Genomic DNA, 116,322 nt, shown 5'->3' on the forward strand with positions numbered 1-116,322 from the left:
TCACTTTTTGCCTCAAATTTTTAATTAAAATTATAAACATATGGAAAAATGTAAAGGATGACCAATGAACATCTCTATATCCTCCACAAAGTTGACTAATTTTCCACAACACCTAATTTTTTATGTACTTACCTGAAAATGTGCTGCAGACATCATGACTTTTCAAACTTGAAAACTTTTACATGCATCTCCTAAGAATAAGAGCATCATCCTAAATACCTCAATACCATCATCACTTCTAGGAAAATTAAACATACGACATTATCTAAAACCCATTCCATCCTCATACTTCCCCAAGAATCCCCTCCCAAATGTCTTTTATAGTTGCTCTAGTTTTTCTGAATCAGAAGCCAACTAAGGATCACACCTTGCTTATGACTCTTGAGTGCCTTAATCTAGAAGTCTCTTTTGTTCTACTACGTTGGCTTTTTGAAGAGTCCAGAGCAGTTGTCTTGTATGGAGTCTCAAACTTTGGGTCTATTTCTTCTTCATGGAATTCAACTTGTTCCTCTATCTCTTGTCTTTCTTATAAACAGGAACATAAATCTGGATAAGAGGTTTAATTACATATTCATCAAACACTCTTGGCAAGAATACGTCACAGATTATCATGTGCACCTCATAAGGCACCCCATCAGGAGCCACATCATGTCAGATTGTCCCACTAGTAGTGAAACTCGGTTTCTCCAGATCTTTTAGATTTGTAATTGGTATCTGTGACCTTTGACACCATATAATGTTCCTTAAATATTTTTTTCACCTAATGGGCTTATCAGCCATTGAATTTGCCTAGTTTAATTACATGAAGGATTATAAAATGGTGATTTTTCTGAAACTCTCATTCCAGTTAAAAGATGGCATTCTTCAGTTTAGCTTATAGAGAGCTTTCTTTTTCTTTATCTTTTTCATTATGGTCTCATTTTTACTTAGCATGTTATAACTAATTACAGTGACTGTTATATTTGATGTTTAAATTATCTTAAATTTGACCAGTGAGAGCACCTTCAAGTTGGTTCCCATGTCCTTCTGACATTATCCTTTGAGTGCTTATTCTTGAAGTGCTATCTTTTTGTTTTGTTTCCTAAGAAGATACCTCAGACACATCTTCTACTTTCCCTGCTCCATATATAGAATCAGCCATTATCCCAATGAGCCCAGGTTCCTTTTAGTGGTGAACAGCATTTAGAAACCAAAATCTGGGTACTAAGCATTCTCTTTGCTATTGGGTAACCAAATGTTCTTCTCTAGAATATCTTGCAAATGGCTCTGTCCAGTGTTAAACACTGAGGTCTTTTAAAAGTTTATGTCCTTGTAAATATACTTAAATATATAAAAAGATATTTTCAAGTGAGCTATGGCAGGTCAAGAAATATGCTATGCTGAATGCCTGCATTTAATTCTAAAACCTTTCTCAGACAGAAGGTTCTAGCTCCTTTTATTAAAACACTTTTTTAGAGGCGCATGGGTGGCTCAGTGGGTCAAGCCGCTGCCTTCGGCTCGGGTCATGATCTCAGGGTCCTGGGATCGAGTCCTGCGTCGGGCTCTCTGCTCAGCGGGGGGCCTGCTTCCCTTCCTCTCTCTGCCCGCCTCTCTGCCTACTTGTGATCTCTGTCAAATAAATACATAAAATCTTAAAAAAAAAAAAAAAACTTTTTTAAAGGATACCAATGGTGAAAGTGAGACATAAAATAGTGGGAAGTGGGCCCAGGGTAAAATGCAATGTATGTTAAAAATATGGAAAATGTTTGGAAAGCCAATTTTAACTGAAGACTAGAATGTTTAACAATAATATTCAAAATATTCACATATCACTTTACACAAAAGGATTCCTAGAAGATGAATATAACAAAAACAAAAGAAAAGGCAACCTTCTACATGAAAACCCCAAAAGCAATTTCACCATCTGGACCTCAGCTGAGTCTGAGGATTTATGTATAGTTATTGTAAAAGCAGGTATAATTAGGAACACAGGAGAAAAAGAACAAGACTGAGATTGCAGTTAGGGGGATCCTAGCAAACAAAGAAATAAAACTGATTAAATTACTGCAATTATGCCCAATCAGTTTACAAAACAAATAGTGAATAGTACTCTCGGGGCTTGAGGTTGGAAGCCAATGATTATAATTCTTATCTACAATTACCATAGAAAACCAGTGCTGAAAACTTAAGATTCTAGCCTTGACTCTGCCCAATAAGCTCAATTTCATTAGTAAAATGAAAAGCTATACATAAACTAAGTGAAAATTCCTCCTGGCTCTAATGAGCTACCAGGTGTAGAGTCAGATTCTGCAAATAGGTACCTTCTGCAACAGGTAAGAGAGTATTTGCCTGACAGTCTCCCTTGCTTTAGTTCACTACACTTTCTAGAATACTATCCTAGAACTCTATTTGGGAGTGTCAGATCATGTCCAATTAAGAAATATATAAGGAAAAGGAAAAGAGATCCCATTTGGGCAAATTTTTAATTTCCCAAACTAAATTCTAAATTAATGAAACCACACTTTTTAATCATCAGGGACTTTTGGGAAAAATATACATGTATTCTAAAGCTACATGTTTATATATATATGTCTGTATGTCCTGTGTCCACATACATATATTTATATATACAACCTGCTGCTGAGGCAGTTCATAAAAAGTGATTATTTCCACGTGAGAATTTGAATTTAAAGAATTCCTTTTTACCTTGAATTTCTCTTTATGGAAGAGAGCATGTCCTATGCCTGCTTGCCATTTTAGCAAATAAAGCCTCACACTTATTCACATTAACTCAATGACTAATTTAAAAGAAAATTCATATTGAAGCTTGCTCTTAGAAAGGGAATAAACTTTAAAGAAAGAAACAAAACGTATATTCCATTATTTTCATGGTTTTTTTTTTTTTAAAGTTAGGCCTTTTATGTTTTTTTCCATGAACTAAAAAAAAAGGTCTATGTTCTTAGAAACCTTATTAGCATTTAATGGTACTTAGAAAATTCGACAAATCAGTGCTCTTCATAATCCCACTGATCAATTTCACCATGACGTAGTGGGAACTAGCATATTTTCTCCATCAGTAAAAATAAAAAAATCTAATCCAGAATCTGTGCCCTATTTATTATTCTCCAATAAGGAGTCTTGAATTATTTGAGAGAAGAATTAAACTTCACCGGGCTTATCTGCTCTAAGGAATCTCTGATACTGAGTAAGGGAAGAACTGTAGATAAATGGCTTCCCATAGTCCTTCCATTTATAGAGTTTTTCTTTTGTGTGAACTTTCTTGTGTCTGCACAGGTTTGATCTGTAACTATAGGCCTTCCCACACTCCATACACTTGTAGAGTTTCTCCCCGGTATGGATTCTCTCGTGTTCAGTGAGGAATGAATACTGGCTGAAGGCCTTCCCACATTGATTACACTGGTAGGGCTTCTCTCCCGTGTGAATTCTCTGATGCCTGTACAGGTTGGATTTGCAACCAAAGGCTTTCCCACATTCTCCACAAGTATAGAGCTTTTCCCCGGTGTGAATTTTACGATGTTCATTGAAGGAGGAATACTGGTTGAAGGTTTTCCCACACTCGTTACATTGATAGGGTTTCTGGCCAGTATGAATTCGCTGGTGTTCGAGAAGGGTTGAGATACGTGTGAAGGTTCTCCCGCATTCCAGGCACTTACACAGCTGCTCCCCGGTATGAAGCCTCTGGTGTTCAGCCAGGGATGCAAACTGGCTGTAACCTTTCCCACATTCACTGCATTTATAGGGTTTCTCCCCTGTGTGGATTCTTTGGTGTCTATGAAGTTTTGCTCTACAATTGAAGGCCTTCTCACATTCGGCACATTTATAGAGTTTCTCGCCGGTATGAATTCTCTGATGTACGGTGAGAGTAGAACACTGACTGAAGGCTTTCCCACATTCCTTGCAGCGATAGGGTTTCTCTCCTGTGTGTACCCTCAGATGCTTGATCAGGGTTGAACTGCTGCTGAACGCTTTCTCACATTCATTACATTTGTAAGGTTTTTCTCCCGTGTGGATTCTCTGATGGGCAAGAAGGGAGGATCTATGGCTAAAGGTTTTCCCGCACTCATCACATCTGTAGGGTTTCTCACCAGTGTGAATTCTCTGGTGTTCAATCAGATGGAGACGCTGGGTGAAGCTTTTCCCACATTCATGACAAGTATGAGGTTTTTCTCCTGGGTAAATCTGGAAGCATCTCATTAGGTCAAAATTCTGTTTAAAATCTTTCCCAAAGGTGTAATAGATATTGGGTATCTTTTCTATAGGCACACTCTGCTGTGTAACAAGAATTGTATTTATAAGTAAGCCTTTCCCCAATTCAAGACTTGTCTGCTTTACTTCTCCACTCATGGTTTTTTTGTGGGAGGTCACCATTTGCCTAAGAGATTTCTTCTGCTGCTCCTGTCCTGTCCTGCTCTCAAATTCAAAAGTCTGTCCAAAATTGGTGTCCCAGTCACCACACTTAATGGACCTCTTCTTTATTATTCCCTGAGATGTTTCTTCTCTAGAAATGCCTTGTCTGGGAGGCAAGGCTTCCATTTTCATCTGAGCCTTGAGACCTGGAACGAGTCAGAAGCATAATGATGGCACCTCTACTGGGAGAGACAGACCTGCGTCAGTGGAATGAAAAAATTGGTAATAGTACATATAAAAGAGCTCTGAAACCTCTTTTGATCTCAAATATGGACTTGCATCTGGGTAAAAACCAGACGAGATGGAAAGAGAGGTGAAGAGGGGAAGAAGTGGTTTGGGAGGGTACAGCGGACAAATGAACGCTGAAAACAAAGAGACTTGCAACTTGAGAGAAGTAAATACAGAGATAAGAACTGGTTGAGCAGAAGGGATGAAGCTACAGAAAAATGTCAGCTTGTAAGCTTCAGCTGGATACCGTAGGATACTTCAGTTAATTATTTCCTACTCTGTGTAAGGAGCCACGAAGCAGGTAACTTGTCTTTATTTTCTCTTTTTAGGTTTACTTATTTTTTTTAGGAATGTCTACACCCAGTGTGGGGCTCTAACTCACAACCCCGAGATCTAGAGTCACACGCTTCCCCCAACAGAGCCAGCCAGGTGCCCCGTTTTCTCCTTTCTATTCACATGCAGCTTTTATTATGTTTTCCACCATGCTTTCGCCAAAATTTTATACACATTAATTTTAAAATCTCTGCAGTATTTTAAGTTTTGTGAAATCTGTATGTGAATATGATTTCATATCATAGGCTGTGACATGAGACACCCTGCCATCACTTCTCTCCTTCCTATTTGATCCTGAGGAGAAACAGATATATTTGTCTCTTCTAGTAAGTGGCAACCAGAAGATTAACCTCGGCAGTAATCTCTTTACATGAATGAAAGTCTGCATGAAATGAGTCAATATGTCCCAGCGATCTGTAATACACCCAGGGTGCAAGCTCAGACTGGACGGTAAGTGAAAGGGTTTAGTTTGAGCTGATTCTAAGGAAGTGTGGGTTAAAATCTGGCTCTCTTTTAATCAATCCATAACTGAAAATACATTAAAACTAGGTCTTTGGGGCTGCCTGGTTGGCTCAGTGGGTTAAGCCTCTGCCTTCAGCTCAGGTCATGATCTCAGGGTCCTGGGATCGAGTCCTGCATCAGGCTCTCTGCTAGGCAGGGAACCTGCTTCCTCCTCTCTCTCTCCCTCTCTGCTTGCCTCTCTGCCTACTTGTGATCTCTCTCTGTCAAATAAATAAAATCTTTTAAAGCAAAACAAAGCAAAACTAGGTCTTTGTATGTACTTAAATAATAAAACAAAGTATAACTAGGTTATGTATGTTAATAAAACCCACTGAGTTTTAGTAATAAAATGTATTTTATTAAAACCAAATAGTAAGAGGAAGAAGACACACATGCACTAAATCTGTATAAAAATACTCTAGGGCGCCTGGGTGGCTCAGTGGTTAAGCCGCTGCCTTCGGCTCAGGTCATGATCTCAGGGTCCTGGGATCGAGTCCCGCATCGGGCTCTCTGCTCAGCAGGGAGCCTGCTTCCTCCTCTCTCTCTCTCTGCCTGCCTCTCTGCCTACTTGTGATTTCTCTCTGTCAAATAAATAAATATCTTTTTAAAAAAAAATAATCTTGTTTTTCTAAAGAAATTTAACTAGTAAAGCCTAAATTAGCCACCTCTTTTTTATAATTTTACAACGTGCTTTACTTATATATTCTATCATTTTATTAATATATATGCTTATGAAACCTGGAAATAATTCAAGTATTTATTCAGGGAGAATAGTGGATACGTCTTACGGTTATTTCCTTGTCCCTTACTGTGCACACTACAAGTACACAATTAGAATGTCTTACATTAAAAAGATAATGCATGGGATGCCTGGGCGGCCCAGTGGGTTAAAGCCTCTGCCTTTAGCTCAGGTCATGATCCCAGGGTCCTGGCATCAAGCATTGGGCTCTCTCCTCAGCAGGGAGACTGCTTCCTCCTCTCTCTCTGGCTGCCTTTCCATCTACTTGTGATCACTCTCTGTCAAACAAATAAATAAAATCTTTAAAAAATAAAAAATAAAAAAAATAAAAAGATAATGCATAAATGGGCAGAGTCAGTTGGAAAAATCAAGAAAGGCACGTGACCTCAAAAATGAGGTCTTCTGGGGCACCTGGGTGGCTCAGTGGGTTAAAGCCTCTGCCTTCGGCTCAGGTCATGATCCTGGGGTCCTGGGATCGAGCCCTGCATCGGGCTCTCTGCTCAGTGGGGAGCCTGCTTCCTCCTCTCTCTCTGCCTTCCTCTCTGCCTACTTGTGGTCTGTCAAATAAATAAAGTAAAATCTTTAAAAATAAATAAATAAATAAATTTTAAAAAATGAGGTCTTCTCTCATGCTGGATTCCTGAAACCTAATCAATCATTTATTGAACAAAGACTGAATAATCAGCAAGGATAACATGAAACAAAGACATGACTGGACAGGAATAGCTTGTTTCCCCTTGGCATGAGAAGCCTCAAATGTACAATTCAGGTCTGAGGGTCAGAGAACCAAGATACCAGCATCGACAGTATTAGCAGGGAGTGATTTTATGAAGGAAGGTGGATAATAAAGAGGGAATGGGTTTCAGCAGAACAAGAAAAGAAGATCCTGTGCATCAGAAATGAGGCCTGAGCAAAGTCATATGGGGGTAAGTAAACCTATTTAGGAGACGCTTATTGAGTAAAGAAGGAAATCCAGGCCGGAATTAATTAACATTTTTATTCAACAGGATGAGGCTGAGCACAGAGTTCCTGAACAATGGGCTGAGGAACTCAGAAGAATAATACAGGTGTTGTATGCTCTTTGGCAGGTAATAATAAGATGAAGTGGTCATATTTGGTAGAGTGGGCAGCTTGGACCAGAGCGAGGTTAGAGTGGAAGCTGAGCAATGATGCAGCTGCCGTAGTCGTTTTTTTTTTTTTTTCCAAAGATTTTGTTTATTAATCTGAGAGAGAGAGAGAGAGATAGGCAGGCAAAAAGACAGGGAGAAGCAGCAGGGGGAGCCCGACACGGGACTTGGTCTCAGGACCCTGGGATCATGATATGAGCCGGAGGCAGATGCTTAACCAACTGAGCCACCCCAAGACTGCACCGAGTTTTTAATTTTGAGCCTCATCAACACTGAGTTCATCATCAAGGCAGCTCAATTAAATTCAAATGCAGGATATTTGATGCCACAGGCACAGAATTCAAAGAAAGACCTGGTCTCTTCCTTAAATATATATAATCCAATTAAGAAAATAAATAATAACAAAGGAACTATAATTCGCTAGGAAAGATGCTGTCACGGATGCGTTTGAGACATGGAGAAAGCGGCATATGAATGCGAGTGACTGAGGAGTGAATGGTGACTGGGAAGCAGGAGAAATACGGAAAACCTACAGGTCAGGTGGACAGGTGGGTCTTGTAGGGTAAGAGGGTTCCCAGGGGACAAGATGGAGGTGGTAATCCAAGAAGGAATGATACACAAACGTAATGAGTGTGCGGTTTGGCGGGAACATGAGCTGGCATGGAAGGGATCACCGATTCCTGTAAAGCAACACGGAAGCAGGCTATGAAGTAGGTTTAAGGTTGCATAACTGAGAAGCAATGAGTTCTTCTAACGGACAGGATTAATACACCTGAGTTTCAGAAAGATTGCTCTGTGGATGGAGCAGAGGTCAGGAGAAGAGAACAAGGCTCAGAGAGGGTGGGTAACTTTCCTGCAGCACAGAGCACTTGTGAGCCGTGGCATCGGTAACGGGAGCTTAGGAATGTCAAAATTCAAACCAAGATCTTAAGTGCTATCCTGTACTACTCACTAACTTTTTGGAGATAAATGTATTTGAATAAAGATGAAAAGTATTTGTGAAACAAACAAACAAACAAAAAAAGCCCATAAAGGCAAGAATCATAGATTAAAGGCCAAACCACAAAGACAGAAGGGAAATATTGCAAATCCATGTTACACGGTGAACAGAAATGAGAAAGGTGATCTAGGTTTCTGTCACTGCTTTTTAGCTCTTTGACTCTGTGAGCAAAACATTTTATAACCTCTGATGATGCGCTGTTTCTTCTAATATAAAGAGGGATATCTAAATTTGACCATCTTCAAGTGATCCTCTAGCTCTAACCACCTACAGTTTTAGGATAAAGACCAGTGAGACTAGCCAGGACTAGAAGAGGATGTGTACACTACAGATCTTGGGACCAACTCCAGCTGCTGTTGCTGGAAGGCCACCACACCAATCCAGGTACCACTATCTCTGACTGCGTCTGCATTACGGATGGGGAGTTAAAGGGTTGCAGTAGAGGCCCCCCGGTTCCCAAGCCAAACTATTTACCATCTGGTCCGTTGTAGGAAATGTGTGCCAACCCCTGAGCAGGAAAGGCTACAGTGGTCAAGGAGAGCTGGTTGCCTCTAACAGTGGGATAGGAGAGCCCAATCTCCCTGAAGATAAAAGGGAAATGTTGAGCTAAGAAATCAGAGACATGGGAGCATTGACAACTCTGAAATATGTGGTTGGTGAAAGAAATTACAAAGAATTTGAGACAGAAGGTGTAAAGTATTTAAAATCTGCCAGGCATGAATGCATGTAAAGGCAGATTGGAAGAAATCCATGAAAGCCAACAGGCCAAGATGGCAGCAGGGAGGGAGTAAAGCCACAGGAAAGGAAAAGAGGTTGAGAATGTGTGGCGTGTTAAGGAGGAGAAGAAAGAGGTCTACACAAGGGCTTTCTTGAGCCAAGAATACCATCACAACCACAGAGCCTCCAGTCAGGAGGCCCAGGCTCATAGTTTCCAGGCAAGTTCTCCCAACACTGCTTCCTCATGGTGGACTCATGTACAAAACACCCTGAGCCCATTTCCTGGACACTTACTCACCTAGAGAAGCATCTTGAGGAAATTCCCTATCCACCAGGCAGGGGTCTTCTCCTTGTTGCAATTGGCAGATCACCTTCGGTGTTGAGCACGGAATCCCTGCTCGTGAGGAAAGGAACGGGGTTGGAACGGGGGGGCCTTGAAGGGCAACCCCAGAGCTCACAGTGCAGAGAAGGGAGGCACAGCAGGCAGCACCAGCACTTCTGAGGGTCCCGGGCTCTCAGGGATGGAGCAGGAGGCAGGGCTCGGTTCAGAAACAATAGGGGGCCCCCAGCTATGAATGTCTCTAACATGGGAGTCCTGTAAGTTTCTCAGACGCTAAATGGGGACCCAAGAATTGGATGAGAACAGGGGGCAGGAGGCGGGGTGGGAGGAAGCCAGAGGAAGGAGAAGAGCACAGCGTGAAGGGCGGCCTGACATCAAACACACACTTTCTACTTCACAGAGATTCGTCCTTCTCCGGGGCACGGCACAGGAGAAGCTGCAGACTCTGAACCCCAAAGAGGCGGCTCCCCTGGCAGATTCTTCCTTATAGACAAGCCTCCTTACCCAGCGAGACGAGGGTGCCGTAGTTCTCCAGCATCACCTCCCGGTACAGGGTTCTCTGTGTGGCGTCCAGGTGCAGCCACTCATCCTGGCTGAAGAGCACGGCCACGTCCCTGAATGTCACAGACTCCTGCAACAGGAAATCCATTCCTTCTCAGTGGGACCAGCTTCTCCACTGCTCAGTAGGTACAGGGCTGGTGTGGGGATGTGTAGCAACCAATCCTGAAAATGTCCCAGGATTCAAAGTATTTCACCTTAACTTTTTATGTTATTTTGGGGACCACCCAGCAACTAGGTCACAAATATCTATTGGGAACCCACTGCGGGCCACGTTCTGGGAGGGTGGGGGGGGTAAAGGCTGCCCCTGCCAACGGGGAATTTCAATCTCGGCCTGGGACCTGTCAGAGTAACTGAGCACGTACACTCACCTCCCTCTCACTCAAAATCCAAATTAAATGAAAGTAGGGTGGGGGGTGGGGGTGCAGATCAGAAGACACTTAGAGCAAGGCCATAAAACTGTGGAAATGCCATTAGCAGAACAGAAATGAAAAGGGATTTCTGAGCTGTAAAGCAAATTGTAAGAATATCATTAGTTCTTGTTTACTGGGTACTTGTATGTTAGGGACTATGACAGGAGCTTTGTACACGGTATCTTCGCTGAATTTCAGAGAAATCCTATTAAGAAGATGCTATAATTAAATCATTTTGCAGATGAAGAAACATCTCAAAAGGTGATGTCACCTCCCAAGGTAACTCTGTTAGAAATTGGTGGAGATTGAAACTGAATTCAGGCAGACAGAGCTATACTGTCTAAGAGCTATACTCTAAGCTAGACTGTCTGTCACACGGGTTTCCACAGTCTGTGGAGACAAAAAAGATGTAAAGGACCTGCAAGACTACACAGGTGCCAAAGGGAACTATGAGAGAAGGAAATTCTTGCAAGAGAACCCCATTATACCCCAAAGCAGAGGTTGGCCAGATGCCTCTTGTATGAAAGGGTTGGAACGCGGAAAATGACACATTTTGACCTTGTGATTCTACTTTTAGGATTCGACTATAAGAAATTCTCACACAACTGGATAGGGATATTTGTTCGAGGATGTTCACTGGAACTCAACTTACATGCCAACAGTTGTGGTAGGCTGAGTAATGAACCTATGAACACTATATCACTATATATATATATAGTGAGATACATATATGACTAAAAGGACTCTGGGGGCACCTGGGTGGCTCAGTTGGTTAAGTGTCTGACTCTTGATCTCAGCTCAGGTCATGATCTCAGGATCATTGACATCAAGCCCCATGTCAGGCTCTATGCTAAGCAGGGTGTCTCCTTAAGATTCTCCCTCTCGGGGTACCTGGGTGGCTCAGTGGGTTGAGCCTCTGCCTTCAGCTTGGGTCATGGTCTCAGGGTCCTGGGATGGAGCCCCACATTGGGCTCTCTGCTCAGCAGGGAGCCTGCTTTCCCTCCTCTCTGCCTGCTGCTCTGCCTACTTGTGATCTCTCTCCCTCTGTCAAATAAATAAATAAAATCTTAAAAAAAAAATCTTAAAAAAAAAAAAAAAGATTCGCCCTCTCCCTCTGCCTGACCACCACCCCACCCTCCACTTTATGCTTTCTATTTTTTTCTTTAAAAAATTTTTTTTAATAAAAAAATAAAAGGACTCTGAAGATCTTTTTTTTTTAGTTGGTTCCATGCCTAGCGTGGAGCTTAGTCTGAGGCTTGAACTCATAACCCCAAGATCATGATCTGAGCTCAAGAGTTGGACACTTAACTGACTGGGCCACCCAGACTCCCCTAAGGGATTCTGAGATGGGAAGAGCCTGATTATCCAGGTGGATCCAGTATAATCACAGTGATCCCTGTTAGGACCCAAGAGGAGTCACAGTCAGAAGAGAACAAGGTAGTGACATGAGGACAGAAAGAGACTGAAGTCATACACTTTGAAGACGGATGAAAGGACCCCAAGCCAAGGAACGCAGGCTGCCACCCAAAAATGCAAACAAGGCCTGAAAACAGATTTCCCCCAAGAACTTCCAGAAAGAACCAGCCATGCTAAGAACTTGACGTTAAGCCAGTGAAACTGATTTCAGCCTCTGGACCTCCAGAACTGCAGAAGACATTTATGTGGTTTTAAGCCACTGTATTGTGGCAAGTTGTTACAGGAGCAATAGGAAACTAATACAGTGGTGAAAAACTAAAGACCACCTATAAATCTATTAATGAAGGAATGGATAAGCAAATGATAGGACCCTGATTCCATGAAATGGTTTATATATATACAACACTTAAATAGGATGAGGTGGATCTATATGGCTGACCTTGGAATCTGACATTGATACACTGCTGATTCATATGAAAAATCGAGCTGCAAAACAATCCATAGTTGTTGAAAAATTATCTCTCCATCCATCCATCCACCCATCCAGATACATTTGGAAGACTACAACCAGCTGTCCACCCTCATTATTCTTTCATGTTTGTGGAGGGGTGGGAAAGAAATCTTTTGTTTATTACTCTGTACTCTTACATTGTTTAACAGGCTGCGTGAATTTGTTTTGAAATGTTTTTGATTCATTTTAGTTTGTGCATTGAGTTTTCAGCTCTACCTCTTTGCCTTCGTAGTGGTTGCTCTGAGAATTATAATATACCTTCTTAGTTTATGGTCTAGTTAGAGCTAACATTTGATTTCACATAGAATGCAAGAACTGTGTGAGTATATGGGAATTTCCACTACCCCTTCCTCATGCTGTCCTTGTTAGAAAGATGCTCTCACTTCGGATAGTTGACAGGACTCACCAGACCTCACCAGGCACACTCAGGGAGGCAATGGCTACAGTGCAACAATACAGAGTGCACTGAGGCCCTGGAGGACTGAGAGGTGTTCCATGTGCAATCTCCCTTTATTTGCACACACGGATGAGGCGTGTCCTTGGATTTTATAGAAGGAATTTAGATTCAGGAGAGCTCAGAGGGGAAACTCTGAGCAGGGGCCTTTTGTGTATCAAGGAAGGCTTGTCAAACCATGTAGGCCAGCTGTCAATGGTCAGTGAAGAAGATGACCCTGGGGGTAGCCAGGGGCACTGGGATCTTAAACAACACATCCACTGCCTTTATTGTGCCCAGGGTCAAAAATAATCCACTCAGGCATCCTCAGAGATAAAGACAGAGCTTTTCCGGTCCAGACACAAATGTACTCTAGATCCACGGCTGTCATATGCACTGTATCCCATCATTCAGTATATTTTTCTCTAAACAATCGTAGACATTTTAAAGAAACTGAGAGGAAAAAGTATGTCTACATTTATATTTATAGGCTCCATTTCTAAAGCTCTTCACTTCCTTGCCAAGATGAGAGCTCCCATCTGCCATTATTTCCTTTCAGCCCGAAGAACTTCCCTCCCTCTTCATTCTTAAAGGCTACTTTTGTTGGTTATAGAATCTGGGTTGAGGTTTTCTTTCTTTCTCTCACATAAAATGTCATTCTATTGTTTCTGATGAGAAGCATTTAGGCACGGATGCTCTGTATTTCATACGAACATCTTATTCTGTTTGCTTTCAAATCTTTGGTTTTCAGTAAATAAGTGGCCAAAAAAAGAAAAAACCTGGCTCTGGGTTCCAAAGACCCTCCTCTCCAGCTTCCCTTAGCTACGACCAAGCTCATGGGTATGGGAGAGCTCAGTGAAGAGCCCTCCCTCTGGGCAGAGAGCAGCCCGGTCATTGCTAGATATTGCTCTGCACTGAGTTTTGCTGCTCTTTACATTCTGGCTTCCTGAAACACCCGTCTCCTTGTCATTCGAGAATCAAAGCAAAGCCTAAGCTAATGGCAAGAGGCTTACCAAATTTGGCAGTCCTAAAATAATGCTGTTGCTGTTTATGATGATAAAAAACAGTAGTAAGAGCAAGCATTTACTGAGCATTAATATGCACCATGCACTGGTCTCAGCATTTTACATATACTTTCTTGGAGCCTAATGTTAACTGTATAGGTGGCCTTGTTTGGGGTCAAGGCTAGCTGGGAGACCTTGGTCAAGTTATTTGCTTCTCCATGCCTCAACTTCCTCACCGGTAAAATAAAAATATTCAGTCCTCCTGAACAGATCAAACAAGGTTTGATCATTTTATTAATTTGAGCATTTTATTAATCCTGCTTACAAATGAGGAAATGATGCACATGGAAAATAACTTGCCACGGTCACATCCCTAGCTCGGTTATGAACTTAAGAACTCAAGTTCCAGGGTCCACATTTGTAACCTGTAAACTAACACTACTTTGGGGGAAAGCAGCCAGTGAAAACAGAGCCTTTGGGGATGGCAGAACAGAAAATCCACAGAAGGAACAGGAGCTGGCACTGGGCGAAAGCTGTGACCTCCATGTGGGAAAAATTCCCTAAAAGTTTGGGAATGACAGACTGTATCTTTAGGGAAAAGCTCCAGTCTCCTCAGGCTGTTTCCCAAATCTCTGAGGAGATTTGGGAAAGATCTTTAGAAGGTTAAGGTAATGAAAATGGATGTCAAAAGGGCAAAGAGCAAGAAGAGCCCAAGAGGGGAGACAGGGGACAAGATTTAGAGACAGAGACATCAGTCGGGTCCAGAAGGAGGACATGTAGATAGTATGCCGTCAGAGCTACGCCTGACACAGAACTCCCAGTCCTCTGTCCTCTCCAGGGCTGGCCTCAGGGCCCAAGCTCAGCGGGGCTCCTTCCAGGATGCCTACCACCAGCAGCCCTGGCCTTCAGTACCAGCTTGAAATGATCCCACACCCAGGATCTTTTCCTGACTCTTCTTGGACACTGAATCATTTCCTAAGGTCAATGCCAAGAACTCCCTGAAGACAGAAATACTGCCTTTCCTTTTTTTAACTCCCATGCTCTGTATAGCATCCCATGCATAGTCGGTTTCTTAACAAATGTTCGCTGAGGGTGTCTTTGCTCCTTCCATGTCTTTGCCCCAAGTGAGACTATATCCTCTGTGACGACAAAGACCGTCTAATATGCAATATTGCGCACCAAGTGTTTATTGTAGCCAGAAACATGTATTCAGAGCTAACTCAATCCTGGGTCATCGAATGAGGTTAGGGTGAATTAAGAGTGACCTGGGGACAGAGGAGGCACATTCCTCAGCACTCCCTCCATGAATCCTGCATCCTGGGGAAAACTTAAAAAGCTCTAGATTCCCCCCACCCCCCAGTTTTCTCTGGAGAGAAAAGTACCCAAAGAATGGAAACACCTCCACCATCTCTAAACCCAGAAAACAATTTATGAAAAAGACAAACTTCACTTACTGTCACCTTAGTGGGCAGCAAATCCATGGCCATTCTTTCCTTCTCAGTTTTCCTATCAAGGGAGTGCAGACCGCTGACAGGGTAGGTCTGGAGAAGAACAGGTGTCATGAGGAACTGTGGTGTGAAGGGATGGCTGGGAGAGAGGAAGTTCCGACCCCCGTAATGTCTACCGGGTCCCAACAAAGCCACAGCACATCAAAGATGCAGACCAAGTAAAACACGTGCTTACCAAGCCAATGAAGCTCTAAGACAATTCGCCCATCTCCATCTTCCTGCATTAACGATATTCTAATTGTTGTAAGGTGATGCTATACTGTCACCTAAGGTCTACTAGCTGTGACTCAGCAGCCTGCAAATTTCCCTAGCCTTAGGGAAGCCTTAAACCGCGCATGCTGTAAAACCTACAATGAACATGAATTTCCCTGGCTGCCACTTTCAAACACAGGCAGCCAATCCTCAGTCAGCCTGCCCCACCTAGCACTTTCCTTCCAGAAAAAGCCACAGTAAAGGCACTTGTCCACATCTGCCTTGTCTCTCTGCTCATGACCCACCCAGGTGCTTTCCCTGAGTGGCCCCTGCCTGGAGTGCTGCATGAGTCCCGGATATAACACAGCCCGAAAACCTTCCTCGCCCCACCCCCGCCCCTGCCTGTGGCCCGATCTTACCGCACCCACAGGAATGTGTTTAAAACGCTCCCTCTGGCAGGGATGCACCCCAGATTGTTGCTTGGCAGCCCCTCCTAAACACACATTCCACAGGGGTCTACTGGGAGAGCACCCAGCTGGAAACAGCCCTGCTTCTCACACACAAACCCCACTTGGGAGGACACAGGAAACGGGGGCCTGGAACAGCCAGACCAGTGTCAGAGGAGGGCCCCGCCACAGCTGCCTGCACTGGCCGCCTGGGTTTGCCCGAGGGCTCTTCGGGGAGCAGCACCCGGCATGAGAGCCCGGTTAGCTGAGTGTGGGGTGTCATCTGGGGCTGGGGCACCTCAGCGAGGTTGGGGAAGCTGCTGTAGGGGTAACCGCAGACACTCCAAGATGCACACCTCCTCCGCAGCAGAATCGGGGGTGCTTGGCATGTATTCTTTCTAAACCTTGCCAGGACTCTAGAAAGTAATGCTACCCTATTTTACAGATGCCAGGGAGGCTGAGAACTTAGGGAGTCGGAGCGACCTGCCCGAGAAACAAAAATGGTCAGTAACGGGCAGGAAGGGAATCCTTGTTCGGGCCCAGGGCCCTCGCTAAATGTGGCAAATTAGCTGGCCACTCTGCCCGTTCCTCCGTCTGTAAACTGGGGGCAGCGCGCAGCCACTTTTCAGGGCATAAATCCCGAAGGATGAGATGAGTTCATTCATCCAAGGCGCCGGCCCACTGCCGGGCACACCGCGTGCTCGCGCTCGGCGGGAACGAGCTATTGTTTTTCCATCCCAGAGAGGTCTCCGAGAAGACAGCCCCCCCACCCCCGACCCCCGCCCGCAGCAGTCCGGGGACGCTCCAGCTCACCTGGCAGGGCGCTCCCTCCCCGCGCGTCTCCCGCGGACCTGCGACGCCCGCAACGCACCGCAGCGGGGGCCGCGGGGACTGGCCCCTGACCCACGGGCCGCGCCGCGTCTCCCGGGGTCCGCGCGCGGCCCCTCCCGGCTCCGCGCTCCCAAACCCAACGCCGCGCCCCCCACCCAGCCCGGTACAGGCGCTGGCTCCACCGCCGCGCGGAAGAGGCCCCCGGCAGATCTCCGCCCCAGACAGGCCGCCACAGCGCAGCCAGGGTCGCCTCCGCCACCGGCCCGAGAAAGGCCTGGAGCCGTCCCGCAACCCCGCGAGCCCCGGGACTACCACTCCCGGCATGCCTCCGCCGCGCGCGGACTACATTTCCCAGAAGGCGGCCTGGCGAGCCCCGGGAGATGCCCTTTCCCTCCCGCTGCGAGCTCACGGGACCTGCTGTCCGTCCCCCCACCCCACCCTCCGCCCCGGGAGGTCCGCCGCAGCGCGAAGGTGCGCTGACTAGTAGAGCGAACCGTGTCCTCCCGGTGCTGGCTGGCTGCATCCGCCCTGGGGCTTATTGTGCTAGACCGGCAAGGTAATTTGAAAAAGCAAAACCCGAATTTAGACGCCTTTAGAAGGATGTGCGCCATGGCCCCCCACCAGCTAGTTAGGATAATTTTTATTTTAATGCCTACCATACTCAGAAGGTGATGAATGCATAGCTACAGTTTAAGAAACCAACACCCACATACCCAACCTTTGCTTAAAAAGGTGTTTGACCAGAATTTCTGAAGCCCTGTCCGCAATGCTCTCTTGTCCTTTGTCTAAATTGTGCTAAGCATTTACCTTGCTTAGCTTGATGGTATTATATTCCACAATAAGTGTTTATTTTTGCAAGGATTTTGATCTTTATATAGATGGAATCTGCTGTGACATATGCTCAACTTGACCGCTGTTTGAAAAAAAAAAAAAAATCGAGTGTATTTTAAAAATTTTATTGCTTTGGGCACCTGGGTGGCTCAGTGGGTTAAGCCGCTGCCTTCGGCTCAGGTCATGATCTCAGGGTCCTGGGATGGAGTCCCGCGTTGGGCTCTCTGCTCAGCGGGGGGCCTGCTTTCCTTCCTCTCTCTCTGCCTGCCTCTCTGCCTACTTGTCCTACTTGTGATTCCTCTCTGTCAAATAAATAAATAATATCTTTTAAAAAAATTTTATTGCTTTATTCAGTGATTCTTGAACCAGGTAGCATCCTAGCAGGTAGGAAGGAACTCCAAGAAGTACTACATGCAACCCTTTTATAGGCAGAAGGGAGCAGGAACAAGGAAAGTATTTTAGGCAAAAAGTGGATTGCTTATTGCAAGGTTAGTTTACCTAAAGAAGATGGCAAAGATTTATCAGGCAGATTACCTAATGATGATCACCCAGCTCCTGGTTGGCTGGTTTAAGATTCCATATGAAACTCTAAGTCTTTGTTTGGTGAAGGGGAAACTTAGCCTCAGAGATCACTCTTTGACAACTTTTAGATTCACCTATCTTGATACATGCGAAATTCATCCATTATCACTACTGTATAAGATTCTACTATTCACTCATTCAACAACAACAACAAAAATCTTCAACACCTCTCTTGCTCCTGGCATTGTTCTAGATGCCAGAAATACGCGTTAAACAAAACTCTCAAAACCTCTACATTCGTGCAGCTTAAATTCTCCAGAAGGAGAGGGAAGAAAGATGATGAACTAGAATAATAAATGGTATGTTTTTAGGGAGTGATGAGCACTAATGAGAACAGGAAAGGGGGAACGGTAACCCTAGTTGCGGGGGGGTTGCTACTGCAATGTTACAGAAAGTGTTTATGAAACGTCTTACTGAGAAGGTGACATTGAAAAAAGATCTGCAGAGAGATAGTAAGCCCAGTTAAGGATCTGTGGGAAGGCTTTCTGGCAGGCTGAAAAGCAAATGCCCAGAGGTGGGAGCACTCCTGGCCTGCTGAAGACACATTAAGGAAGCAGGCAGAAAGAAGTACAGGCGAGATCAGAGGCAAGAAGACTAGAATGTGCAGGCTCTTACTGGTCATGGTCACTGGATCTTACTCTGAAAGAGAATGTTCTGAGCAGTGGAGATGTTAGAGTAGGCAGTTAGTTAGGGGTTAATAGGCTGCTGGATGTCAGCAAACAGGGGAGGGGGAAGTCAGGGTCAGCTATGGGGGATATTAGAAACCTGTCTGGACAGCAGTACCCAAAACAAAGCCACAGGAAGCCAAATCAAAGCAGACAGGCCCAAGACAAAGAAGGCTGGAGACCCTGATCAGGTAAGGGAGAAAAGGTGAGAAACTCTGTTCTGCAAGAAATCTTCTCCCCAAGTAATACATATTCCACCCTTAGTTAAGAACTGTCAGTAAAAGATGTAGAGACCCAAACCTAGCTTCCCCTCGTGCTCCCCTGCTGGGGGGAGCATACTCTCACTCAAATAAACTTTCCCACTTACACTGCTCAACTGCGTGTCCCATCTCTCCTTGAATTCCTTCTTGCAACATGACCAAGAGCCTCCTGCAGAATCCCAGCGACAGGCAGGGCAGAGGCCTCAGGACCCCAGGGTCTCCCTTGTCCATCCTCTGATGTCCATTTCTAAGTGATGACTTTGACTGCCATGCTGAGAGTTAACCAAAGGGTCAAAGGAATCGGCTGAGAGACTGGGGCTAGCTCAGAAGTCCATGGTCTGTTCCTGGACAATGTGGAATAGAGCCCACTGGACCCACTGGACTTGGGGACATGGGGTATACTGTGGAAAATGCCACCTAGATTCTACTGTGAACCTGAATGTTCTCAAAGAAACACTCCATAAAGTATTCATATCTTCTTGCCTTATATGAACTCCCATAGAAGTTTAAAGTGTATTATAGCATTCAAAAGGGATGGCAAATGTTTAGGAAAAATAACCCAAGTGACCCAAGCAAAGAGATGCTTGAGCAAGATGGTGTTGGAACAGAGGGGCCCGAAGGGTAATTCCATTACAACCCTATCAATTTATGGAGTCATGAAAACTTACATTTTTTGTATACAATTTTTTATTGTATATAATTTGCTTAAAAGAAATTGAATTCTTGCCAGCTTGTTTTCTTTTGCTCATATCTTTAAGTAGGCTCCACTCCTAACGTGGGACTTGAACTCATGACCCTGAGATCAAGAGCTGCATGCTCTTCCAACTGAGCCCATGTCTTTCCACTGAAGCAGAGATCACGAAGCAACTGTGATTATTACAGAGCAGCTTTTAGACCTCTTGCCACAGGCATGACAGTGGGTGTGTTCTGTCTTGAGCACGATGGTACACAGTAGGCACTTAAAGATAGAGAGAAATAAAAATGGGGCAGACATGATGTGTAGTTGTTTGGGAAGATAACTGAAATGTTTCTTTGGGTAGATGAGGTAGTGATGATGGTATAAACCTGAAATTCCCATCACAGCCTTTGGAAAAACAACAAAGGATATGGCAGAGGAAAGAGGTAGTAGTGAAAGAGGCAGTAGTGTTCCTAAAATGGGTATAAAACCACCACCAGGAAGAGAAAGTACACTCTGTGTGTGAAAACAGCAAAACTGTACAGGTGTAGAAGGGAACAGAATAGTGCTTCAGAGTACATGCAGGATATTTAAACAACTCCTATAACTCGACAACAGAACAGTCTATTCCAAACATGGGCAAAGGATTTGAACAGAACATTTCTCAACAAAAGATATAAAAATGGGCAAAAATCTTATAAAAGAGAGCTTCTACATCACTAGTCATCAGGGCAATGCAAATTATGACCAGCATGAGACACCACTTCACACATTTGAGTGTGACTATTACAGAAGGAAGCCAGAAAATACCAAGTGTTGGCAGAGATGTAGAACCACCCATATTGGAACCGGAACCTTCACATGTTGCTGATCAACCACAGTGGCAAAGAGTTTGGCTATAATATCCACCCCTCATGTGACTCCACAATCCCACTCTTAAGTATCTACCCAAGAGAAATGTCCACACAAACACTTGTACACAAATGTTCATGGCAGCATTGTTCCAGATCGCCAAAATGTGCAAACGACCCAAATGTCCATCAGCACATAAATGGATAAATAAAATGGGATGGTTATTTACAATGGAACATTACTTAGTCTTAAAAAGGAAGGAAATCCTGACACCTGCTATAATGTGGATGAACCTTGAAGACATTATGCTAAGTGAAATCAGCCAGACGCAGAAGGACAAATATATGATTCAACTTATATAATCTAAAATAAGCAAATTCAGAGAGGCACAAGGAGAATAAGAGGTGACCAGGCGGGGCGCCTGGGTGGCTCAGTGGGTTAAAGCCTCTGCCTTCAGCTCAGGTCATGATCCCAGGGTCTGGCTCAGTGGGTTAAAGCCTCTGTCTTCAGCTCAGGTCATGATCCCAGGGTCCTGGAATCGAGCCCCGCATTGGGCTCTCTGCTCAGCAGGGAGCCTGCTTTCCTTCCTCTCTCTCTGCCTGCCTCTCTACTTGTGATCTCTCTCTGTCAAATAAATTTTAAAAAAGAATTAAAAAAAAAAAAAAGAGGTGACTGGGGTTGGCAGCAGGGAATACGGGGGAATTACTACTTAATGGGTGTGGAGCTTCTGTTTGAGGTGATGAAAGTTTCTGGAAATAGATTGTGGTGATGGTTACAAAATATTGTGAATATCCTCAATACCACTAAATTGTACACTTAAACATGGTTATAGTGACAAGTCCTATAAATATTTTTTAAAAATATTATTTAAAATATTATTTTTAAGTTTAAATATTTTAAATGACATTTAAAATATTAAAAAAGTTTTAAAAAAATACAGGTGAGGTGAGGAGACATCCACAGAAAGATAATGCTTTATGCGGAGAATATTGTTAATGGAAAGACAGCAATGTGGAAGCCATGTGTCAAGGGGGAAAGTAGCAAGAGGAGGAAACAGAAGATCCTGCAAGAAAAGAGAGAAAATCCCCCCAAATGTTTTGACTCCACAATTCCTCCTCCAACCCCTAAGTCATCCAGTCAAGAAGTCATATGTTGCTACAAGACAGAAGTAGGTTTACGCAACTTACAGATTTTAGATACGGACTCAAGCCTGCGACAGAAAGGACACAGAAACAGGCTTGCAGGGTCTCTCGAGGCCAAGACTGGGACAATTTCAGCATCAACATACACAAAGATATTAGCAGATTACAGTCTATTAAATAAAATAAGAACCCATGCTTCCAGTCATAAAAACCGAAGATAAAACACTTCCCTAAAGTAGAAGGCCAATTAATAAAGGTATAAGAAATGACAGAACTATGAGATCTCTATGTGGAAGCCATTGTGATGATAATAAAGCCAGTGTCATCTATAGATGCTAAAACTGGTGGAGGTGAGATTTTCTAGTACAGGCGTACATGCATACACTAATCGGATCACCTGTCAAAATACTAATGACTGTGAAGAGAAAAACAGTGACTTTAGAGTGGGAAATCAGGCAGACACAACCTCGACCAAGGTGAGGCTGAAATTACCAACATCACAAGTCTCCCAATGTGATAAGACCATGAACTGAGAATACAATATTGCTTTGGTAGTTTTCCTCCCAGCATAAACCTAACCATGTGGAAAACACTGGACAAAGCCAATGGAGGAACAGTCTACGGGGGAAAAAATGAGCCTATTCATTTCACAGAGCTCTTCATGAGAAAATGGGTTTGGTAAGAGAAGGGCCCAACCCACCTGAAGGGTGGACATTTTAAATAATTTAATTAGTATGAACACTATAAATTCAATGTATCAGGCATGTCAATTCTATTATAAAAGGTAGAGCATATTCCTTTTCAGGTTGCTTTGAAGATGGCCCATTAGAAAGGTATAAAAATGGAATGTGTTCTCTTCTGTCTAGTTTACTTTAGTAAACTAGTTTTACTTTAGTATGTGTTTCCTGACTTGGGATAGGAACCATCTCTCTTCATCTGGTGATCTAGGGAGATGAATGGGAAGGGGACGTATAGACAGGAAAGGGAGGTGTTCATAGTTTTGTTGAGGAGGCATGTTTAAATTCAACAGTGGCCAAAAGAATGTTATGACCTTGAGGGCACAGCTGGTTGAGCACCGGACTCTGGGTTTCAGCTCAGGTTATGATCTCAAGGGATTGAGCCTCGAGTCAGGCTTCTTGCTGAGCATGGAGTCTGCTTGAGATTCTCCCTCTCACTCTACCCTTCCCCCTGCTCTCTTTACTCTCTTCTAAAATAATAATTTTTTTTTTAAAAAAGTTATGACCTTGAGGGGCACCTGGGTGGCTCAGTGGGTTAAAGCCTCTGCCTTCGGCTCAGGTCATGATGTCAGGGTCCTGGGATCAGGCCCCACATCAGGTTCTCTGCTCAGCAGGGAGCCTGCTTCCCTTCCTCTCTGCCTGCCTGCCTGTCTACTTGTGATCTCTATTTAAAAAAATAAATAAAAATCTTTTTTTAAAAAAAGTTATGACCTTGAAATGGCCCTTGAATACAACCTCTTAAACTTGATGTGCACTTCACCTAGGGTGATCTGGCAGTAAAGATCTGTTTTATCCTACTTTAAATGACCCAGTACAGAGTTGCGGCAAAAAACTCAATTTAATCATTTTTACTGATATACACACTGGCCTTCCTACTGATCCTCATTCTGGCTGGCCTGGGTAACCTTTTCCTGAGAAGGCAGGCTCTCTCGGGCATCAGGCAAGCTGAGGAACCCCAGGCTTCTCCCCAAGTCACTTCCTTACCTGACAGCCAGAGGCAATCACCATCCTGAATTGTGTGTTTGCATGGTAGCTGGTCTCCAAATATCATCCCAATGAACCATAACCCTGGTATTTATATCCTTGTATCGGTTTCTCCCCTTGAATCTGGACCACATTCATATACCATTTTTCACCAAGAGAATACAGAATTGATGTCATATGACTTCCAAAGCTGAGTTCTAAGATCGGCACTTTCAGTGTAGATCCTTTAGGGTGCTGGCTCTGGGGACACTGCCTCTCAGGAACAGGCACCCTTCTGTGCGAAGCCCAACTGGGGTCTCAGCAGCAGACATCACTGGGTGTCAGCCACCCTGGACACCAAGCCCAGGTGAACGGCAGCTGCTTTCTGACCACAAATGCATTAGAGACGCCAAGTAGGAACTGCCCAACTGAACTCACATATGGAACCAACAGTACTAATAAATTGTTGCTTTAAGCCATTAAATTTGCCACAGATAGCTAGACTATCTTATCTTTCAGTCACTTGCTATTTTTAGTATCTTTACTGTATGTATAAACACTTAAAATCAATTTAATATTGCAGAACATGTTATTATACCATATGTTGTTTCCTAGGACTTTTGAAAAGTCAACAGGCCTTTAAATTCATGTTTGCTTATAGCTTTGGTTCACTTATTCTCACTGCTGCTCTACATTGTTAATATTTCAAAATTATTCATTTTCCTATTAACAGACATTCGGACTACTTCCAAGCATCAGCGTCTACAAGCAGTGCTGCTAAGAATATCTTTATTCATGTCTCTTACTACTCATATACACACATTTATCTATCATGTACATAGGAGTGGGACTTCTGTATTTGATGACATGCACAAGTTCAACTTTATAGGATGCCAATGGTCTATATCAATTTACACTCCCACTAGTGGAGAATGGATTCCAGTTATTCCACATACGTTCCAAAACTCAGTAATGTCACACATCTTCATTTTTACTCATCTTAAAAAAAATCATAAAATTTGGGGTGCCTGGCTGGCTTAGTCAAGGAAGTGTGTGACTCTTGATAATGGAATCGTGAGTTCAAGCCCCACATTGGATACAGAGCCTACTAAAAAACAAAAAAAAAAATTAAAAATAAGATCTATTTTAAAAGTCATAAAATCCTCTCTGTGATCGCAATTTCCATTTTTAAGCACTTTTCATGTTTTTAGAAATCTCTATTTCCTCTTTTGTGAAAGAAGAAGTCATGTATTCAGAACACTTTTTTTCCTACAAGGTTGTCTTTTTCTTTTTTTAAGTTGATTTGTACAAAGTATTTAAACCTTCCAGACACTAAGTGTTTGTCAAAAAATGTGGAGAGATCTATTTTATGTCTTTTCAATTCCATTTTTGTATATTTTGATAACCAGGTGTTCTTTTTTTTAATGTGAGCAAATATAGAAAAAGATTTCATGGCTTATTTGTATTCTGCTTTAAAAAATCCTTCCCTATTGTGAGGTCATAAAGTTATTCCTTACATCTTCTTCCAAAAGATATACAATTTTGCCTTTCACAGAATTCTTTTTGTGGCAAGGGCAGGCATCCAACTTTTCTTCTGTGTGGATGAAATGTTTTTCTCAGAGCCATTATTCATTATTGAATAATTTGGTATTTCTCTATACTGCTCCTGTCATATGACTACTTCTAATAGTTTACCATTTTTTTATTGCAGGTTTTTGGTAAATACCCTTTTACCAGGCTAAGTAAACTTTCCACTGCTTACTAAGTTTTTACAATGAATGGGTGCTGAGTGTTTTGGTTGCTTTGTCATCACTGAGATGAAGGTATGGATTTTGAACCTTTAACCTGCTCCAGTAGTACACAGCCACTCTAAGTTTCCTAATGCTAAGTAACCCACCCATTCCCATGAAAAATTTCCATTTATCCTGATGTATGAACTATGCTGAGGTACTGCTGGATTACATTTGCTTTGTTTAGTAGGATTTTTACATTTTTGTTCCTGGATGATATGGGCCTGTTTTTTTTTTTTCTTTCTTGTACTTTCCTTCTCAGATCTTGGTAGATTATATTGTCAGATTAACCTGGAATCATTGTGCATGTACACGATCACCTCTGGATGATCCCACATCAGACTCAAATAGCCTGTTACCCGCAAGTTTGAGAGACTTCAATGTAAAAATAACTGGCCTGATATTTTCTTTGTGTAACTTTATTCAGATTTATTTGGAGGGATTATTTTTAGGACTATACTGTTACTGGGAGGTATGATGATCTAAACATGTGCCCCTTCAAAATTCTTGTTGAAACCCTACCCCTAGAGGTGATAGTATTAGGAGGTGGGGCCTTTGGAGGTGACTATAATGAGGACAGATAGAGCCTCATGAATTTGATTAGTGTCCTCATTAGAGGCCTGAGAGCTCCCTCGCCCCTTCCACCATGTGAGGATCCAAGAAGGCGCTGGCTAGGAACCAGGAAGAGGATCCTCACAAGAACACACCCATGTAGAAGCCATGATCTTGGACTTCCTGGCCTCCAGAACTGTAAGAAATTAAATTTCGGTAGTTTAGAACCCACCCAGGCTGTGGTATTTTATCATGGCAACCTAACTGGACAAAGACAGTGAAGTTATGTTTTCCTAGAATTTTCCCAGAAATTAGAGAATTTAAAAAAATGGTTGTGAGGAAAGAGGTACTGCAGTGGAAGATTACATGACTCAGAAAAGTTTGTTCCTCATGAGTCTGGAACAGTAAAACTGATTAGTTGGTCCCAGGAAGCAAACATTGAATTCAATGATTTTTGGCTTGAGCTCAGTCCCTATCCCCAATAGTACCTTTTCTGAGGTAATTTTTTTAACTATTTGACAAAGAAAAAGAAACTATCCCCCCCCTTTGTTTTAATAAAATAGGTAGTTCAGTCCTTAAGTGCTTGCCCACTCCAGTTGATACTGGACAACACTAGAGGATGTTGCTTCTGTAAAGTTCAACAATTTTAGTCTGACTTGGGAGATAACTGTTTTTACCTTGCCAGAATTATTATTCACATTTTAGAAATGTAGAAATGTGCTAACTTGTTGAAGAATCTAACAGCCCATTTACTGAACTTAAGAGTCTGATTTTCTATCTTGTGGCCCTCAGAGTGTGGGAGGAAGTGAAAATACCTGGTTCACTTTACCTCAGCTAGGATGAATGGTGATCCACATTCTTCCTGGGCCTTTCTGGATGGTAACCAGAGAGCTTAATGAAGGAGGCACAGCCTGGGTTCCAGGAGGCACGCTCCCATCTTATACTGTAAGATCATCACTCACATTTATCAGTGGAGTAACTCGCAAAAGCAGTAGTTCTCTGAATAACCTTTAATTCTCAACCTCACGCAGCAAAGGTAATCACTTTGTGATAAAACCAAGTGAAATACCATGCATTCTGTGATTTAAAATAAAGTTTAGATCTGCTTCAGAGCTGGGAACAAGTTGTTGGGGAGAAAACACAGGACCATGTGCCTGCAGAGTTTACAGAGTGATTTTCTTTTCAGGTAAATGGCTTGGAAAGCAAAGAAGAAATAACCCAAAAAGTTTTCACAACCACCAAGTACACGTTTTGCCTTTAAACTATTAAAGAACATATTTTAGCGACAGTGAGGTAGCTACAGGTCACCTGCTTATATTTCTTCTCCAAAACATTCTTCTTAGTATAACTGGCTTGCATAACACTCAAATGTCATTTCAAAAAATAGATTCCTAGATTAATCTAAAGTCTGGATTTTATGGCTGCACTTTTACATAAATCAACAGGCTTCCCGGTAATGCTTGCGAAAGCTGGGGGCTCTTATCACATGTCACCAGGAACAAGATAGAAGAATCTTACACATTCTCTATCTTATAGCCATGATAACTTAAAAACTATGAAAACATTTCATAGTAGCTTTCCTAATACACTTAACGTTACCTGCATCATGAAGTCTCTGATGTCTGAGGAGGTCTACATTCTGAAGTTTAACTCACAATTAACTACTCTTCATCACTTTCTGCCCAGGACGAGTTTTTTTGAAATTGAGTACAAAATGAACTTCAGTTGGAAGACTTTCCACATGTGTTTTATTTATAGTTTTTCTCCAGTGTGAGTCCTCTGATGATTGGTAAGGGATGAGCTCTGACTAAAAGCCTTCCCACATTCTTTACATTTATAAGGCTTTTCTCCTGTATGAATCCTCATATGTGTCATAAGGGATGAACTTTGTCGGAAGGCTTTCCCACATACTTTACAGTTAAAGGGTTTCTCTCCAGTGTGAATTCTCTGGTGCTGAATGAGAGCTGAGCTTTGGTTGAAAGCTTTTTCACAGTCATTACACTTATAAGGTTTCTCTCCAGTGTGAATTTTCCGATGAGTATTAACTGCTGAGTGGGAACTGAAGGCTTTTCCACATTCTTTACAGTTATACGGTTTCTCTCCAGTATGGATTCTGTTGTGTATATTAAGCCGGGAAATCCATGAGAAGGCCTTCCCACATTCATTGCATTTATAGGGTTTTTCTCCTGTATGAATTCTTTGATGCTGTATCAGAGCAGAGCTTTGGCTAAAGGCTTTCCCACATTCTTTACATGCATAAGGTTTCTCCCCAGTGTGAATTCTCTGATGTATGATAAGGGCTGAGTGGTAACTGAATACTTTCCCACACTCATTACAATTAAAGGGTTTCTCTCCAGTATGAATTCTATGGTGTCTACTTAGCCGCGATATTGAAGTAAAGGCTTTCCCACACTGACTACATTCATAGGGTTTCTCTCCAGTATGAATCCTGTGATGCTGAATAAGAGATGAGCACTGGCTAAAGGCTCTCCCACACTCGTTACATTTATAGGGCTTTTCTCCAGTATGAATTCGTTGGTGATTATTCAGGGATGAGCTTCCTTTAAATGTTTTGCCACACTCGTTACATTTATAGGGTCTCTCTCCAGTATGCATCCTCTGATGTCCAATGAGAGACGTGGTGAAACTGAAGGCTTTCCCACATTCGCCGCAGATGTAAGGTTTCTCTCCTGTGTGAACTCTCAGGTGCTGAGTGAGAGAAGAGCTTTGGCTGAAAGCTTTCCGACATTCCTTGCATTTGTAGAGCTTCTCTCCAGTATGGATTCTCTGGTGTTTACTCAGGGAAGAACTGTGGAGGAAGATTTTCCCACAGATGTTACATTTGTAACATCTGCGCACCGTATTGACTCCCAATTGTTTAAACAGAACTGAATACTGCTGGGAATGGGGTTTCCTTCCTCTGGAAACAAGTCTGGGTTTTCTAATAAGGGGTGATTTCAGACTGAGATTTTTCCCAAGCTCAATACTCGCAAAGCTCCTCTCCCTCATGTAGGTGTTTTTGATGGTGATTAAGACTTTCCTGAAAGGTTTGTTCTTTTTGCCTTGTTGCCTCCCTAGCTTGTCCTCATTTATGTAGGCTTTCCCCAACTTGAAGTCAAAAGGACCGTCCCCTAGGAGTTTATTCATTACTTCCTGATTTTCTTCTTCAGAAACTGTAGTTTCAAATAAGCGTTCCCATCCTAAAATAAACAGAACAGGTAAGTCTCCCTTGCACTAAGAATAAAGAAAAGTGATACCAAAATATATAAGGATTGCTAACAAATATGTCCTGGATGTTTAAGAAAGGATGGAGAGAAAGAAGGGCAAGAGAAAGCAGCAGCATGGGAGACATGCCTGGGTGGAGAGGTCTGCAGAAAGCTGTATGTGGATGAGCTCCAAGGAAAGCTCCTCCAACAAGGGCAGCCAGGCCTGCTCTAGGAACGAAGCTGGGTCAGCAGGGGACAGAGCACTTCTGAGTTCAGTGGGTTGTGTTACTCCTCAGCTCCCTTTCCCACGTCAGTCACTGGTGCACTCAAGGTAAATCCACAAGGAAACTTCAGAGGGGCTATAAGTGAAAACTGCTGTTGTGGAACTCCTCTGAGTGCTGTATGTGGTATCGTGATGGACATTTCCTCACTCGTTCAAGCAATTCTTTACTGAGTAGCCACCATGCAAAGGTCAAGAACAGAAGTATGGGGAACATATCAGGCAGGTATCCAGTTTTCACAAGGGTTTACATTTTAGCAGCAGGGTTCTGACAGTGACCAAGTGATGAAATAAACTAGGGATGATGAGTCCTGGGGGTGATGAGATCGAGGAAAACAAAAACAAGGTGATGTGCAGTAAGAGTAAATGAGCTGACATTTTAAACTGGGTGATAAGAGAGTAGAATTAAAGATGGGATCTCAATAACGAGAGATGGCCATGCAAAAACGTGGGTATAAAGATGATTCGGTCAGAAAGAATGTAAGGTCAGAGTCAGCTTCAAGTTGTCCAGGAACCCAGATTCATCCAGTGTAGCCTGAGCAAGAGGGAACAAGACAGTGTTAGGAGGTGAGGAAAAGAAGTACGCAGGAGCCATATGGAAGACATTTGGAATTTCTTCAGAGGATCACTGTGGGCTAGGAGGGACAGGACAGTTTTGTTTAAAGAGGATCACAGTGGTGGTGCGACAAATGGATTGTCATTGGCAGTGGGGGTAAACAAGGACAGATGTAGAGCAGCCACTCGGGAGACTGGATGGAGGTGATGGCAGTCTGCACTGGTATGGCAGTGGAGGGGGGCACATTTGGGATGCTCTGAAGGCAGAGATGACAAGAGTACGTATATCCTGAGTACATGAAAGAGAGGACTGAAGGATGATATCCAGCTTCTGGCCCGCACTCGATGGGAGACTGGTACCATGTAATGATATGGGGAAACTTGGGGGAAGAGTACACTCTTGAATTTCCAGTCTACTTTTGATCACTTAGAATACAGTGCAAGGAATGGTGTCACTGCTTCAAAAAGAATGAATGTGTTTTCTTAACTAGAAAAGAGACATATAATCATTGTAAGAAAAATAAAGAAAATACAGAAAACTATAAATACGAAAATCAAGTTTACCACGATTATATATATACACAACACACAAATATAATCATTGCTAGATGTGGAATTCAGCTCACCAGAATTTTTCTGGATATTAGAAAACACTTTCGATTGAAAAATAAAAATAGGTTGAAACTACACTTCCCCCTACCTATTCTTCACTTAAAAAAATTGTAGGCTTCTCTCCATAGGAACAAATGAAGGTTGACACCATCATTTTTTTTTACACCATCATTTTAATGGCAATGTAAGATTTCAAAGCACAAACATAATTGTAATTTAATAAATCCCCTTCTAAGAGTGACTCAGCTTTCTTCTCCTCAGTGATACCTCATGTTATTAACATTCTTTCTACCACCATTGCAACTCTGCACAATTATTTCCTTAAGATAAATTTCCAAACCTAGAATTGATTTTAATAAAGCCAGACCATCCTGCAGAAAAACTACACCCATCAAAATCCCACAAAAGATACTCAGGTATCACTCGGAGCAACAGGAAAACACTGGATATGTATTTCTTAATTTGGGGTAATAAGGGGGAAATGGCTTCTCATTGCTTTAGTTTGTAATTCATTGATTATAATGAAGTTGAATAGTTTTTCAAAGAATCCTGGGTGAATTTTCAAATTCATATTCCTTTATTTTTTTAAAAGATTTTATTTATTTATTTGATAGAGATCACAAGTAGGCAGAAAGGCAGACAGAGAAAGAGAGGGAAGCAGGCTCCCCGCTGAGCAGAGAGCCCAATGTGGGGCTCGATCCCAGGACCCTGGGACCATGACCTGAGCCGGAGACAGAGGCTTTAACCCACTGAGCCACCGAGGCAACCTCCTTGATTTTTTTAATGGTAATACTCATGCCTTTGTACTATAATTATTTCTTCTCTGGACCTTTTCTCTGTTTCTCTTTATATTATGCCTTTGTACTCCAAAGCCACTACAGCACTCGTAATAGTAGGAAAAAACTAGAAATTAAAATTTCTGGAAGATTATTTAATAAAATATGGCTTAATAATACAATAGAGCTCTTTCAGAAAGGTGGGCCTCTATTTAATGAAGGCTGAAGAGCTGAAGTACATTCACAATTTAAAATAGGTTTGAGAGGTGCGCCTGGGTGGCTCAGTGGGTTAAGTCTCCTTCTTCAGCTCAGGTCAGGATTTCAGGGTCCTGGGATCAAGCCCAGCATCGGGCTCTCTGCTTGGCAGCCTGCTTCCCCCTCTCTCTCTGCCTGCCTCTCTGCCTACTTGTGATCTCTCTCTGTGTCAAATAAATGAATAAAATCTTTAAAAAAAAAAGAGGTTTGAGAACAGTATGTAACATCAATCTCTCTCTCCGTGTGTCTCTCTCTCCCTCATGCACAAACACAATCACACTCAAATAGTCATAACCTGAGAGGATAAATAGTAAAATATCAACAAAGGTTCACCATGGTTGGTTGGCAAAATTTCAGGTCTATCTCTTTAAAAAAAAAAAAAAAAAAAAAGATTCTGTTTATTTATTTGACACGGGGGAAGAGAGAGAGAGAGAGAGAAGACTCCCTGCCAAGCATGGGGCCCGACGCGAGGCTCGATCCCAGGATCCTGGGTTCACAACCTAAGCTTAACCGACTGAGCCACCCAGGCAGCAAGCCCCCCCCCTTTTTTTTTAACAATACGATGTATTCCTTCTATAAATTAAAAGTAGTTAATATTTTTTCAACTGCTTGCAAAAGAAGAACACAGTCAATTTGGATACTAATGATTTCTTTACCAACCAGAAAGCTCAGAGCTAAATTCTAGATCCACCCAGGGCTACTATGCTGGCCCTTACCAGATACATTCACTTTCTAAGGTTCTGACCAAACTTCTATTTTATTTTATCATTATTTTTACAGCTAGCTTCCTTGGATTATTGGTAGAATGTGACAGAATATATGTTAGTATGCCATAGGAAAAAAGATCCCTGAAGTGAAAAAAAGACTTGACTCTACAAAGCAAAGGACACTGTGATGCCAAATAACGGTATTAACCCAAAAACTCCTTGGTATTTGATACAACCTAGTGAATCTTCTAAATTCCGAAGATAAAAAAAAAATCCTATAATATTCTAGACAGAAGATGAAAAAAAAAGGGGGATCAGATTTCTACACAGAAGACAGAGGAAAAAGAATTAAGCTAACAGAGGACTTTTTATCAAGGACACTCAATACTCAGACACTAAAGTCAAGTGTGAAGGGGAAAAAAAAAAATTTGATGCCAGAATTCTAGATCCATAATTCTCACTGGAGAGGTAAAAGAATATTTTAGACATGCACAAAAAGAGCACACATGAACCTTTCTGAAAACATTATCCAAGAGAATATTCTAGTCAAACCAAAGGGGGAAAGCTGAAGACAAAGCTAATGCATGGAAACACGGGACTGAGCTGACCCAGAAAACCTATGTCCTGCCATGTGAGGAATAAATGACAATAAATGATAAGAAGCAAAGCTCAAAGGAGAGAGCCACCGTCTGGTGCTAGAATCAAAACAAAACAGAACAAAAGCAAAGATGGGAAAAAAAAATCCAAAATGACAATAACAGGAACAACAAAAACCAAAGACAAAGCAGAACGGCAAATGAGAGCTTAAGGACCCAGCAACCCAGAGGAGTTTTAGAGACTGAGAGATACATCCTAGCAGCCAGGGTCTGGAGTGTATTATTTTGAATATTTTCACACAAAAGATTTAGGAGAATGCCATACTGAACATCTGCAAACCTTCTGCATAAATTCTATTTATGACCATTTTGCTACCCCTGCCTTCTCACTCTCTTGTAGTATATAAATATGCATACATCTGTGTTTCCTTTTTAGCCGAACCGTATGTAATAATTTGCAAACCAAAAAAGTCAAACAAAAACCCAAGCTGGAACAATGAGGGATGTACTGTATAGATAGAAATTTGTTCAAACCAAAGGGACAATAATTTAAAATCGTCAGTCCAAAAACTGAATGGGAAGTCCTCAGAGAGGGAGAAAAACCATGAGAGACTCTTAATTATAGGAAACAAACTGAGGGTTGCTAGAGGCGAGGGGGATAAGGGATGGGCTAACTGGGTGATAGGTATTAAGGAGTGCATGGGATGTGATGAGCACGGGGTGTTATATAAGACTGATGAGGGGTGCCCTGGTGGCTCAGTAAAGCCGCTGCCTTCGACTCAGGTCATGATCCCAGGGTCCTGGACTCAAGCTCCGCACCGAGCTCTCTGCTCAGCAGGGAGCCTGCTTCCTCTACTCTCTCTGCCTACTTGTGGTCTCTATCTGTCAAAATCTTTTTAAAAAGCGGGGCAGGGGGGCACCTGGGTGGCTCAGTTGGTTAGGCCACTACTTTTGGCTCAGGTCATGATCCTGGAGTCCTGGGATCGAGTCTGACATCGGGCTCCCGGCTCAGCAGGAAGTTTGCTGCTCCCGCTGACCTCTCTCCTCTCATGCTCTCTCTCTCTCAAATAAATAAATAAACTCTTAAAAAAAAAAAAAAAAGAATTATAATTTAAAAAATTAAAAAAAAAAAAGACTGATGAATCACTGACCTCTACCTCTGAAACTGATGATGTACTATATGTTGCCTAATTGAATTTAAGTAACAGAAATTAACCAAAAAAAAAGAAAAGATCAGTCAGAAAAGGAGGAGAAGACATGAGTCACAAACCTTTACGTATTATATACAGTGTTACCTTTTCTTCATTCACATTACAAAGGATTCTGGAGACAAGTGGGCCCTTTTTGGGAGAATTCAACTCTCTCTCTGAACCTGCTGTATCAGGGCTCAGAAAGATAGAGAGAATATGCCATTCTCAGCCTTTCCAGCCCGGCCTGGCCCATTCAGGAGGGCCCTGGTCCACGTCTCCTGAGCAGTAGCACCCAGGAAGTGAGAAAATGCTCTGGCAACTTCCCAATCATTGTCACTCACCTACACATGGGCCTTGAGAAACTCCATTTTCCACCATCCAGGGGTCTTCCCCTTGCTGCAACTGGAAGATGACCTTTGGTTTGGAAAATAGGATTCCTGTTTGTGAGCAAGAAGAGAATGAGTCTGCTGTACAGATATGAGCAGCCATCCTGGCACACAGATCCAGCCCCCGGGGCTCCGGGGCAGAGGGACAGCTGAAGGAAGGAGACATCTTTTCAAGAAGGGGCTTCGATAAAACTTTTTTGAGGACAGCCAGGAGGTGGTCTCAGGAAGAAAGTCAGGGCACTGGCTGTGCATGCCTCTACTGGAACCTCTCAGGAGACCCAGAGGGACAGAGTGCGGAGCCAAAGTATGGCAAAAGCACACAAAGGCTGCCCATCACTGACTCTACCAACCCAAGGCCTCTCCTGGCAGCAGAGGGGATAGCGACTGCCACCCTGAGAGCCCACCTGCGGCTGAACGTGACCAAGCCCTCCAAGTGTCCTCCTTGGGGAGGGCCCCACGAAGCTCCCTCCACAGATTCTCCATCATGAGGAAAGGTCCTTACCCAGCGAGACAAGGGTGCCGTAGTTCTCCAGCATCACCTCTCGGTACAGGGTTCTCTGTGCGGAGTCCAGGCGCAGCCACTCGTCCTGGCTGAAGAACACAGCCACGTCCCTGAATGTCACAGACTCCTGCAATGGCAAACCCGTTCCTGCTCACCTGGGACCAGACCCCCAAAGGGGTGGCTGAGCAGTCACCCTGTTGCCATGCAGGGCTACGAGCATCTCTAGACAAGTCTCTGTCCTTTCCAAATGCACATACAGTTGTCCCCACTTCTGCAGGAGGGGCTATGTTCTAAGAACCCCCCTCTCCAAGTCTAAAACTTGGAGCGTACTATACCCTACATATACTTTTTTTTTTTTTCCTACAAATACAATCCTATGATAAAGTTTAATTTATAAATCAGGCAGAGTAAGAGATTAACAAGTCATAACAGAACAACTACGACAATATGCTGTAGCAAAAATTATGTGACTGTGGTCTCTCCCTCTCAAAACACCTTTCTGTGCTGTAATTACCCTTCTGCTTGCGATATCGTTACAGCTAGACCCCAAGATCTGATCTTGACTGCCCACCTGCTTGTGCTCACGGACCTGTGTCCCACATTCTTCCTTGAGCTTTTTTTTCCAAGTTATCTCTCAAGATGGAAAGTGAAACCACCCCTCCAGCAGTAGCGACTTGGACAAGAGTCTCACTGACAAGCTCTCCAGTCGTCCCACACCATTCACACCAGTTTGAGCTACAGCCCCAACTCACCTTGCACAGATGGACCGTGGAGTGACCTCTAGAATGACTGACAATTACCTCCACCTCCTTAGGATACTACAATCTCTGCCCAAGGAGGACACAGTCTCGTTTACATAACATACAACGTGTGTTCAGACGTGTTTCCTTAAGGCGCATGTGCAACCTTACGCCCACCTCCACATACAGTGACAAGGATCCCCTTTTAAAATATTCAGCTTTGGGACGCCTGGGTGGCTCAGTTGGTTGGACGACTGCCTTCGGCTCAGGTCATGATCCCGGAGTACCGGGATCGAGTCCCGCATCGGGCTCCCAGCTCCATGGGGAGTCTGCTTCGCTCTCTGGCCTTCTCCTTGCTCATGCTCTCTCTCACTGTTTCTCTCTCAAATAAATAAATAAAATCTTTAAAAAAAATAAAATAAAATAAAATATTCAGCTTAACCCTAAATAACAGGAACCCATACACCCTGGCTTGGGGAGTCACGGCTTTGGAAGTTATTTGGCATGATCTTATATGCTGCAAATAAAGTTTCCCTGGTGCAACAGCTCACCTGGTGTAGTTTCTCTTGGTGGCTCGCCCAGGAGTGTGAAAGGATAAAGTGCCCAGGAGTGTGAGGAGTGCCCAGGAGGGTAAAGTGCCTACACGAGGGGAAGTGAGGAGAATGACACAGGCTTGTGGTACAGTGAGTATCTGGCTACTACTGACCTTCTAAGGAGAGGTTGGAAGCAGGATCATCTGGTAACTGAAACCATCAATTCCCTGATGGATGCGGGGCGGGGGAGGAGGGGCTACTCTAAGTCTTTTCAAAGGCTCAGGAAGTCACTTGCCAGGCTCACAACTCCGGACCACTTCCGTGGAGGCCTGGAAGCCATCTCTTTGAATGTGCCAACCTCTCAGTCTCCTGGGAGTGGGCAGGCCTAACGGGTCACCTGACGAATGTCCAAACTGGGCTGTAGCCATTCAACATACAAGTGAGCCTTCTGTCTTGACAATCTCTTCGGGAGGATGGTCTGTAATGCACGTGACATTCGGGCTGAGCACTTATTCAATGATAAAAGTGTTTTCTTTCTCTCCTGCTTCTGTGGAGAGGTTTTCTGGGTTGGGAAGAGATTGTGTTCTTAATTGTATTTCTATTAAGTGCCACAAAAGGGCCAAGAAGGGAAGAAAACACGGTGGACCAGATGCTTCATTTCCCTCAATCCGTCCCCCAAGACCACTAGTCCTATCTAGCTGGGATTCCTTTTCCTTTCACCAGCTCTTTTAATCTGGTCCTGCTCATAAGCCCTAAATTTCCCAATATAGTCCAAGCCTCAAATAACAGGAGTTTGAACTGAGCAGGTCCAAATATATAGAGACTTTTTTTCAATAAATACAGTACTGTAAATGTGTTTTTTTCTTCCCTTTAATTTTCCTAATAACATTTTCTTTCTCTTTGGATGCTTTATTATAAGAGCACAGTATAGAATACATATACCATATAAAATATGTGTTAATTGACAGAACTGGCAAGGCTTCTAGCCAACACTAACTACGGTTAGTGGTGAAGTTTTTGGAGGAGTCAAAAGTTATATGTGGAGTTCTCATTTGCCACCATGTGGCTGGAGCTAGAGTGTATTATGCTAAGCAAATAAGTCAGTCAGGGAAAAACAAATTCCATATGATGTCACTCACGTGTGGAATTTAAGAAACAAAACAGATGAACATAAGGGAATAAAGAAAAAAAAGAAAAAGAGGGGAGGCAAACCATTAGAGACTCTTGACTGTAGAGAACAAACAGGGTTGCTGGAGGGAGGTGGGTGGGGCTAGATGGGGGGCATTAAGGGAGCACCTGTTGTGATGAGCACTGGGTACTGCATGTAACTGATGAACCACTGAATTCCACTCCTGAAACCGGTGTTACACTATATGTTAGCTAACTCGAATTTAAATAAAAACTTTTTAAAAAAAAGTTGTATGTGGATTTCTGACTGCTTGGGACAGGTGGGGTCAGAGCCCAAGCCTGTATGTTAGAGTAGGCAGAATGTTGGCTTCTAGCAGAATGGAGGCCAGCAACGAGGAAGTCGTGACCAGCTATAGGGAAGGTCAGAGGCTGCCCTGGCAGCCCTTCACAAGCCAGATTAAACCACACAGGCCCAAGATAGCAGCTGGCTGGACAGGAAACCCTGACCAAGTTAGGAAGAGAAAGCTGAAACGCTACGTCCCTAGCCCAAGTAATGAATATCCTACCCCCTAGTTAACAACTGTCAATAAAAGATAGCAACTCAAACCCCAGGGTGCAAAGTGCTTGCTCCCTCTCTCTCTCTCAAGGCCATCTGCTCTCCTATCTTGAGAGTATATTTTTTGCTTTAATAAACTTTCCCATTGTGTCACTCATCTGCTGTGTTGTGGGTCGGTCCTTGAATTCTTTCTTGAGACAAGACCAGGAACCTTCAGCAACTCCTTCAAGGACAGGCTGGGTCGAGGCCGCTGGGCTTCCCCAGTTCACGCAGCAACACTGAAACCCTGTGTTGTTCAAGAGTCAGTTATACTAGAAATATCCCTGACCACGCTTGCTGATTCAGAGGTCCTCTTTTTTGGATCTTCCTAGAAAAATCACCTGGACTCCTATGAGGGACTACTCTAGTTGACTGGTCCTCAGTTCCTTAAGGGTAAAGACCATACATTTTCTCTTTGAATTCCTAATGTTACAGAGAGAATTATCGGACTCCCTCAGGTTCCACCCTTCACAGGGCAAAAAACAAACCTAGATCCCTCACAGAGCTCTGGTGTGGCTTTGGAACAGGACTGGAGAGGGACTTAGCTGCTAAGCCGGGAATTCCCAAGAAGACTGATCCCAAGCACCAGACAAACAGCTTCCTTCAAGAGTTACCCCACCAGGCCCTTGGGTCCCTCCATGGGCTCAACCACAACGGATTCAGTGGGTTCACGAACTCTGAACCAAGAAAGCAGATAAAGAAAGGAGCCTTGACTCACCTGAGCTTGGGCTGGGAGCAACCCTGTGGCCATTTCTCCCTCCCTGCTGCCCCTCCTAGAGAAGGCTCCTGAAATGGAAAAAGAAACTGTGAGCAGTCTGTCTGTCCATCCTGTCTGTACTCCCACCCTCACGAGGCATGACTAAATTAGATCCACACACTGAGCACTCTGCAGACGAAAGCCAGAGGGAATCTGAGAGCCCACGCATCCCTGCGTTGGAGGGTCCGTGAGCATGGCCACCCAAACCCAGAGTGCATGGCAAACCTACTTCCAGTCCCCGGCCTGCTACCTTTCAGCTAGTGGTTTCTGAATAAAGGTAAATCAGACTAAGGAATTAGAACCATCCCATGGACATTAACAGAGTAAGGCCCGGCTCACAAAGATGTTCAACGAAAGAGAAGTAAATACTCCGCACATCTGTACTTAAATATTTTGAGATGTACTACAATTATAATAATTACATTGTACCTAACATACTCTATAATTAGATATAATGTATGACAACAAAATATAATAATACGGTAATTATCATCACTCTTCACTAACATTTGAAGGAAATTGGTGTTCTTTTCCGGAAGAGCAAACCAAAAATAAGTCCTCTGTTCCCCTTGGAAATGGTGCTTCCTTTATGAAGAAAGAGTTATCAAATCTCCTTAATATAAACGAAAACATTACCCATCCTCTCCCTGCTCCAAAAAACCCCCACAAGTCTCAAAAGAAAGAGCATCATTGGCTAGAGATGAATTTAAATTTTGGAGAAAAGGGAAGTAACTCAGCAAAAGGACAAAATTAAACAAAAAAAGAATAGTCAAATCACTCTAGGATTCACTCTGAGAACAGGGCCACACAAGCTCAATACAGCAAGGATAGCAAAAACTAATACACATAAAATAAAGTTGAAACTGGAGGGCGGTGGGGGGAGAGACCAACAAACGCGATCAGCCAAAAACCGCCCCAGGGTGCACGAACCCTCCAACAGGGCAGAGCTCCCAGCAATCTCAGTTCTGGGGCCACTGCTCCAGGAGCGCTGCCCGAGGCTGGCTCCCGCGGCTCAGGCAGTGACAGCTCCGATTTCCGGGGAAGGGGGGCCGCGGGAACGGAGTGCTCCCGGGGCAACGCCCCCTTCCCGGGCCGCCTTCACCTGCCGAGGCCGCCGCAGCTCGGACGCACGCGACTGGGACTCGGCTGGGACTCGCGCGGCGGCCAGCCCTCTGCCCTGGCCCCGCCGCAGGAGCTGCACACCCCGGGCCCGCTCTCACCGGCACCCTGTACCTGGGCCCGCCGCGACCCGGACGCCAACCGGCGCACCGCACCGGAGACAAGCAGGATACCTAGCCTGGGGACATTTTTCACCACCGCCGCCAGGCCGCCGGGCGCAACTGCGCCTGCGCACGAGACTTGGAAACCGGTGCCTGGGCTGAACGGCAGCGCTTTTCCTTACGAACTCTATTTCCCAGAGGTCATCGCGGGACGGCGACCTAGGGTGCCCGATATGGGCCAATAGCCCTAAGGCTGGAGAAAGCCGTCTTCCTGGGAACCCCCAGAAGGCTGCCGCCGCGTCTTTAACGCCTCTGTCACCGCCGGTCCTGTGGAGCGCGCTTTTCGGGAAAAGTGAGTATGTGTTTAAAAATGTGAAAAATTAGGGTGCCTGGGTGGCTCAGTGGTTTAAAGCCTCTGCCTTCGGCTCAGGTCATGATCTCGGGGTCCTGGGATCGAGGCCTGCATCGGGCTTTCTGCTCAGTGGGGAGCCTGCTTCCCTCTCTCTCTCTGTCTGCCTCTCTGACTACCTGTGATCTCTGTCTGTCAAATAAATAAATAAAATCTTAAAAAAAAAATGTGCAAAATTAGCCACTCCCTGCTGCTTGTTCTCGGTGGGTGAGTGAACTGCGGCAACAAGAATTCTTGGAATGCCAAGGTTCGTTCGGCTCCGGGTTAAATGCGCAGAAACAGCCAGGACCTGTGCCCTTATCGGAGCTGGTCAGACTCGGCGTCCCGAACGGGAGCCTCAGAAGCAGAGGACAGGCAGGGTCCAGCTCGCTTTTCCGGTCAGCCTCAGGGTGCGGCCGACCCTTGAGGCGCGTGGTGAGATGCGTTGCAGGGGTCTTTCCGCGAATATTGCGGCCTTTTGTGCCGGCTTGTCTCCTCGGGCTGTGCTGCCTGGTTTGGTTCCTCAGGATCCTTCGACCGGACTAAGCTTGTGGTTTCTCTTCCCTTGACGGGAGGGAACCCGTCTAGTCGGCGAGCCGTTGCTATGTTCATTATTGCGGTCTTTTGTTCTCGGCTGTTTATTATTTTTATATATTTTACACGTTTTTGAGTTTCTAAACAGTTGTCTGAGTGTCGTAACCTGTAAAAGATGTATTTTAAACCGACATTCACATTGGGTTAAAAAAATAAAAACAAACACAAGCGCAAGCCTGTCATTTCCCTTTTTACGACCCTCTAATGAGGGTCCTCATTATGAGGGTCTTCTAATGAAGACCCTCTTCTGAGGGCGCCTGGGTGGCTCAGTAGGTTAAGCGTCTGCCTCGGGCTCAGGTCATGATCCCACGTTCTTGACTGGGATGGAGTCCCGCATTGGGCTTTCCTCTCCCGCTACCCCTCCCCCTTCTCATTCCCTCTCTCTCTCTCAAATAAATAAATAAAATCTTCAAACAAATAAATAGTAAAAATAACTCCTTTGAATTGTAAAGTTTGTCTTGTAGCGTTGACTATAATCTGCTTCCTAAATGCATCAGTCAGTGACTAGTACTGTGAAGATCGGGTGCTCCCTGAGGATTGAATGATTTCTTTTTTTAAAATAACCAGCATTGCAGTTTACAAAACAGAATTAGAACAAAAGGGCGCTTGAAGGTGCAAAACAAAGAGATTAACTAAAATATGCCAGAAAAATATGAAAAAAAAAAATCTGGGATCACAGTGTGATGTCAGACAATAAATGCAAAAAGGAATGCAAAAAATGCAAACAAATGCAAATAACAATTTATTTGGGGGGTCTTAGGAATTGCATTTGGAGAGACGCCTGTATTTGGGAGAAAACCCATATAGTGCTCTGCCTTGGGGGTGGAGGAATTCCTAGGATTCCTAGGAGAGGAATTCGTAGAAGTCTTAGCTAGATTGCTTTGCAAAATTATGATTGGCTGAAAGAGTCTAATTTCTGTCGAATTCACAGATTGCTGTCTGGGCTGCAGGAAGCAGGATATTTCGGTTTGGTGTTGAGCTATCCTTAAAGTATGCGTTTTGTGTGGAAGTGGAACTGCATAGGCCCCACATCCTTAATGGCCCCCTGGTTCCATTTTCAACATACTGTCCTGACAGGAGCGACTGTTTCAGGTTTTTCCTTTCATAGTTACAATAAGACAAGGATCACTTCAAAATAAAAATAATTAAATAGGACAAAATTAGTTGTTTCATATTGATAAAAGGTAATCCCTATCCCTAACATTAGGGAAATGCATTGAGGGGTGCCTGGGTGACTCAGGAGGTTAAGCCTCTGCCTTCGGCCCAGGTCATGATCCCGGGGTCCTGGGATCGAACCCTACATCGGGCTCTCTGCTCAGCTGGGAGCCTGCTCCCCGCCTCCTCTCTGCCTGCCTCTCTGCCTACTTGTGATCTCTGTCTGTGAAATAAATAAATAAAATCTTAAACAAACAAACAAAAAAGGCATTGAAAGAGCAGTTCACAGCCATTAGTTTGTCTGCTGTCAAAACAAAACAGGACAGTACAGTACAGCAGATGAGTGGTCGTGAGAACATGGAGAAATTGGAATCCATTACTGGCAAGACTGAAGAATGGTGCAGCTGTGGAAAATAGTATTTTCCTCAAAAAATTAAAAATAAGATTACTACGTGATCCAGCAATTCCTCTTCTGGGTATATTCCCAAAGGAATTGAAAGTGATGACTTAAACTAGTATTTGTATAATGTTAATAGCAGCAATATTTACAGTAGCTGGAAGATGGCAACAAGCCAGTGTCAATGGACAGATGAGTGGCTAAACATAATGTGGTGTAGGCGCACAATGGAAAATCATTCAGCCATATAAAGGAAAGAACCCATGCTCATTCGGACACATGCTCCAACGTGGACAGATCTTGAAGACAAGCCAGGTAAAATAAGGCAGACTCAAAGTGAACAAACACTGTGATTCCACTTATATGAGGTCGTTAGAATCGATTTATAAAAAGTGGGAAAATGGTGGTTACCAGGCATTTGGGGAAGAGGGGAATGAGAATTTATTGTTTAATGGGTATAGAGTTTGAGTTTGGATGATGAAAAAGTTCTGGAAATGGATGGTGGTGATGGTTGTACAACAATGTGAATGTACTTAGTACTCCTGAACTGTACACTTAAAATGACTAAAATGGTAAATTTTGTGTTACGTGACTTTTACTGCAATAAAAATAATAGCAATACGAAATAAAGATGTAACAGTTATGAACTGTTACTGGCAAAACAATATAACATTGAGATTTACAAAGTATAAATAAAGTGACACTGGGGACGCCTGGGTGGCTCAGTTGGTTAAGCAGCTGCCTTCGGCTCAGGTCATGATCCCAGCGTCCTGGGATCGAGTCCCACATCGGGCTCCTTGCTCAGCAGGGAGCCTGCTTCTCCCTCTGCCTCTGCCTGCCATTCTGTCTGCCTGTGCTCACTCTCTCCCCCTCTCTCTGATAAATAAATAAAATCTTAAAAATAATAATAATAATAAAGTGACACTGAGTACATGATGGCCTCCTTTTTTCTCTTAATATTCCTTAAAATGACAAAAACACATACAAATTTAATTTTCAAAGGAATAGATCCCCTACAGCTCTAGAAAATACCATCAGAACCCCAGGAATTGAGAGAAAATCTTGGAAGGTATGCAGCAGTGTGCCCTGAGATCCAAAATCCATCTAGTAGAAAGATTCAGAAGCAGCAGCCAGGAAATGAAAAGGAGGAAAAATTATAAATAAATTACAGAACATAATGATGGTGTTGGGCCAGGAGAGACCTACAAAAAAATATATCCTGGATAAAGTTTCAGAACTCTTAAGGATAAACAGAAAATCCTAGGAGCTACAAGGATATAAAAATAAAATTTAGTTGTCTCAAATGATAAAGGCAGAGCCAGAAATTCTTGGGTAGGACTCTAGCTCCAGCAGAATGAGTAGTTCAGTGAGGTCGTCAGAAAACCAAGTTTCTTCCTTCCCTCCTCTCTGCTGCTCAGGAGTTCGGTGTGATGTGGACATGGAGACAAAATCAAGGTTCTGTTGGGAAATAGGAATGGATGTTGGGTAATCAAGCATGCCCACTCTTCTAGGCAAAGCAAAGAGGGTAAGGCTGATATCAGACTCAGCAGCAGCACCAGATTCTAGAAGATGGTGTGGACTAATATCCTCAAATTCCTAAAGTAAAATGACTTAGAACTTGTAAGTCTATAACCCTTTAATCTAGCTTTCAATTGTGAGTGAAGTAAATGCGTTTGGAAGTTGAAAGTATTTGCATAGATTGTAATCCCTAAAATATTTCTGATGGAATTAGTGATAAATATAGTCATTTAAAAAAAAATCAAAGAGGGCACCTGGATGGCTCAAGTCAGTTGAGCATCTGACTCTTGATTTCACCTCAGGTCATGATCTCTGGGTTGTGAGATGGAGCCCCATGCTGGTCTCCACTCTGGGCATAGAGCCTGCTTGGGATTCTCTCTCTCCTCTCTGCCCCTCCTTGCTTGCATGCTCTCTCTCATTCTCTCTCTCAAAAAAAAAAAAAAAAAATCAAAACAGTGTAACTTGTATGGATTATAGGAGAATGTAGTAAGTACATTAGTAAAATATCAGGGATCAAAATGATTCTTGGGGAGTATTGTGAAGATTTAATAATAGGATTAAAAACACATGATAACAAAAGGGAATGGCAAAGATATGATGACAGGCTAAGGTACTTGTCTTTTTCAAGGGGATGACACAGATACCATTTCACTTCAGATGTAAATTTTTTTAAATGTTTAAGTATGTATATTAAATATTTAATAGAGACCAGTAGGCAAATGGAAACATGGTATCTCACTTTGTAGCCAGTCACAGAGTAGTCTTAAACTATATTCTTTTAAGGCAACATTCTTTTTAAAATATAAATTATTTATTTTTGTAATTAGATCTTCACAAAATTGCCTTTTCACTGTGTTTTGTTGATGTGAAATCACACTGTACACAAAAGTACACAAAAAGTACACAAAAGCTGGTCACCTGGGGAACAATAATTGTATATTCAGTTTAATAGAAATAAAAGGATATTTGTCTCAAAACACAAGATTTTATCTGTTGCATAAGCTTTCGTTGTGTCATCAGATTAGAAAAGTTTTGAAGTAACATTTTTAAATTCTTGATAAAATTGTTGTGTGGCCATAGGTCCCAATCAAGATAGTGGAGAGAGACCCGCAGCCCTCCTCTCCATTTGCCAGCTTTGGATATTTCTTCCTTCTCCACACATCTAGCCTGTGTCCTGAGCCCCAGCATCAGCTTCTGTTCTGGGTTGGAATGTGGACCCAGGGCACTGGCTGCACGAGTAGGGAGGAGAGCAGGACTTGCACCAAGTTGCCTCATTCCCCAAAGTGTGAATACTCACTCACCAGCGCTGCCCACACCTTCTGGCCCACCAGGCCATCAGTGTTTGGAGTCTTGGACCTAATACATGAGAAGGTAATGCCAGCTCAGCTTGGAGTGCTTCGGGGAGAATAAGACATCCACCAAAAGGAGGGCTTTTCTGCCAGGACCTAACACACCAGTGCTCTGGACCACAGACCTCTGTTCAGAGAGACACTGGCCAAGGATGGAATCACCACTTCAGCTGTTGGCAGCTTACCTTCCAGACTGTCAAGTATGCTTTTTGCTGTCTGCATCTCTTGGAGTAGTGTTATTGTCTACTTACCCATCAGTATCAACAAGGAGACTTAGAACCAAAATTAGAGATCTGGCTTGACTGTATTTTATTTTCTATTAAGTATATGGGGGAACCTGTACTTCCATGATGTTGCCAAGGAGAGAGACTTACCAGGTGTTGTAATGCCGTGTGCGTTGTACGCCCACCTTAAAAGACCACCAGAGACGCAAGTCAAAGCCAAACAGCAAGGGTCGATTATTACGAGTTCGCACCCGGACCTCCACGCACTCGTTGCCGGTGACGCTGAGAGATCCCAAGCAGAGTAAATGCAGGGTTTTTATAAGCAGGTACAAACAAGTTTGGGGAGGAGTACAGACAAGTTAAAAAAAATCATACCTGGTGTTGGTTGATTGGTGTTGGGAGCCCGCGCGCACATCAAGCAAGCGTTCAAACAGAAGCGAAAGTAGCTAGTTAGCCCGCGCTTTGAGCAAGCACTTTTACAGAAGCAGAAGTAGCTGGCTGATAACACTTTGGGCGGAAACAAGTTTCGGGTGGGGTGAGGTTTGTCCAGGCCTTTCAGTGTCTACAAAGCTACATATAGGATTTCATCAAAATGAAAAATTTCCAGTTTTAGGAGCATGAAAAGACAAGACACAGTTGGGGAAAACCACTTGAGCATTTATCTGATAAAGGATTTATAAACCAGAATATATAAAGAACTTTCAAAAAACTCCCATTGTACTACACCAAACACCCTAATTTTTTAAATGGGCAAAAGATTTGATCAGATACTTGTAAAGTTTTTCGGCGAGATAAACACAACAACAGGCAAAGTGGGTGCAAGGCAAGATTTATTAAAAACGCTCTCCGGCGAAGTTTCAGGGCTCAGGAGAAGGGGAGCCAGGAAAGTTGCGCTGGGAGGAGGTGGGCACCCTCCGGCGAGGTTCCGCGACTCTGGAAAGCAGAGTGGCGGAAGTCGCACCCAAGGCAGGGAGGAGGGGGCTTTTAAGGGGTCTCGAGGGGAGCTCAGGGGTCTTTTGGCAAGTTTCCCTTATTTGGATATTTCTCCTGCTTGTCGGGGTCCCATTGGTCCACTGGAGCCCAGGCCGGGGGTCTCAGATTTTTGCTTGTCAGGGTCCCATTGGTTCATGGGAGCCCAGGGCGAGAGGGTCTCGGATTCCTGCTTGGGCCTTTGTTCTCCTGTCCGAGTTCAGGTTTTGTGGCGGGAACTTTCGCCATCTTAAGTAGCCCTTTCTGCCAGCCCAACAATACTTCACTAAAAAGATATATTAAACTCAAAAAATGTTGCACAACAGCATTAGTCATTAGGAAAATACCGATTCAGACTATAGGGAGATACCACTAATGAAGTTCTAGAACCTAGGTGAGGTTCGGTGGGCTGAGGTCCGGAGCTGATGACCAAGAAAGAATTCTTGAGACATCTTTGGTGCAAAATGGTAGTTTATTAAAGCACGGGGACAGGACCCGTGGGCAGGAAGAGCTGCTGCCCCTGGTTGTGATGGATGGCAAGTTATGTACCCTGCAGTTGGGGGAAGGTGAGGGGAAGGGAGGTTTCAGTGGAGTTTTCATATGCTAAAGAGAGCCTACAGGGTGCCAGGATACTGGAGGCCTTGCCCTTGTGGCTTGATCAATGTTGGCTTGATCAATGTCATCCTTAGGCCAGCCATTTACATCAAGATAGTTGGGAGACTTTTTGGTAGGATGTCATAATCCTGCTATCAATAGTCTTTGTTAGTGAGATTTAGGACATTTGTAAGCCAAGGGAGACACCTGTCTTGCAGGATTGTGATCCCTGCAAGTTAACTATTTGCTTCTCGCTTATGGCAGTCAGGGGTGCCTGAGGAATGCTACACATATGACTGAGGGGGAGCAGATGGAGAGGGGGTGCAAGGTGCCAGCTTTTTTTTGCTTTGTCTTCAGCCAGCCTCGTGCTCCCTCATCACCACTACATACCTACTGTGGTAGAAGAGCGCACATCCCCTCAAATACGTCCACAACTTAACCCCAAGAATGTGTGACTGTTACCTTATATGGCAGAAAGGACGATGCCCTCTTAAACAAGTTAAGGATCCTGAGATAGAGCAGTTATCCTAGCTTATCTAGATGTCCTTGACATAATCACATTGGTCCTTACAAAAGACAAGTAGGGAGTCAGAACAGAGGTTATATGATAATGGAAGCAGGGGGACAGAAAGAAAGAATTGAAGATGCCACACTGCTGCCTTTGAAGATGGAGGAAAGAGGCTGTCAGCCAAGGAACATGGGTGTTATGCCCCAATAATGGGTCCGTGATTAAAGGAGCGAGACTGATACAAAGCAAAGGTCAAGCAAAGCTTTATTTCGCGCCAAGCATCAAGAATCAAACTGGCCCGCCAGGGCCGCGCCTCTTACAGAGAGGGCAACCCCGCTCTCCTTTACGGACTAGCTTTTAAGGGCAGAGGCCATGCGGTTGGGCCTGGCCACGCACAGGTGGCCAATGAAATTGTAACACACAGAGAAAACCGCACAGTGTTTCTAGGTGACCAGTTTAATTACAATTTCACCTTGATTGGGATTGGCGCCCAAAAGGCTCCCAAAGGGTGGGGCCCATACTCCTTGGTACCGAGGGAGACAGTATGCAACCCCCCACTGATCGGATGTCTCCACCTGCCTGACCCATCCTTGTATCTGTATTTTGTTACCTGAGGCTGGTTTCCAGGACTTGTTTTTAAGTAAGTCCCCTGGGGGAAGGGGAGCAGGGACAGTTTAAGGGTTAAACAACAAGGTTATTGTTTAACCTCAATGGAAGCCTCTGGCTAAAATATAAAAATATAAAATAGGTCCTTATAGTGGGCACCTTCCACAAGCTGGAAAAGGCAAAGAAAGAGCCCCAGGAGGAAGCGTCCATGCTTTCACATTGACTTGGGCTCAGTGAAATGGATTCTGGACTTCTGGCTTCCAGAATTGCAAGAGAATAAATGCATGTTCTAAGCCCCTGAATTTGTGGCAGTGTGTTACAGCAGCGATAAGAAACTAACATGCCTCTGGGGCGCCTGGGTGACTCAGTGGGTTAAAGCCTCTGCCCTTCAGCTCAGGTCCTAGGATAGAGCCCCGGACTGCTCAGCAGGAAGTCGGCTTCCCCCTCTCTCTCTGCTGGCCTCTCTGCCTACTTGTGATTTCTGTCTGTCAAATAAATAAATAAAATCTTTTTAAAAAAAGAAAAGAAAGAAAGAAACTAACACACCTCCTAAAATGATTTAATAAATTTTAATAGATAATACAAGATGCTGATGAAAATGTGAAAAGAGCAGAACTCTCACACTTTGGAAAACATTTTGTCAGTTTCTTATAAAGTTAAACTGTAAGGGCCTATTCAGCCAGAGTGGCCCCACCCCGGTTGAACTGCCATTTTGTTGTAAAACTTAAATTGACCTGGCCCCCCACAGGGGAACTTATTTAAAAACTTATTTAACTTATTTAAAAGTCCTGGAAACCAGTCCCAGGTAACAAAGTCCAAGTACAAGCTTGGGTCAGACCAGGTAGAGGTATTCAACCAGTGGGGGCACATACTGTCTCCTAGCTACCAAGGAGTATGGGCCCCCACCCTTTGGGAGCCTTTTGGCGCCAATCCTAACCAAGGTGTGATAGGCTAAATCAAATGTCTACTAGGGTAAATTGTAACTCATTTGGTCACCTAGCATGAATGTGCAGCTTTCTCTGTGTGTTACAATTTCATTGGCCACCTGTGTGTGGCCAGGCCCAACCACATGGCCTTTGCTCTATAAAAGTTAGTCTGGAAAGCAGGGAGGGGTCGCCCTCTCTGTAAGAGGCACGGTCCTGGCGGGCCAGTTTGATTCCTGATGCTTGGCACAAAATAAAGCTTTGCTTGACCTTCACTTTGTATGAGTCTCGCTCCTTTAATCACGGGCCCATTATTGGGGTACCCAATTTGGGGGGACCCAACAAAACATGCACTTCCCATGTGACCCAGCAATTTCGCATCTAGGTATTGATGAAGTTCTTGAACCTAGGTGAGGTTCAATGGGGTGAGGTTCAGAGCCGATGGCTATGAAAGAATTCTTAAGACGGCTTTGGTGCAAAAAGGTGGTTTATTAGAGCACGGGGACAGGACCCGTGGGCAGACAGAGATGCTGCTGCGCCGAGCATGTGAGGAGTGGCTGGTTATATACACAAGAGTTGGGTAGGTGAGGACAAAGGGGTGTTCAGAAGGGCTATTGGGGTAAAGAAGACTGTCAGGATGTTGAAGGCCTGGTTACTATCAAGCTAAGGCCGCTTTCCCTCTAATGAGGCACTAACATAAAGACAACTGGGAGTCTCCTGGTGGAATGTCACATTCCTGCTATCAAGCGTCCTTGTTAGTGAGATTTAGGTTTAGAAGAAATTTAACTTTATTTACTTTTCCTTCTACCTCAGCCTCCTTCAGTTTTTATGGAGGGGAGGGTGACATTAGGGCTTGAGGAATTGAGTTATGTGCCTTTGGAAATTGGGCTATTGATAAGGTAACTTCTTTGTTGTAAATCTCAAGGACATTTGTAAACCAAGGGAGACTCCTGCCTTGCAGGATTGTGATCTCTGCAAGTTAATTATTTGTTTTTCTTTTAGGGCAGTCAGGGGTGCCTGAGAAATGTCACACATATTACCAAGGGGAGTGGGTGGAGAGGGGGTGCAAGGTGCCAGCTTTTGCTTTGTCCTCAGCCAGCCTCCTGCTCCCTCATCAGTATCTACTGAAGGGTAAATGAAAACATATGTCCACACAAAAACTTGTATGAAAATCTTTTTCTTAAGATTTTATTTATTTGACCCAGAGAGAGAGTTAGAGGGAGCCTGACATAGGACTTGATCCCCAAACCCTGCGATCATGACCTGAGCTGAAGGCAGATGCTTAACCAACTGAGCCACCCAGATGCCCCTGTATGAAAATCTTTACAGTGGCTTTACTCATAATAGCCAATGCCTAGAAACTGAAATATCTACCCACTGGTAAATAGATCAATAGATTTTGATACTTTCATGTAATAAAAAGAAACAAATTTCTGGCATTTGTCAACACAGATTAATCTTAAAAGCATTATGCTAATGGTGAGTGCTATGAAGTGTGTAAACCTGGCAATTCACAGACTTGTACCCCTGTGGCTAATAATACATTATATGTTAATAAAAAATATAAAAAATTATAAAAAGTAAATAAAAGCATTATGCTAAGTCAGAGAAGCAGAACACAAAAAGTTCCATAGTGTGTGCTCCTTTATATATAGTACACAAAAAAGAGACAAAGCCAGAAGGGACAGAAGTCAAATCAGTGGTTCCCTAATGCTGGGGAAAATGTGAAGGGATTGACTTGTAAAGCAGCACAAGAGACAATTCAGGGTTGAAGAGGCTGTATAAACAAACCTTATTCTTGACTCATTTAGTACCCAAGCCCAAACTTTTTTGTCTTGTCTACTTTTCACAAAATGCTGCAGAAAAGGGAAGGTTTGTTAAGGCAGAGAGGGGTAGAGAAAAGGAAATTGTTAACAGAGGATGAATGCATTGTTCCAGACCAGGTGGTCCTCCTAAGTGGTGCTGACCAGGTAATGTCAGGTTAACTGGTTAAAGGTTACATTCCTAGAGAGCTGAAACTATTCAGACTGGATATGAAGTCTTGGTTTGCTGACATGGGGTTTAGCACAAGTGACTCCATCCTGGCCCTGCTGTTTTCTTATTAACACCACAAAGAAGGAAATGGAGTTATAACTCCCAACCCTTATATCAAGTATTTCCTAATTTAAAAAAATAATAAATGCTGCTACACAGCAAAGGAAACCATCAACATATGAAAAGGCAACTTACTGAATGGGAGAAAATATTTATCATGTATCTTGATAAGGGATTAATGTCTCAAAGAGATAAATAACTCATATAACTTGGGATACCTGGGTGGCTCTGTTGTTGGTTAAGCCGCTGCCTTCAGCTAAGGTCGTGATCCCAGGATCCTGGGATAGAGTCCTGTGTCGGGATCCTTGCTCAGCGGGCAGTCTGCTTCTCTCTCTACCTGCCACTCTGCCTGCTTGTGCTCTCTCTCTAACAAATAAATAAAATCTTTAAAAAAAATTTACCTAGGAAATCTTTGTCACTGTGGTTAAGTGGATAACTAAATATTGTTCCCATCATAATCCTAGTTATTATCTTAAAATGTTGTATGTCACAAAATAACCACATTTCCTTGTCAACTGCATGGCAGTGAACTCTAATCAGATCTCTAACCATGGCATTTTTCCGTCTTTGTCATTTACAGGATTGTTATTTTACTCTGATGCTTTTGCAAAAGTGTTTTGTCTTCAGAAAGATTCATAGAATGGACTTTGCTGGTAATTTTAAGATCATAAAACTGAACCAGGTAAGAATCACCAGAACTAATGGTCAAACTGACCTGCTCAAACTGACTTGCTAAATCCTGGACTAGAAAGCCAATTAAATCAGGAACTCAGTGCAAAGAAAATGGAGCTCAGGGCAGAAAGGGGATCTACCTATGGCCCTTGGAAACCACGAGAAAGACTGCAAACTCAAAAGGTTTATGGGATACCGCACCTGTTTCTGGTTATCTCTGAAGCCACCAGAAGCCTCCTTCAGTCCAACCACTGCCACCACATCTGTTAAACAATAAAAATGCAACCAAGTAAGTTTGAAGGTCTAATTGGTCTTATTAATTCATGATTCAGGCAGCCTCCAATCTAACAAATACAGAGTATCTTATTTGGAAGTAATCTAGATATTTAATGATTTCATCACTTAATGTAACTTAGCAAAACTTCAAGGTTTTAGATGACCGAAATTTTCAGAGAAACTAAAAAATTCTCCTAACACCTGTCAGGTCACTTACATCTATTTATTTATTTTAAAGATTTTACTTATTTGACAGAGAGAGATCACAAGTAGGCAGAGAGAGAGAGAGGAGGAGGAGGAAGCAGGCTCCCTGCCGAGCAGAGAGCAGAGAGCAGGATGCGGGACTCGATCCCAGGAGTCTGGGATCATGACCTGACCCAAAGGCAGAGGCTTAATGTACTGAGCCACCCAGGCACCCCTCTTACATCAATTTAGATCGCTTGTTTTCACCAATTGTGTTTGGAGCACCTACTTAAACCTCATTAAACATTAGACAAGGTTAGCCATTACCCCCAAGCTATTTTTCTTGCTGACATATCTTGTAAGCAATAGCGTGAACTTACTTGGTAAGTGAACTCAGGTGGAATACGAGTTTTATGGTTAATGTTGAGTGAATAACTTTAATGCCACATCTTTTTCCCAAATCACATGAACCTGAAATTCCCTTGGGTTAGTCTCTTTTATATTTTCAAGAATTTTTATGAACTTGATAGAAGTGAAACGAAGAAGAAGATAGAAGTCTGACGCTTAACTAACTTTAGTAATAGCATCTGGAGCTAGAAAATACTCCGCGTCCACAACTCGCATACAGAGACACACATAAACATGCAGATAGAATAAAGAGAGTTTATAGCTTCCGTTTTAGTTCAAAAGGAATTGGATCTCCGTTGTTTTTCTGGCAGATGGAGTAAGTTAAAGCCACCTGCTCAGATGGCTAGAGCCGTTTCAAATGAGTTTTCCCCCATTTATTTTTCTTGTGGTAAGCATGACCTTCCCGAAGTTTGTGCTTCAACCTTTGCCTCCCAAAGGCACGGGGAGAGAACGCAAGTTACAAACCTTTTAAGAGAAATCGGGGAGGTTTGGGGATAGGTAAAAAGGAACAGGTGAACTTTGAACTCCCTCCAGAGCTTTGCAAGAATGTGTGAGATCAAGACAGTTGCTTTCCTCTCCCCAAGAATGACCTAATGACATCCGAAGCTGAATCACCCACGCAGCATTATCTTCTATTTGCTTGGGGCACGGGGAAGGCCTAAAACATTTTCTCTTAGGCTCTGAATGTCAGCTTTCAGTTTGGCCAAACTTCTGATCATAGAATTATTAAATCCTTTTAAATACCTTGCCAGGTTTCATCGTGGCCAAACCCTAAATGTTTCAGGCAGCATCAAACAGCCCCAAGAACCTGGGAGGGAGGGTGCAAGGGATATCATCAAAATCGATAACCAGTGCCCTGGATTTGGAAAGGTAAAGGACAATATGAAATTTGATTTGTCTCTCCCTGACAGAGATCCATGCAGGAGAGGGGATTCTGGTCCAAAGTCTCATTCTAGCTGACTTCTGCCAGTTTCCCCAGGACCCTATCTGCAGGCTCCGAATAGGCTTTAAAGAAGAGGATGCAACTCTGCTATTTACCAGAAGTTGGCAAGGTATTTCATTAATGTTAATTTTATTTTTCCTGGGCTCAGAAAATCTCCGGGTCCTATCAACTCTGAGAGGAACCCGCACAGGGGCCCTCCTTTGGGGATAGACGTGAGGATGTCCATTAGGCCACTAACGGGGTGGACTCTGGTTTACAGTCTCATAGAGGCAATTCAGACCAAGAATTAGAAGAGCTGAGCATTCAAAGAAAGGAAGGTGGAGGGGGCAGGAGGAGGGATGTCAGGCTTCCGGTCTTTTGTTTTAGGTACCTCTTAAGTCTTCAGTTTTCCTTAGCCTTTTGTAACAAATCTGCCAATGAATCTGCTCAGGAATTTCGAAGCCCTTTGGAGGCTTCTGCATGCCAATTAAAGTAGTTATCCCATTCTGGTCTGTGGATTTGGGAACCCTTGCTTTCAAGTGCATCTCCTCATTGATCTTCTCTGATCGGAACATGCCTCGGAACAGCTGTTGTAATCCTCCCTGAGGGCTGGCAGCAGCTTGCTGGGACCCTTAGCCACAAACTGAGTTCACCCCACATTTCTGTGGGGTGCAACCTGCATTTCTGTCCAGCCACATTTTGGGGGGTCCCCCACTCTGACAGTTACCAAGCCAAGTTCTTGGAACACAAAATTCTAGGCTTTCTTTAATCAAATTGTGGCCATTTCCACAGATCTTTAGAGCTTCTGGGAGCATAGTTTTTAAGCAGGTGTGGTGGAAGGGGGCATCTGGAACTCTTTAGAATTTTAAGGATCCCATTTCTCTGACTAAGCCTTTGAGTTTCTTAAAAGCCAAACTGACCCCTAAGAGGGACGTGCCATGGGCTCAGAGATTGCATGGTATTTTACAATGTACCTCATTGCATGGAAATTTTCTTGAGGTCAGTGGGTGACCTAGTATTACTCTAACCGATCACTGTTGCCCCCGTAGCCAGAATTAGAGGACCCAGGAACCAAGGGGTAGAAATAGAGGCACCACTCAGTATTACCCCTAGAGCCCCACCAGCAAAATGTTCGCTTCTGGTTCCCATAACCTCATGTTCTGCTGGCCCAGGGGCCTTGAGTTCCAGGGGGCAGAATGCTTCCATCTGGAGACACAGCAGTAATTACCCTGAACTGGAGGTTCACATGGCCACTTTGGACTCCTCCTGCCTCTGAATCGACAGGTGAAGAAGGGAGTTACTGTGCTGGCCTAGGTGGCTGATCTGGAGTACCACCGAGGAGAAAGTAGACAGCCACTCCACAGTGGACATAGGGGACCTCTCCGGATGTGTGTCATATCACCAACTCCTGTGATTAAGGTAAATGGAAGAGTACAACTGTCCAGTCCCGCCAGGACCAATGATGGCTTACAGTATTTATGTAACAGGATGTCAAGGAGGAGCATAAACATCACTCAAAAAACATCCCCTCCTCCTCTGGGGAAGGGCTTAGTGAGGTTTTGGTTGTATACAGGATAGTAGCATCACATGAAGTATGACCTTCTTATTGCCTTCATATAGAGCATATGAAGCATATAGAGTATGGCTTAAGGAGATGGTTATGGGTGCCAAGTAGATAAGGGGTGACCTGGTGATGTTTAATTGTATATGTCAACTTGACAAGGGCCCGGGGTGCCCAGACATCTGCCCAGATGTAATTCTGGGTGTGTCTGTGTAAGTGTTTCTGTAAGGACCTATTTTATATTTTTATTTTAGCCAGAGGCTTCCATTGAGGTTAAACAATAACTTTGTTGTTTAACCTTTAAACTGTCCCTGCTCCCCTTCCCCCAGGGGACTTAAAAACAAGTCCCAGAAACCAGCTCCAGGTGTGGAGGCCAAGAAAAACAAGGCTGTACCCACCTGAGTCTAGCCCTGACCTAGGTACAGCCATCTTGGCAAAGCAAAAGCTGGCACCTTGCTCTGTAAGAGTGGGTTAGCATAAGAATGGCCATCATGAGGGCCTGGAAGCCATTTTACTGAGTGTCCCTAACAGGCTGGCAGTTAGGTGGTGGCACCACAGGGACCAAATGTTAAAGAAAAGCAAATAGTTAACTTGCAGAGATCACAATCCTGCAAGACAGGAGTCTCCCTTGGTTTGCAGGTGCTTTACAACAAAAAGGATTATCTCTTCAGTGGCCCAATTTCCAGAGACAAATGGCTCAGTTCCTCAAGGCCTAAGGTCGCCCTCCCCACCATAAAACTGGAGGCTGAGGCAGAAGGAAATATAAATAAAGTTAAATTTCTTCTAAACCTAAATCACACTTAACCGCCAGGATGGCTCCAGGGTGACGCTGGGGTGGCAAAATGTTAAACAAAGTTAAACTGTCAAAGTGGGGCCCAAGATGGGTATGTAGCTATGAAAAAGTGCCTTGAAAATGCTATACAAACCCTTGGCTTGTGTACTCAGGGTCCTTGTTGAAACCCGCTGTGCCGGGCAGATACTTGGACCCCAGCTAGCTGGAAATAAACCTCACTATGTGACTTGCATTATCGAGAGTGTTCTCTGTCTAATTGAGGGGTGGTCAGCTCCGTTCCCTAACATTTCCAGGGGAGATTCACATTTGAGTTGGTAGGCTGAATAAAGCAGATTGCTATCCTTAACATAAGCAGTCTTCATCCAATCAACAGAAGGCCTAGACAGGACAAAAAAGCCTACCCTCCCCTCTTTGAGCTGGGATACTGGTCTTCTTCTACTTCTACTGGACTTGAACTGAAGCATCTGCTCTTTCTGGACCTCAGGCCTCCTGGTCTTCTGTCCAGAACATACACCATGGGCTCTCCTGGTTCTGAGGCCTCAGACTGAAACTCCATGTGGGCCTGTCTGTCTATCTATCTTCTGTTTCTCTGGGGGACGCTGAATACAGTAGTTAAACATCTGCAAATGATGAGAGTGTTTATCTTTAATTCAGTCATGCTTATTTTTTTTCTTGCACTGACGAGTGCCCCCGAAGAGGAACTGATAATTAGAATGGTTTCTCGTTCTGAGTTTAAAGGAAATAAATACCTGAGATGACTTCATCACCAAGTATAATATTTTCTGTAGGCTTTTGATAGCTAACTTCATGAGGCTAAAGAATATTCCTGAGATTACTAAGTTTTTAAAATCGTGAATGAATATTAGATGTTATCAAATGCTTTCTCTGCATCCATTTAGATAATCATTTTTTGCCTCCTCTAATCTGTTAATGCAGTGAATTACGTTAATAAATTTTAAGTCATTAATCTGTTTTCTGGGACAAACCAGACTTGCTTATGAGGTTTTTAAGTATTTCTGGTTTGCAAATGTTTTGACTAGGATTTTGGTCTCTACACTCCTTTGTTTAGCTGAAGATCTTTTTTCTTGTTGTAGCTGTGTTTAGGCTTCATAAAATGAATGATAAAATATTTTTTTTCTACTCTGAAAATTTTTTTTGTGAAGAAGTGTGTTGTACTGCAATAATGCTTCTATATTTTGGATTAATGCAGTGTTACGTGGAAGCTTTCTTGGTTCGTATGAGATTTTTCTCCAGAATATTTTTTATACTTCAGACAAGAGGATCTGAATGCAGGCAAGCCAGCACAGCTGAGAGCAGTCCAACTGGGGACAACAGAACTGTTCCTGACACCACTGTCTCTCGTAGCTCAGTGTGGCTTCCTGCTTTCAATCTGAAACGCTTCTGTGTGGTCTTCCTAACTCACTGACAACAAACTTTCCATCACATTCCTTTTCCAAAGTCCTTTCACCATTTTTTTTTTAAGATTTTTAATTTATTTGACAGAATGAGATCACAAGTAGGCAGAGAGGCAGGCAGAGAGAGAGAGAGGAGGAAGCAGGCTCCCTGCTGAGCAGAGAGCCCGATGTGGGGCTCGATCCCAGGACCTTGAGATCGTGACCCAACCTGAAGGCAGAGGCTTAACCCACTGAGCCACCCAGGCGCCCCTCCTTTCACCATTGTTAAGTGAAGCGCCCTGTCTCTCTGTCTCATGTATATGTACTTATGTATCTAATATCTTATAACATCTTTTAACTGTGCAGTTTTTATTAGGATTGTGGTTTGGGGGAGCACATGGGTAGCTCAGTCAGTTAAGCGTCTGCCTTCAGCTCAGGTCACGATCTCTGGGTCCTGGGATCAAGCTGTGCATCGGTCTCCCTGCTCTGCAGGGAGTTTGTTTCTCTCTTTCTTTCTCTCTGCCGCTCCATGTCTGCTCATTCTCTCTCTCAAATGAATACTTTTTTTTAAAAAAGGACGTCAGGGTGGCTCAGTTGGTTAAGCGTCTGCCTTCTCGGGTCATAATCCCAGGGTCCTGGGATCAAGGCCCACATTGGGCGCCTTGCTCAGTGGGAGCCTGCTTCTCCCTCTGCCTCTCTCCCGCTGCTGTGCTTTCTCTCTCTCTGACAAATAAAATCTTAAAAAAAAAAAAAAAAAGGCTGGTGGTTTTTGTTAGTGTTCTGGTTCTAAACCTGTTTGTGGTCTGAATGGTCTGTTCTAATCCCATTCTTCCCACAATATCTCCAGTTATCTTTTATAAGCATTTTTATGTGACACAAAAATTTTCAGGAATACATACGCTCTGCTCCTGCAGAAACACCTAGATGCATTCCTTGATTCATTTGTGCCACCTGACTATATCCAGAGTCATCAATGGCTTTTCCCTCTGCCTGGGAGATGGCAACATTGCTCCATCACACCCTTTATTCAGGTTCAGGGCTCTGCCTACATATGACCTACCACAGAGGATGTCTGTGCATCCAACTGGATGTCCACGTGCCAAGGGATGCACTTGGACCCCTACCCATACATCATATACAAAAATTCACTCCACATGGATCAAAGTCCAAAACGTGAGAACTAAAACAATCAAAATCTTACAATAGAACCTGGGTGTAAATCTTCCTGTTTCAAATGGGGCAATGGATTCTTAGACAGGACACCAAAAACATGAGCAATAAAACATAGATATTATTTGGGTTTTATCAAGATTGAAAACTTTTGTGTATCAAAGGACCCTGTCAAGAAAGTGAAAGACAACCTAGTGAATGGAACAAAATATTTGCAAATCATATCTCTAATAAGGGTGTGGTATCCAGAATATATCAAGAACTCTTACGACTCTTACAACCACAAAAAGATTGAAAAAAACCTAATACAGTAGGGCCAAAGTATTTAAATAGCCATTTCTCTGAAGAAGCTCTACAAACAAAAAGCCCGTGAAAAGTCACTAGGGAAATGCAAATGAAAATCATAGTATCACTTCACATGCACTAGGAAAATAGAAAAAATATGGAAAATAACAAGTGTTGGTGAAGATGTGGAGAAGTAGAAATCCCTATGCATCGTGGGTAGGAATGTGAAATGGCTCAGCCACTGTGGAAAACATTTTTATAATTCCTTAAAAAGTTAAACATGGAATTATATGATCCAACACTTCTACTCTTAGGTATATGCCCCAGAAAATTGAAAACATATTGTATTAGGGTCTTCACAAAAGCCAGAAATCAGGGTGGGAGGGTGCTGTTTGGAGAGAAACTGAGTAAGATTTACTTTAAGGAATGGCTCACGCAGTTACACAGACTGGCGGGTGCAAAATCTGTAGAGTCGGTCAGGAGACTCAAGACGAAGTGTGAAAGTCATCTGCTATAGAATTCCCTCTTGCTTGGGTGAGACCAGCCTTTTGTTCTATTCAAGACTTTAGTTGATGGGGTCAGGGCCACCCCCATTATTGAAGAGAATGTGCTTTACTGAAAGTCCACCAGTTTGAATCTCATCCAGAAAATACCTTTACAGAAACATCCAAAATAATGTTTGACCCAGCCATGTGACATATAAAATTAACCATCACAAATCCACCCCTTGTCAACACCCATTTGGGTTTCCTTAAACCATACTTACTCTTCAAATGAAGGTAATAACAAGATCATACTTCCATCTAACATGACAACTTAGCGCCCTCGACCCGGAAGGATGACAATCAGCCTCCTTGTCTTGTGCTCTTTCCTTTTTTTAATTTTTCCAGCGACATGCTTATATATCCTCACACAGCCAATGAGCGCATAGGGTGCAGAAGGGGGCAAATCACAGGGGGAGCCTAAGCAAGATGACTGCGCCAGCAACCAATGCTATACGCTTCCTCGTAGGGCGTTCTGCTTAGTCTTACGAGGCAACTTTTCTTGGCAGCTTGCCAGGCGCCATCTTTTAATGGCGGAGGCCGCCCTGGCCAGGGGCCTGCCTCCAACATCTCCCCCTTTTTTCTATTATGGCGGGGATCGTGCCTGTCTTAGGTTGTCAGTAGCAGGAAATACCCTCACCCATCATCAGACAACAGATATCAATGATCTGTGTCCTGTCTTAGGTTGGTATATTTCCCCCACCAATCTTACCTGTCCTTGACTACCAATCCAGCATGCTCAGCCATACTTGGGCAGAAGTGCCTGTCTCGAGAGCTGCCAAGGCTTGCACTATTACGCGTTGTTGTTCCTGTTGCTGTCCCCTCCAAGCAAGCATTTTTCTTGCTAGCAGAATTATGCCTACTAAGAGGAGTAGTACAACACCGAATAGGCTGGCCCATTCCTTTGCAAAGGTGAATGCTCCTTTTAGGATTTTGAGCATTTCTGGGAGGGTTACAGTATCTACTCTGGTATTATTAATCCTGGTTATTTGTATCAACAAATGTTGGCTGTAACTTTGGAACTCTGCAGACCAATTTCCCTGCAAGTACTGGGAGAGCCGTTGGGAGGTATTTCGTATCTCGCTAGTGTTCTTGTAAGTTACAGGAGTAACACAGATTGCTGAAAAAGGTGCTCTACGTCCCAATCCCATTATTTCTCCCAATAGGTCCAATTGTTCTTGTATTAAGTCCACTCTTTGGTTGATTATCAGGATACAGGCTTGCAGATGTGCATTGAGCTGAGTCTGTGTTTGAAGGGCTGCTGCTGTTCCTTCTGCAAGGGTGTTTACCGCTTCTGCAGTTGAAATGGCCACAGCTGCCACGATGGTGGCTGTAATTCCAAAATCCCTCTTCTTCCTGGATGGCACCTCCGGTAGCTTGTCTTCTGGAATGGAAACTGGGATGGGGACCTAGGTAGGAATGCGCATTACCACAGCAAGTGAAAAGGCTGTAACGTTCCAGCACTGGGAAAGATAACAATTGTCTGTGCAATTTAAGTTTTCTGTATGTATACTATCATTAGTTAAAAGAAAGAGGAAGGGTGGAGACATGCATACAGGCGTGGGTTGATATATTTTATCAGTAGCATTATTTTGGCAGTTTACTTTAACTGTATTCTCAAAGGATGCCGTATTATTTTGTTCATAAGAACAGTTGAGGAATTTTCCGCCTGTTAGCATAGACATTGCAGAGATGTCGGTACACACTCCAAACAGGTTACAAAGTAGCCATGCATCAAAAGGGGATGAGGGGTTGCCCAGCGTAGGATTTTGATAGGAATAATTATACCCAGGGAAGGTTGAATTCTTAATAGTAGGGAAACGTGGAGTGAAGGTAAGGCTATGCTTACAGTTGACATATACTGATCGTAAGGTGCTCTCGACCATTCTGGCGGCCATGTCCTTTTAGATGTACATCTAGGCAGCTTAATAGGTTGATAAGGCCCTAAGGCATTAGGAGGTTTTACAGGGGCTAGGCCTTGGATCACAGTAACATTGCCTTTATCTGAAGTATGGTTAAAAGGTTGAAACCGTCTCAAGGTCGGATTGCTAAGGAGGATACAGTCTGGGCGGAGTTCTGCAGATGTATTGAGGTATAGCGAAAAGCAGAGGGTGCCCAACAAGGGGATAGTGATATTAGATGCCTTAGCAATATCATTGGTTATATGAATAGTGGATAGCCCTATAGTTGAGTTGGTAGTAAAGAAAGGAGGGAACAGGAGAGAGGAGTCAGTAACCGGTAAAGGATATGGCCAAGCTTTTACCACCGCCCACAGTTCTCTAGCTTGCGTCTGCCGCAGGAGGAGCATTATTCCCACGATCATCCTCATCCTCTTCAGCGTCATGGTTGGTGACCAGGGGCAGAGCAGCGCGTATCAATCATTCTGGAATCCAAATTGGGGTCTCCTTTTCCTGTGGAAAGACACATACAGACCCCCTACTCCATACTAACACTGGGTCTGGTCCATTCCATTTTCCTGTAAGGATGTCTTTCCACAGGACTAACGGCTTGGGGGGAGCAGCAGCGGCATTCGCATGTCTATCTGCCGCTGATTTACCTTCTTTGTCTAGCGTTAAGAAATTTAAAATAAAAAGAATAGTATTTAGTTTATCTTTTGGGGACCTGAAGGTGTCCCCTATTCCCCCTTTTTGTTTATAAAGTGCATTTTTAATGGTAAGATGTGCACGCTCCACGATGCCCTGTCCTTGTGGGTTATAGGGTATTCCGTGTATTAATTGAATCTCTAGTTGTTGTAGGAAGCTTTTAAAGGGTTGTGATGTATAAGCAGGGCCGTTATCTGTTTTCAGTTGGCGGGGTTTTCCCCATGTCGCAAAAGCTGAGAGACAATAGGATATTACATCCTTAGCCTTTTCTCCTGTATGTGCTGAGGCAAAAATTACGCCAGAGCAGGTGTCAACAGAGACATGAACATATTTTAACTTTCCAAATTCTGTAATGTGTGTGACATCCATTTGCCATATATGATTGGGCAATAGGCCTTTAGGATTAACTCCCAAGGATGGTGTGGGTATCAGAGTTACACAGTTTTTGCAGGAGACTATTATGTATCACGCTTGTGCCTTTGTTATTTTGAATTTAAGGTGAAGAGTCAAGGCATTTACATGGAATAACTTATGATAATGTTTTGCTTGCTCTATAGGGTCCTCAAGGGCAAAAATGAGGTCTCCTCTGGTTAGTGAATCTACCAATCGATTGCCCTCTGACAGAGGACCTGGCAAATTTGTGTGGGCCCGTATGTGGCCAATGTAAAATGGAACCTTTCTATCCCAGATTAAAGTCTGGACTTCCTGTAATGCTTTAGCAATTGTGGAACGAACATTAATAGTACCCACATTCTCAATAACAGAGACAGCTTGAACTACGTATTTGCTGTCTGATAGGTTAAAGGGTTTTTGATCAAACATTTGAAATGCCTTTGTTACTGCAAGAAGCTCAGTCTCTTGAGGAGAGGAGCTGGGAAAGAGAAATGTCCAAATTTTATCCTTAGTAACTATAGCTCCTATCCCTTGTTTTGAGCCGTCAGTGAATATGAGCTTCACATTAGGGAGGGGTTCTCTGCATGTAACCTTGGGGTAGATAACTGGATTGGATAAGCTGAATTGTAACCAGGGATGTGAAGGGTAATGATTATCAAACTGGGCATATGTTGTGGTCAATAGAATGGCCCAGTCATTATCACAGGCAGCCAAGCAGACTATTTGCTCCTGTGTATAAGGTGTTATTATATATTATAGTATCTGGTTGCTTGCCAAAAGCTGTAACACTGGATTTTATTCCTTTAAGTATAAGTTGTGCTATAGCATTTGGGTACCAAGGTAGGACCTTCTTTGGAGAATGAGCTAAGTTAATCCATGAATAGGGCCAACTTGCCAAAAAAAGTGCAGATGGAATCTATCAGCAAGAACACAAAGTAGCAAGGGTTTGGCATAATCAATTCTGTCTATTTGAGCACTTTCTAACCTTTTTTGGACCAATTGTATGGCTGCTCTTGCTTCTTCAGTTACCTGACGTGGGGAAGAGAGGTTAGGGTCTCCTTTAAGCATGTCAAATGAGGGTGTCAATTCCTGGTCAGTAAGTTTTAAGTAAGGTCTGATCCAGTTGATATCTCCTAGCAATTTTTGAAAAACATTCAATGTGTTTAAATGATCTATGTGAAGAGATACCTTTAAGGGTTTAACCTTGGTATCTTCTAACCTAGTTCCCACATATTCCTTGATAGGTGTTACTTGTACTTTCTCAGGTGCTATCTGTAGTCCAAATTTATCAAAATGCTTGAAGAGTAAGAAAAGGGCTTCTTCAATATATTGTATTTTCTTATGACATAACAATATGTCATCCATGTAATGATATAAGATTAACAGGGGAAAGTGTTTTCTTACTTCTTTTAGAGCGCGGTCCACATAGATCTGACACATTGTTGGACTATTGGTCATGCCCTGTGGAAATACCACCCATTCATAGCGTTGATCTGGGCTGGAGTGATTAATAGTGAGCACTGTAAAGGCAAAACATTGAGTATCTTGAGGGTGTAATGGAATGGAAAAGAAACAGTCCTTGATATCTACCACTATTGTGGGCCAGCCAGAGGGTAGGGCTGACACTAAGGGTAATCCCAGCTGTACTGACCCCATGACTTCCATTTTTGAATTGACCGCACGTAACAGTAACAGTCGCCATTTTCCTGATTTCTTTTTTATTACAAAAATGCGCGTATTCCATGGTGACGTGGACGGGCGAATATGACCAGCAGCAAGTTGGGTCTGCTAATGTGTGGGTGACTTCGCACTTTTCTTTTGGTAGGGGCCACTGAGGGACCCACACAGGTTTATTATCTTTCCACTGAATTTTTAACGGTTCAGTGGCCCCTAGGAAAAACCCAGCCCAGGTCCACCTGTTCTGCGAGAAGTGTAATTGGTTAGGGGAATTGGTTCAGGGATGCCCTGTAGCTGTTTCCCAAGGCCTCCCATTCCTGAATAACCAGATTTTTTCATTAGCTGTTGAGCTTCTGTACTATAATATAGGTCTGTGGTCAATTTTAAATCCATCTGGGTTAAGATGTCTCGACCCCATAATGAAATGGGAATCCTTAAGACATATGGTTGTACAAATCCTTGACCTTCCTCATCTTTCCATTGCAGTGTAGCCGCACTGCACTTGGGGCTATGGGCAATTCCTAATCCCCAAAGTGTTTGGTCAGCCTTTTGTACAGGCCAGTCTTTTGGCCACTCAATTTCATTAATGATACTGCGATCTGCGCCAGTGTCTAAAAGGCCAATAAATTTCTTTCCTCTTATCCAAAGTGGGTATAGGGGTCTATTTTCCATGCCTAATGTGACACATACTAGGGGGGCTCCAGATCCGAAACCTTTTTGCTCTCGTGTGATCTTATGACTTTCAAAAAGCTTATGACAACTAGGTAATATCAGGATTTGTGCTATTTTATCACCTGGATTAATAGCTATGATCCCACGAGGGGAAGACACCAAGATCTTTACCACTCCAGTGTAATCAGCATCTATAACCCCGGGATGCACAATGAGCCCAGATAACGCAGTGGAGCTCCATCCTAGCAACAGGCCTACGGTGTTCTCAGGTATTGGACCTCTAAAGTCTGACTCAACCATTTGGGTTCCCATTTCAGGGGTTAATATGAGTCTGGTGGCGGCACAGATGTCCAGTCCGGTGCTCCCTTCTGTTGCTCGCCTTGGTTCGTCGGCGGATGGTGTGTGCGAGCTATTTGCTGAAGCACCCCATACATTTGAGGGCCCTGGGGTGTAGGGCCCCCCTTCCCGTTTTTTGTCTCTCTTGGGGGCAGAGGGTTTCCTTGTATGTCTTTTGTTGAGCGACATTCATTCGCCCAATGGACACCTTTCCCACATCTTGGGCAAATGCCCGGCTTTCTAGGCTCTTGATGGAGCACTTTTCTTTTAGGGCATTCACGCTTGACATGACCTGGTTCCTTACAATAATAACAAACCCCTGGGGGGTATCTTTGTTTGAATTGCTGAATTCCTTGTAACCCCTGAGTTATAGCTGCAGCCATGACCTGTCCCTGAATAACGCTTTCATTGATATCCCTACAAACTTTGAGATATACATTCAAGTCCTTGTTTTTCCAAGGTCTAATGGCCTCCTTGCACCACCTATTAGCCTGCTCGTAAGCTAGCTGTTTTACCAAGGGCATGGCGGCATCTGTATCTCCAAATATTCTGCCTGCTGTCTGTAGCAGTCTCGCTACAAAGTCAGCATATGGCTCATTTGGTCCTTGTATCACCTTAGACAGCTGGCCTTGTAAATCTCCAGTACCTTGAATTGTTTTCCATGCTTTAGTGGCTGCCGCAGATATTTGCATATATACTGCTGGATTATATAATATCTGCGCCTGCTTCCCCATATATTGTCCCATCCCCATTAGCATATCTAGGTCCCATTGAGGATTACCGGCCGCCGCATTTCGAAGAGCTGTATCTTGAGAGTATTCATGCCAGGCTGTTTTCCACATTAAGTACTGCCCCCCTGACAAGGCTGCACGGGCTACATTACTCCAATCCTCCGGGACCAAGTTCATTCCTGTTATAGTGTCCAACAAGGAAACTGTAAAGGCCGCCTGAGGGCCATATTACATTACTGCTTCTTTCAGCTGTTTAACTAATTTAAAATCCAACGGTTGATGATATCGTTGGTTATTTTGGTCCTCTAAAACCGAAAAAGCGGAGGTTAGGCCGCTTCCTCTCCAATCTGAGCCTTTGTCATTACCACACGTGGCACCGCAACTACAAGCTCCTCGGCCCGCCATAGGATTATATGGCGGAGGGGCACTGGAGCCGACAGTTTCAATCGTACAAATTTTGAGCGCACTCGGCGGTCTAACGCCTCCCCCGACAGCTCCTCATCCTCTTCACTAGAACTGCCCCCTGCGATCCTCTTTCACTTCCTCTAGTGCCTCTGCTCCTTCCTGCAGGGCGGGCTCACATTTCGGCTTAGGCCCCACCAAGCAGCCCCGAACTAAGGTCCATATTGCTAGAGTGCCGGGTGGCAAGGGGTTTTTAAGATCCTGCTTCTTTAAGTCTTCCCCTAGGTGATCCCACTGAGGTATATTTAGTAAGCCTTCATCTAGAAACCATGGGATATGTCCTCCACTGTTTTCAGAAAAGCCCGTGCAGTTTTTGTCTTTAGTGGGGTCCCATTAGCTTTCAGCAGGTTTCTCAAGGACCCTTCCAGTCGCAATTTTGACACTTCAGACCCCATACTGTACACACACTAGCGAACTCAACCACACACACACACACACAAACTAACACATTAACATATACACATTAGCAGACATATAATTTGCTTCCTGTTATCTCCCGCTTTGCCGCGGATTTCCCACTTTTTTTTTTTTAAAGATTTTATTTATTCATTTGACACAGAGAGATCACAAGTAGGCAGAGAGGCAGGCAGAGAGAGAGGAGGAAGCAGGCTCCCCGCGTAGCAGAGAACCCGATGCGGGACTCGATCCCAGGACCCTGAGATCATGACCTGAGCCGAAGGCAGCGGCTTAACCCACTGAGCCACCCAGGCGCCCATGATTTCCCACTTTTTAAACGTGGCTAATGTTCCCGCTTACCTGCGGATTACCTTGCAAGAATCCTTTATGCGTTCCCGGGTCTCGGCACCATTTATCGCCTTCAACCCGCAAGGACGACAATCAGCCTCCTTGTCTTGTGCTCTTTTCCTCTCTTTATTTTCCAGCGACATGCTTATATATCCTCACAGAGCCAATGAGCGCATAGGGTACAGAAGGGGGCGAATCACAGGGGGAGCCTAAGCAAGATGACTGCGCCAGCAACCAATGCTATACGCTTCCTCGTAGGGCGTTCTGCTTAGTCTTATGAGGCAACTTTTCTCGGCAGCTCGCCAGGCGCCATCTTTTAATGGCGGAGGCTGCCCTGGCCAGGGGCCTGCCTCCGACAACAACTAACCGGAGTATGACCAAAAATGTGCTAATCTCTCCCCCAGGAGAGGAGGTGAAGTCCTTAAGTGATGTTCACTCTTCTCCCCGGTGTTCATAATTTCAGTACAGCGATCTAAAAAAAAAAAAAACTTAAATATTATGATATAAAGTCAACAAATCTTCTGTTATAATAAGAGGAGAAAGAAAACAAAGCATATAAACATGTTCATATTACAAAAAATGAAATCATGATAATCACAATCCTTGTTTGCATAACTGGTCATGTGGTCATAGTTGGTATTTATAACTACCTTCTTCCACTCCCATTTTATATTCCCTTTCCCCTCAGCAAATTGCTCTTAATCTGGTGACCTTCAAGGGTCTGAAGTCTTGTCTGGATTGGGTTATTTTCCATTGATGATAGTCACAGGTCATTCACAGTGTTGGACAACCTCCACCTCTACATTGTTTCAAAACATCCGACTCATCCCCAAAGAAAACTCTTGTTCCCTTAAGCAGTTACTCCCTAATCCTTCCCTGCATCCAGACGTGGTGACCAGAAATCTACTGTCTCCCTGAATTTAACCTATCTTGGATATTGCACATAAATGCATTTATGTAATATGTCCCCTTTGGGGGCTAACTTCTTTCATTTAGCATAACGTCTTTGAATTTTATCCACATTGCAGCCTGTGTCAGTATTTCATCCCTTTTGCAACCAAATTATATTCCATTGCATGAACCTATCTTAATTGTTTCATTCAGTCGTCCACGATGGACACTTGGGTTGTTTCTAACTTCTATTATGAATAATGTTGCCATGAACATTTGTTTAGAAGGATTTGTGAGGGGGTCAGGTGCCATAGGGGCATGGGCAGGCCTGGCAGGACAACAGCAGAATGGGAGGCTTCTGAAGGCACATGTGCCTCACATTTTTCCAGACAGAACATTCAGAAAGGGTTCAGGGGAATGTCCTTGGGTGCAACTGGGTGTTTCAACAACCTCGTGCCAAAGACCATGCCATCTCACTCACAAACCATATTCCCCACTCTCTTTCGACAAATGAGAAGGTGGACCCAATCCAGGGATCAACAGCTTTGAAGTTAACCATTAAGTGAACCTGAGAACATAGAGTTGTTGTTTTTATTTTTTTAAGTTTATTTATTTATTTGACAGACAGAGATCACAAGTAGGCAGAGAGAGAGAGAAGGAAGCGGGCTCCCTGCTGAGCAGAGAGCCCGACGAGGGGCTTGATCTGAGGACCCCAAGATCACGACCCCAGCCGAAGGCAGAGGTCCAACCCACTGAGCCACTCAGGGGCCCCAAGAACATGAGTTTTAAATGAATTTTGCAATAAAAATCATCTGGTGGTTCGGTAAGAAGGCTAGTCTAAAAATATAGATATATTTAACCTTCCAGCTTTGGGGTTAGAAATATGAAAACATACCGAGAGCAGCAGCCCAAGCCTTAAGTTTCATTTAGTCTTGTCAGTTGAACTCGCTGGAACTGAAATTACGGACTCAGAAGTAAATGTTGTTGAGCTATTTTACGATGGGTTATGTGAGCAGCCCCTAGTCTCCTGTGCTGTGTGGACTTGGGGGGGTCACTGTACCTCTCTGGTTAGGCTGTGTCATTTGTTAAGGTGAATAAGAACCCCTTTGCCACTGCACGAGGCTGAATTAATTATAATGAATTTTCCTTTCTTCACCAATCCCTGTTTCTTGGCCTCTCTGCCACTCACTCTCCCATCCCTGCTCACCTCCTTGGCCGCTCCCTTCCAGCCTCCTCTCTTCTATTTTATCTCCTACTGCTGGGGGAGGGGGGTGGCTGGGGCTCTGTCCTCACCCTCCGTCCACATCCTCTGCCCAGGAGAGGTCATCCGTCCATGGCTTTAAACACCACACTTGCTGATGCCATCCCAGCCTTATCTCCCACCCTGGCCTCTTCCCTTAATTCCAGACTCATGGATCCAACCAATTGAATGAGATTCTTCGCTTTCCGGTGTCCCAAACTGAACTCTTGATTTCTGCCCTCCATGGACCTGCTGTGGTCCTGGTCCGACGTTCTCAAGGCATGCCCCGCCCCCCGCCAGGTGCTCCAGCCGTGACCCTTTCCTCTTCCTCGCTCTCAGAGCCAGTCCTGCCCCACGCCTGGGGCCCACCCTTCCTTCCCTTCCTTCCACCTCCAGCAGCCTGGTCACAGACCCTGTCGCCTCCCTCTGCACCACTGTGAGGGCTCTGCCCCAGTTGCTGATGGTCTGTCTTGCATTCAGGGGCCAGTGGGATTCTGGAACGTGCTTTGTGACATCGGCGATGCCCTCATCTGATCCATTCTGAACAGGGGAGGGCTGCGACGGGCTGTATGAGCCCAGCCCATCCACCTACAACACCCAGTTTGTATGGACCTTTGTAATGTCAAGCTTGGGGCCTAGGGCCAGCTAAGTGCTCCGTTCTTCCCAAGGTGGAAAATGGGTAAAGGCAGAGCTGGGTCCCGTCCTCCTGGCTCCCACCCTCCGCCAGGGAGAGGTGCATAGACAGCTCTGGGAGTAAAACTGGCAGGGCCCTTGCATGTGGTAGGGGAAGAGAGAAGGGTGACATGGCTTCTGTTCATTCCCTCTGCCAGCTTTGCCCAAATCCCTGCAGCCATCCTAATCCACCCTGTCTAATGGAGCCCAAGCTGGCTCAAGCCCCCACGGGATGAGCCTGCAAATCCCTGGGGCTGGGAGCTCACCACCTGTCCCCAGGGGACCCTTTGTTCTCTCCCTCTCTTTGCATCAGAGACCCAAATCCGGGGCCTCAGACAGGAATGATGGTAAACACATATTGTGGCTAAAGCCCCCTCACCGTAGCCCTCAATGATGAGATGGGGAAATATAAGTTCCGAGCCTCCCACTGTGGTCACTGGGGTCACTGCTTCAGACCCCAGAACCCAGGAAGGCTTTCTCCATGACCAGAAGGACAATGCTTTAGGGTTCCATCATCACATGTGAGAGGTTGGGGCAGAAGCTGCGGGGTGAGCTGGCCCTGTCCCTCCCACCTTCTCCACTAAAGGCAGTGTGGGCAGCTGGTTTCGTACGAGTCTGAGCGCCAATCCAGAGGCTAATCCATGCCAACTATGTGGCCTCAGATGAGACTTCATTCCTTGAGGTCTCTATTTTCCCATCTGCAAAACGGGGCTCATGGTAAATGTCTCCTTACTGCAGGGTTGTTGTGTGTGTATTAAGCAGAGTCCTTAGTAAGGTTAAAGGTCGGCTTGCTGGTGCTTCCTGCCTGGCCAGCCCTGTTCTCCTTCCTGCTGTTCAGGTGTACCCGGCTCAGTCAGTCTGAGCTCCTCTCTCCCTCCATTCGGGTTTTGCAGGGACAAAGTTGGGGAGTGCCTTGGGCAGCTGGAACCAAGGCCCAGGTGGCTAGGAAAGAAAGGAAGAGGGGGACAAAGAAGGAGAAATTAATAGAGACAGAAAGAGAAGAGAGAGATGGGCAGGGGGTAGAGACAGAGATAGAGAAACAAACGGAGAGACAGAAGACTGTGTGTGTGTGTGTGTGTGTGTGTGTGTGTGTGTGTGTGTGTGTGTTTTGTGTATGTGTGTCAGAAACAGCCAGAGAGAGTTGGGGTCAGACACACATCCAGAGGGAGGAAAGAAACAGCCCCAGGGAGTAGGGCTCCCTCCTCTCCTAAGAGGGAGGGAAAGGAGGTGTAGAGTGCCCTTTCTGCGCACACCCCTCAGGGTGGCCTCTCATCCCCTCCCCAGAATCCCTAAATCCTCTCTGGGCCCTGCACATCTGTCACAACCCTGTCCTGACCAACAGCGACAGCGGCTGGTGCAGGTGAGTGTGGCTAGGGAGTGCTGAGGACCAGGGGCCCAGGGCTGTCGGGGAGAGGCAGGCTGGCGAGGTGGAGACCGCGGTCGCGCAGGTGGACCTGAGTGAGAAGATCCCTAGGGTGTGAGAGCGCGGTGGAGGCCTGGGAGCGCAGGGCGAATTGCTATCCCACCTCTTCCCCAGCGGGCTCCGCCGACGTTCATTGCGCGCCTCCCCTCTCCCCAGGACCCGGGGCTCCTGCCAGGCGCTCAAAGCGTTCCCCCGTTCTGTTCCCTCCCGGCCCTGGAGCGGGACAGCGGATGGCCCGGCCCGGGAGCGCCCGAGCCGCGCTGCCGCCGCTGCTGATGCTGATGCTGGTGCTGGTGCTTGTGCTGGCGCAGGCGGGCGCGGCGGGCGCGGCGGGCTCGGTGCGGCTGGCGGGCGGCCTCACGCTGGGCGGCCTGTTCCCGGTGCACGCGCGGGGCGCGGCAGGCCGGGCGTGCGGGCAGCTGAAGAAGGAACAGGGAGTGCACCGGCTGGAGGCCATGCTGTACGCGCTGGACCGCGTGAACGCCGACCCCGAGCTCCTGCCCGGCGTGCGCCTGGGTGCGCGGCTGCTCGACACCTGCTCGCGGGACACGTACGCGCTGGAGCAGGCGCTGAGCTTCGTGCAGGCGTTGATTCGCCGCCGTGGCGACGGCGACGAAGGGGCCGTGCGCTGCCCAGGGGGCGTCCCCCCACTGCGCACCGCGCCCCCGGAGCGCGTCGTGGCTGTTGTCGGCGCCTCGGCCAGCTCCGTCTCCATCATGGTCGCCAACGTGCTGCGCCTGTTTGCGGTGAGGGCACTCTCTTTCCGTCCTCCTCCCGTCCTCGCCCTCCGGGTGGCTGATGTCGGATCTCCCGGCAGAAATCCTCACATTCACAAACCCCGTCCCTTGCACCAGATGTACGCCCGAGCCACATCAACCCAACCGGTCCACCCTTCCTTGTCTGCTCTGGGGCCCTGCCAGAGCTGCCGTGTGCACACACAGCCGTTTGTGAGAATTAAGGAAAACTACCTTCTGGAGGGTCAAGGTGGGCCCCCTCCCAGAAGCGGTTGCAGCCTTGGGCTGGGGACGCGATTCACTATAACAGGGCAGCCCCTAATTTAGCACCTACTTGGTCACTAGCATGGGTGTCCTTGTTTGGGGCACACTCACTGCACTCTGCTGTGTGGTGGTCTCACCCCGGGCCCTGGGGAGTGCTCAAATGAGTGAAAATTTTTCCTGGGATCAGGCCCCTCCTTCTGGTGGGACAACTAGGACATACCCCTGACTCCTGGGGAGGTGGGGAGCGAGGGTAGTTCCCTCATCTTCAGGGAACCATCTTAAATGCAGGGCAGCCCTTCCTTGCATCCTGGGGGGCAGTGATTGGGGGAGGGCAACAGGAATCAGGGATTGGGGGGCCTTTGGCATTAGAGTTTGGGGGTTTTCTGCAGTAGTCATTCATTGGGGTTTGGTTGGGGAAGGGGGCATCTCTGTGCTTTGTCCTTCTGAGCCCAGAGGAAGGCTTTGCTTCCATCTGGCTAGGGGAGGGGACTTGTGTTTCTTGAGAGTTTCTCCCATTCTCCCAGGCATGGCCTGTTTCTACCATGCTGGGTAGGGGTTTCATCTGGGCCCCCCTCCATCATCTGCATCCATATAATTCCCCCCATCCTGATTCCCCCTGGACAAGAGCTTGTTGTACAGACACACCTTCTAGCTGGGACAGGGAGAGTTTATAGGGGGGATGGGGGGCACAGGGAAGAGTCTCCATCTCACCTGCCTGCCCATGTCTGTCTGCATTTGTACCTCTGTCCCCTGTCCTGCCTGGAGCTTTAGTTTCTGTCCTTTTCCCTATGTCTGCCTCTCTAGGCTGAGTGCAGAGATCTCAAACTCGGGGGTCTTCAGGGGCCAGGTTTGGGGTGTAGATGAGTGAAGCAGGACCCCCACAAGTCCAGAGCCCACTGCCGCCAGATCAGCCCAAGAGTGGGGTGGTGCCCCACTCCCACGTTTTAGACCCTGGCTATCAATTTAAAAATTAAACGAATGAAGACACTGGTGCAGGAAAGGCAGCCAGGGCCAGATTTGCTGTTCCTGGTCCAGGAGCAGGGCTGAGGGTTTCCGAGTTCACCTCCTTATGTGTGTGCATCACTGTGATCGCAATGCATTTTAGATAAACTTCCTGGAGGAAGTTCAACATGTACAGGAAGGTGGTTCTGAGGATCAAACTTTAGTGTCCAGAGTGCCCAGAGTAGCTACAGCATCCATTAAGCACGCTGGACCTTACTCTGACCTTCCCTCCTTCTTTGTGGTTCTTGTTTCTCTCTCTCCTCGTCTCTCTTTTTATCTTCCCTTCTCTCTCCCTCTTGCTCTTCCCATTATGCCTCCATACTCCACACTTTCTTTCTGCCTTGCTTCAGACATCCCTGTTTCCCCTAGACCAGCTCAGCCCACTCCTTCCAGAACCTTCTCTCTCTTCTTCCCCTCACACCAGCTCCCACCTCAGCCCTCTGCTCTGCTAGCCTCTCCACTCTCCACTCTCCTTTCACACTTGCTCTTCCCCTCCCCCCTTCTCCAGGATCAGCTTAGCCCATAATCCCAGCTGTCAATCACTCTAGCACACAGATAAGCCCAGCTGCAAGCAGACCCCTCCATTAGGCCAGAAAGAGCTTTGACTCAAATAACCCCGTCCCAGCCCCCTGCCTGCTCTGACCCTGCCTGGGTCTGCTGCTCCCCCACACAGACTTGTCCCTTTGTGTGAATTAGGAAAACATGTTGCCTCCCGGGACTGACAAGGAGTTCCATTTCCCCTTGCCAATGCAGCCTTTGCCCAGCAGCTGAATGGGCTGCAGGCTGGACTTGAGCCTCCACTTCCCCTTTGCCTGGACACAGTCGCCACCACTGTGTACGGTGTGCCCTGCCCTCTCCCTAGACCCCTGTACCTCCCATATTCCATCAGACCACATCTCAAATACAGAGCGTTCCCCATGCCCTTGGGGCTCTCCATGTGGCTCTCCCACGTGGGCCCCTGGTGCCCTAATCCCAGACTTCGGTGCCCCAACCTGTGTTCTGGATCCCTGCTGCCCTCCCTCCATCTGTAGCCCAGGTGTCCTTCCCCCTTCCAGATACCCCAGATCAGCTACGCCTCCACAGCGCCTGAGCTCAGTGACTCCACACGCTACGACTTCTTCTCCCGAGTTGTGCCACCGGACTCCTATCAGGCCCAGGCCATGGTGGACATTGTGAGGGCACTGGGATGGAACTACGTGTCCACACTGGCCTCCGAGGGCAACTATGGCGAGAGCGGGGTTGAGGCCTTTGTGCAGATCTCCCGGGAGGCTGGTGAGCTGGGAGCGGGGGTCCAAGGCATCAAGGAGCCTACACAGGGGTGAGCCAGGGGCCGTCGGACAAGGCCAAAGCCATGAGATGGGGCACTGGGCCCATGGTGGGGAGCCTGGATGGTGCCTCTGTGGGTAGGCGCCCCTTCGGAGCATTCGGTCCCCATCACAGTCTTGCACCATGGTGGCCCCGGTGGGTGGGTACTTGGGTTGAACAAGAGGTGATTCTGGCATCCCCCCACCCAGGGGGGGTCTGCATTGCCCAGTCCATCAAGATTCCCAGGGAACCGAAGCCAGGAGAATTCAACAAGGTGATCAAGAGACTGATGGAGACTCCCAACGCCCGGGGCATCATCATCTTTGCCAACGAGGACGACATCAGGTGGTATAGCCGGCACATTCAGTCACTGTGGTTATCAGAGGCTCTCCCTGAAGGCCCTGCCCCCTCTTCTTACACATCCCCCAGCCATGCACATCCTCCCTTCCTCCTCCTCCCTCTTCTTGATGCCCCCCCAACTCTCCTGCCCTTACAGACGTTCCCGGCTCCCATCTGTCTGTCTGGTGCACCCAGAAATGAACCGGGCTGGGTGTGGGTGGAGATACTCCAGGACTAGCCAAGGGAAACCACAGAGGAATACCTGTCTGTTCTTACCATTCACAGTGGGGGAGAGACCCATGGGCAGATCTGAGTGCCGAAAATGAGCTGTCAGAGAAAGAGACCTAGGGTAGTGCAGGGGGTATCAGCAGGGGGCCATGGACCCTGACCTGAGGCCTGTGTGGCTCCAGGCCAGCAGGAGGCTTGGCAAGAGAAGGGAGGCCCTTCTTCCTTGAAGTGGGCTGCAAGTGCACAGAACAGGAGGGCAGCCTAGGGCCAGAGCCTGGCTAGAAACTTTACTACCTAAGAACCCTGGAGCAAGTGTCCAAAACCGCTTTCCCACCATTTTTACTGCTTAATGAGGGTCTGGTGAGTGGTTTGGAATGGGATAGAAGGAGAGGGAAAAACAGAAAGTAGAAGGGGGATCTCCGGTCCTCACTCACCCTGACCCTGTTCCTACCAGGAGGGTCCTAGAGGCCGCACGCCACGCCAACCTGACAGGTCACTTCTTATGGGTCGGCTCAGACAGCTGGGGAGCCAAGACCTCTCCCATCCTGAACCTGGAGGATGTGGCTGTGGGGGCCATCACCATCCTGCCCAAAAGAGCTTCCATAGATGGTGAGTGCCGGGATGCCCTCTCCCACCACATCCCAGGCCCCTGCTTGTCCTCCCCACGATCCCCTCTTGGGGGGCACTCGTTTTCCCCATCTGTAAAATTGTGTATCCTGCTCCATGTCCCTTCCAGGATTCCCAAATTCTAGGATTCTAAAATTCTGTGACTACATCCCAGCAAGCAGTGTTTGAGTTGGCAAAGGAGGAAAAGCCCACCCTCACTTCACAGGGTCAAGAATTAGTTGTGGCTTTTCTGTTTTTGTTTTTGTTTTAATTCAATGCCTATCTTCCTGGTATTTCTGGTTCTGCACAAGACACACTAATTTGAGGATGGAGGGAAGGGGAGCAAAACCGAGGATGGGGACATATTGTCCCATCGATCAAATGATGAAACCTGCCTCCCTCCCTCCCTTCACCATCCTACCCATGAATATCTGGAAGAACCCAGCAGAGAGGTTCACTTTACAACAGGATTTGGTCGTTTTCCCAAAGCTCGAACTGAAGATGCCTCGACAAGATGCTTCAGGCTATTTTAATGAAGTACAGAACCTCGTAAAGACTCAGAACCCTGACTTTCCGGGGCTCCCAGCCTCCCACCCTCCTCATGCTCTTTCTTTTCCTTAGAGTGCACTTGGTTGCATTTGACAATTTAGAAGGAGAGTGGTTTTAGCAATAAAGGCATGTCATCGCCAGATAAGATGTCTGAAAACAGGCCACTTCAGGTTGGGGGCAGTGAGTTAATGATGTTCTCAAAGCCCTGAGCTCTGTCCCCACTTCGGTTCCACCATTCTCCGTAGTTGCTCTGTGCCTTTGTGACTCAGGTGTCTTATTCACAAAGTGGCTGCGGGAGCTCCTCCCATTACATCTTTACCACCTCATCCCAACCAGGAAAGAAGGAGCAGCATAAAAGTCTTCGAGGTGGCGAGGCTCTGAGTTTACAATAGGATGCACAGTCTACCCTGAAACCCCCAGACGGCTTTGAAATCACAGGCCAGAAGCTGACCGTGTGGCCAGTCCTAGCTGCACAGTAAGCAAGTGGTAGAGGGGCACAGAGGAATCATTCAGATGGTTGCTGCCCTCTCTCCTCCCTCTCAGGATTTGACCAGTACTTCATGACCCGCTCCCTGGAGAACAACCGTCGCAACATCTGGTTTGCCGAGTTCTGGGAGGAGAATTTTAACTGCAAACTGACCAGCTCAGGTACCCAGTCAGATGACACCATCCGCAAATGCACAGGTGAGAGCTGCCCGGGGTGGCACGGGAGGTCGGGGAGAACGCCTGAGGCCGGGCGGGGCACCCAAGAGGGCCGGGCACACTTCCTCTGGGCATCCCTAGGACAGGCGAGGAACGCATCGGCCGGGACTCGACCTACGAGCAGGAGGGGAAGGTGCAGTTTGTGATCGACGCGGTGTACGCCATTGCCCACGCCCTCCACAGCATGCACCAGGCGCTCTGCCCCGGGCTCACTGGCCTGTGCCCAGCCATGGAGACCACCGACGGGCGGATGCTGCTGCAGTATATCCGAGCAGTCCGCTTCAATGGTGAGTGAGAGACAGATCCCCTCCCAAAGGGAAGGGATGTCCCTGGCATGGATTTCTTTGCTGGACCTGGGCTGACTCAGGATCAAAGGGATGGGAGAGGCAGAATGGTATCCTGTCCCCTGGTAGCAGCAGAGGGCCTGGCATGTGGGCAGGGCTCAGAATAAGGTCTGGAAAAGGCCCAGGAGGACTCAAGCCACACTCCTGGTTTGTGCGGAAAGATACGCTTCTTGTTCAGTGACTACCCTTTATAAAAATTAAAAACTGTTCTCCCACCAAATATGGAGCACCTTCTGCCTGCCAAGCTGTCTGTTAAATAGCACAGCTTAACATCACCCCAGACCAGCCCCACGAACTGGCTGAACAAGCCTCTGAAAGAAACAAGGCTGATTGTTCTTTGTACAGGTCTGGACCCACCGTCTGGCCCGGCCAGCTAAGCTCTTTCTTTTTCTCTATAAACTGTGGTGACATACATGTAGGCTCATATTTGCCATCTTCACCATTTTTAAAAAAGATTTTGTCAGAGAGAATGAGAGAGAGAGAGAGAGAGTGCAAGCAGGAGGTGCAGCAGGCAGAGGGAAAAGCAGGCTCCCCGCCCAGCAAGGAGTCAATGTGGGACTCCGGGGATCGTGACCTGAGTCCAAGGCAGATGCTTAACCAACTGAGCAACCCAGGCGCCCCCATCTTCACCAATTTTAAGTGTACAGTTTAGTCGTGTGTGCCCTGTTGTGCAACCATTCTCCAGAACTTGTTTTATCTTCCAAGACTGAAATTCTGTCTCCATTAAACACTAACTCCCTATCCCCCCTCCTGCAAGCTTCTGTCAACTTCCATCCTACTTCCTGTCCCTATGATTTTGCCTGCTCTACGTACCTGCTGTGAGAGGGATCAGGCACTATTTGTCCTTTTGTGACTGACTCCTTTCCCTCAGTATAACATCCGCAAGGTTCACCCACGTTGTGGCCGGCATTAGAACCTCTTTTCCTTTTTTAAGGCTGAAGAATCACCTTGCATGAATAGGGGAACATTTTGTTTGTCTATTCAACCCCTGGTGCGTCCACCTTTGGCCACTACAAATGATGCTGCCATGAACGTGGGTGACCCATCTTTGAGGCTCTGAGCTGAGTCCTTTCTTCCGGACATACGCCTGGAAGTGGGCTTGCTGGGCCAGGTGGTAATCCTACGTCCAGTTTCTGGAGGACCCGCCACACCGTTTTCCACAGTGACGGCACCATTTTGCATCCCCACCAGCAATGCATCGGGGTCCCACTGTCCCCACGTGCTCCCGAGGCTTGTTACTTCCGGGGGGGGGTGGTTAACCGCGGCCACCTCCAATGGGTGGGGGGGAGGTGATGTCCCCCATGACTCCGAGCGTCTTTGCGCAAGTGCCTCACGCCTCCCTGCATCCTGGGCCGCCCCAGGGGCCTCTCTGGGAGGGACTGGAGGACCAGCTGAGGGTTCCCGGCTCTCGTTCCAGGCAGCGCGGGGACCCCCGTGATGTTCAATGAGAACGGGGACGCGCCGGGGCGTTACGACATCTTCCAATACCAGGCGGCCAACGGCAGCGCGGGCAGCGGGGGCTACCAGGCGGTGGGCCAGTGGGCAGAGAACCTCAGGCTGGACGTGAGTGGGCGCGGACCGGCGGAGCCCGGGGTGGCGGGGGTGGAGGGGCGCACAGACCCCCAGCCCACCCCGGGTGGACGTTTCAGGCCCACGCGTCTCCTGTGCCGTAGGTGGAAGCCCTGCAGTGGTCGGGGGAGACCCGTGAGGTGCCCTCATCCCTGTGCAGCCTCCCCTGCGGGCCAGGGGAGCGCAAGAAGATGGTGAAGGGCGTGCCCTGCTGCTGGCACTGCGAGCCCTGCGATGGCTACCGCTTCCAGGTGGATGAGTTCACGTGTGAGGCCTGCCCCGGGGACATGCGGCCCACGCGCAACCACACGGGCTGCCGCCCCACGCCCGTCGTGCGCCTCACCTGGTCCTCGCCGTGGGCCGCACCGCCCCTCCTGCTGGCCGTGCTGGGCAGCATGGCCACCACCACCGTGGTGGCCACCTTCGTGCGCCACAACAACACGCCCATCGTCCGCGCCTCCGGCCGCGAGCTCAGCTACGTGCTGCTCACCGGCATCTTCCTCATCTACGCCATCACCTTCCTCATGGTTGCCGAGCCCGGGGCGGCTGTCTGCGCCGCCCGCCGGCTCTTCCTGGGCCTGGGCACCACGCTCAGCTACTCCGCCCTGCTCACCAAGACCAACCGCATCTACCGCATCTTTGAGCAGGGGAAGCGCTCCGTCACGCCCCCGCCCTTCATCAGCCCCACCTCGCAGCTTGCCATCACCTTCAGCCTCACCTCCGTGCAGGTGGGACACGGGCTCCTGGGGCCATGCGAGGGGGGAAAGGGGGAAGGGACCACGGCTGGGCTGGCGGGTTGTCCTCCACTCGGAAAATCCAATAAACGCTCTTCTATTTTGGCTCCCATGTTTTAAAAAAAAAAAAATTTGCAGGAGCCACGGCCCCACTGTTCTCCTATAAAGAGAACTCCTCCCCCCAGCCACATCCTGCTCCACCCTCGAGGGAACTGGGTTAGTAAGCTGGGGAGTGCCAGCATCCAGCGCTGTTTCTGTAAAAAACAATGAGATTATTTTCCTACACGGAACATGCTTTCCACAGTTTCGCTCCCATATAAAAATAAGGCAAAGCCATCTGATAAGTTTTCTCAAGCAGAAAAAGAAGCTGTTTCTGTAAACGGAGTTCCTGCTGCCGGGTCACTGGGCTAACCTGGATGAGAGGCATGGGCTCCAGCAACCTTACTGTGTAGTGGGGGGTCCTGCTCCACAAATGGCCAGGATTTCATGACTTACATGCAGCAAAAAGCAGAGTGCCTTCAGGGGGTTTTCTGTGGTAGTATTAGACGTTGGAAATTATTCTCATGATCTGGAAAGCACTGCATGTTTTCTGTGCAAAGAGTAGCACTCAGGGACAGGTGTGGGTGGCACTGTGGCATCGTAGAGCCAGGCCAGTTCTCAGGGCTACACGGAGGGCCTGTGCTCAGCCTGCTTTGGACAGTGCACGCTCTGCACTCCAGGAAAGCCCTTCCCCCTGCCTAGCTCTGTGTATGCCTCTTTTATTCCTACCTGCAAACCTTAGGCCATGTAATTCTCCATAACTGAAAGGTGTTGCCATCTTCCTGCAGATAGCAGGGTCTGAGCTATCCCTGTGAGATCCAGAAGGCCAATGTCCAGCACCTGTTAATGTCCCGACCTCTTACCTCCCTGCTTCCCCGCCCGAAACTCCTGCAATGTCCCTTTGCCCCCAGGACAGAGGTACTTAGACGACAGTCAGTACTTCCTGGCTCATCTCTGGACTCCCCACATTATACCCTCCCTTCCGGAAATCCCAAACCCCTGCAAAGAGGCATACCTGCAGTGTTACTGGGTCATTCATCAATATAGTGGACATGAAATGGCATCTCATTTTAATTTGCATCTACTTAATTACTAGTGCATCTGGCCTTTGAGGTTCCCTCTTCTGTGATGTGCCTGTTCCTGTGCTTTGCTTATTTTCTATTATTTTGTAGGAGTTTTTTTTTTTTCTTTGTTTGTTTTGTTTCCAGGTACTAATGCTAGTTCCTTTTCAATTACAGGGGTTGTGAAATTGGTGGGGTCCCTTTTGTTTGCTATTCCTGTATATCTCAGGCCTTGGATGAGAGTTCCTCATAGGCAACTTTTTTTCCTACCTAGAAGCTTGTTCTAGGAGGAGCCTCCAGACTGCTCTCCTGGATGGTGGGTGGGATGTTATTAGTCCCTTGTCCATGGAGCTGCTGCCTCTGGAAGGATCACAAAAAGGTTCTCCTTTCTGGTGAACAAATTATTAAAAAGCATGCCCTTCTCCGGGATCACACAGCCCTGCTCTAGGTTCATAGCATGGCACTGAAGTGTTGGCTTGATTTCAGCCCTACATGCCCCCCACACATATATACATACCAGACAGTCTTGTACAGTGAGCAACCAGCACAAATGAAGGGGAAGCCCCTCCAGGGTCCTGCCTTCATTGCATGTGTCTTAATTCCTGCTCCCCAGCTTCCTTTTGCTCAAGGTCATGTCTTTTGTCTCTGTGAGGGAACTGCTACTCCATCTCCTCCCTATTAGTGCTTGCTTTTGACTTATTTTTTAAGATTTTATTTATTTATTTATCAGAGAGAGAGAGCGCGCAAGCCAAGGGAGCAGCAGCAGGCAGAGAGAGAGGGAGAAGCAGGCTCCCCACTGAGCAAAGAGCCCAATGCAGATCCCAGGACCCTGGGATCATGACCTGACTAAAAGGCAGATGCTTAACTGACTGAGCCACCCAGGCATCCCTGTGTTTGATTTTTTTTTTTTTTGCAGTAATTTAAAAATATATATATTCAGTTAGCCATCATATAGTACATCATTAGTGTTTGATGTACTGTCCATGATTCATTAGTTGTGTACAACATCCAGTGCTTGAGTTTGATTTTGATAACCTCCAGGGCCACCCAGCATCAGCTCACATCCTTTCTACTCTGTTTAGTGCCTCATTCTGGGCTTCACTCTGCATACCCACAGGATTTCGTTATACTATGTTCAGAAGTTCTCAGGATCTGGAGAAGGAATGGGTCCTCAGGAACTAGGTTTGATATGAAGGAACTAGGTTTGCCATGGTGCTAGACGGGATCAAGCGAGTGTTTTCACATCTACAGAATGGAGATGGTACTGCCTACCCCTGGGCGACCAGGGGTGGGGTGTTGTTAGGAAAGAGAATCTCTGCTGAGTCTAGCCCTTAATCAGTGGGACAGACACTGGCTCCTTCCCCAAGCTGGCTCAGAGGGACTGTGTGTAGGCCACCTCTGCCTGTAGTCGCTGTATATTGCAGGACTTGGTGATGGTTGGGATACAGGAAGAGGACATCCAGGGCCCATTACTCAGCCAGCCCTCCTATTGCCAGCACATATCTTCACGGCAACCCCTTCTGTCCACCAGCCTTTGCGTAGGCAGTTCCCTCCTGGATGGTCCTCCCCTCTCCATGGGGACTCTCAGGCCTGAGCATCCCACTAAGTAGGCCAGGAGCCTCAAGGTGACCCTAACCTGCCAGAGACATTGGTGGGTGGCCAGGCTGCATGTGTCCCTGACCCGTGTTGGCTCCTGCAGGTGGTGGGAGTGATGGCGTGGCTGGGGGCCCAGCCCCCACACAGCGTGATCGACTATGAAGAACAACGGACAGTGGACCCAGAGCAGGCCAGAGGGGTGCTCAAGTGCGACATGTCGGACCTGTCCCTCATCGGCTGCCTGGGCTACAGCCTCCTGCTCATGGTCACGTGCACGGTGTATGCCATCAAAGCCCGCGGCGTGCCTGAGACCTTCAATGAGGCCAAGCCCATCGGCTTCACCATGTATACCACATGCATCATCTGGTTGGCTTTTGTGCCTATCTTCTTTGGCACTGCCCAGTCAGCTGAAAAGGTAATCTGGGGTCCCCCGTCAGTTCCACTGCCTCCTTTGTTTCCTGACTGTCCATGGAAGGGTTCGGTGGTCCCAAGTGCTGGGCCACATGCATGAATGCCTGCTTGTTGGTTAATTCATTCACGTACTTAAAAACTCATCCATTCATTTGTCAGTCTCCCTTTGCTGCTTCAGTCAGCCCAATTTTCCTTTGTTCATTCATGTATTCCTTGCGTGTATAGTAGAACGTGTTTATTCACCACTGTCCTTCATGTTTGCCCACTCGCTCTTTCTTTCAAAGTGTTCATTCGTGTGTACATTTGAAAACATTCATCCATTCATTAACATGCTCTAGTGCTTTTTAGGCATATGGACCCTTCCCCAGATGTCACCCACTGTGAATGAGCCCTTCCCTTGGTCACTTGTCCACTTGGTCCTGTGTTATTCATTCTCCGTCCTGCCTATGTCAGAGTCACACCATGACCATCACTTCTTCATGCCACAGGGCCTTTGCTTATATGGTTGCCCTTTCCATCCACCAGATGAACACAGACTCATGTGGGGGTGGGGTTGGGAAGGAAAAATGCTGAGTCCCACCCGGTTCTTTCCTCCATGGCTCAGATCTACATCCAAACCACCACACTGACTGTGTCCTTGAGCCTGAGTGCGTCAGTGTCCCTTGGCATGCTGTATGTGCCCAAAACCTACGTCATCCTGTTCCACCCGGAGCAGAATGTGCAGAAGCGGAAGCGGAGCCTCAAGGCGACCTCAACAGTGGCAGCCCCACCCAAGGGCGAGGACACAGAGGCCCCCAAGTAGTGAGTGGGGAAGGAGTGGGAGTGGTTGTTCCCTCCCTTCTGTTCTTTCTTTCTCTTGCTTCACGGTGGAAGCTGTGACAAGTCCAGGACTGCAGTGAACAGTCAGAAGCAGGGAGTCCTCAAAGTCCATGCCCACCAGGATGGGGCTGGCCTCCAGAAAGACCTGGACTAACATACCACACTTCATCCCTGCTTTTGCATGCCTGTTGGCATCATACGTACTTGCTGCAGACCAGACTTTCTACTCATGGTGGGAAACAGCTACCAAGAGGATCCTACTCTAGGGAGGACTGAACTTACACTTCCTGATCTGAGTTCAGAGAGTGTGATGAAGCCCCTGGGCTTGGCCCAGCGTGAGTGAGAGTTCTACCCAAACAGCCATCAGAATGTGCGGACTGTGCAACATTCAAGAATGTGTAGATCTCACTCTGGAAATGCGGGGCTGGCTTTGAGGAGGGGACTTTTCCCCAAGAGACCTGAGGTTCTTTCTTCTGGCCTGAGTAACTCAGGCTTGGCTCTGAAGGATCGAACCTCAGGTGAGAGAGCTCTGTGAGGGATCGACCTGGGACAGGACGTGGGAGCCAGCAGAGGCACTGGGACATACCCTACGGGGTTACTTGTGTTGAGGTCTTTTTCTTGGGACCTTCACCCCTGGGATCTAGGGCATGTCAACATGTGGACTATAGTTTTTGCCTTTCCCTGTGCATCCTCCCTTAAACGACCCCCAAACACTTGTGTGGTGTTAGCGGTGTGAGAATAAAGCAACGGGGCAGCAGTTTCCCTCTTCTGATGCCCATGAGAGATTATGGTCAGGAGTTTTGGGTTGTGTCCTTGGTGATGATGAATTCCAAGTAGACATCTTAGGATGAATATCCACACTTTTCTCTCCCAACATTTACTGAGAGGTCCCCTTTGAAAGGCAAACATGAAGCATGGGAAGGAAGATACTTAGACTTCAGATGCATGGACATTTATTTTTGAGGGTTTTTTTTTTTTTTCCCAAAAGCTTGGTTTTAGTTACGGAATTGTATTTCCCTATGGTACAATTTCTATCTGTGAAATTGGCTCTTTTCCTTTATCAGTTCAGAATTCTCTAGTATCTGATGTCCAGAACTGATTCTGAAGGTCAACGAACCTTTATGCAACATAAAGGCTTTTTCCTCTTCCTCTATTGCATAAATAGATTTTTGTCCCTGGGACCAGGTGTTCCTTAAGTTAATAGGGCTTCTCCTCAGAATAACATTTTTGGTGTACATATTCTCCTTCCTTACATTTTTTTGCATTTCTATGGTTTCTCCACATTGTGAATTAGGAAGTTTTATTTATTGCTCAGTGCTTTCCAAAATTCATTATTTCATAGAGCTGCTTTCCTGTGTGGGTTTTCTGATGTAACGTGATGAGGTGTATTCTCTTGCTGAAGGCTTTACCATATTAGTGCTTCGAGAGTGTTTTTCTGCTATATGAACTCTCAGAGTCAGTTAGCTCTCAGTTCCAAAGGAAGACGTTTCTGTGTTTTTGTTGTTGTTGTTTTTCTCTTAGTGTTTCTCCTGGGATGAAGTCCCTGATGTTCAATAAGCATTGACTTCTAGTTAAAAACTTTTTAGTGGTTTTCCCCACTTTGAACTCTGTGACTTAGAGTTTGGATGATTTCTTAGTAGAACATTTAGAGGGTTTCTCCCCAGTGTAAGGTTTCTGCTTTAGAGTCCTGGCTTCCTGCTGAAGACTTTCACACACTCCTCACATTCATTCATGCTGGTGTCTCTGATGTGAAAATGAATGCTTGACCACAGGCAGGTTCTGGTTCCTTCTTATGGGCATCTCACATTCAGTCCACTTGTAATGATTTCTATAGCATGTGCCATTTTGTATGTGGTGGAGAATCCTCTGTTACTAACATGTGATCATACTTAGTGCACTTGGGAGGTTTCTCTCCTTTATGAGTTCTCTACTGTATGCAAAGTTTGGACTCCCAGAAGAAGGCTTTTCTATGATCAGTGTGTAAAAGGATCATTTGAGGTTCGGTGCAGGGTTGACAACTTCCTGAAGGTCTTCCCATTTACTATTTACTATGCTATTTACATGCACTGTTTTGCCTTCTCTGAGATTCAGTCAATCAAGTTGAACCCCTGAATAAAGGTTTTGTTTTGTTTCGAATTTGTGGAATTTATAAGGTGTTGGTTTCTTTTATGCTGCTGAGTAAGAATTGGGCTGTGCTTGTTGGCTTTCTCACATTCATTGCTCTGAGTGATTTCTTCCAGTATGAATTCTGTGTTTCAGTGAAAATGGGGCTCTGTATTGGAGGCTTTCCCATGTTACAACCACGGGGTTTCTCTCCAGCATGAATTCTCTAAAGCAGAGGAAGATTACATTTTGATATAGACTTTAATTCACCAATTTGTAAGGTTATTGTCTGTGTCAAATGTGTAGAGAGTTGCATAAGGAGGGCCTCTCTCATGTTGACTATATGCTTTTATCTTTTCACCAGTGTGAATTTTTCAACACATCTATTGCATTCAGTATAGCTCTGTCCCATTTATTAAATTTTGTGCTATTTGGAAATTTCCCCCAAGCTCATTACTTTCATTGTCTCTCACTCATTGACTTCTTGTTGAATAAATACAACTTTTCCCAGAAGTTTAACTTGCATTTTCTGTTGCCTTTTTTTTTTTTTTTATGTAGTCAACAATTTGCAAGACTGCTTCTAAACTAGAATAAAGTACACAATTCCAAGTGAATCTTCCCACCATCATTTTACAGAATGAAACCTCTTCAGAAATCTCCACTATACTGACACCATTTTTCAGTGGCGTCACCAAATTCGCCATTTGGGAATTTTGTGAAAAATTCCCAGGTGTAGATATTTTCCATTTCCCGGGCTTTGACGAGGGAAGCCTGCTGCTGTGTGGACAGAGTAGTGACAGCTGTAGAAGACTGGGAGTTTCAGAGATGATCTTTCAGTTTATGGAACAGAGAGAACTCAAGATGGGGCACAGCTCTGAACACAGAAACTCCAAGGGGAGGCTTGGATGAAAGGTAGTCGAGGGTGTAGAGAGACAGATTAGTGAAGGGGCTGGTTTTGGACACTGTGAGCCTTCCTGCTTCTTGTGGGTTACTGTGGTGGGATACTAACTAGTCTCTGCTTCCTGTGTCTTTCCCCTCCATCCCGCACACCAATATCAAAATCATCATTCTGGGGCACCAGTGCTCCCCATTAATAGTGATGCTGCTATGGGCCCTGCTCTCTCCTGGCACCTGGAGTCTGGCTATGATTCATTCTCATATTTGCATGCAGACTCAGAAACGGAAATTGCAGGAAGGACATGGGTCCGGCTCCACATGCTGTTCACTGATGTAATCTGGCAAATTTGAAGTATTATTAGCTTATTCTACCAGGGCTTTTGAATGTTGAACTTACCCATACTATCAACTTCCGAGTTTTTTTTTTTTCCAATCCCAATCTGCCAGACAGGGAAATTTCCAGGGGCCACAGATTTTGTCTTGCCCCTGACACTGTAGACTTCCTTCAGTCAGCTTTCATATCTAGAAATTGTATAATGTCAAGGTTAAGACTTCTTGAGATCAATGGCAGCTCTGCCATGCTAGTTAGTGACCTTGGCCAAGATAATTAGCCTCTCCCACAGTCGCTGCAGCCAGAGTCACCTTGATCCCTGCAGATGCCTACACCATTGACCCCATTTCCCAGCATCCACCCTCCCAGCCCTAACAGTCAATGCCCAAACAGACCCCACTCATTACATAAATCCCTCAGGTGACCAATACCAAGACCCCATCTCAGACCTCCCAAATAACATTCCTTCTTGAAAACTGGGAAAGCTATAGAGAAAGCTGTGCTGTATTTCCCTCATAAAAATATGAATTCTATATAGGTTGGTTGTGAAGGGTCTTGAAGGTTTTGCTTCCCATGGTTGGCCCTGGAGGAGCCATGGAAGGGTTTACACAGGTGAGTCCTGTGGCTGGATCTGTGGTGTGGACAAAGTCACTGGTGGCTGGAATGGGAGGTGGCCCAGAGGGGACCAGAATGATTGGTGAAGAGCCTGAGGCAATGCACCAGGGGAATCTGGTATATCCTTGCCTGTAAATATCTATACCCCCATTTTCCCCACTATCACAATGGCTAGAAATGATAGCATTAGGTAACAGTGAGCAATGCTGTACCTTGGTTGAAGTATATTGCTGAAATAAATTAGCAATCAAAACTTATGTGATTTTTAAGTTTCCGCATTTTAGTTCTTCTAAATTTGGAATTTTCTTATTCACTGGAAGGAAAATTAATTGGGAAAGAACAAACTAATTGGAAAATTTCCCAGTATTTGTGCTCTGGTAAAAAGTTTTTTTAAAAGACTTTATTTATTTGACAGAGAAAGACACAGCAAGAGAGGGAACACAAGCAGGGGGAGTGGGAGAGGGAAAAGCAGGCTTCCCCCTGAGTAGGGAGTCCTTGTGGGGCTTGATCCCAGGATCCTGGGATCATGACCTAAGCCAAAGGCAGATGCCCAACAACTGAGCCACCCAGGCCCCCCAATGCTCTGGTAAAATCTACTCATCAATAGCAACCACTTGTAGCGTGAGAGTTTGAAGCACAAAACCTGACCCCTGGCAATGGCTTGTGTTTAGAGCACCATCCAAGTTCACTGCAGGGGCTGGTTGGGCTGTGGTCCTGTCTCTTCCTGTGGAAGCTCACACTGCTAACACCAATGCTGACTCTGGGCTCCACCGCCTTTTTAATGGCACTTACCCAGCCTGCACTGTTCCTGCCTGTGTGTCCGAACCTCTTTCCCTGTCTCACTGAACTGTGCTTTGCATCTGTTGTCAATTCTAGTGAAGCCCAGTGTGACCACACAATCTACAGCTAGGCCTCTCACACTCTCTTTTGTGGTACCCCATCTGTGTAAACATGTATCCCACAAACTACAGTTATTTTGCTCATTATTTGTGTTTCATTTTGCAATACCTGTCTTCCATATTTAAGTCCCATGAAAGCAGTACTTAGATGTGTGCATACATACCCTCTGTGTATGTACCATGCTTGGCTGTTGCTGTTTCTCTAGCTACTAGCTTTGGCTTTCTCTCTCTCTATGTGTGTGTGTGTGTTTTAAAATTTTATTTACTTGAGAGAAAGAAAGCATGGAGGAGCAGAGTGAGGGGCAGAGGGAGAAGCAGACTCCCTGCTGAGCAGGGAGCCAGATGCAGTGATCAGTCCTGAGTCTCCAGGATCATGACCTGAGCTGAAGGCAGACGCTTAACCAACTGAGCCACCCAGATGCCCCACCTCTCTGCTTTTGGAAAACCTCAAGAAGGGCACTTATAGTAATTACTCTCATGTGGCCACGTCCAGGACCTGCTATGGTTATTAGGCCATGCCCTCGAGATATCCAAGGGTTGATAGGCGTTTGCGAACCCATGGTTCTTGTACTCTCAGGCTAGAGGAGCACCCGAACCCTTTCCACCTTGCCAACCCAGGGCCGAGGAAAGGTCTTTTTGTGGAGGATATGGGTACAGAAAGCCATGCCTGCAACACGGTCGCAAGGCTGGGGACCCACCCCCACCCACCCATAGCCATATCTGCCCCACTCCAATGTCTGGAGCCAAGTGGCCCTCCAGAATGTGTCCATGAAGGAGGAAGCTGAGTGCAGTAGGGAGGCATGTGTGCCCCAGCTACAGTGCCCGGATCAGGTTCTCAGACCATGCATGTTACCAGCTGTTTAATTTCTGAAATGCTTTTAAACCTCAACTTTCAAGTGGGGATGAGACAGTCTCACAGAATTGTGAGGATTAAATGAGTTATTACATGCAGAGTGCTTACAACAGTACCCGGCCTGCGGGACATCCTCAAATGTTAACTGTTGTCCCTGACGACTGGGGATACAGCTCTCTTCTATTCCATAGCCTAAACTATGGTTTCTGGGACCAGGTAGGTTTGGATGCTTATTGTGGGCAGGACCAGACTGGCCATACAAAGATAAAAGCGCTTAGAAGCACTACTTTTGGCCATGTCTTAAGAGATAACCAGGTAACACAAATGCAGCTTGTACCTCTTAGAACACTGTGTACTTTTCGCATTTATTTTCAGAAAGACACACTGATGGGCCATTCTATGGCAACAATTTTTAAGAACAGTGATGAGCCGTAGACAGGGTAACACACAGGCTGAGGAGGAACATGCCCGAGTGACCAAATCCTGGCACTGGCAGAGAATGGTCATTAGCGCCACTGAGAAGTTCATGAGTGATGGGAAACAAAACTTGCATTTTCTTTTTGCCTTTGCAAACTGGTATAAAAATACTAAAAGTAAAAATATTACCAAAAATATATTTAGCAGGAGTCAAGGGGGGGCCAGAAGCTGGGACTCCTCCCACTGTAGGCGGGAGTGTTTTATGTGTCCACATGGCCTTGCTGGCTAATCCAGTAAAGGGCAGAGGAGGGCAAAGTGCAAAGGGAAGAGGAATCAGACAGCTGGAGAGTATGCACTTGGACTAAATTCATGTTCGAGGGAATTAAGTTGTTTTCTCAACCAAAGATGCATGCAGTTTAGGGTTGTTTTGTTCCAAAACTCTGAGGCTCAGGTACTATAACTGGGAAGCCCCAGTCCGCTGAGGGTCAAGGTGCCATTCTAAAAGCCATTGCTGAATATGGAGAAAGGCAATGTCTTGGGCAGACACTGATGGCAGAGTGAGGTGAGCTCAGGTGACGAGGGAGAACCCAGGCGCCTAATCTATCAGCTGGAGATGGGAAGACCTGACAAGAGAGCATTAGAGGAATGTGAAAGGGGAGACTGCAGCAATTATTTTCCCCCCAAGAGCTGGCAGTTTCGGGGGGCATTCACGGGAGCCCACAGCCAATGATGACTTTTAACAAGGTTTATGGTGCTAATCCTCTTCCCAAACCCTTCCCCTGGGCAGAGCGGAACTGCCACTGCCACTGAGTTTGACCACTGGGCAATTCCATGGTAGACCAGGAGAGCTCTGGTGCATCAGATGTGGGAAGTGGGTCTAGATCTGCTTCTCTGGCTCCTCTGTCTCTCTAGTCCTGTTGAGGGGGTGTGGAGACTGGCTCCTTCGTTATCTTGCGACGGCATAGTCATGGGTGCACTGGGAAGTCTGTGCACTGACTGGGCAGGGAGCAATCCCAGATTGAGGGCTTTTGGGCTGCATGGATTCTGGTGCAAGAACAGCTGCCGGTGCCATCCCCGGGATACAGGAGGCTCTCAGGGACACCTGGTCTCGGCTCTGGCTCGACTGCAGGCACAGGACCCGTGGCAGCAGCTCTCATTAGACACAAACAAAATGAACATTGAACTCAGCTGAGCAGCATCCCACAGGGATTCAAGGGAAGAGGGTGATTGTTAGGGGCAGGTGGGTCACATGGCTGGTACTACAGGCAGGGATCTATAGCAGTGAGCAGGTTTTCAAGTTTTTGTGGAATTGGGGGCTGCCAATGAACATGTGGGTGCCCAGCGTACAAAGAGCTCCAAGTCACCCCTCGAAATGCTGCTTCATCTGCAGCTTAGTAGGGGAGAAAGCATGAGCTGCTGCTGACCCCCTCACAGATGCCTGCCCACACTGAAAGCCTGTACTCGATGGAAGGTGAATTTAGAATTCCACCAGGAAAAAGACTGTCCTCTTCTGTAACTTGGAGTTGAGGTGCAGCATCTGTGGGGCCAGTGGGCTGCCCGACTTGATGGAGAGCCCCTCCACGGACTGAGAACTTGCCACTCTTTTTCCCACAACGGTGGACTTGCTCTTCCATATTCATGATGTGGTGTGTTGTTCCAGTTTGCAGTAGTGCAGGCTCCCCGTCCTTTGTGGTGGGGAAGGGGACAGTGCTACCAGGGGCTGTGTGTGTGTGAAGGCACACATGTTATTTTATCTCTGTGCTTTCTACTGAGAGCAGTGAAGGATCAAAGATGGAGAAAGAACTGTACCTGCAGGAACAGAGTATCACTACAAGTTTTGGGCATGGACAGTCCCCTGCCAGGGAACGTCACGATGCTGTTGACCATGTCTTGACCCATGGAATTACTCCACGGATAGCTCACCACTGTCAGAATGGGACAGTCTTTAAATAGAACACCCAGATGGAGGAGAGGAAATGCCCACTTCCAAATGCAAAAGGAGAAATTCAAAGCTGTTTGCTCTGTGAACACTCGAGACCTTCCGAAAATTGGATGGAAGAAGTGCAGGGACCAGGATGCAGCAGTTCGTATTCTGGGGGCGAGGAATACATCCTCTAGCGCAGTGGACACAGAGGACTGCCAGCGAAGGGAAAGAGTGGGTCAGAGCCTTTGAGGACTAGCTTTGGGGCTCTAACTTGTGTCAGCTGCATATTAGGAAATGGCAAATCACAGAAGTGGAGAGGGTCTAGAACACTGTGAGGTGGCTGGATTGTCACATCTGAAGCTGAGCAGGCCCCCTGATGCTGTGTGTGGGGTAAGGACAGTGCAGAGCAATTGGAGGTAATGTCTACACAACCTAGCCCCTACTTAAAGGTACCATCCCAGTGTCAGAGTAAAGGTGAGGCCCAGAGGAACTGGATAACTCAAGAAGTTTGATCAACCTGTCTCCCAGAGGTCCTGGAGTTCTGAATGCTGGGTCTGGTTGCGATAACCAGAATCATGGACTGTGTAGGAGGCCAGATCACCACATTCCCCAAGGGCAAATGGGGTGATGATAAGTGACATGATGTCACCAGTTAGGAGGTGCTAAATCAAGAGGGACACACCATTCAAATGAGTTGTCCCAGAAGGAGAATATGGGTAAGCAGCCAGTGGACACTAAGTCAGGGAGATCTGAGAAGATGGTTTGAAGCAGAAGGTGGGAAACATAATTTGGGTAACTCTGGGGCCAATGCATGGTGACTGCACTTTCCCTACACTGAGAAAGTGGGTGGGTGAGAACAAAGGGTTCCACTGAAAGTAGAAACCCTTTTATATAAAAAGAGTGAAATGCTTATTGGCCGTTTTTACTTTTTTGTTCTTTTGCTTCTTCCCCTGGTCTTCTGCAATTTTATAATTTCTCTTAATAGTCAAAATGTAAATGTGATCATCTAATTTCTGTGTTGTTAATGAAGCTTCATTTTGGTTACAATATTTGATAATTCAGACTAATTAAACATTACTGTTATTCAACTGAGGCAGTTCTGAACTAGGAGGGCATGCCATTCTTAAATTCTCAAACCCACAGTACCGTGAAGGTTGACTCTCTGTAAATAAAAATTCCATCTTCACCGAAGTTTTCATGGCTATTCTCTGGAATGGATTCGCTTACATTCAATAATTAACACACTTGGTCTCGAAGTTCTGCCATATAAACTATAATCCTATCACTTTTCTCCAATATGATGTCTCTGATGCTGAATGAGGTTTGCAGTCTGGTTGAAAGCTTTCCCACATTTATTACATTTATAGGGCTTCTCTCCTGTGTGAATCCTCTGATGCTGAGTAAGGTGTGTGCTTCGAATAAATGCTTTCCCGCAGATTTTACATTTGTAAGGTTTTTCTCTGGTGTGGATTCTCTTATGTTGAGTGAGGGCTGAATGGTCGCTGAAGGCTTTCTCACATATATTACACGTGTAAGGTTTTTCTCCAGTATGAATTCTCTGATGTTGGGCTAGGGCTGATTGGTCCCTGAAGGCTTTCTCACACAAACCACACCTGTAAGGTTTCTCTCCGGTATGAATTTTCCGATGTCGAGCGAAGGATGAATTATCCCTGAAAGCTTTCCCACATTCGCTACACTTATAAGGTTTCTCTCCAGTATGAATTCTCTGATGCTCTGTCAGGGAAGAGTTCACCCTGAAGGCCTTTCCACATTCGTTACATTCAAAGGGCTTCTCTCCAGTGTGAATTCTTTGATGCTGAAGAAAACTCGTACTCTGATTAAAGGCTTTTCCACATTCATTACATTTATAAGGTTTCTCTCCACTATGAATATTCTGGTGTTTGGTAAGGTGTGCCCTGCACACAAAGGCTTTGTCACATATGTTACATTTAAAAGGCTTCTCTCCAGTGTGAATTCTATGATGGTGGGCAAGGTGTATGTTTCGGATAAAAGCTTTCCCACATAAGTTGCATTCGAAAGGTTTCTCTCCGGTGTGAATTTTCTGATGGTAAGTGAGTGAGGAGCTCACAGAGAAGGCCTTGCCACATTCTTTACATTCGTACGGTTTCTCGCCAGTGTGAATTCTTTGGTGGTGGATAAGGTGTGTACTCTGGTGAAAGGCTTTCCCACATTCTCTACATTCATATCGTTTCTCTTTAATAACAGTTTTCCGATTTGCATTCAGTTTTTCAGTATGAACTTTCTGATGTTTATTAAGGGTTGAACTTTTAGTGAAGACTTTTCCACACTCACTACACTCAAAGGCTTTTTTGCTAGATTGAAATTCCTGACTCTGATCAAAAGATGAGCTCACAGTGCACTGCTTCCCAGGTTCATCCCCAGCCTGGGCGTGGAGCACAGAGGGGGTCTTCTGGTGAGCAAGTACCCCCTGGCCTCCATGCTGCCATTCCAACTGGCAATCGTATTTCCAGTGGTTATCTCTAGTGAATCCTTCCTTTATCATCCACTGATCCAAGTCCTGATCAGGAATATCCGGCTTGGGAGGAGAGTTCTTACTCACAGGCATAGTCATCCAGTCTGAAAAACATCAAACATAAACATATGTTTTATCTAGTTAGGGTAAGAAGATGAGCCTGTTTATAATGCTGACAAAGAGGTTGCCATTTTGAAGGCATCTTGAAGGGAAGATAGGAAAGGAAAGGGTAAGAGAGGTGAGCAGAGGACGTAGCCGGAAGGGGTTGATTTAATGTCAGATGTATGAAGCAGGACAGCTTGGGAGCTTGAGTTCAGAAGTCACAGGCCTGGGATGGGAGATCCTGAGTACAATATTCATTTTCTTTGTGACTACAGATAAGTTATCTGACTTTCTAAGCCTCAAAAAGCCTACGTAGACTCTACTATGCTAATAGATAAGAAAAAAAAATGTACCTTGTCCGTTTTAGTGGTACGGTATTTGAAATAACCCTCACGCAGCCTAAAGAAATCAGGGAAACTAGAGGTCAACACTTGGGAGAAAAGTCATTCAACTCCTATAACTAATAAAAGCAACATTCTTTTTTTTTAAAGATTTTATTTATTTATTTGACAGAGAGAGATCACAAGTAGGCAGAGAGACAGGCGGGGGAGGGGGGTGGGAAGCAGGCTCCGTGCTGAGCAGAGAGCCCGATGTGGGGCCCGATCCCAGGACCCTGGGATCATGACCTGAGCCGAAAGCAGAGGCCTTAACCCACTGAGCCACCCAGGCGCCCCCATTTTTATGTTTTATATACTCATTCAGATGGGTAATAAAAAAGCCACAGTAAAGGCTGTGTAAAACACTCATATCTGCTAGTAAAATTAGGACCTTCTACTACTAGTGAGGAAGTAAAGTCTTTAAATCCATATGAATAATATAACATCTATATGAGGAAAATGCACCATGAAGATGTGTATGTCAGGAGGGAATATTAGGAACAAAGCAGTAAATCTGCCTGGATATACCCAGTACACCTTAGAGGGTGAGGCCCTGACTGGGGAAAACGGTATACTAGTCACTAGAAATGGGACTCTGCTATTAGGATATGAGCTGTGGTCCCACTTATTATTTCACAGAATTATTTCTCTCCCCACAGACAAATTCTGCACTTACTCAATAACTGTCTCCCTTGGTTTCACGGCACAGGCATACCTCAAAGAGACTGCAGGTTCGGTTCCAGACTGCCGCAATACAGTGAATGTCGCCGTAAAGTGAGTCAAATGAATTTTTGGTTTCCCAGTGCATGTAAAAGTTATGTTTAAACTATACTGTAGTCTTTTCAGTAGCACAGCATTAGGTCTAGAAAAACACTCTACATACCACAATTAAAAAGTACTTTATTGCTAAAAAGTGCTAACCAGCATCTGAGCTTTCAGCAAAATCTTTTTGCTAGGGGAGGGTCTTGCCTCAGTGTTGAGGGCTGCTGAAGGCTGGGGTGGCTGTGACAATTTCTTAAAATAAGACAACAATGAAATTTGCTGCATCGATGGACTCTTGCCTTTCAGGAATGATTTCTCTGTAGCATGAGGTGTTGTTTGATAGCATTTTACCCGCAGTACAACTTCTTTCAAGATTGCAGTCAATCTCTCAAACCCTGCCTCACCTTTATCAACTAACTTTATGCCCTATTCTAAATATTGTGTTGTCATGTCAGCAACCTTCACGGCATCCTCTTTGGTAGATTCCATGCCAAGAAACCACTCTTTTTGCTCATCTGTAGGAAGCAACTCCTCATCCGTTCAAGTTGTCTTGAGGAGCTTGCAGCAATTCAGTCCCATCCTCAGGCTCCACGTCTAATGCTAGTTCTCTTGCTCTTTCTATCACATCTTCAGTGACTTCCTCCGCTGAAGTCTTGCACCCCTCCAAGTCACCCATGAACCTTGGAATCAATTTCCAAACTCCTACCAATATTGATTTTTTTGACCTCTGACCATAAATTATGAATGATCTCAATGGTATCTAGAATAGTGAATCCTTTCCAGAGGTTTTCAGTTTTATTGCCGGAATTATCAAAATATGACACAGACATGAAGTGAGCCAACACTGCAGGAAAATTGGCATCAATGGATCTGCTTGAAGCAGGATTGCCAAAACCCTTCAATTTGTTAAGAAATGCATATCTGCACAGCACAACAGAATGAGGTAGGTCTGTATTAACAAGCAGAGTTCTGGACTGCATACTAGTTTTTCCTATGTATTTGTGATTATCTGCCTTTTATGTTAAGTCTCTTTAAGACTTTATACTAAGAAATGAATGATAAAAGCTAGATACTACTTTGCAATGATGCAAAGATTCCTGGAAAGTCCTATCAAGAACAAGCCTCCTCATTACTTTTTTCCTACACATCCAGAAAATCTACAAAGAGCTATAAACAACAAAACAAACTAAACTAACCTCTTTACTTATCTGGAAAAGAAAGTTAAACAGGTGCATTTTAAAGCTAAAATCCTGGTGAGCTCAGACTAATGTTGCTCAAAACAAAAATGGTCAGTTAAATGCCAGGACTGCCAAATGTTAACACCTTAAGGGCTGACTCTCATTTCTGGACCTGATAAAGTAAGCTGTGGCAGACATTCCTGCAGAAAACAACTGGAAAATCTTAATTGATAAACAAATTTCTATCTAAAGGCATCAGATGTCACTCAAGGCCAACCTGGTAGTTGAATATTTGGGAGAAAAGGGAAATACAGAAAGGTAATCCCAATATTTACTGGTTTTTTCCCTTGTAGAATTTGCTGAATTCTAAAACCTCTTAGGACAAGAGACCAAAGCTAAGCAGAATTTCAAAATTTTCTAATCTTAAGAAAATATGGAGCCAAAATCTGAGATCAGGATTTTCCAAAGAAGGGGTTAGTGGTCACAGTAAACATGTAAAGCTCTCAATATGCACTCCTGGAGGGCTACAACCTAGTAGCAAGGGCAAAGAAGAGATAGGCAAAGCTTTATATAAACACCACAGCCCAATCTCCATCTAACACGTCCCTGGTTCGATTAAGGTGGTTCCCTTACACTCATTGTCTGCCAGAAAAAAAGGCAATGTTCTCTGGAGGAATATAACATCACCCAGGGCCTCTTCACTTCTTCAAATACAATATCAAAGATTCAATCAAAATGTACCAGAGTACTAAGAAATTAAATCAAGAGAAAAAACAGATAATACACGAAGACCCACAGAATTCAGACATCTAAGTTATCAGACATGGGTTTTGAGATAACTGTGATTAATTTGTTCAATTATACAGATAAGAATGAGAATTTCAACAGGAGATTGACCAATGAATCAAATGAAAATTCTACAAAAGAATATAATAATTGAAATTAAGAACTGAACAGACAGATTTAATAGTATATTAGACATAGTAGAAGGGAGCAATAGTGCAATGGAAAAATACGTAAGCAGAAAACATCTACAGTAAAAGTTCCTGAAGAAAGTTAAAAAAGAAACATACAAGTCATGATGAAGAGACTGAACACATGTGTGACAAGTTCTGGAATGGGAGAAGGAAACAAATGGGGCAAAAATACTATCTGAAACACACAAAGGCTGAAAAATGAATTTGAGAAGCACCAGAGATTCCAAGCAGGATTAATACATAGAAAATTCAACTAAGCACAAAACGACTGGAAACCCAAGTTTAATCTTGACAGTTGTTTGAGAGGAAAACAAATACGTTACTTTTAAAGAATAAAAAAAAAAAAGGGGGGGTGGTTCAGTTGTTAAGCATCTGCCTTCCGCTCAGATCACGATCCTGGGGTCCTGGGATGGAGCCCTGCATCGGGCTCTCTGCTCTGTGGGAAGCCTATTTCTTCCTCTCCCACTCCCCCTGCTGTGTTCCCTCTCACTGTGTCTCTCTCTGTCAAATAAAATAAGTGAAATCTTTTAAAAAATTAAATTAAAAAAAAAAAAGAAGAAGAAAAAAGGTAAGACTGGCAGCCATCTTTTCAACAAAAACAGTGGAAGCCAGAAGACAATGAACCAACATCAGGAAGTGTTGAAAAAACATAACTGCCAAATAATTCAATAGAAAGAAAATATCCTTAAAAAGTGAATATGAAATGGGTATTTCTATACAAATAAAAACAGAGACTGTGTCACCAGCAGACCCATATTAAAAACAAAACAAAACAAAACACAGTAAGAAGCATGTTCTAGGCATAAGAAAATCCCAGGTGGAAACATGGAAATGTAAGAAGGAATGAAAAGCAATAGAAAAGTAAATATGTGAATACACGTAAGTATTATTGCACACAATAATTATGTCTTGAGAGGTTGAAAATATATATGTAATTAAATACACTTAGCAGGGGCACCTGTATGGCTCAGGGGGTTAAGCCCCTGCCTTCGGCTCAGGCATAGTCTTGGGGTCCTGGGATTGAGCCCCTCATCAGGCTCTCTGCTCAGCAGGAAGCCTGCTTCTCCCTCTCTCTCTGCCTGCCTCTCTGCCTATTTGTGATCTCTGTCACAAACAAACAAAAACTAAGATTGTAAGACTGGATTTAAAAAATCCAACTAAATGCTTATTAGAAGAGAAATACCAAAACATAGGTATAGAAATATAGAAAAGAATGAAAAGGATTTATGAAGCAAGCAGTAACCATAAGAAAGCTGGTATATATATCAGACAAATCTTACAATATTAGAAAAAATAGACTTTCAGATATTTCACATTGACAGAAGGGACAGTTCTCCAGGAACATATAACAAATCTACATTTGTGCATAAACTTCACAATGTATAAAGTAGAAACTGAATAGAAACTGAGAAAACGAAAAACAAAAACAGAGAAATCTTTATAATCCTAGCAATTTGTGTTCACACACCACTCTCAATAACTCAGAAATCAAACCTTTAAGAATGGAGATGCTCTCAATAATCTGATAAACAAATCTGACTCAAAATAGACTTGAAAACAGTATATCGAACAATGACAGAGCACATATTATTAGTACATAGAGAACGTCTACCAAAACTGACCTTATATTGGCTGTAAATGAATACATTTCACAGGAATGAGAATACTCAAGAGTATGTTCTCTGAACGCAATGGAATTAAGCTGGAAATGAACACCAAAATACCAAAAAGATACTTAAAAAACCCAGATATTTCTAAATTAAGCAATACATTTCTAAATAACTGATAGATGAAAGAAAAAAAATCACAACAATTAGAATTTAAATGATAATAAAAATATTTATTACATCTAATAAATGAAACTGATAGGATGCAGCTACAGTCAAGTGTACATCTCAAGAAATTAGAAAAATAGCAAATGAAACAAAAAGGAAAAATAAAAGGAAAGATAAAAAAATTAAAAAGACAATAAAAATAAAAAAGACAAATAAAATAAAATAAGACAAATCAATAACTTAATAAAAATTGAGACTTCTAGCAACACTAATCAAAAAAAGAAGGCACACAATAATGTGTGTGCCTTACTAATACTAATGATCACTAATCACTAATTGTCAATAATGATTACTAATGTTACTAATTGATTGCTAATATCAATTACTAATATCAACAATTATTAATATCAATAATGAGAAAGACGACATCAGGACAGATTCCACAGAGACTTATAAGATAATAACTTAATGAGGAAACTTTATGTCAATAAGTTTGGGCACTTAGAGCAAGGCTCAAATTCCTAGAAAGGTACAAAAAAAGAAACAGAAAATTTGAATGGTCTTACATCTAATAAATAAATTGAATCTTCATTTTAAAATGTTCTTCTCACAGAGGTGCCTGGGGTGCCTCAGTAGGTTAACTGGCTGGCTTTTGATTTTGGCTCAGGTCATGATCTCAGGGTCCTAGGATCAAGTCCCGTATCAGGCTTTGTGCTCAGTGGGGAGTCTGCTTGAGGATTCTCTCTCTATCCCTCTCCTTTTATCCCTCCCCCAACTTGTGATCATTCTCTCTGCCCGCTCTCTCTCATTCAGATAAATAAATCTTTAAAAAAAAAATAAATAAAAACCTCTCACTGCGAGACTGCCAGGCAGAGATGGCTTCAGTACTGAATTTATATGAACATTTAAGGGAGAAATAACACCAATTTTACACAAGCTCTTTCAGAGAACTGATGAGAACAAATATTTCTGATTGTTTTTTTTTTTTAAAGATTTTTATTTATTTGACACACAGAGAGAGAAATCACAAGTAGGCAGAGAGGCAGGCAGAGAGAGAGGAGGAAGCAGGCTCCCCGCTGAGCAGAGAGCCTGAGGCGGGGCTCAATCCCAGGACCCTGAGATCATGACCTGAGCGGAAGGCAGAGGATTAACCCACTGAGCCACCCAGGCGCCCTTTCTGATTGGTTTTATGAAGTTAGTACAACCTGCCAGAATATGATGAAGACAATTAAAAAAAAAAGTCACAGAGCACTTTTTCTCATCAAAACAGATGCAAAGTTCCTAAAAGAAATATTCAGCAAACCTATCAATAAGAAAAGATCAGACAACTATATAGAAAATAAAAGAAAGACTTATAGGTACTTTACAAAAGAGAATATTAGGAGCACATAAGTGCTGCCGTTGGTTAGGTGTCCGACTCTTAGTGTTGGCTCAGGTCATGATCTCAGGGTTGTGAGATAAAGCCCAGAGTTGGGCCCCATGCTCAGCAGGGAGTCTGCTTGAGATTCTCTCTCCCTCTCCCTCTGCCCCTCCCACTTGTGCTCTCTCTCTTTACAGTAAATAAGTGTTTTCCAAAAGAGGAGGATATTAAAGAGATTAAAAATAGAGATGATCAATTTCATCAGTCATAAGTTGAACCATAAATCCTCTAGAGTGGTGGAAAAAAAAATTTTAATGGTAATACTAGGTCTATAGAGAATACGGAACCCTCACATACTGCTGGTCTACCCACTTTGGAAAACTACTTGGCAGTGTCGACTAAAGTTTGCATAATTATGAACATAGTACTCATAACTACATACCCAAGAGAAATGTACATTTATATTCTCTAAAAGCCATACAGGCACATTCAAAGCAGTACACTTCATAATAGCTCCAAGCTAGAAATGAATCAAATGTCTAACAACAGAAGAAAGCAGAAATGTTGGTAGGTTTACAGAGTGAAATATTGTACATCAGTGAGAATGATCCAACTGTTGCCATACGTGCATGAATCTCAAACATACTGTATGATTCCATTTATACAAACTTTGAAAACAGGCAAAACAAGCCTATGGTCAGGGTAGTAGTTATCTTTAGAACAAAAGAAATAGAGGGGATGCGAAGTTTCTGATGTGCTGGTAACATTCTTCTTGTTACACGTGCCAGTTATACAGTATTTACACAGCAAAAATGTGTTGAGTTTTACACTTACAATTTGTGTCTTTTCCTGGGTTAGTATTACTATAAAATATTTTTACTTAAAAAAATCTAGCAGAAGGCTTTCAAAAGGGATATACTATGGCTCAACAAAAATAACCAAATGCTGGCTTTCTTTTCTAGCAGCTGCTGGGTAGTTATATCTATTAAAGCCTTTTCTTGATTGTGGTCATAAAATCAAATCATGTACTTTAAAGAGAATATTTGTCTTCTGAATGTTTAGTGTTTCAGGAGAATACTCATGTAATTAAGAGGGGAGTCAAGTGCATCCAGTTTTCCCACATTGAAGATGAACTGAGGTTAGGAGAGACTGGACCCCTGCTGAAGATCTGAGCACAAGGAATTTGCACTCCCCGGGGCCCCCAGGTCACTTCAGAGTGGGCTGAATTAAGAAGCAATACCCCTAGCTGCATTGTCCCATGTTACAAAAAACAAAGTATGGTCTTAAACTATATAACTCCAGGGTTTCATACAAGGCATGCAAGTGGTATGATCAAAACCCATTTACAATGTACTCTAAAGGTCACCCCCAGGAAGGGATCAGAAACTAACCTGATTTACTTCCAAATTACCTAGAGTTTCAGGAACTGGCACCATCAGGTACCTCTGGAAGTGGGAAATGGATAATGGAGCATTGCTTTAAGGTTAGTTTACAAAGCTACTAGGCCCCCACGTTCCTTCCCCCAGTCCGAGGAGCCTGGGGACTCCCCTCTCCCAACTTGGCAGAAGTCCCAGCCTTTCCTCTTGGAGGGAGTAAATCGAAGGTGCTCTAGACTGAAGACACCAGGGCAGCCGGTGGCAGGAGGTAAAACACTCAAGCCCCACTTACCCACTAAGAGTTTCCAGAAAGAACCTTGATCCTCCCACCGTTTACCTGGGCAGACAATCAGGGACTACCGGATACAGGAGGAAAGCTTCTAACAGGAAAGCGATACCAAAATAATCAAAGAGAAAAATTTGAGAACACAGAGCTTATGAAGAGAGAGAAAAATGTTTTTAAAAAACCATTATCTTTAGAGGTAAAATATTTTAGCCATAAAATGTGAATACTAGCATATAAATAAAGCAATATCCAGAGGAACAAGAGTTCTTGGAAATTAAAAATGATGGCAGAATTGGAAAACTCTGAGAATTCCCACTGTAAAACAATTAGAAAACCAGAGCGGTGGGAAGAGAGAGAGAGAGAAAGAAACAACTTTTTAGGCAATGGACAAATGACAGGGAAAGATGGAGATCCCTGGAAGAAAGCAAACAGACAAGGGAAGGCCAAGGGATTTAGCCCCGGGGACAGTGTCCAGGTCCCAGCACAGGGACCAAAACAGCCCAGAAGGCTCAGTGAACTGAAGTGACAGAGCCCAGGATTCAGGGAGGCTGAGGCAGCTAACATTTGTGGCCCACTGAAAAGAAGCCGTGGAAACTGAATCTGCAGTTTAATACCTTCCCATGGAGAAAACTCCTGGCCCAGAAAACTTCACTGGGTTGACCAAGCGTTTAAGGAAGAAATAACACCAATTCTGTACAGATTTTCCCAAAAAATAATAGGGAAGGGGAAATGTCCAAATTCATTTTATAAGGCTAACATTACCCTGATATCAAAAACAAAAATATTACGAGGAACAGATCAGACTAATTTATCATGACTACAGATGTAAAAATTTAATCCAGCAATATTTTGAAAACAAGAAATGAAAACCAAGTTGGGGTTTTCCAGGAAGGCAAATTTGATTTGACATTTTAAAACCAATCAATGTAACTGATAAACATAGCAGCATCTTCAGGATTTGGAAAAGCATTCGTGAAAAATGCCATATCCAGTCATGATAAAACTCTCATCAGATGAGTCAACTTCTTCCAACTGACATCAGGAGGATGTCTGTCTGCAAAATAATCCAGTGACAGACTCAATCGTGAAAGATAGAGTGATTTCCCCCGAGAGAGGGAACAAGGAGGGGTAGCCCCTTGCAGAGCTGCTGCTAAGGTGCTGGAGTCCAACCCAGCACAGTAAGGGGCACCTTGGCTCCTGCGTCCCCTGAAAAGAGTGTCCCAGTTTCAACACACAACTACTGCACAACCTGGGATTCCTGCTTCTAGGCATGTACCTTGGTGAGCACAGATGTCTACAAAGAGCATATGAACTAAAATACAGCCACATGAAGAAGCCTTGTACCAGACTGTTCATAGCAGCTTTAGCCAAAACCTGAAAATAGCCAAAATGCTCATTAACGATGACTGAACAGAGCTATCACCATATGACAGGGTGCTAACTCAGCAACAGCAAAGAATTTCTGACACGTGAAACAACAAGGAGGAGCGTCAGAGATACTGTGCTAAGTGACAGAAGTCAGACACAGAAGGCTATGTGTCCATTCCTGTGAAATCCTGGCAGATTAGGGTTGCCTGGGTTATGGATGGGGAAGGGGATTCACTACAAAGAGGTCAGAGGGAACTCTTAGGGAGAGCAAAAACGTCATTATTTGGAAGCAACTATATCAAATAGTCAGCTAAAGGAAGAGAAAAGGGACTATCTCTCCAGAAGGAAGAATGGGGAAAAGGGGGGGACAAAGGGGCCACTCGTTTTTTATATTCAACACTGTAGTTCCATGAAATACATGTATTACTGTGATAAAACTTAATTATTAAAAATAAGAACAGGTAGGTGGCTCAGTGGGTGAAAGCCTCTGCCTTCGGCTCAGGTCATGATCTCAGGGTCCTGGGATCAAGCCCCGAGTTGGGCTCTCTGCTGAGTGGGGAGCCTGCCTCCCTTCCTCTCTCTCTCTGCCTGCCTCTCTGCCTACTTGTGATCTCTGTCAAATAAATAAATAAAATATTAAAAAAAAAAGAACAGAATAAAATCCAAGAAAGTTCAGGGTAAGAAATAAAGGGCAAAAAAATCAATGAACTAGATCAAGATAAAATAGAAAGGATCAGCAGAGTCACACATTCATTAAAAAGTTTACTAAAGGGGTGCCTTGGTAGCTCAGTCCATTAAGTGCCTGACTTGATCTCAGCTTGGGTCTTGATCTCAGGGTTGTGAATTTAAGCCCCATGTTGGGCTACTCAAAAAAAAAAAAGTCTATTAAGAAACAACCTCTGACAAGATATTACAGGGAAAAAAAAGACAAAACTTAAGTACTATTAGAAATTCATGCTTCCATTCAATGGTTACATCTGAGGATATAAGAACAAGCAAGACTAAGTCCTTCCCTTGTGGATCTAAGGGTAGGAAGGATCATTTCAACACAATACAAAAAGCATGAAAATAAAGATCATTAAGGCAGAAGACTGATATGTTTTACTTCATTAAGATTTCTGTTAGTGAGAAAGACAATTATCATATGATCTCCCTGATATGAGGTATTTGAGAGGCAATGTGGGGATTTTTGGGGTAGGGAAGGAAAAAAACGAAACAAAATGGGATCAGAAGGGAGACAAACCATAAAAGACTGTTAATCTCAAAACAAACTGAGGGTTGCCAGGAGGAGTGGGGTAGGGAGAGGGTGCTTGGGTTATGGACATTGGGGAGAGTATATGCTATGGTAAATTCTGTGAAGTGTGTAAATCTGGCGATTCACAGACCTGTACCCCTGGGGCTAATAATACATTATGTGTTAATAAAAAATTTTAAAAAATGTGGGCGCCTGGGTGGCTCAGTGGGTTAAAGCCTCTGCCTTCGGCTCAGGTCATGATCTCAGGGTCCTGGGATCGAGCCCCGCCATCAGGCTCTCTGCTCAGCGGGAGCCTGCTTCCCCCTCTCTCTCTGCCTGCCTCTCTGCCTACTTGTGATCTCTGTCTGTCAAATAAATTAAAAATCTTTAAAAAAAATTAAAAATGAAAAAAAAAAAGAATTTCTGTTAGTAAAGAAGAGAAACTATAGGGTGACACACATATTAACTGATAAAATACTGGGTTCCTATTATATACATATATATATACACCATATATATATATTACTGTATAAAATCCTGGATTCCTGAAGACATATGACTTTTTACAAATGAGTAAGAAAAAGATAAAACTATAATAGAAAAACAGGCAAAGAATAGGAACATGTAAGTCACAGAACACAAATTAGCAACACACAAAAAGATGTCCAATTTCACTAGGAAACAAGGAAATGTAATTTCTAACCACAGGGAGATACCATTTCACAGGAGTGGGACTGGGAAAAAATGTCTAACAGTTCCCAATTTTGGCAAGAGTATCAAGTAACAAGAACTTGCGTCAACTATCAGTATAATGTGGAACAACTAATTTAATCAGTAATCTGGGAAAATCTAGCAGAGCTGACGAAGCATATACCCTTAAACCCAATGTCTCCACACCTACTAAAGACTCCCGAAGAATGCCCATGCGTATGAGGAAATGCATATAAGAATATTCGGTCAGCATTATTCTATACAGCAACGTCCAGAAACGACCTACAGGTCTACCAGCCACAGAATGGAGAAACTGATGTATCGCCGCTGAGGGAGTATCGAAAGGCAGAGCTACACATCTTAGCAAGGGTTGAAAAGTACAGCCTGTGGAAAGATATCTGCTGTACAATACATGGATCAAACGTTAAAGCACGCAAAGCTGATTGTGACTGCTCAGAGCCAGAGATACATGTGAAAGACCATGATGAGAAACAGGGCTGCTGGTGATAAGCTAGTGGCTCTGGCGGGTGTTGAGAAGTGGAAGGGGCAGTGATGCGGGGCACATCAGACTCCATGGGTGCCCCTCCGTTTTGTTACTTTGGCTGGACAGTGGGGGTAGGGGTGCTGTTTCCTTACTCTTCAGACTATCAAAAATACCACTGATTCTTGTTTGTATACAGAACATACAGACATCAAAATATGTTCATTTTAAAATAAATCAAGGAAATGACCACAAGTGTCAAAGTAAAATTATAGCCTGTAAGAGATATAATTAACAGCTGAATCTCTGAAAAAAATTCCCAACCAATTTAAGAGGGAGAAAGGAAAAAAAAGCAGATAAAGTTGGAAATGGGGAAGAAGACACAATATAAAGTGTTAAATTTTTACATGAATGCTTTGCCCAGTTGTGAACGAATATACTTCATGGCTAAAAAAAAAAAAAACATAAACAAAAAAACCCCCAAAACCCCAAAAAATAAAAATAATAAAAACAAAAACAAAAACAAAACAACCAAAACCAAACAAACAAAAAACAAAAAACCCCTACCAACAGTTTAAAGCTAATTGGTAAAATGTATAACCAATGTAACAGAAAGAAACCTCAAAGGATTAATAAATACGGAAGAACTATGAAAAGTTATTAGCACATGACCCAAATTAAGGGACCAGGCAGTTATCTATAGGTTCACTGAGTAAACAATTTCTAGGTGACTGAAGCTCTTCTGGAGGAGGGGAGAGCATGAGTTTGAGGGTCAGATGGGTTTCAATGCTGGCTTCACCCCTATCCTGACTTGCCAGGAAACAGCAATGTTAAATCTGTTCAAATGAGTTAACCATAGGGAGGCCCGGTTTTCTGTAAGCGGGGTTGCCTCACAGGTAACCTTGGACCTGCCTCACAGGTTGTAAGGACTGAATGGGGCAATTCGCATAAATTCCCTTGGAAAACACCTAGCACGGTAGTAGTTCCCGGGTGCTCAAATGCCAACTCTCTTCTCCCTCTGCTAGTGCATGGCCCTGAGAAAAGAAAACCTATCAGAAGGACTTCTTCTCCCTACAACTGAAAACAAGTGTCTGTTCTAAATCAGGAGTCACTGGTGCAGCAATGGAGAAATTCTAGATGGCTTTTTGACGTCCTCATCAGTCATCATGAAGTGAAACAGAAATAAGAAAAAAACAAACTAAAAATGATCTAATGAATGCTTTAAGAATACTGACAGAGAGTGACAAGAGGGCAATAGATATTGGAAATGACTACCATTTCTCTACAGCAGCAATTTCTGGAAAACAGAAGATGGTTCTATTCAAAAGTAAAAATAAATCTTCAATAGATAATGAGAGGAACAGCCACAAAACTTTATTGGGAAATATAAAGTAAGACTTCTTCCCATGCCTGATCAGTGCTAACCACTGGTCATCCCTCCAGAATCAGCTCAAGGTTTTGGGGTGACCAGGCAACTCAGGAAGACGAAGTGCTGAACCCTGAGAGTCGGGAAAGGCACTGGGAAGGCCTGCACCATGACCACCTGGTTTTTCAGGTCATTACCCACACGTGACTGTCAAATTGTTTCTAGGCACAAAACTCCTTCATCTTCATATTCCCCCCACCCAAGTACAGGAAAGAACTCACCGTAATGAGGAGTAATGGAAGAATAGAGGAGGTTATGCTCAAGTGCCAGGACAGCAGATAAGGTTCTTTTGCTTAATTCCTCCATGCCCCCCTTCTTTTGTCAGAACCCTGCTTGTATAGTACGGAATGAAATACTAAAAATGGTATAACAGAACACACAAATTCAGAATGCTACCAGGTAAGTTAGAAGAGATTTCTTTGGAAAACTGAATTTTAGAGTTAAGACATTTAAATTCCAGAACAGATTGAGTCCTAGACATTCCACGTATAAATCCCTGCCTGTTTTGCTGGGTGAAAGATCAGTACCAAAAGGTTTTAAAAAATACTTCATAGCCTGCAAAACGCCAGCTCAAACAGAAATGTCGTAATGCCTTGGATAAGGCAATATGCTCTCTTAGAAAATTTAGCACCAAAGGGAGGGGCAACCACCGGGCTCCTCGAGACAAGTAACAATCACTAAACTGTCACGTTCTCTATATGCTCGGGCTACAAGTCTATGCCACCTACCAGGTGCCAAAGGAGGGACCCGGCCAAGTATAATCCTAGCCACACTCTCATGACACTTCCTGCATGGTGAGGTGCTGACAATAGGCAGAGAGTAATTAAATGTTGGCTGAATCTGTGCACACACAGATGAACAAATACGAAGGTGGTTGAAGAAGCATGCAGGGTTTAGCTGGCACGGCTGCTCAGAAGGCACATGGTTAGCCGGCCCATCTCACCCTGCCGTGTGTGCAACCTGGCGAGGTTCCTCATCACTGAGAACCGCCAGCAGAGACCGTACTTTGAGATGCTAAACAAGGCATGGGGCAGGGGGAGCGGCCCAGGTTACACTGGAGGCCTTTTCCAAACTGAAGACTATTAATCAATACCAAATAGGGAGAAAATTCATGGATAGGAGGGCTCCCATGCACACAGGGGCCAATGTGGCAACCAGATGCTGAGGTGAATGAGAAGGGAAAAGACAGTGTTCCTCAGTCTGGAGCATTTGTGGAGGCCCTCCTGGTGCCTCCCATACGCAGGGCTCTTACCAAGACAGAAGCTTCCCAACGTGTCCTCCAGCATCCATTCTTCTCCTTTTCCCAGTCGGGAAAACACATCTGACTGGGGTCCTAAGAGTCCTGTTTTTGGGGGGGAAAATGGACCACATCTTATTCATACCAGTGATAAAATCATTGCAAGGAAGAGACCTAGTCCTCGGGACTTCCTGGAAAAGGTGACCCGATAGGAAGGCCAGGGGACAGGTGAGCTCTTCAGAAGGAAGAACAGAAGCCTGGGGCCTGACACAGACCAGCTGTTCCCATGTCCTTCTCCCTGCTGACACAGAGGATTCAGCCCTGTCGCCTTTGAAGCATCTGCACTTAGACTCCAAAGGGGTTGCGTCCTCAGGACACCAGGGGTAGGCATGCAGCAGCCCTGAACAGAGAGCATCATCGATCAGCCCATTCTCAGCCCAGTCTTCTGTGTGGAACCAGTTTGAGAGTTTCTAAGGGTCCCTAAGGGATCCCCATGTGTGAAGCTCAGCCCTCGGAGGCCCCTGCTTACCCAGTGAGACCAGGTTGCTGTAGTTCTCCAGCATCACATCCCTGTAAAGGGCCCTCTGAGTAGGGCTCAGCTGTGCCCACTCGTCCCGGGTGAAGAGCACGACCACGTCCTTGAAGGTCACTGATTCCTGTAACAGCAAACCCCATCCCTGGTGACCAGCGGTGACCCCCTCCCATGGCTCTCTGGGAAGAGCTGAGCCTGGCAGGCCCAGGAGCCCGTTGAGAGGTGCAGGACAGTACAGAGTGGGCTGGAGTTCTACGACAACGTAAGCATTTCCTCAGGGTGTCCCGGGGCTGAGCTTTTATCAGACTTTGCTTCCTGCCTTGAAGAAACACGTTGTGTGGAGAAGATAGGCTTCCTCAGCACTGAGACTTCATTCTTGCTGTTCATTTCACCCCAAACGTTTTCTCCCATTTCCCTCAATATGCCCTCCTCCACCCCATGACCAAATCCTACCCAGACCTCAGCCTCCACAATTCCTCCTGGGCACAGCCGTCCTCAACTCCCTTCTCAAGTGAGCAGGCCCAGCAAAGCACCGTCTCACTTTACTGTGGGTTCTTGTTTACTTTCAGATTCCCCCCGCACTGGACTGTTAACTCCAAGAAGCTAGGGACTGTGTCCCCATCTCTCGTCTTCCTGGCATGTCTTGGAGAACATGGCCCAGCACCTATTACTTGTTGCTGAGCAACTCCTTCCTGCTTGTCTTTGGCTGCTCACCTACTCACCTCCAACACACGAACACTGTTCCCACAAGAACAGTTATTCTGGACAATATGACCTTGTTCCCTCTGATCACAACTAGTGCCTTGCTTAGAAACTCTTGGCTGAGAAGCCAAGAGAGGTGGTGTGCCCTGAGAAGGAGTTAAGGAGAAGCCCAATGTCAATAAATAATATGTCAATATATCTACAAGAATAATGTCTATCTACCTATCTATCTATCTATCTTTATATCTTTATACAGGAGGAACGGGGTCAGGCCTCTAACTGAGATTGGATTAAGAGAAAAGCTCTTGGTTAGGGTAAAAAAAAAACCAAGCCCACCCTCTCCAAACCTCTACATTCAAAACTTTCAAGTCAATTTTGGGGGGCGGGGACCCTGCAGCAACTCCCCACTCACCTGGACCATGGGTGGCAAGTGCCTGACAGCCATTCCTTCTCTGATAAGCCCTTTCAGAGACTGGCAGAATGGGACCAAGGCTAGAAACTTCTACACACCTGTTATGAGGAGAACTGGGTTAAAAGAGATCAGAGGACAGACAGTCCAGACTGAGGCTGTGAGCATTCCCATTCTAGGAGTCCCCCAGTACCCTGAAGCAGTAGATTCTTGGTTCCTATTTGTTCCAATTCTCTCTCTTTCTGAGGATAGTTTTGACGGCCTCCACTGTCAAGGGGATCCCTCCACATGCGGCCATTCCCAGCCCCACACTCTCTCCCAGCATCTAAGTCAAATCCTCCACATCTTCCCGTATCTTAAATACGTTGGGTTTTCCTTGCAGAAAGCACCCTTCAGCCCCAGATCTCGGGATTTCTACCCACCCCCTGGCCTTTACCCTGAAGTTACCTGACAGGTCTCAAGAGAAGTTTCCCCCCTGCCTGGAAGGAGAGTGGATGAAGTGGAGAAAGATGGTCTTCTTTCTCCTCCAAAGGCAAGCTACGAGGGCTCGATCGTCACTGCCAAGGCCTCTCAGGCCAAGCCCTTCTCTGACCTCAGGCCTCTTCCCCTCCACCCAGTCTGGATGACAAAGAGCCAGAGTGGGCGAGAGGCAGTGCATTTGTGTGTCTGGGCGGCGGGGAGTCTCCTTCATACAACCGGCCCTCCGGCCCTCTGCCGGGTCCTCGCGGAAGCTGCTGCCGCGACTGCGGCTGCGGCTGCCGGGCCTCGGCGAGGTCCGCAGACAGGGCTCCGTCACAGCCCGGAGCATCCACCTCTGGAGGCGTCCCCCGGCTCCCCGGAGTCGGCTCCTCCGAGACACACGCAGAGGCCTGGACCGCATCCTCCTCCACATGCGCTCGCACATTCGGACCCTAAAGCCAACAGCCTGAACCTGGCCGTCCTCCCCTTTCCTCTGTGAAATCAAACTCAGTCATATGTCCCGAGAAGTTTGGGGTATCGGATCAGCGTCCTCCGGCACGGACTACTACCCGTACCGAGTCGCCGTTCTTTCCCGCAGCCCTGCCCCCCGGGGCCCGACTACCCCACGGCCGATCCCGCTCTCCCGACGCGGCTCTGCCCGCCGTACCTGGTCACCACAGGATTGCCCTTGGAGGAGCCTCTGCCCGCGGCGAGAAACCGCAACCGCCACATCGCAGGCTGAACACAATGAGCTGGAGTCGGCAGCCCGGGTCGGAACTGCGCTTGCGCGTTGCCCGGGGAGCCGCGGAGCCGAGTACCCGCGAGTCCTAGAGCAGCAACGCTTCGGCTCCCCAGACTCCACTTCCCAGAGGGCGAAGCGGCGGCCAGCGCCAGCCCCTGCGTGGGGCGGAGAAAGTGATTTCGCGCGCCTGCGCAGACAGGGCCCGGCCTTCAAAACGAAGCCCGGCCCCTTTGAGCGCTGAAACTACATTTCCCAGAGGCCACGGCAGGCTCTTTGGCGTTCCTCTTAGGGCAGCTAATTCTCCCGGCTCTAAGCAGCACGTGCGGGCTTTCGTTCCGTCCAAGTCAGGCTCGGCGTCCTCCTCAGTCCTGAAGTAACGCCCGGGAAAGCAGTGACCAGCGAGAAGTTGACGCGGTTAAAGTCGGTCCGCCGCCGCGGGGAGCGGATCGGAAGCGGTACCGGAGGACGTAGTAAGAGGTGAGAAGCCGCAAAAGGCGCCTTCCTGAAGGAGCACCGCGCGGAGACGACTTGAGAGGGCGGAGAACGCAAACCATTGTAGCGGTGTGGCCCGGGGGATCGGCGAGGGCGCGAGGCCGGGCTACGGGGCTGGCGGCGGGGACCAGGGTGGCGGCCTCGGGACCCGAGAGAAGCCCCGAGGAGATCAAGCGGACCTGGGATTCGGCGGCTTGCCGAGGCAGGAAGGAGCCCAGAGGCCGTGGTGGGATTCCTTTCTGCGGGGACGGGAAGGCACAGGGTGACCTGTGGAGAATCCCACGCCGGGTGTTTAGTTGCCTTTGAACACATGTTTTCGCGAAGCTCGGGGAGGAAGGGGAGGTTTTAACTTTGTTGGCGGTGATTTTAGTAAAAAATGTGACCAGAGGTTTGTCAGGGGACTGTCTGTCGGTTTAGGAAGCGGTGTCAGTGACTTAGGTCCCACGACGGCGTTCTGTTTGGGGTTTTATGGGAGATTTCATCCTCTCGACAACTTTGGGAGCACGCGTGTGTCAGGCACTGTTCTGGGGGCTGGGGAGAGAGCCTTGGAACCTGCACTTAATGTCTCTTCGGAAACCTGTGAACGGGGGCGTGGGGGGTGGGGTGGGGATGATGTTAAGTCGATTGGGGAAATCCTTTTTGAGGGGAGTGAAAGACACCCCCCCCCCCCCCGTCCTTAACTAATTAACTGCTCTTTTGTTGTGTCAGAGTACCCCTCCTCCCCTTACAATGAAAAGACCCTTCCCCCAGGGTTGAATTCAGTTTAACTGCTCTTTTGCCTTTCTGTAACCGCTTGGCTTTTAGGGCATGACACTTGTCTCCTGTTTGAACAAGATACCTTCTCCTAATAGCCGAGGCATGGTCACGTAGGCAAGGGGGCTGCATGGTCACGTAGGTCACCTAGACAGTATGCTTTTCTGCTGAGTAATAAGGTCAAACTTCCCCTCTTTGTTTCCCCTTCCCGCCTTTCTCTTCGCGCGCGGGGGTCTTCCAAAGCCAATCCGCTAACACCAAGTATGCCTTTTTTCAAATGTTCAAATTGTCAGCCAATCGGCCCCGTCCCATCCGGGACTTGTATGTACCTGTCTATAAAAATCCTGCACCACCCCAGCCTGGTGTGCTCAGCTAGCAGGAGCTGCTGACCACCCGCAGGCGCCTGCGCTACAATAAAGAACCTCTTGCTGTTTGCATCCTGTGGCAGTGTTGAATTCTTGGGTAAGGGGATCCGCGGGTCTTTCAGGAGCACGTGAGCAGAGACTGGACTCTGGTGAGGGAGGAAACCGTGTGAATACGGGGGGGAAGAGCTGTCTAAGGGGAGGCGACGGCGAGGTCCCAAGACTGAAGTGTGTGTTTGGTGAGCCTGAGGCTTTGTGAGGCTGGAGGGACTGAAGAGGGCCCGGTGGGCAAGGGAGCGTTGCACGGGAGGTTCCAAGCGGACCGGGGCCTTGCAGGCCATCGGAAGACCTTTGGATTCGTTCCGTGTGTGATGGGCAACCAGCGAAGGAGTCTGTGCGAGTGACGTGGCCGAGCACATTTGGAAAGAATCGCTGGTCAGCTGCAAGGGGAGAAGAGACTCCGGTGGCGCCCGGGCAATACAGGGAAGCTGGGTAGGAGGCTGTTACAACAGTCCCAGGGGCGGACAGCCTCCCATAGACATACCGCCTTTGTGTGTGCACCGCATTTGTTTTGAGGGTCTAGTGATTCCAAGATAATTTTCCGGATGCCATGCTAAGGAGTCTGGGTGTTATTTTGTTTTCAAGTATATGAGGATGATAATATGTGTTTATGGAGCACTGTGTGTTGGGCACTTTTATGAGTACTTTACATGGGTATCTTCTGTAATCCCAAGCTGTGCTGTTTGCACTACTAACAATAAGTGAAGCACCCACATGTTCAGTGTTTTGCTGGAGGTCTCATGTCTAGTAGCTCGAACCTGGTGTCTTGGCCCTGGGATAGAGAAGAGGTGCAGAGACTGTCCTCCTTACTTGTTGACCAGAATGACTGAGAACTGAGATACAGGGACCTAAGGCGTGCAAACACTCCTGAAAAAACAGTGCAACCTCTGTATAGCTGACTCATTTCTCCAGCTGCTTCTTTTATAGGTTAATGTTTCACCAAGTTTTGAGTTATTGCATTATCTTAGGCTTCAGTAGGTTTCATATTTCCTCTTCTCCTTGTCCTGTGCCTTCCTTCTGACCCTTTATTTTGCTGTTGTCTTTTTCATTTTCATCTACTTTCTATCCATCTCTTATCTCTGCCTCCTCTAGAAAAAATTTTGTGAAGGCAGAGAAGGAAACTAGGTGTAAGGGACAAATACTAAAGATCTAAGTTTCTGAGGATAAGGTTGTTTCATTCCCTCCGTCTTTGTCCAGCCCTCAAGAGTTAGAGCATAGAGGTCACATAGCCCAAAGAGACTGACCTGCCCAAGGGACCCAGTTCCATAGGGAGCCTCGTCCATTGCCACCCACAGACGTGTGACGTGTTCTGTACCCATCACTTTTTGATTCCCACCTCTCCTGGTGAAAAATTTCCTTCCTTCGAAAAAGGTTCCTATAGCTTCTGCCTCTGCCCCAGTCCGGTTTTCCCACTTTGAGCTGCCTGTCTCCTCCATGCTGTACCTTCCACTCTCCCACATCTGTCCTTTCAGCCGTCAGGCAAACACACTCTCGTCAGACTATTGGCCACATCAACACCTTGCTCAAACCTCCTTTTCTTTGCCTACCTCCACTTTAGAGGCTGGAAGTGTATTTAGTTTCTCAGCCTCCTTTGCTGCTGGCCTCCATGTAACACAGCTGTGGTCAATGAGATATAAGCGGAAGTCCGCTGAGCAATTTCTGGGACAACCTCTTTTGATAAAAGGCACAGATGTTGCTGGTGCTTCCCACCCTCCTTCTTCCTGCCTTGAATCAGATACTTTACCTGAAGCAGAGCAGCCATCATGTGACCATGATGGAAAAGCTATCAAACTAAAGATATTGAATTTTGCTTTGAAACAATACCACCCACCTCCAGATTTGTTAAGAGGGGAGAAAAAAAATCCCTGCTTGCTTGTAAGCCTTGTTAACCAGGCTTTCCAGTATTTGTAGCCATAAAGCTCTTCTGATAGATATACCCGCTCTCAATGCCAGTCTTTCTCTGTGTCTCCTTCCTCAGGCAAGCTAATGAGTCCTTCCACTCATTCTTCAACCTACTAATATTTAGCAAAGGCTTTCGGTAACCAAAACCAAAGTCCATTTTAAATTTTTATCTCACTTTAACCCTCCATGGCATATGAAAGTATTAACTATTCTTACCTTAGGTGAAATTCTTTCACTTTTGTGCTACCATCTTCTAATTTTTCCTTCTGTTTTTTCATTTTCCTTCTGGTTGCTGTTTACTGTCAGCTCCTACTGGTTCCACTTCCTCTACCTCCCCCATTCAATGACAGTACTCTCAGAGCACCCTTCATAATTGTCCTGCCAGTTATTCTAGTGTCTGTCAGGAATCTTCACTAGGATACCCACAGACTCATTAAAATGCCCCCAAACTGAACTTACCATGTCCCCACAAAATCGGTCAACTTTGTGTGTTCTTAATTATGGTACTCCATCCATCCAAGTAAATTCAGGTTCCTACATTTAATCAATTACCACATTATCTAGATTCTGCCTCATTATTGCTTGAATTCTTCCTTTCCCATCCCAGGCCAGTTTTTAGTTGAGCCCTTAAAAAGCAAAGAATAGGGGCACCTGGATGTCTCAGTGGGTTAAGCCTGTGCCTTCGGCTCAGGTCATGATCCCAGGGTCCTGGGATCAAGCCCCACATTGGGGGGGTGGTCATGAAGAGATCCAGAGCTGAAAGAGTTAAATTGTGTGGAGCTTCTGCTAACTTGCTTTTCTCTAACTGCTCTGCTGCTTTGCGGGTTGAACCTTGAGAAGTAGGAGCATGGCCTTCCCCTTGTGTTCCCCTCCATTCCCCCGAGGCCCCACATCAGGGCATCTTAAGCACGTTTCCTGCTTAAGAAATGTCCTTGAGGGCGCCTGGGTGGCTCAGTGGGTTAAGCCGCTGCCTTCGGCTCAGGTCATGATCTCGGGGTCCTGGGATCGAGTCCCGCATCGGGCTCTCTGCTCAGCAGGGAGCCTGCTTCCCTCTCTCTCTGCCTGCCTCTCCATCTACTTGTGATTTCTCTCTGTCAAATAAATAAAATCTTTAAAAAAAAAAAAAAAAGAAATAAAGAAATGTCCTTGAATTATGCTTGTGGTTAACAAAGAAGAGAACTGTTTTGTCCTAGTTTCACAGTCGCCTGACCCCAGCTGCACCCGGACGATAAGATATGGCTAACTGAAAAATGTAAACTGAAA

General features: G+C 45.4%; 4 protein-coding genes, 3 long non-coding RNA genes and 1 pseudogene across 16 annotated transcripts; 4 read left to right on the plus strand and 4 right to left on the minus strand.

The window, feature by feature from the left end:
• Window positions 1-2,869: 2,869 nt before the first annotated feature.
• ZNF354C (zinc finger protein 354C) lies at window positions 2,870-17,029 on the minus strand. The gene is made up of 5 exons (XM_032335323.1): window positions 16,687-17,029; window positions 15,182-15,268; window positions 9,897-10,023; window positions 9,351-9,446; window positions 2,870-4,553 (listed from the first exon to the last, which is right to left on the minus strand). Exons 1-5 carry the CDS (start codon window positions 17,026-17,028, stop codon window positions 3,139-3,141), a joined length of 2,067 nt encoding a protein of 688 aa, XP_032191214.1. The 5' UTR covers window position 17,029; the 3' UTR covers window positions 2,870-3,138.
• Window positions 17,030-25,449: 8,420 nt separating this feature from the next.
• On the minus strand, window positions 25,450-39,911 carry ZNF879 (zinc finger protein 879). Of its 2 annotated transcripts, XR_004283806.1 has the most exons (6): window positions 39,806-39,911; window positions 38,534-38,601; window positions 34,820-34,946; window positions 34,273-34,368; window positions 26,584-28,954; window positions 25,450-25,950 (listed from the first exon to the last, which is right to left on the minus strand). XR_004283806.1 is itself a non-coding variant. In XM_032335324.1 (5 exons), the coding sequence occupies exons 2-5, from the start codon at window positions 38,564-38,566 to the stop codon at window positions 27,507-27,509; spliced, it is 1,704 nt and encodes a 567-aa protein (XP_032191215.1). In that variant the 5' UTR covers window positions 38,567-38,601; window positions 39,806-39,911; the 3' UTR covers window positions 25,450-27,506. The 2 variants fall into 2 exon arrangements, 1 of the variants encoding a protein (XP_032191215.1); XM_032335324.1 differs by having other exon boundaries at window positions 25,450-28,954.
• A 53-nt stretch (window positions 39,912-39,964) lies between these two features.
• LOC116585923 lies at window positions 39,965-45,483 on the plus strand. The gene is made up of 2 exons (XR_004283807.1): window positions 39,965-40,144; window positions 44,925-45,483. It is a non-coding gene; the product is annotated as an uncharacterized LOC116585923 (long non-coding RNA).
• Window positions 45,484-51,691: 6,208 nt separating this feature from the next.
• Window positions 51,692-55,393, plus strand: LOC116585924. Its single transcript, XR_004283808.1, has 3 exons — window positions 51,692-52,072; window positions 53,562-53,702; window positions 54,745-55,393. It is a non-coding gene; the product is annotated as an uncharacterized LOC116585924 (long non-coding RNA).
• A 3,947-nt stretch (window positions 55,394-59,340) lies between these two features.
• On the minus strand, window positions 59,341-67,078 carry LOC116587162 (annotated as a pseudogene).
• A 2,554-nt stretch (window positions 67,079-69,632) lies between these two features.
• GRM6 (glutamate metabotropic receptor 6) lies at window positions 69,633-83,446 on the plus strand. Of its 2 annotated transcripts, XM_032335326.1 has the most exons (12): window positions 69,633-70,286; window positions 71,023-71,098; window positions 71,318-71,907; window positions 74,217-74,433; window positions 74,676-74,811; window positions 75,488-75,642; window positions 76,732-76,872; window positions 76,977-77,177; window positions 78,652-78,797; window positions 78,908-79,531; window positions 82,337-82,648; window positions 83,249-83,446. In XM_032335326.1, exons 3-12 carry the CDS (start codon window positions 71,392-71,394, stop codon window positions 83,444-83,446), a joined length of 2,646 nt encoding a protein of 881 aa, XP_032191217.1. In that variant the 5' UTR covers window positions 69,633-70,286; window positions 71,023-71,098; window positions 71,318-71,391. The 2 variants fall into 2 exon arrangements, with proteins under 2 accessions (XP_032191217.1, XP_032191218.1); XM_032335327.1 differs by lacking the exons at window positions 69,633-70,286; window positions 71,023-71,098 and having other exon boundaries at window positions 71,242-71,907.
• Window positions 83,447-92,518: 9,072 nt separating this feature from the next.
• ZNF454 (zinc finger protein 454) lies at window positions 92,519-111,580 on the minus strand. 6 transcript variants are annotated; one of them, XM_032335331.1, is made up of 7 exons: window positions 111,416-111,506; window positions 110,737-110,907; window positions 110,293-110,390; window positions 109,901-110,026; window positions 109,176-109,302; window positions 108,662-108,751; window positions 92,519-94,100 (listed from the first exon to the last, which is right to left on the minus strand). In XM_032335331.1, the coding sequence occupies exons 3-7, from the start codon at window positions 110,323-110,325 to the stop codon at window positions 92,785-92,787; spliced, it is 1,692 nt and encodes a 563-aa protein (XP_032191222.1). In that variant the 5' UTR covers window positions 110,326-110,390; window positions 110,737-110,907; window positions 111,416-111,506; the 3' UTR covers window positions 92,519-92,784. The 6 variants fall into 6 exon arrangements, with proteins under 6 accessions (XP_032191222.1, XP_032191220.1, XP_032191221.1 ...); XM_032335329.1 differs by having other exon boundaries at window positions 110,737-111,241; window positions 111,416-111,493; XM_032335330.1 differs by lacking the exon at window positions 110,737-110,907 and having other exon boundaries at window positions 111,416-111,529.
• Window positions 97,724-113,008, plus strand: LOC116585928. 3 transcript variants are annotated; one of them, XR_004283810.1, is made up of 3 exons: window positions 97,724-97,744; window positions 102,093-102,094; window positions 112,632-113,008. It is a non-coding gene; the product is annotated as an uncharacterized LOC116585928 (long non-coding RNA). The 3 variants fall into 3 exon arrangements; XR_004283811.1 differs by lacking the exon at window positions 102,093-102,094 and adding an exon at window positions 103,013-103,014 and having other exon boundaries at window positions 97,730-97,744; XR_004283812.1 differs by lacking the exon at window positions 102,093-102,094 and adding an exon at window positions 104,225-104,227 and having other exon boundaries at window positions 97,732-97,744.
• Window positions 113,009-116,322: the final 3,314 nt, after the last annotated feature.

Source organism: Mustela erminea, chromosome 3 (assembly GCF_009829155.1).
Source record: "Mustela erminea isolate mMusErm1 chromosome 3, mMusErm1.Pri, whole genome shotgun sequence".
Taxonomy (NCBI): Eukaryota; Metazoa; Chordata; class Mammalia; order Carnivora; family Mustelidae; genus Mustela; species Mustela erminea.

Coding starts and splice junctions, on each gene's coding strand:
- ZNF879 (XM_032335324.1), bottom strand. CDS start 38,566: ATGGCCACAGGGTTGCTCCCAGCCCAAGCTCAG. Junction 34,369..34,819: donor CGGCACCCTTGTCTCGCTGG/GTAAGGACCTTT, acceptor GCTCACAAACAG/GAATCCTATTTTCCAAACCA. Junction 28,955..34,272: donor TTCTCAAGGCCCATGTGTAG/GTGAGTGACAAT, acceptor TGTTTATTTTAG/GATGGGAACGCTTATTTGAA.
- GRM6 (XM_032335326.1), top strand. CDS start 71,392: ATGGCCCGGCCCGGGAGCGCCCGAGCCGCGCTGCCGCCGCTGCTGATG. Junction 74,812..75,487: donor GCCAACGAGGACGACATCAG/GTGGTATAGCCG, acceptor TGTTCCTACCAG/GAGGGTCCTAGAGGCCGCAC. Junction 82,649..83,248: donor CTGCCCAGTCAGCTGAAAAG/GTAATCTGGGGT, acceptor TCCATGGCTCAG/ATCTACATCCAAACCACCAC.
- ZNF354C (XM_032335323.1), bottom strand. CDS start 17,028: ATGCCGGGAGTGGTAGTCCCGGGGCTCGCGGGGTTGCGGGACGGCTCC. Junction 15,269..16,686: donor GGGAGGGAGCGCCCTGCCAG/GTGAGCTGGAGC, acceptor GTTCTTCTCCAG/ACCTACCCTGTCAGCGGTCT. Junction 9,447..9,896: donor CGGCACCCTCGTCTCGCTGG/GTAAGGAGGCTT, acceptor CCTCACGAGCAG/GGATTCCGTGCTCAACACCG.
- ZNF454 (XM_032335328.1), bottom strand. CDS start 111,480: ATGTGGCGGTTGCGGTTTCTCGCCGCGGGCAGAGGCTCCTCCAAGGGC. Junction 110,391..111,415: donor GGCAATCCTGTGGTGACCAG/GTACGGCGGGCA, acceptor TCCTCATAACAG/GTGTGTAGAAGTTTCTAGCC. Junction 108,752..109,175: donor CAGCAACCTGGTCTCACTGG/GTAAGCAGGGGC, acceptor CCCCAAAAACAG/GACTCTTAGGACCCCAGTCA.